Genomic DNA, 128071 nt, shown 5'->3' with positions numbered 1-128071 from the left:
CTTCACCTGTTTATGGTGCAAGCTGTGAATTATCCAGGTGATCCACACAGCCCTGGTGGCTCTGCTTTCCCAAGCTGGGGGCAGCTGGAGGAGCAGCAGGAGCGGGGCTGTGACAGCAGGGTGGGCAGGGTGGGCTGCACACCCAGCTGGGATGGAGAGGGCTGGGATGTCTCCAGGGTGTGGGGCCCTGCACAGATCATCCAGCTTGGTCCCACATCCTGAAACGACTCTGGGTGAGGCAGCAGCTCTTGGAGATTTTTGTTTTTGATGGGGTACCTAATTCTCTTTAAAAAACCCCAATCTGGCAACATTATCCTGGCTGCTTGATGCAAGTTTGGAGTTGTTTCGTGGCTTCTAGTAAATCAAACAACTCCAGTAGGTTTTCTCTCTGGCACCAGGGTGCCCCGGAGCTCAGTGCAAGTTGTGTCCCAATTCCTCCCTGCACTCTGCCTTGGTCACAGCGAGGAAATCTGCCTCTGACCTCAATCAGAACCCAGCCAGCCCCATCCCTTACAAGCTATTTCTGTGCTGTCTCCACCCATGGCAGCGTTCCCAGTGCTGATCATTTCACTTGCACAAGGTGCAGCTCAGCCCTGCTTGCTCTGGAAATCCAGCCAGGGAATGTATTCCTGAACTGTGGATGAAGGGGCCGGGAGCTGCTGGGTGCTGATTTCCAGCGAGCCATGGGTGCAGCCTCACACCAGCGCTTTCTGTTGGGGTTCTCATGGATGGAGACACCTCTGGGGGTGTTTGTCCAGCTCCAGGCACAGCAGGGCTGGAATTGCGGCTGGGAATGATGCACATCAGAGGATTAGGATAAGGACTGAGCTGAGAGCTCTGTGCACTCGAGCTGCAGCAGCCAGACCTGGAGCAAACTGGGTCACAGGAACCTTCTTAGGTCCAAAGCTCTGAGGTGCTGGTGTGACACGGCCTGAGATCTTGCAGGAGGTGGATTTTGGGGTGTGATTCCATAATCACATAGCTGATGGAAGATAAGGAATATCTGATGTCCGGATATTCTTCCTGATCAGACCCCAACACTGTTACATGTGAACAACACAATAAACAGTGTTTGCAGGAACAGATCTGATTTTTAAAGATATGCAGCATTTTTCATTAATTGCCCTTATTTCTCCAGCTCATTTTTACTGTTGGGCAGAAAACAAGGGATTGGTGTAGTGGGCACAGCCCAGGGAGTGGGAGGAGACGGAGAGATAGTGACATGCACCGTAGTGATTTAACATGAAATACTCTGACTGCAAGCAGTCTCTGGAGGTTTGTGCCTCATTGATGAATATCATGCATGAAGCGTAGCTCCTTGTGCTACCCACATTTTTCTCTTCCAGGTCTGGTGATTGGGAACCTGAGTCACAGCAAATATGCTGAGTTACAGCACATTTCCACAGAAAAAAAAATCCCTAAAAAAACCCCAGCCAAATGCCAGGCATGTTTATGAAGGCAAGTGTGTCCAATGCACGGGATGCTCAGACAATGCAGGCTCAGAGCATTAACAGCCCTTAATCCTCCCTCAGTGCAGTAATGCCCGGCAGATCAGACAGACACGGACACATCTACCAGGAGCGGTGGGTGCACTCACAAACAACCCTCCCCATCAAAGCACCCCTGAGCCGTGCGCCTTTGGGAGCAGCACGGGCAGCAACTCACCTGGAGGACCAAACGGGACCCGCCTGCTTCTTCGGCTTGGCCATCTGCTTCTGGTACTCCATCCAGCCGCTCACCAGCTCGTGCAGGATCATCACGTAGAGAAGGAAAATGAGAATCCTGGGATCCATCCGTGGCACCTCGGGGTCTGCCTCATTGGGTACGGGTGACATTTGCTCGGGGGCAGCCGGGGGGGAGCCGCTGCTGCGGGCAGGGCTCCGGGAAGCCGCAGGGATGCAAAGGTTGCTGCGGCTGGAGAGCCGGCTGGGCTCTGTGCAGAGCGAATGAGCGCTGGGGAAATGCCCCGGGGGGGATCAGAGCCCGGTGCCTACGGCGTGGAGCAGCACAAACACAGCTCCGGGCGGGCTGGGTCACATCTTCGGGGGCTCCAGCCCTGTGTCCCCCCTGTCGCTCATGGCTTTGTCTGCGTCGCTCCGCAGCCGGGAGCTGCCCACACTCGGATGCAGGAGCAGCCGCCCCTCTCGGGTGGAGGGGAGAGTTGGCTGCCGTGCCTGAGCAGCGGCACAGGCAGAGAGCACTGTCTGGCTGCGAGGAATAAATTAAACCCCCAGTCAATCACTGGGGATTCTCCGAGCTGGCTCTTCCCAGAGCCTCAGGATTTGGGGCTGCACTGAGCCCGTCCTGTTTAGGAGTGTTACTATTTTGCAGCTGAGAAATTTTTTCTCCTGCTCAGTTTTCTCTCACTCTTATTTTCTTTTCCTCGCTATTATCCCTTACCTGAATCTTCAGCTGCTGTTTCCCCAGTGTGAGGCTCTGACGGGCTCCTGATGTGCAGGAAAGCTGCAGCCACAGCATCCAGGCTTCCCAAACCACGGCTCCTCTCCCAGCCCCTCAACCTCTTTCTGCTCAGAGTGGAGGATCCTGCTCAGCTGAGATCCGGTTGTGCCCCCAGAACACAGAATCCCAGACTGGTTTGGGTTGGAAGGGACCTTAAAGCCCATCCCGTTCCACCCCTGCCATGGGCAGGGACACCTCCCACTGTCCCAGGCTGCTCCAAGCCCTGTCCAGCCTGGCCTTGGACACTTCCAGGGATCCAGGGGCAGCCACAGCTGCTCTGGACACCCTGTGCCAGTATCTGAACACCCTGAGATCCCCTCAGCCTCTCCCTCTTTTCCTCTACGGACACAGTGCAATACTTGTGCCTGGAATTTCTAGCAGGATAAAAGCATAAGCCAGTCCTGCTAAGACACCTGTATGAACTAAACAAAAAAATGCCCTCTCAAGAATTGTTTTTAAGACCACCTTCCTCAAAATTTGTGTTACTCCAATGCAATCTTTCCATAAGTGAAATAATAAGCCCTCAAGAACTAATTAGGATCATCCAGAACCAAACCTGTGCCCAACAGCAGAAAAGGGGGCCCAGAGGAGGAGCAAACCCAGGGATCCTCCATCCCACAGCTCCTACACAGACAAGGAGAGCTGGGCTTGGGGTTCCAGATGCTGGGCAGTGCAGTTCAGGTGTGGCAAACACATCACAACCCTCCCACAAGAAACTCGCCACAGGGAAGCTGCTCCTCACCTGACCCAGCTCACCTCACCCACCTGAGGTCAGAGGTTCCTCAGAAACTTTTCCCTTGGGTGTGTAAGTGCAGACAGGTGTGCAGTAGCCAGGGCTTCGATAATTTTCTATTAAGTACCAATTTAATGCACATCAGGGAATGCTAATTCCATGACAGATCTGCATGTGAAATAAACCCATCAATGCCCCACACAAACGTGCTGTGTGACTTTCTTCAGCCAACTCATGACAAGCCCAGAAGTGCTGAGTAACTCTAAATTGGGAGGAGAAGAGCTCGTGGAGGGGAGTGAGCAAGTGAATGAAAGCAGCCAGGACTGGAGGTGTTCTAGCAGCTCTGAAAATGGGAATATCTGAGGTTCTCCATGAAAGGATAGTGGAGCTGTTCCCACGGCAACGGAGAGAGTTGCCAGGCTGCGCGTGATGGGTTCTAATGTATGGTGAGAGTCAGACGTGGTGAGGGGTTGGAGACCAAGGACAACACTGATGTTTTATACAAATGCAATTTTCGATGAGTAAACCCAACGTGACTCCTTTGTTCCAGGAGGGAGCAGCTTTTCCCACAGAGAGAGGCGTTACCAGGGTAGGAGCAGCAGAATAACTCCCAACAACTCACTCAGATCTGTTAGAGATGCTCCAACATCTGAACAAAAGTAATAATTAATACGAGATAAGGTAGAAAAGCCAACAGCTCGTGAGCTGAGAGCGCGGCAGCTGACTCCCAAACTGTGACTAGTCACGAGCAGCAAGTTCTTTGACAAATGACTCAAAAATATTTAGATTTTAGAGTGATTAAAGCCCAATTTGGGAGGGCAGGGTGGGAGCTGGTGGTGCTGCTGAGGGGCCCCTGTGGTGGCCATGGAGTACAGGGGGTACAGCAGTGGGGAGCCCTGGGATGTTGGTGTTTCCCTTCTGCCCCTCAGCCTGAAGGCAGATTTAGATGAGATATTGGGCAGGAATTGTTCCCTGCGAGGGTGGGCAGGCCCTGGCACAGGGTGCCCAGAGCAGCTGGGGCTGCCCCTGGATCCCTGGCAGTGCCCAAGGCCAGGCTGGACATTGGGGCTTGGAGCAGCCTGGCACAGTGGGAGGTGTCCCTGCCCATGGCAGGGGTGGATGAGATGAGCTTTAAGGTTCCTTTTAACCCAAACCAGTCTGGGATTCTGTGATTCCACAACTTCAGCCCAAGGGCACGGCCTCGGTGCTCTCCTGGAGAAGTTTGGTGGCAGCAGAAGCACCTGGGAGGATCCTTCACGTGTCCAAACACTGTCAGTAGAGCCCAGCAGCTGTCTGCAAACTCACTGTGGATTCCTAAGAGCTGGGAGCAATTAACAGCTGGGCTCTTGCCCTGTTTGATAAGCATCAGTACCCGGGATAAGCCAATAAAATGTGTGTACAAGGTTAGTGATAACACAGATACCAAACAGAGCTCACCTGCAGGCCAGAGCCTTGATCTGCTCCTCCAGTTCTCCACTGCTCTGCAAATGGCTTTAATTGAGAGCCAGCACTCCTCAGAGACACCCTGGCCCTGCTGCTGCTGCTTTCAGACAACCCCACAGAGAAGACAAGCAGGTGGAACCTGGGTGGAGACTGTGGGAAAGGAGAAAAGCTCCCCAACCTAAAGTGAGAGGGAAGCAGGACCTGGGGTGATGTCAGAGAGCCTGGAACTCAGGCAGGCTCTGAAGAGCAGGGAATGAAAAGCAGACTTTGGGACACAAAGCAGTCTGCTCCAGTTTTGGTGGGGCACAAACCCAGGCAGAGGAGCAGCAGACACAGAAGGGACACAGCCGAGCTCCGGAGCTATGACAGCATCTCATTCCTAAGCAGCAGCAAGGGCAGGTCTGAAATTCCTTTGTAAAACCAGGGTGGACATGAGGCCACGCTCCTTTGTCCAAGGCTGAGTCCAGCTGACTGGGCTGGAATTAAAACCCAGAATAATTGAGTAGTCAGCAGCCCTTCACTCCTTGCAAGCCCGGCTGCTGCAGCATTCCCGTTGTTTGGGCTGTGTATTGTTGGAGCAGAGGCCCTGAGGAACAGGACTATGTCCCTGTGCTCCCCAGGGCCTGTTTTCCTCACTTTGGGTGTCAATCTAAGCCTCTGCACTGCTGAAGAGATTCTAATAAACAGAGGTGGGAGGTGCCAGTTAATATTTCTATTCATTGCAGCCCTGTAACACCAATGATCACCTTCCCTCAGGCTCCTGGGAAGCATCCATCATCCCATTCCTCCACTTGGAACGTGGTGTGACTGACTAACAAACGGGAAAACCCACCTTCCTAGGGCTCACCACTGACCCAGAACTCTCACAACCCCCAAGGTGCATCACAAAAAGGCAGCAATAACTGTTTTCTTACAGTAAATCAGGGTTGACCTAAACCTTGCTGCAATTTTTGGCTTTTTAGAAGGAGCTCCTGAGCTTCACTGCAAAGACAGTGATCTGCATTTCCCTTTTGGGGCCCAAAGGCTGCAGGATCCCTCCAGCTACCAGGGTAGACAAGTTCTGGAAACATCAAACCTCCCACACACGGGTCGAACTGAAAGATCAGGACAAGGCAGCTCTTGCAAGAGGCCACGAGGTCACGGCCCAAAATTCCTGAGGCACCCAGAAGGTCCAGTGACCCCCCCAGGCAGAGTCAGGCCACAAACACCTGCAAGTGCAAGTCCCTCTGCTTAGCCACAGCACTGGCCAAGGTGGATTGGAGGTCCTGGTGTCTCCAAATGCCCCAAGCAGAGCCCTGTTGGTTGCAGGGCTGTTTCCTGCATCACCACAGCCCATGAATGTTGTCCTGCTGGGTGTAGGTGAGATGGAAAACAGATTCCTTTCCTTGCCCTTTGGCTGCTCTTCAAGGAACCACCTGTAAAAATCCCCCTGCAATTATGTGATTACTCAGTAGAGATTGAGCAGAGACCACGGTGCTGGTTTGGAGAATGTGGGCTGGGAACAAACCTGGCTGTGACCCACTGGATCAGGGGTTTTGTTGTTGTTGCTGCCCAGGTTTCGTTTCACAAGTCACTGATGACACCTTGAACAATGTGGGAGCTCAGGGGAATAAACCACTGCAGCCACAGCCTCTCTTTCCTCTCTCAGCACACCAGGGCTCCCTTCCTTCACTCAGGAGTCAAACAGATCTGGAAGCAGAGAGGAGAGTGGGCATAAACTGCTGGAGCAGCTCTCAGCCTTCACAGCAGACAGGAAAGTGGAGCTTCAGAGTTAAAAAGAGCAAGGGGCATTGCAGAATCTGTCAGCTCCTTCCACAGGCTCAAACAAGTCGATAATTAACAAAAGAAAGAACAGATGCTATGAGACACATTTCTTCTGAGGATATTTACTTGCTTCTACCTACAACCGTGCCTGGAAAAGTGGTAATATGAAAGTGGTGTTCTTAATCATTGGGTTGCTTTGTATCAGATTGGTAATGATTCATCACCAGGATTTTGTGCACATTTCACCCCTTCTTTATTCTGTTAATCCTCATCAGGCAACTCAGCTTTGGCACATTTTTCCCCCTGAGGGGGAAAAAAAAAATAATATTAAAACTACAATAACAATTGTCTCCTGAGTCCTGGACTGGTTTTTTATGGCAATGGCACAAGAACCAGCACGGTTTAGTCTGGCTCAAACTGGATGTCTGGTTACAGGAATTACCACAGAAATATCTGAGGGTGGGCAGGCCCTGGCACAGGGTGCCCAGAGCAGCTGTGGCTGCCCCTGGATCCCTGGCAGTGCCCAAGGCCAGGCTGGACATTGGGGCTTGGAGCAGCCTGGGACAGTGGGAGGTGTCCCTGCCCATGGCAGAGGTGGATGGGATGAGCTTTAAGGTCCCTCCCAACCCAAACCCTGCTGATTCTTTCTCACTTCCTTGCCATAGAATGACCTTCACAGAAGCTGTCGAAGAAGGAAAGACCCCGATTCTCACTCCTGGGCCGCTGTCTCTGTCACAGGCAGATGTGAGGCTGTGGTCTCCCAGTGATTGAGGAGAAGCAGAGCACAGACTCACCCCAGGGTAGCTCTGCCAGCCCAGGTGAGGCACCTTTGCCCCTTGTGCAATTGTTTTGCAAGAAAAGGAAGCAGGTTTCACTGCCTCCAGTTAAATTGTCCTTCTCCTCAAACTCCCCTGGCAGGTCCAGCTGGCCAAAACCCACACACACAGATGGTTCAGCTGCTTTTGGGAAGTTCTCCTACCAGCTGGACTGACCTCGTTATCTTTAGTGTGGTCTCCATGTGCTGCTGGATTCTCCTCAATTTGCTGATGGTCCTTCTTGCACCACAGAGGGCAGGAACAGGGAAGGGACTTGGGAAAGAGCAGGGAATGCAGAGGATGTCCATGAACTGGAGCAACCATAGCACAGCAACCCTGTCTGAAGTGTCCTCAGCACTGAGTGACCCTGGGTGGAGCTGCCCTCAATCCATGCTTTACACCCACCTGAAGCTCTGAGAAGCTGATCTGCCCCTTGTTTTTAATGCTGAGCCTGGCTCTGGTGGAAGGGGAGTGCTGGCAAGGACACCCAGAGCACGCCTGGGGTTCAGAGCCATGAGGAAGGAGCTCAGTCCTTGTTAACAAAATGGCCTGGGGGGGAAATTAAGGTGAGAAACCCAAGTGGAGAGAGCAGGGAGGTCACAGCAGGATCTATTAGAGAAGGTTAGAAATGCTTCCTCATCCTGCAAAGCTGCTCCAGCAAGACACCTATCCACGGACACGGCTGTAGGAACAGAGACTTCTCAGTCACTGAGAGACTTCTCACTGCTGTACAAAAGGGAACATAGAGCAGCATCCATGTGTCACCCATCAAAACTGGAATAAAAGCTGGAGACTGGATGGCCCCGTGTGCTCTGTCTCTGCCTCTGGAGAGGCTCAGAGCACCCAGGCCCAGGCTGTGGCACAGCCCTACCCCACACAGCCCTGCCCCACACAGCCCTGCCCCACACAGCCCTGCTGCTGGGCACCTCCAAGCACACCTCCCGAGACAGCTGAGACAGCCCCAGCCTGAGGAGAGCTCAAAGAGCATTCAGAGCAGGCAGAAACCCCTTTACATGCACCTACAGGCAAAATCAGGATGTTCTCCACCCTCACATGGCTGAATTATGCTGAAAAAAGGAATTAAATATCTAAGAAAAAGAAATCTCTATCTCAGCTGAAACCAGGACAGGAATTAACAAGATTTTTCATGTCACTTCATTTTCTGGGCTGGATGCAACTCTTCCAAAGTTGAAGACAGACATTCATCCCAAGGAGCTGGATAAGGGGATCCTCTTTTGCAGGGAAAGTCACAAACCAAATCCCCCATCACACCCAACTCACCAGAATTAACCCAAAGGCAACTGCAAAACCTGAATCTTGCAGCAACTCAGCCAGAAAAGTCTCCTGGAGAGGGATAACTCAGTTTTCTGCTGTGCAGCATCTGCTCCAGCCTTTGTCAGACACTCCTTTCAACGTCCATCTTCCCTCCAGCCACCTGCACCACATCCCATTCATTGTTCCCATTTTCCAGTGGGTCCAGTGCCCACAGCACCAAGAGCAGGGTGTTCTGCCAAGGAGCATATGCTTTGGAGCATTCAGAAGTGTGAGGATGCCTAACAATGCCTTCAGCTGTCCAGTCCCCACCTCTTGTTACCCTGTAATCACAGCCTAACTGAGCCTGAGGAACATCCCTGGGCTCTGAGTTCCTCTGATCCCTCAGGAAAGCCCACGGATTGCTCCAGATAATTTGAACTCTTTGTAAAAGTTCTCTCCGCAGTCAGGCACAGCAGGTTTGGAGAGAACACACGGTTTGTTCGTGTCCCAGGGATCACACCCGTGTTACAAAGACAAATTGTCACCTCTAAGCGTAAGCGGGGAGCGATTCCTGCTCCCAGTCCGGGACGATCTCGGTGCACGCAGGGCTGCACCACCCTCTAGTGCACACCCACAGCAGTGCCTGTGCTCGCAGCGTCCCCGCCGGGCACTGTGCTGAAAGACGGGGGAAAAATCCCCTTACCCAGCCCGGCTGAACCTCCCCCGGGGCTGTGCCGGCACCAGCCCCGGCAACAGCAGCCGCACAAGGGAGAGAACCCCTCTGAGTGGGAACCCCAGAGCAGAACCAAGGGGTGTCCTGGCCCTGGCACAGGGAAAAGCCACGGTCCAGCACCCCAGACCCTGCACATCCAGCACCCAGCACCCCACATCCCATGATCCCTGGAATCCCAGACCCTCCACAGGCAGCACCCAGCACCCCACACCCCATGATCCCTGGAATCCCAGACCCTCCACAGGCAGCACCCAGCACCCCACACCCCTGCATCCCCAGAATCCCAGACCCTGCACATCCAGCACCCTGAACCCCACACCCCTGCATCCCTGGAATCCCAGACCCTGCACATCCAGCACCCTGCACCCACACCCCATGATCTCTGGAATCCCAGACCCTGCACATCCAGCACCCAGCACCCCACACCCCTGCATCCCCAGAATCCCAGACCCTGCACATCCAGCACCCTGAACCCCACACCCCTGCATCCCTGGAATCCCAGACCCTGCACATCCAGCACCCTGAACCCCACACCCCTGCATCCCTGGAATCCCAGACCCTGCACATCCAGCACCCTGCACCCACACCCCATGATCTCTGGAATCCCAGACCCTGCACATCCAGCACCCTACACATCCAGCACCCCTGCATCCCTGGAATCCCAGACCCTGCACAGGCAGCACCCTGCACCCCAGACCCCTGCATCCCTGGAATCCCAGACCCTGCACATCCAGCACCCTGCACCCCAGACCCCTGCATCCCTGGAATCCCAGACCCTGCACCCTGCTGCAGCCAGCTCAGCTCCTGCCATGCAGAGGGTTACATGCACAGCAGAAGTCTCTGTAATTCCTGGCACAGGAGTGAAACCTTTCGCATCTCACAACATGGAAGCAGAAGATTTTCACTACTAAAGCTGTTTTCTGGAAATTGTCTTCTCTTCTCAGAGAAGAGCAGCAGCAGCAGGCCAGGAGAGGATGGACTGGCAGCCACCCCCTCTCAGCTGCCTGGCTCTCCCCTCCTCAGCCAAACTTGCCACCAGCCTGTTCATACTCTGGGATTCAGTTTCTTCACAGATGTAAAAAACTGGGAATAATCACCACTGTGTGTGTCAGTTCTGCAGGTACAGGCTGAAACACCAGAGACCTTTCTACCAAGCAGTAAAAAAACCAAAACATCCTGGATTATAAATGCCTGCTGCAGGAGAGCACCATGACAGCCTTGGGATAAGGGGAACCTAAAGCGACCAAGAAAATCCCCAAAACAATCCTAAAATAACCTCCAAGTCTGAGCAGAGCATGGGCCTGAGCAGGTTCATTGCCAAGGTTTGGCAGCAGTGTGGGATGTTATTTTGTCTAAGTTGCCAGGATAAACAGTCTGAAACCAAAACTTTGCAAGAAAGACCCAACTGTTACACCCAGGTCCTGCTTCCAACAAATCCAGTCAGAACTGCTGAGAGGCTCCCAAAAGCAACCCTGACCCTGGGAGCTGCAGTGGAGACAAGGGGCACAAAGGAAGTGTGGGCTACAGAGCAGTGAACCTGTGTCAGACACAAACCTACCCCACCTTTCCTGCTCTCCCACAGGGTATCCCAGGAGAAATAAAGCACCAAGGCGATGAAGAGAGGGGAATCACTGCCCTCACACAGCATTTCTGAGCTCAGGAGGAAGAAAACCACACAGAGAGGGAGGGAGCAGCACTGCAGAGGGAGTTCCAACTCTACTCAACTACCATATTTGTTTGGTTTGTTTGGACACAGCTTCAGGAAACAGAAAAGTCTCCTGAGCATGACTTGACACTCCGAGTGCTCAAGTCCTAGGAAAACGAGGGCTGATGAGGGGTGAAGAAAGGGAGAAGGTTCAGGTTGGGTATCAGGACAAAGTTCTTCCCCCAGAGGGTGGTCAGGCACTGAACAGGCCCCTGCACACTCCAGCTGAGGCAGCAGCAAAAGCAGAACTGGAACAGAAACAGCGACACAAGTGAGCCATGAAGAACAGGCCTTGCAGCCTGGAGAAGCTTTGGGGAGACCCAACAGCAGCCTTCCAGTGCCTGAAGGGAACCTGCAAGGAAGATGGAGAGAGACTCTTTACAAGGGCCTGGAGTGAGAGGACACAGGGAATGGCTTCCCACTGCCAGAGGGCAGGGACAGATGGGATATTGGGATATTGCACCCCAGCACCCTGCATCCCACACCCCTGGATGCCTGGAATCCCAGACCCTGTACATCCAGCACCCTGCACAGGCTGTTCAGGCTATGTTCACTACCACACTTCCCTGGGAGGGTGGGCAGGCCCTGGCACAGGGTGCCCAGAGCAGCTGTGGCTGCCCCTGGATCCCTGGCAGTGCCCAAGGCCAGGCTGGACATTGGGGCTTGGAGCAGCCTGGGACACTGGGAGGTGTCCCTGCCCATGGCAGGGGTGGCACTGGGTGATCTTTAAGATCCCTTCCAACCCAGGTCATTTCCATGATTCTGTTTTTTCAAAAACTGTATTTCACTCCACCTACACTCAACCCCTGCTGTCACTGAGCGACATCACAGTCTTGTTCTTTGTAACCAGCTCCAGGACTCACTTCAAGCTACTCCTTTGGAGAAAAGTGGGGAGAAAAGGGGAGAGACTGGCTCAATTTCTGGCTCTCTGTGCAAGCCCATCTGAGAAGAGGCTGCTGACTGCTGCTTGGGCTGGTGGCAGCAGTGAACACCTCTGACTAGTGCAGCTCATCTTACCATGTGCCACGAGAGATGGAACCTCAAACAGGAACTGGTTTCAGTAGAGCTCATCTCCTCTGACTCTTTCCTCCTCTTGAGCATCTTCTCTAAAGACCTCAAGGGGCATACCGAGGCCAAAGAAAACCACACAGCCTCAGGAGCCCACACCACCTTCTCAACCACACCAGGGCTCCACTGAGCAGAGTTTAAAAACACAGGATGCCAAGCTTAAAAATATGCATTTTCCTTTTTTTTAAAAAAAAAATGTACAGTCCGATTTTAAGTGGATCTACAAGAAGACACTCAGCTATCTTTAAGAAAAGTAAACCTTGCAATGCACTGCACACAGTTTTCTAACCAACAAGAGCCAGTGAGTTGGGTGAACTGCAGCGTTTCCTGAAGGAGCTTCAGTGGCTTTTTGTTTCCACCACGTGAGCAGGGACACTCAGAAGGCAGCACAGGCTCAGTTCCTCTCCTCTCAGTCCTGCCCTGCAGCCACAGCTCAACGTGAGGCTGGAGTGGGCACGGTGGGCAGGGGCAGCTCCATGGAGGGAGTCTCAGTCACTTCAGCCGGGCTGGGCTTGTGGAGCTCCAGTTTCTCACTGAGTTGGTTGTAAAGCTCCTTCACAGCTTCCCCACTCTGCAGAATGAGAATCAGGGAGGGGAAACAGCAGAGTCACACTCCATTCCAGCCAGAACACCAAGTGTGCCTTCAACCCCGTGTGTTCAACACAAACCAGCACAGAAAGAGGGAGCTACCAGGGAATTAGACCACAGCTTGGTACACTTGGAAAGCAGAGCTCGTGTTCCATTAAACAACGTCTGCAAAGGCAGCTGCTTTCATTTGCAATCAGTTTTCTCTTTTTCCTGCTTCCCTTCCTACCTGCTTGGTGGGCTCCAAAGCCTTCTGGAGAGACTCTAGTTTGGTTGGGGCCACTTTGTGATGCAGATGGAGCAGCAGCCTGAGCACATGTCTGTGCACATTCTCCTTCCTGCAAGAGCCATTTGAAAGCAGAGTAACCAAGACACACAAACACCACCTTGTAACAAGGAAGCAACAGCACCAGAATAATTCACCCCACCGCAGACTCTGCTACAGATTTCCAAAACCCCTGAGAATTGTAGCTTCTGTAAGGGGCTAACTTAGTGTAAGCACTAACACTGCCTTAGACCTTCAAGGATACAAGGAATTGTTCAACAGGAGTGGATTACCTGCACAACTATGAGGAGGGAGGAGGAGATTTTAAGCACAGAGTGTGTGGAGGAAGCAGCAGCACATGCTGCTATGCCCCAGCAGCAATTTCAGCAGCTTTGGGAGAAGCTTTCTAGATGCTGGTCTGCAGGCCAGCAGCTAAACCACAGTGTCTGACCAGAGGTAACAAGAGATTTTTGTGTGCAGATGATATTGCAAAGAGTTGAAGTTAACTCTACATATCCAGAGCTACTGCAAAGCCTGAAGGATATTCTCCTTTGCAACTCCAACTTAGGGATAATGAATTACAGTTTAGATAATCATTCACAGTCAAGACATAACCATTTTGCTGATAAAAATTTCATCCCAAAACATAAACCTTTCCTTAAAGGGAAACAGCATCAGGATAATATTTCCACTGCCTGTGAAGAATTTGGTGAACTATTAAACCATTGTTCAAAGCAGTAAAACCTCTGTCAGGCATTCTGTAAACTGCCTCTCTCCCAGTGAGAAAAATCTGCTTTACCTGGAGCAGGCAGTGAGGAAGAAGCCATCAAAGAGACTGGTGCAGAACTCCTCGAGTGCAAACTCATCACTGAGCAGGGTGAGGTTACCAGTGAGCAGATGCAGGAAAATGTCACTGAAGGCCAAGTCACTGAATGTCTCAACTAGAAAACACAGAAAGGAAAAAGACAGACTGACAAGGATGTGCCAAAAGCTGTCCACACAGCTCCTGCTGAAAACCCTGCAGTGAGGTTTCATCATAGAATGGTTTGGGTTGGAAGGGACCTTAAAGCTCATCCAGTGCCACCCCTGCCATGGCAGGGACACCTCCCAGTGTCCCAGGCTGCTCCAAGCCCCAATGTCCAGCCTGGCCTTGGGCACTGCCAGGGATCCAGGGGCAGCCCCAGCTGCTCTGGGCACCCTGTGCCAGGGCCTGCCCACCCTCCCAGGGAACAATTCCTTCCCAATATCTAATCTAAGCCTACTTTCTTTCACTCATTTTTTTTCTAATTTCCTTTGAAAACAGACAGCCCAAGCAGGTGGCTTTGATCTTTTGGACATAAAAGATTAGGAGCAGATTGCTCCAGAGCTCTCCTGCAACTCATCCCAGAGGAGTCAGTGAACAAGATAATACTGGTGAAAAAATTAAGGCTGTGTTCAGTCCTATTTTGTTACCAGTTTTTTCACCACACACAGCCAAGTCCCAGCAACTTCCGGCCACCTGCAATCACCCTGGGCAGCAGCAGAATTAGGGCACCTGCTCTGTTATCTTTCACATTCATTCCAGACAGTTTTCAACTAATCTCGTTGCTAATGGAGCCCCTGATATAAGGAAGCACTGTCCCTAAATGCTCAGATCAGCAGAAAATTGCAGCCAAACCCACACACTCCTACAAGGACTCACAGCTGAGTCACCAGAAGAGCCAAAGGCAGAACATTATGTCCCTGGCTCTGATATCCCTTTCACTCCAGGTTTAGTGGCCTCCTGGGTGTCCAATACAAGGCAAAGAACAGAAGATGAGACAAAAACTCACCTAGTGCTGGCAGGAGCCTAAGGAAAGCATTCTTATTCCTCTGTTTGGTGATGTGAAGGATGTAATACAGCCCAATCTCACAGGCTATTCTGTTCTCCTGCAGGAACCTGTTAACAGCACAAGCAAAGTTTATTCACTGATAAAGCTAAAACAGATTATTTAAAATTTTAGATCTTTTATTAAAGAGATTTAAAGTAATTTTGGAATAGTTATCAAGCAGGTACAGCAGTGGCTAACCTCAAACCCACTGAAGAGCAGCTACTCAGTGAGGGAGCAGATGGATCATCCCCTCTGTGTTCACCACCACGCTCCAGAAAAATTGAACATTCAGCAAACAGCTGGATTTAACAAAGAACATTTATAATGTATTCATTATAAAAGTGCTATTCAAAATGGGCTCTAGAAGGAGCCCAAATACTCAAAAGCTATACAAGTCCAATGCTGTGTTAGTCTCCCAAAGTCATATAGCAACATTGTCATAGAGGGGAGTTCAACTACAGTATCCCAGATTCTGGCACACAGGGAAGAACTGTGCTGGAAGTTAGTGGAAGATTTGAACACAACAGAGCACACAGAGGTTCTAATTATCTTTCTGACATCCCTGGAGTGACAGGTTCTCAATAGAGAAAGAGTGGGGGTGCCAAAAAAGCCAACTTTATGATTTCAAGTAGTGCTCTTCAGCATGGGCATTCAGCATGGTCCAGTGTGCTGCACCCAAAATCACCCAAAACTCAGCATTCACTGCTTGGGAAGCTGAACAGAAACACCAAATACTCTCATACTGAATGAGAGAATGGTCATTATGGAAATATTACTTTATGTAGATGAATTCTATTTGAGGAAGCACAATGGAAAGCTGTTTTGTTAAAGGGAAAGTTCAGACTTGATGAATTAGAACTGAATCTCATCCCAGGAAGCCTTGCCTTTAGCACAGGCAGTTTTTCCCTGTCAGCTCTGGCTGGCTCCCTGCTGCTTTGGTGCCAGGTACCTACTTGGTGAAAGCCTCAGGAATGGTGCTGGGGTAGGGGATTGGTCCCTTCTCCTCCGAGGGCAGCTTCTGATCCACAGTGAAGGTGTGGTCATCCACCACAAAGGACATTAGCAGGGGCAGGAACCTGGTGATCAGCTCGGCTTCCTTGGAGGGAGGGAAGGACAGAGGGAAGAGAACAAAGCCATCATTAATCACCTCGTGCCACCTAATGGTGCTGAAGTGCTCTAACAAAAGCCAGGCAGTGTGAGGAGCCTCACCCCACACTGAGGAAAACCAGCTCACAGACATCCAGTTCCAGCCAAAATTCTTGAATAATTCACTTCCACATGTTCCATGGTAATTAGGAAAACTCTGCTTCATCTCACTACAGAAATACTCCTGCTCAAACCCCTTCTTTGGACAATTATGCAGCAATTCTTCTGAGAGGCCCTTCCCAGCACTGCTGCAGCCACGAGATGTGTTCAGGATGACATCAAACTGCTGATATCAACAATTACAGACTCCCAGCATGGCCCAGGCTTATTTGTGGTAACACAACCACAACTAAATCAGATTTTAAAGACAGATTCAGAGACTCCCTTTGGAAAGAAGCTCAGCATTTCTCCTTAGAGTTCATGAGAGAACACAAATCACAGCACTACCTTCAGAATTACTGGTCACTCTCACTGCTACAGTTCCAGTGTTAATGCACACCCTCCCCGTGGTGAATTTCAATGTGCCAGCAGCCAGGAATAGATGTATTTTGGAGACTTCAAATGTGCCCCTAGGTAAACATTTACTGCTTTATAGTTCAGAACAGAAACAGTAAATTCCTCCTGAGGAACAGCCCTGCTGTGCAACACCAGGGTTGGCCCTCATGCTCTCAGCTGAACTCCACCAGAGATTCCTGTAACACTGGGAAAGGATTTCCAAAGCATGGAAAAGATTACAGTCAAATGTGGCACTACACAAAACTGCTGTAACAGAGAGCTGGAAGGGAAAAAACATTTTTCTTGTCAATGAAAAGCTTCTAAACTGCTACCAGAGTTTTAGACCAGTCCTGGAAATCCTGCTTTCCTCATGCAAGATGTGTTCCACGAACCCACCAGTTGTGTACAAGACTCCAGGAAAAATGAGAGAGCAATGAGCAACCAGTGCAGTATTTAACAGAGGTACAGGCTGATTTTAGAACAGTAAGGACCATGGAAATAAAAAAGCAGGTAAAGGAAGCTCGCAGCATATCCACTGCTCTGTCACCACTGTTTTTTTCCCAAGAAAGCTCTGATGAGACATTTGGAGAACAAATGTTAAATCAGGAAAGCAATAAAATAATAAACAAGTCTAAATTTGATTAATTGTGTTAAAATTCTAAACATCAAAAGGGCTCACCATTTTTGGTTCCTTGAAGACTTGGCTGTCAATCATGTCCCAGGCCCCCTGTCCCAAAGACAGCATCCTAAGGAGCAGCAGCAGATCTGGGCTTTCCTCGAATTTTAAGGGGAGAAGAAAAACAGCTATTTTGATCTTCCACACGAGATATTTATTTGGAAATAGTGGTTTATATTCAAAGCTGTTCTGGATTAGCAGCTTTAACCAAGACTGCTTAAGGCATTCAGTTCTTCAAGTTAATTGCAAACTGATCCTCAAATGGGCATCAAATAACTGACACACCTGAGGGTTTGTGGGGGGGTTGTAAATTTATAATGCACCAGGAAGTTTGCAGCCATCTGAGCACATCTTTTTAAAAATGTGTCCAGCCCAATTAGTGCACTAAAATATATGGTGTGACAAACCAAGTCATCTCAGCAGAAGAAAGGAGGAGAAAGGGTGTGTAAGAATGCCAATGGGTTTTTTTGCTTGTATTGTGTCCCGAAACCCAAACGATTTTCAGTCTTAAACTGTTACAAGGAAGTTATTCCATGCAACAATAACATTTAAGGACTCAGGGATAAACCCAGCAATGGCTCCCACTGTTCAGACACCTGTCAGGGTGCCCTTCTTTAACACTTCAGCACCTCCTGCAGACTCCACTTGCAGGAACTGTGTTTTAGCTCAGCCACCAGACCAGAACAGTGCAAACAAACCCACGGCATTCACCGTGGCAGGAGAAAGGTGCTGCTGTCAGACAAACTGATGGAAGGACAAAGCAGGGAGGCACAGATTCTACACATTATTCTGTATTTGCACAGCTGCCAGGGCAGAATGAGCCATGCAAAGAATTCACAGTCAGTTTGGAGAGTTCCAAAATGCCCATGTCCAAACAGCTCCTGCAGAGCTCTGCAAATGGACAGGAATCATGTTTCCCTTATTCCAACTGATTATCTGGGAACTTAAGGAGCCTTGGACAGTCCTTCCCTGATGGCTGCCCGTCAGCCAAGACCACAGTTCAGGTTAGGCACACAAGCTGCAATGCTTACCCTGGGTAAGGTGTCCTGCCCAACGAGGTCTTGCAGGTGCCTTATGGTGCTCAGGGCTAAGGTGTTGATGGCAAAGGGATCACACAGGATCATTGACAAGTCCCTGAGAAGAAGTAAAAATCAACACTTGTCATACATAACCAACAACCCCATTGTACAGGTCCATACCCAGCTGTGTGCACACCTGATGAACCTTCTCCTGCCTTGCAAAGAAATAACATTCATGGTGGTTTTGACTTGGAAGAGCACAAAAACAATTGCTGAGAGTCTTCTGCACTGAGATCAAGCACAAGATCTCCCACAGCCAGCTGAAGCTCTGCTGGGACACAGCCCACAGGCAGTGCAGCTCTGGTGGCCCCAGCATTTTAACCTGGCAGGTTTTGACCATCTCCAGAGTGCTGAGGACAGAAAAGTCTCCGAGGCCTTGCAAAAACAACAGGTAAAAGTGATTCTCAAATAGTTTAAAATACCAATGGACAAAATCTGAAAGTACCAGCTAAATAAAATACTGTGAGGGCACCTTCCAGAAAAGTTAAGTGTGGCAGATCACAACAGGAGTGTCATTTGGAGCTAATGAAGTACTTAACTGACAAACACCACCAGCCCATTTTCTCTGGGTTTAAAGCCAGACAAGACATTCATAATAAGTTATTCTGACTCCCTAACAAAGGCTCTTGAATTTTGTTATGAGGCCACAGGGAAGACTCAAGAGTGGCAAGTGAAGCAGTGCAAGCTCTGCCACCAGGATGTGCTTGGCTGTGTCCCAGTGCACTGGGGGATGTTTGGGATGTGACTGCACAGAGGGGCTGCTGGAGGTTTGCTGGCTTTAGGGAAAAATTAACACCTTCAGCACCTGTTGGACGTTGAGAGTGCCAGGAACCCATTTTCACTTTCCCAATAAACAGCCCAAGTGCCTTACCCCAACACCTGTTCTTGTCCTTTCTTCACTCCATCCAGGAACCCTTGCAACTCCCGAGCTCTCTTGTTGTCCACGAACTTCTCCCGAATGCAGGCGTCGAGGCACCAGGTGAACTGTCACCAAATGGAGGGAGCTTTATGAACCCATTAAACCAGCAGTAAAACACATGATGGCAGAGAAAACAGGCTCAGAATGACTCCCCAATATCTGGAATTAAGATGCTTCATTAATGCACTTAGGCATGGTACCACACTGGTCACAAACACAGGGCTCAGAAATGCCAATATCCCAAAAGGAGGTCAGGAATGCCCAGGGAAGTTAACCTGGGGTCACTTTCTGCCCTCCCAGGAAAGGCATTCCCTGGGAAATAAGGAGCAGGCATTTATTCAATCCACCACTGCCTTGCACACCTGTGGATTTACACAAGTAGGAGACTGAGAAAGAAGCAGAATCACTTAGAAATACAAATTTGGTTTATTTTGGCCATTGCAATAGCACTCCCACTCTCTAAATAAGGGAGTATTGACAGTGGAGGTGCTTCTGCTTTAGAGCTGTATTAGTGAACTATTTTTTAAGCAGAATACACAAGGCTTTTTCAGAGAAAAGCCTTGCTCCAGGTCAGAGTGATGCTACCATGAACAAGGGGCCAGTGACAAGATCCTGCTGTGACATTAACACATCTGTCACTTCCCAATACTTGAATAGTTTCATGTTTCCTTATAATTCAATATCCAAAGTATTCACTGTTACACACAGTTTACTGACAGATGGTGCATATCCACAACTGAGAGGGAAGCCTGAAGTAAGAACCTGGGGCAAGCTGATGGTTTTTATTATTTCTGCAGCATCTACACAGATTAGATGTCAGATTAGACATTGCTTTTAACACTGCCAAAGTTCCCTAAATTTGAATGATTCATGGGTTACAAAATGAAAGCAAACTACTGCTTAACCAAGATGAAATTTTCACCTGAAGGTCCAAGGAATATAAGATGACATTTAGGTTCAAGGTCTGAATTCTCTTTACAGGAAGGACTCGTCTTCTCTGGGCTTTTTCCAGAAAATTCTCCATAAATACCCCCATCTGTCCCACATGATTGGTACCTTGTGACAGGGGTCAACGGTGCAGATCTCACTGATCTCCAGGTCATGCAGTGACATGAGGAGCTCTGCCCTCAGCGTGCAGTAATGGACATTCCTGGTGCGAAGGAACAACGTCCTCAGGAACTGCAGCACCATATCATAGAGCTTCACGTTCTTCCCAATCATCTGGGTCAGCTTCTGCACCACCTGAGCCCAGGGTGGAAGAGATGTGGGCTCAGCACCAAGAGATGCTCTCATTTCACACGCACACAAAATGTAAATTAATTATGTTACGTGATTTACCAAGACTGAAGCATCTGCAGGGACATGAGGTCCTGAAAAGGAACTGTTTACTCCAAGGTTTCCAGCAGCATTTGTCCAAGAGACATTTACCAAACCTTCAACAGCCATAACAGGTTTTTATCTCAACCCACAAGTTCCTGTCTTTTACCCTTCTGATTCTCCCCCCACCCCCTCAGGGGGAGTGACCCAGTGGACGTGTGAGGCTGAGTGCCCAGCTGGGGTTGGTGCACAACTCTGCAGTGCAAACCTGGAGTAAGCTGCACCAGGGCATTTACACCAAATTATTTTGAAAGCAAAACAGGCCTAAAACAACCCCTCATGTAACAGATGTGCTGCTCTCTCTTAAATTATGGCTTTACACTGCCTTATAGTTAATTTAATTCAAAGAGGAACTTTACTGGATGCCAATTAACTACAGCTTTCCATGTCCTTCTCCATTTTCACAAAAAAGAAAGGCAACTTCAGTTGAGCTATGTCCACTAAAAAAGGTCCCAAGAAAAGAAATTTAACATATTAACATATTCAAACTGATGTGATGGAGCTGAAGAGCTGAAGTGTATTAGAGCCAGACTGAACAACAGAGAAAAAAAATCTGGCCTTGCTTTTTTTTTACTTTTTAAGTGCGTAAACAGCTTAGAAAATTAATTAATTATTACATAACTACTAAAATAATTCCTGCTGCTTTCATGAAGATGTGTAGAAGAAAATGGCCTGGTGTTTCTTGCACTTGTCCAGCTGAACTTCAGCAGCAAAGGTGGGCAGGGGAAAACAGCCCCTGTTATGTGATGGTTGACTGAAAGCTGATCAATTCCCCTCACCAGCACGCTGTGAGGGTTCCCTTGTCCTTACCTCTCCTTGACGCCTCGTTTTGGGAGATGGACTGAAGAAATTTTGCAGGAAGGAAATATCATTGCTGAAGAGAATGTTCTCCTTCTCCAGGATGTATTGCTTCAGCAGGGGTGACACCTCATCCCCAAAGAGAGCCTGGTTGTCCTGCCAGATCTGTCTCTTCACCTCCACAGCACAGGCCTTGTACAGGTCCTTATCAGCCATCACCAGCTTCAGCTTCTTCTCAGGGACCTGCAATCCACACATTCAGCTGTCAGTGAACTTGACTTTTTAGGGAGCTGCATGGATTGAAGAAAATAGGGAAATAGTCTCATCCAATTATGAAAATATAAAATGCTTTTTGAATCAGTCCACTGAGTTTTTAGCAGATACAAGAATGTATGAAACCTTCAGTCAGTCCCCAACACTGAATAACAAACTTGCAGAAGGAGCAGAGCCCACCTGCCAGAGCCACACCAGAGATGCCACAGCAGTGACACACCATGTCATACCAGCACAACCAGTGCAGTGGTCCTACCTTGGGCAAGTGCTTCATGACACACATGACCACGGGCTGTATGGAGGGCATCTTGACCAGGGAAAAGCTCTTCTCTAGGAGATCTTCCAGCTTCTTGTATCTGAAAACACGGAAAAGCACCAAATTAAGTACCATGGATCAGTAAAGGAACAAAGTGGCTCACTTCAAAGCCACTGCAACTCAGTGCCTGAGGAACACAACTCTCCTTTACAGAAGTCACCCATCAGCTGTATTTTCACACAGAACTCCCAGCTTACTCTAAGGAACAAACAAGACTGCTGACAAACCTCTCCTCGACCTTCCCCTCCAAAGCGATGGCAGAGACCCTCTCCAGCAGCTTCTCCCGCAGCTCATCGAACACGGACTGGTGGAACTCGAGCCGGGGAGTGCCGTGCAGGTCCAGGAAGGGCAGGGCATACTGCAGCGAGGGCAGCAGCACCCCGTTCTCCGTCTGCAACACCAACCGCAGCGAGGACTGAGAACGGCACTCGGGATAACAAAAAAAAGCGAGGAAAAACCCCAGACGACACTGGGGACCGTCCCGTGCTCCCTGTCCCCGCACAGCCCGGCCCCACACGGCACCTCCGCGGCGCCCAACGCACCTGGAACTGCTCGATGGCCTTCAGCGGCTCCGTGCAGTTCGTGAGGGTCTCCTTGAGGTCCTCGCCATTGGCCACTCCCAGCTCCTGCAGCCCCGCGTACATCTCGGCCTGGCCGGGTCCGCGGGGCCGCTTCCTGGCTCAGCTCCCGATCCTGATCCCGATCCCGGCCCCGATCCCGCCTCAGCTCCCGCCCCGGCTCCGCGCGGTCCGCCCCAGCCCGCCCCCGCAGCCCGCGGCCCCCGCGCCGCAGCACGAAGGTTCCGCCGCACGAAGGTTCCGCGGCGGCAGCCGTGGGTGTCCCCGCGCTCCCCGCGGGCTCCGAGCGGGGCCACCGCGGCCACCGCGGCCCGGGGAGCTCGGTGCGGCTCGCTGAGCGCCGGGCAGGGCGGACAGGGCTCAAAGAGCCTTTGGACAGCGCTCTCAGCACACGGAATCACAGAATGACGGAATGGTTCGGGCTGAAAGGGACCAGAGCGGGTCATCTGGTCCCACCTTCCTTTCCAAGCACGGTCATCCCAGAGCACAGGGCACAGGATTGTCCTGGTGTTTCTGGAATATCTCCAGTGAGGGAGACTCTCTGGGCTACCTGTTTAGTGCTTGGTCACCCTCACAAGAAAGAAATTCTTCCCCATGTTCAGGTGGAGCTTCCTGGGTATCAGTTTCTGCCTCTTGTCCCACTGCTGGGCACCACTGAGCAGAGCCTGGTCCACGCTCTGACACCCACCCTTTAGACACTCATACACACTGATGAGGTCCCCTCTCGGCTGTCTCTGCTCAAGGTTGAACAGGCCCAGCTCTTTCAGCCTTTCCTTGCAAGAGAGATGTTCCAGAACCTTGACCAACTTAATAGCTCTCCACAGGACCTGCTCCAGGAGCTCCCACATGCTGGGACTGTTGGGGGGGTCCTGTGCAGGGCCTGGGATTGGACTGGATGATCCTTGTGGGTCACTTCCAACTCAGGAGATTCTGTGATTCTATGTTTCCATGCTCTAGCCAACAGCATTACTTAATTACATTAGCAGGGGGTGTCAGAGCAGCAGAAGTTGGGGTTCCTGGGGGTTTCTGAGGCTTCCCTCCTGGCTGATCACAGCCAGAGAGCAATGAAAAGAGGAAATACCACCAAAAACAGAGAAGTGGCCGTTCCCCATTCCTGGTTTGATCTTCAGATCCATGACCAGTCTGTGGACACGAGCAATCGGCCAATTGCCTCGGTGCAAGCAGTCACACAGTTTTCTTCAGAATTTCCATTTTCAGGCATGAGGCTTTGTGGCACTGTCAGGAGAAAGCAGCATGTGTTTCATAAAGTCTGAGCCTTGGTTATTTTCCACAGGGAAGCTGTCAGGAAGGGGGGTTCAGATCCCCCAGAAGGCTGACACACAGAGCAGCCCCTGCTGTCCCCTACCCACAGCAAGGGCCAAACCAGCCAGAGTCTCTGCAGGTGGAAACCCAAACATGCAGATGTTTCTGTGTCCCAGGTGCCACCTGGGAGTGGCCAAGGAGACAGGTACAGTTGGAAGAACCAGACAGGGTGTCTGTCCTCTGCCCCACCCCAATGGACCTGAGGGGAAGCACCCCAGGTCCACCCTGGAGCCCTCAGAGATAAAGTTAAATCCAGTGACAAGGAGTTTCCCCGCTTCTAATTTGGAAGCTCACACTGCCAGACGTGAAATACCAAAGGGGTGAGTTTTGCCTGCTTTCTGCTTATTGCACAGCTGAGTTAACCCCACATTTCTGTTTACCTCAACCCCGTTGCCTGGGGCGGTTTCGAGGTTGCAGCGGTGCCCTTGCAGAGCTCGCACTGGGACGGGCACGGAGCTCTGCTGTTATTTATGGACAGCAGCGATGCAAGGGAGCGCTGCCTGACGCATCGCAGCCGGGCCCACGCTCCTTGTGGTCCCGGTGGCTTGGGGCTGGGCTGAAGTCAGAGCCTGGCCCCGGCCACGCCTTTCTGCTCTTTTTAAAGGTTGTTAAAGCAGCCGGTGTCAGTTTGCTGCTCCACTGTTTCCTCTTTGGTGAAAGGAGAAAGTTCTTCATGTCTTGGCGTGAGCTGCTTCCCCCCTGGCTGGTGATCCTAGCGGGACTGACGGGCATCGTGCTGCTCTGTGTCTCCACCAAAGATGTGCCCATGGCCCCTCTCAGGACCAAGGTAAGGGCTCTCGAGGGGTGAGACAGGCAGTTAAACTGGGCTGGTTTGTTGCTTTTGACATTCATTTTATTACTGAGCTACTTACAAACCGAGGAGGGGACTGGAACAAGGCTGTCAGGACAGATTGGCATCTTTCAACATGCTGTAGCTTTTCGAGCCAGAAACAAGCTGACCCCTTTGGTTGGTCAGGGAATACAGGCTGGATATGGTCCATGGATCAATGGAGATGCAGGGCAGGCTGAGGGGAGGCAGCCCATGTCAGGAGCTGCCCCAGAGCAGCAAGGAACCAGTGGCGTCAGTGCAGGGAAAGAGCTAGGCTCCTCTCGAAAGTCAGTAGGAATGTGGCCCTGAACTGCTGCTTCTGTCTTAAAAAAAATGTCCTTCATGCCTTCTCCTCTTTGGTTCTATCTTGATTTCAATCAAGGAGCCAGCATGCTCCTCACAGCTGGGTCAGGTCTGGGGGGGTTAATGCCCGCAGGTCTGGGGGGGTTAATGCCCACCTGCTCTGTCTCTTGATGCTCCCATTGCTGAGGTGAGCTCAGTGGCACACCATGGTTTAACCCAACAGAAGTAGGTTATCCTGCGTGTCTAGAGATAGCACCCCTCCTCCACGTTCCTCTCAGACACGAAATTGGATTAAAAACCCCCTTATTGCTCCGCGTTCTGTCCTTTCCTGGTGTTGGGCACAAATGTGGTAATCCCTCCCCTTCTCCCTTGTGCTCTCAGCAGCAGCCTCTCATTTTCTGAAGGAGGAAAAAAATCCACATTTCTCTACCAATGCTATTCCTTTCTTCCTCTTCTGCGGCAGCCGACGTGTCCCTGCTAGAAATCCGAGCTGTCGCTGGTGTGGGAGGCTGCCAGCAGGCTCGGGCAGGGAGCTCCATCCTCCTTCCGCATTTCTGCTCCAGCCCAGCTCCACCAGCCCCTGGCTGGGGTGCCAGGACTGGTGCAACTGGGAGTTCCAGGAGGGCAGCAGGCAGCCTGCCTCGCTCAGAGGCTGCAGCCAGCTCTGCCTGGTGCTGAAACCCTTCTGGTGGCATTAATATCAACCTCTCAGGAGGTTTCTCCTCCCACTCAGTTACAGCTGTGTGTTGTGTGTGTGAGATACAGCTTTGACCAGGCGCTACCATGGAGCTCATGAGTTTCCTTCCTGTCTGTGTAGGAGATGTCCCAAACTGGGGTCATGTAATAGGGGGAAGAGGAGCCCTAGGCTAGCTCTGGAGCTATTTTGGATGTGGGTACATCCAGAGCTGTGCTGTAGGGTAGTCCAGTGGCCTCCACTTGCTCACCCTCATCTACTGGGAGCAGCAAGGCTCAGTCAGCAGGAAAGAGACAAACACTGGGGGCAAAGAGACAGAGAGCCCTTGGCCTGGGCAATAGCAGAGCTGTCAGGGGATGAGGGGCTGAGCTGGTCATGTTCACTGCTGCTGCTCTTCCTGCCAAGACTCTGTCTCTGAGGAGCTGCTGTGTTGTACAGTGTGAGTGCTGGTTGCTGCAGCTCTCACAGCTCTGCCCGTATCAGGGCAAACCCAGCCTGTGTCACCCTGTCACTGCAGTGGGACATCAAAGACACAGGACTCCTGGGTTTCTCGGGAGAAGCGAGCTGCAGCCCTCCAATTCCTGCACAAAAGCCTGACAAACCAATCAGCAGCAGCTTAAGTCCCAGAATCAGTGGAGAACTCGTATAGTGCCATCTCCCACTGCTTTAGGACCTGTTTTTCCTGAGCTCCAGGTGGCTCAGCTCTCAGGGGAAGCCCTCTGCCTGGTTTCAGGAGCAGCTCCAGCGCATGCCTCTGTAGGGCTGATGTATTTCTGGGCATTTCTCCACTCATGCTGTTCCTCATGTATATTCAGAAATGCAGATGGTTCCCTGCAAATCCTCTTCATCTTCTGGCTTCACTTGCTCTTTGAATGTAACAAGCAAACTCAAATACTGCAGTGCAGGCCCAGGGGTGACCCAGAATTGCTGTGTATGCTGGGTGACCCTACAGCATCAATCAGCTTGCATTCAGTGGTGGTTTTCAGTAGAATGTTCTGGGTTTTTTCCAGTATGGCATTGTTCTGGACGCTGGCCCATCCCGCACCATCCTGTTCATCTACCAGTGGACAACCACCAAGGCAAACAAGACCGGAGTGATCAGAGGATGCAGTTCCTGTCCTGTGCAAGGTAAGGTGCCCAGTTCCTACTCAGTTCTCTGTGGGACTGGCATGGGATGGATGGAAAAACAGAGACCTGTCCATGGATCAGGGCCACAAATTCCTTGGCTCCTGCACCGCCCAGCTGTGCACTGAAATAGTGAGGCACAAGGTGCTTATTTTCAGCATAGCTCTTCTCTACTGGGCAGATTTAGCCACACACAGCTGGACATCAGGCACCTAGCAGTAGCAGGATTTTGGGGCTGCTGCAGGCAGAGAAGCACACAGAGAGGATGGGGCTGGTCCTGATGTCCACATGGATCAGTGGCAGAGCCAGGGTTGCTGGAGCTTCTTACCCAGGAGAAGCCATGGAGACAAAGCTGACTGCAGGACGATTCCTGGTATCTTCTGCTTCCTCCTGACCGTGCCCTGGGCAGTAAGTGGGGTAGCTCCAGGACAACAGAGCTGCAAAGACTCCAATCCCCTATGTGGCATTTGACAGCACGAGTTCAGCTTGCCTTTAGGTATCACATTTCAGAGAATTTTAGGATTTTCATCATGAATTTGAATCAGTTTGTCCTTGCCAATACCAGCTGAGAGGGTTACATACATTAATGATGGGGTTTTCCTTCCCTATCTCCTAATCTTGCTTTGATGTTAAAGCCCGATTATAGCGGGATGCTGGGAAGGACTGAGCCCTCAGCAGCAGCATGCTGTGGGAGGGCAGCTGCACAGCAAGCAGGGAACAGGCTTTGTGCCCTTGCAGGCTGTAAACAACACAAATCACACACAGAAGATGCAAGGAGGGCTCCCTGAAACCTTGTACATGTCCCTTGTTCAGTGGCTGGGTTCAGCAGCAGCTCTGTGAGCAGCACAAGAAGCCCAGGTGTGAGCAGCCCTGTCTGCATGGCAGCACAGCCACAGCCCTGCAGGGGCTGCAGGAAAGCTGCAGCTCAGCCCTGCACAGGGCCCCAAACAGCAAAGCACGTGCTGAGGGAGTCAGGAGGATGGGGAAGGAAGGCTCTTCCTGGTTCAAAACCAACATTTAAGACTCCACTGACTTGATGGAAAAATGAGTCAAGGCTGGCACACAGCTTCCCTCTGCAGAGCACACTGGCTTCCTCTAGAGCAGGGGTGTCTTGCTTGCTGGCAGGGGCTTGGTGACTGGAGGAGAGAGGTGACACATCAGTCTCTGTGTGTCCTTTTGATTATTTTTAGAGCAACTAAACACATTTTTTCCTCTGTGGGCTGAGACAGCCTTAGCTGCTGCAGCAGTCGTGTGGCTGGGATAGATGTCTCAGCTGCAGAGCTAGGGTAGTCTTAGTGCAATTTGGGATTTCTATGCACATGTGTTATGGTCCCAGTTCCATATTTTAGCAGGATGGATACCTGGAAAAACTCCTTCATTCCATCTTTGCCAGTCTCAGCTGTGTCCTAGGATAGCAATCTCTGGGGTAACAGCTCTCACAGTTCTCCCATAACTTCCCTTAAAATTCTATTCTGTTCCGTGGTCCTCAGGTCCAGGAGTCTCCAGCTACTCAGATTCTCCTCAGAAAGCTGGGAAGAGCTTGGAGCCATGTTTGAACTGGGCCCAGAACGAGATCCCAGCAGAGCAGCACAGCCAAACCCCCCTGTACTTGGGAGCCACCGCCAGCATGAGGCAGCTGAAGTGAGTGAATGTTGCAAACCCACACCCAGAGATCAGCACACATCACGGGATCATTCTGCAGGCATCTCACCCTGTCTGCTCTGCAGTGTGAGCCATCCCTAATCTGCTAGTCAGGTAAACCTTCCTCAGGCCCTGAAGAGAGGAGCATGGCTTGGCTGTGTCTCCATCCTGTTCCTCCAGGCAGCCATGAAGATGGGAGTCTTGCAGCTGCTGCCAGGCTGGGTAGCGTCTCCTTCACAATTACAATTTCACAATTAGTGCTTGAGAAAACACCCATCAGTCTGGAAGCTCAAGTGTTTTCAGTTTGTGTGACAGCCCACATGGGCTTGAAGGGGTGTTTCTTGTCAGCAAATGGGAAATGGTGGTGGGAAGGTTCACCTTATCACACATGCTTTTGTGGACCCTGCTCTCAGTCACTGCATTATCTCCTTTTAGGCACTGGGGAAAAGTAGGGTCTGGAGGGGACCAGGCCAGTGGGATGAGGCCAGAGGATTTCCTCAGTGACAGAGGGTACTAAGGTCCCAAATTCTTAAATGGTGGCACAATTGTTCAAATCATCCCTCTGCTGTTCTTGCCTCCAGTGCCATGCGAGGGGAGAGGGAAGCAGCAGCAGGAGTGGAATTGTCACTGTGTCTCTGGGCTACTGCCCGAAGTGGGGAGCACAGCAGAAGCCCTGCAGTGTGCCCCCACTGCAGGCTGCTCCTGGCAGGGTCCTGTAACATCAAATGTGCCTTCTTTTTCTTTTGTGTTTAGCCTCACCCATCCCATCCTCTCTGACGGTCTCCTTGCAGCTCTGACTGGGACCCTGAAGTCGTCCCCCTTCAACTTTCAAGGGGCACAAATCCTGTCCAGCCCAGAGGAGGAAGCATTCAACTGGGTTGCTGTTAACTACGTCTTGGAGAACTTCTTCAAGGTAAAGGATGATTCTCCCTGGGGCACACAGAGCTGGGCTGAGCAGCTGCTGTTAACAGAGAGCCACAGAAGCACATGGAGGGATGGGTAAACCCCTGTGCTTTAAACAGTTCTTCAGCACAACTTCCACTGTCTTCCAGAGGAGGCAGCTTCGATCCAACACCAGCTGGTTGAGGTGAGGTGTTGCTGCTGTCTCTGGAGTGCTGTGGGATTGCCACTGGAGTCCAGCTGTCCCGTGGGGTATCTTGTGAACAGTAGAGAAGCAGATTCTGTTGCTGCCAAAGCAAAAGCCCATCTCATTTCCTCTCAGTCAGACACCAGGGAGGCCTGGTCTGTATTTAGAAGGCACTTGCTAAACAACAACAAAAAAGTTTTAGTTTTTTGTTTTGCCCATCACTTCTCAAGCCAAAGGGGCCTCAGAGGGCAAGAGAAAGGTGGGGTAGACTGAGTTACTCCTCATCAGGGATGTGAAAAGCAGCTCTGGTAGCCAGCAGCAAGCACACACTGGTTAGGGAATTGCCAGACCCGCTGACAGCAGTACAGCCTCCCCTGGCCAGGCACAGAGTGTTCACCCCATGTAAACTCCCCTGCCTGTGCTGCCAACTTCAGCATTGCCAAAGTCAGTTCTGCAAGACTGCAGGAGATGAGGCCACAGGGTTCTTCTGACAGAAGGATCACTTTAGCATCAAGGCAGCACTTGAAACCCTTATCTGCCCTCTTGGAAACGTCCCTGCCATTCCCCACCACCCTCCCCGCTCTCCCCTGCTCTTGCCTGCTGAGACACTGCCTGGTTCGGCCATCCAGGCTGGGGAGCCCTGTTTGCCCCCACGGATGAGGGAAGGCTCTGTGCAGGTGGCAGTGCCTGTGCAATGGCTCCTCTGTTCCCTCCAAAGCCGCTGGTTCAGCATCCTTGTGTCCTGTGGGCAAAAAAGAGTTGAGCTGTGGGGCACCATGGAGCTGCTTTCTCTCTGCACTAATGCTGGCACCTGGCTGTGACCGAGATGGAGAAGTCTCAAGGTCTGACCTCTCTTGTTCTTTTTGGGTCAGTACGACTGGCGAGGACAATTGGTCCCCTCTGGGAAGGGGATGGCAGGAGTCCTGTCCGTGGGAGGAGCCTCAGCACAGCTCACTTCTGAGCTGGAAGAAGAGAAGCAGGCCCCAAAGGAGGGAGTGAGGCTGCAGCTCTATGGGCAGACACACAGGCTGCACACCCACCAGTGCCCCTGCCACGGCACGGAGCAGCTCCGCAGCAGGCTGCTCTCCCTGCTCATCCAGGTGAGTGTCTGCCAAGGGCACCTGCAAAGCTCCTGGGCACAACATCACTAAATGACAGCTGCACAAGGTGTGATAATGGGCAAAATGTCAATCACTTTAAAGTCAATGCCCCTGTTTGCATATATTAGAAAAACCCAGAGCTTTTGTAAAATATTCTCTCTCTCCAAGCAGAAGCACAGGCACCCATTCAAGGGTTTCCTACTTACAGGTTCTATTTGACTCCTGCTTAGTACACACATGCACAAAATGGCTCTCCAGAGGTGTCAACATCACCTTCAGGGTGAGGAGAGGCAAGGCTTGCCTTGGCTCCTGGGAACTGCTCCTCCATCCTGGAATGGGAGCACCCAGGAACCAATTGGGGCCTTCCATTTGGGGTGTTTCCTTTGCTGACTTTAACCCTGGAGCATCTTTAAAAGAGCAGTATTTCATTTTGAAAACATGTGGGTGTTTTGGTTCTTCCAAACTTTATTTCACTTGGGAAATGGGAGGGAAGAAAAGAGTGGTGTAGGATGGTACTAACTCAAGAATCACCTTAGTCTTCATCAAAACTGTGTTTTTTCAGAATTAACTTCTCCTTGCCCATCCACCTTCCTCCCTGTAAAGCCCCCCTGCCCTTATTTGAGACCTGAATGTCCCACATTGGACACCAGCTTCACCACAATTATATAGGGAAATTTCTAGAGATAAGAAACACTTGTGGGGTTGAACCGTTTGGAAGGCAGATCAGAACAGCAACTAGAAAGAGTACAGGATGCATGATACTGTATTTGTGCTCTAAGGGAGCGTGGGTAGGGCTGGGACTCATCACCTCCCACAGCAGGTCCAGTCACTGCACTGGCCCCAAACTCAGCAGGAGCTGGGACCTGGCTGGGCCTCGTAGTTGACCCAATGCTGTAAGATTTGGCAAAGCTTTCCCTGCTTGATCTCAGCATTGTGGTGCTTGGGGAAAGCTGTTCCTAACCGTGTTACATTCTGTCTTCCTGTGTGAAGCCCTGGGATGCCAATGTCCTCTCTTGCTGCCTCTGTCCTTGTTTTATTCTGTCTCCAGGATCAGAGAAGTGCTAAAACAATGTCCAATCCCTGCTGGCCCCTCAGCTACTCCCGGGAAGTGCAGTGGCAATCAGTGCATGCTGGGCCTTGTGCTGCCAGTGATGACACACGGGACATCCCTGGCCCCAAGGAGGTCTTCAACATCACGGGCTCCAGCAATCCCACTGCCTGTGTGAGACTCGTGCAAAGCCTGCTCAACTCCTCCTCTTCCTGCAGCTTCTTCAAGCATTCCCTCAGCAGTGCTCTCAAGCCTCTCCAGACCAGGTTTCTGGTGAGTTCTCATTTACACTGGGGTAAGCAACTGGTATGGGGAACCCATGAACTGGGACCAGTTTGACCATTAATAAATACAGTGGGAGCAGCCAGACCATGACCCTCCTGCCCTCTCCCCCTCATTGCCACACAGCTGTTCAAACGTGGATCACTGGCTTCCCACAGTGACTGTGGTGGAGCTTTCTTCATCCATGTCTCCTCAGTGTCTGCTTCTGAGACCAGCTCTGGGGCTCTGCAGAGCCAGCAGGGATGGGACAGTCAGGACTTGTGTGCTGAGCAGGTCTTCCCACACCAAGTCTGTGGCAAAAATGGAGATCCTCTGCCCCTCCCTTAGCAAACATCTGGTCATGCTGCACCACAAGCACTCTTCTATCTGAGAACCTGGATTCAGTGTCCAAAGTCATTGGCTTGTTAAGCCAGGAGCAGCTCATGATCCTAGGGCAAGCTGAGTGCATTTCCAGGGAGGGTAGTTACGGACATTTCCCCAGCTCCCTGCTCCTGAGTCTCCCATGGACGTGGTGCCAAGGAGCATAGGGATCACCTCCCAGTCCTCAGTACTGGTGACACCACACCATGAATACTGTGCTCAGTTTTGGGCCCCACACTGCAAGGACATTGAGGGGCTGTACTGTGTCCAGGGAAGGGAACGGAGCTGGGAAAGGTCTGGAGCCCCAGGAGGGCTGAGGGAGCTGGGAAAGGGGCTCAGGCTGGAGCAAAGAAGGCTCAGGGGGGACCGTGTGGCTCTGCACAAGTCCCTGACAGGAAGGGGCAGCCGGGGGGGTCGGGCTCTGCTGCCAGGGAACAGGGACAGGAGGAGAGGGAACGGCCTCAGGCTAGACCAGGGGAGGTTTAGATTGGATCTCAGGGAAAATTCCTTCACCAAAAGGGTCGTCAAGCCCTGGCACAGCTGCCCAGGGCAGGGGTGGATTCCCCACCCCTGGAGGGGTTTAAAAGCTCTGTAGATGTGGCACCTGGGGACATTGTTTAGTGGTGGGCTGGGCAGTGCTGGCTTAATGGTTGAACTTGAATTTAGACATCTTCTGCAACCAATATAATTTTTTGATTCTATGGCCAGTCTATTGTCCAGGCAGAGCCAGGAAGGCTGCTGGATGCAGGCAGAGAACAGAGCTGTTTCCATCTCCAGACACCAACAGCTCTGCTCGTGTCCCTGGAGCCCTTCCAAGGCACTGGACCCAGCCCTGCACACCAAGGGCACCCTGGCAATGGACAGCCACTGCCCCTCACTTGCCAGGGGTAATTTCTGGTGTGCAGTGCAAGGACACAGAGCACAGTCCTACCTGATGATTATTTCTGCTGCTGTTGTAGGTGGTTTCTGAGGCCATGGACTTCATGAGAGGAGCTGTACCCTCTCCTGACTTGGGCCAGGCTGTCAGGAGGCTGTGTGGGATGTCCGTCAAAGAGGTAACTGTGGAGTACCTGGGGGTGCAGGGAGAATGGGAAGCACGGACCAGTTTGTTGTAAAAGCCCTCAGGGCTCAGACTGACAGAGCTGTAACTTACTGGCTCCCTCAAGGAAAACTTAGATTTGTCTGGATTATGTGGGGTTTGGTTTTTTGTGGGGTTTTTATTTGCTTTTTTTTTTTACTTTGAGGAAACAGGCTCCACTTATTTTCCTTCCTCTCAAACCCCAGCTGCTGCTGGTAACACCTGGACCTAATTAAATGAAAAGCCACAAATACCTTTTACTATATTTTAAGGAGTAAACAGGAAGGCTGTCTACTGCCTCCTGTACATCACCTTGGTCTTGCTGTTACTCTTCTGTCCTTCAGTGCAAGGGACACATCCACCCAGACTCCAGGGTTCCCATTTCATCTGGGCCCACAGAGCTCAAGCCAGGGGGAGTTTGTCGGTTCTTTCCTCAGTTGGTGGTTATGAGGTCACCCTCATTTGCACTTACACTGGTGGAGCATCCACAGCAACATTCAAATGGGACAATTTCTCCGGGGTTTGTTAATGAGGCAGCAAAGCCCATAAGCAGTTCCCTAAAGCATTCTCTTCGGGAAGGAGGAGAAAGATCCCAATGTTCCAGTTGGGAGAAAGGCTGCAGCATTAGCTCAACCTAATTAGAGAGCAGGGAATCAATCCTACCAAGCAATTCACCAGCAAGGCAACCTGGCTGTCAGTCCTGCTGCTCTTGGATCTGGCTTAATAAGATGGGATCAAAGGCAGTAAAAGATGACACTGATTTCCACCCCACAGCCCAGGGAGTGCAGGAAATGTGGTTTCAATCTGCACAGGACACAAACCCCTCCTCCAGTCCCACAGTCAGTCCCAGAACAGGACAGGAGAGATTATAGCAGACCTGAAATTCGGATACTGAGTATTTACTTCTTTTATTTCTCCTTCTTTTTTTTTTTTCCTTTTTTTTTCTTTTTTTTCTTTTTTGGAAATGGCACCAGCTGATCAGAGAGTCCCAAGCAAGCCTGGATACACTTGTTGATTACTGCACTGAGTCTGCCTTCATCTTCCATCTCAGTACAACAGGATACGCTCTTGACTTTGACTGGCCTGCTTGGACTGCATTCCAGAAGGTCAGTTCCCGCAGCAGTGTTCCCAGTTACCAGGGAGGGCTGGTCCCAGTACAGCCAGCCTGTTCCCACACTGACAAGCCCTAACCAGCTGGGCTTCTCCAGCAGGATGGTTTTGCAAAATGGATTCATAGTTGTGGCAAACAAGAAAACCAGTGTTAGAGAGCTAGAGATGACACTTGTCCCCACTGAAAAACAGATGGGTCAAAAAACTTACCTGGATCAACATCATCTTTAGAAATCTGGATTGACAGGGAAGGAAGAACAGCTTGATCTCCACTTAATGCTAAGGACAAGCTGCTGATAACATTTCCTGAGCCAAAAGGTGCTTCCCTACTTTTTTGCAACCACCTTTATACTCATGAGGGGTGATAAATTCCTTATAGAATCACAGAATCCTAGACTGCTTTGGATTGGAAGGAAACTTAGAATTAAATGATCTTTACCCCCTGCCATGGGCAGGGACACCTTCCACTATCCCAGGCTGGTCCAAGCCCCATCCAGCCTGACCTTGGATACTTCCAGGGATCCAGGGGCAGCCACAGCTGCTCTGGGCACCCTGTGCCAGGGCCTGCCCACCCTCACAGGGAAGGATTTCTTCCTAATATCTAACAATCTAACCTAATCTCTAATAAGGTCTGAAATTGCTCCAGGATCTGGAGGCCCTAAGGACAGGGGGATTTGATTCAAGTCGTTCCCTTCACAAAAGAAAAGAAAGCCTGTTCCCAGACCTCTTCAAAACTGGCAATCACACCATGGTCCCACTGAGCAGGGCTACATGGTGACCAGCAGAGAAAGGCAACGTAATTAGATAGGGCCTCCAGGGAGCCCTGCCTGGAAAGACAGAGACAAGCAACATAAACATAAGTCTGAGGTTCAACCAGGGCCAGAGAGACAACTACCCACAATGCAGACTTAAGATCCACTGGGAAAACCAGTCAGTAAGCAGAGAACTCCCCTACAGCACAGCTCAGGAGAGGGGGGCTGCTCAGGCCAGAGCTTAAATGCAGCTCCCCATGCCCATGGGCAGAGGTGTGCGTGGAAGTGCCATTAAGGCCTCTTGGTGTACTCAGGGCACTGAGAGAGAGAGAGAGCTCCTCATTCCAAGGCAAATCCTTGGATCAGTCTCAGATAATACATACAAAGCCCTGGGCCCATGCACAGAAAGACAGCTGGGGTCTAGGCCATCTCCTTCTCTTCTGACCTCTCCTTTTAATTTCAATAGATGGGTGACAGATCATCTGGCTGGACTCTTGGGTACCTGCTGAGTCTGACCAACACCATCCCCCAGGACAGCCCAAGCTTCCTCAAGGGGATTGAGCCAGGGGTCTGGTCCTTGCTCCTGATCCTCTTCGTTGTGCTGCTCATGGGCTCCTTCATGCGCATCTCGTACCGAGTGATGGTCAAGGAGAACAGCTCCAGTCACAGGAACAGCAGTGTTTTTGATGACTGACAGTTTTCTGCGACTCAAGACTTGTCAGAGCACAGTTAACAGGGTCCAGACAGAAATCACAGAGGTGTAAGTCACTGGAGGATGTAAGTCATTTTCCTGCAGGGCTCCCAGAGCCTCGATGCCTTATTTCAACTTGCTGGTACTTGGACTGCTGTACTTTGAGACAATGGATCCTGCTCCACAGGAAGTCTGTGATTCCTGGTGGATGGCAAGCTATTCATTCTCCAAACAAGAACAGCCTGCATGACTCTTCCTTGGGCTACAGCTGGGATTACTCATGTCAGACATGAAACAATGCCTCTGAGCACGCAGGCCCTGAGCTATTGCAATACTAATACCAAATAATCCTGTCAAATCAGGAGAGGTGGTGTCTGAAAAAAGTGCTCTGTCCTCTTCTGTGCCCACTTGAGAGATGATACCTGCAGTATTGCCATTAGTGAAGACTGGAAGAGCATTAAAATACAGTCAGAATATAACAGCCAAGTGCTTCCATGTTCTAGGGAAAATGCAGGTATTTTCTGCCCAATCTGTCTGTGCTTCCATCTCAGTGATGATGTCCATGTGTCCCTTCCAATGAATGTTCCTCCTGACCAGGAATCCTTCAAAACCAATCCTTCTTAGTCTTGGCCTCTACAAAATGTGCAGAGGATCAAAGGAGAAACAAAGGGCAAAAAAGAGGGTTTGTCTCTCAGCTGAGTCATGGCCATTCAGGGTTAAAACTGCCAACTTAAACTCTTTAGCCAGGACTCAAATAAACACATCTAATTTCACATTTGCTAAAGCTGGGCTCATGCTGGGCTGAGGTTCACCTGTTTGTTCATTTGCACTGACCTGCTTGCCTTGCTGACTCTGAAATTGTCTCAGCTGACACTGTCCTGTAGACCAGAGCAGACTCAGGAACAGAAGCTTTCCTAATTGTCACTTTCATATTAGACCATGCCCAGAGTTACTTTATGATCTAATAATCAGGATTCCCCTGGGACTTGGCAGTCATTCTGGCTCCTCTGGTCTGCTCTGCACGTCTGAAAGATGAGGTGCTGTACAAATTCTCTGTGTTACTGTGAAGAAAAGGAATCAATTCACAAACATTGTCCTTTGACTAAGGCATTTAGAGCTCACTTCTCAACTGTTTCAGAGACTTAAAACACACAGGCTGTTAAAAGCCTCAGGGATGAGTGTCTCCAAGGCTTTTCAGACCACTTTAAACAGAAATGTAAATGCTCACAGATGCAGTGATGTGCCTTGCAGGATTTTTAAAGCTACCATGGCACCTAAATCCTTTCAAATCTGATTATTTGTCCCTTGTGCTCCCAACTGATAATGTACGACACACACACACACAGACACACACACACACCATAATATTGGGGTATTCATACATTTTCAGGCCAATTATTGAAGATTTGGAACCTGTCAGTCAAGTTTTGAGGGGTGTGGAAATAGACCTAAACAAGCTTCATATTCATTTCTTTGAATTGCACGTTAGATATTTTTAATTATATCATGTCATTAAAGATGTTTTAATAGACTGTCTGTGTTATTTTTGGCAAGAGATCAAAGCAGGGGGGTTATTGTGAACACAGAGTGTTTCAGTGAGCGGGATGGGGGCTGCTGCTGCTGCCTCTACTCAAGAGCTGTTTTGCTGTATACTTTTGGGGTACACAATGAGAACCCCTGAAGGCACTTTCTTTCCAGTGAAAGAAAAAGATTTCAGATAACCTGACTGCTGGTATTTAGTTGATGAGAGACATGCCTACACCTTTTGATGTGTTCTTTGCTCAAACCATCTGAAGAAGGTAGGAGGGATCCAGGCAAGGCAGAGTAGAACAAATAAAGAGGTTATCGTGGAGTCAGCAATATCAGGGAAATTCCTGAGACTTCATTCATCCTGCACCTGGAAATGCAATCCTTTAACAGAGCTCTGGGATTCCTGGCTGAGATTTGGGACCTGCCCAGGAAGAATCCTACCACTGTCAGAAATGGAAACAAGCCAGTGGGATGCCAGGAAGCCCTGGACTCCAGGGTGCTCTGGCCTGTCAGTCATTGCCCCTTCTTGAACTGGAATAGATCACAGGGTCCAAGAGAAAAGGATGTGAGCCAGAACTTCCCCAAGCCCTTGTTTAGAAGCTTTGGGACTTCCACACAGATATAAGTGAGTAATTAGGCAATGAGCTCAGTGTGGCCTCCTGACACTTCACTTTTGCCTTGCACATGCCACTGAATTAAATCCCTGACCCTTGAGCCACCCTGACATTGAACCACTGCTCTGCCATGCAAAAACCCACAACCACTTCTTTTTCTGACAGATTTATAGATGTATTTACTAGATGATAAAATAGATTGGGATTTTAAAACTGAAGTGGTTTTTTAGCAGTAAAAAAAGTCATAAAACAACAAAATGGAGAAACTGTGAGAAGAAAGGAAACTAATAGTGGTAACATATTCCTTCCTCCCAGCTCTCTGTAGCGCAGCTCGTTCATGTCAGCCCCATATAAGTTTGCAGAATTAATCCCCACATTATCTGGACAGCAGAAATCTACTTAAAAGGAGATTCTAGATTAACTCACTCACTTTATAACAAAGATGCTTGCAGGCCTTTGGTTACAATTCAACTGTGGAAATGATAAATAATGAGGATTTTCTAACCATCCATAAATTCTTCATGTTTATTCACAGGTCCCTCGCTTCTCACTCACGCTGAACCATGGGAGAGATCTTCTAGCAGATAATAAAGTCTGCTCATGTGCAACTGCAGTTCTGCTGCTGTCAGCAAATACTAGTGAGAAGGAAATAAAAAGTATTAGATACAAAAATTGACACCAGAAAGCACTTTCTCTGTTTTAGCTCCAGACATACAATGGTGACTGACCTGCATCTGGTTGTTGGGGCCTAACTGTCATTTAGGCATCCCAAAGCACTGTGGATTCTCAACCAGTACATCCCATCTGGGTTGTCCCAACGAATTCCCATGAAAATTGAGAGAAATAACAGTTTTTTGCCTGCAGTCCCACTCTGCAGTACCCACAGGGCCTGAGTTGTTTCTTTCTTCCCATTCTGACATATCTAGGCTCCCTCTGATTGTAGGAGAGACCCAAGTTGAGGCCTTCAAATCCACAACCAGTTGGGGAGCAAATCCAGCAGAAGATGAGAGGAGTGCCTTTTTGGATGGCTGGATTTAGTATCAGTATATTTTCATGTTGTTCTTATACCCTGCCTCTGATCCTGTATCTGAGTATCTTTCCAGAGAAGTAGGCAGCCATATGATGTTTATATCCTACCTCATGGACTGCCACTCCTACTTCAAGAGCTAATTCTGAACACACTGAAGAAGAACAGGCCTGAAGGAATACTGGGATCAGAAAACCTGCAGTAATTTTTGCCACAGCTTTCTTAATATAAAAGTCCTTTCATAATGCCATCAAACCCAGGCAAGTCACAGTGTTTTGGTGTTTTCTAAGTGCAGACATCACTGTGTACTTGTACACTGAGGTGACCACGCTCCCACCATGTGAGATATTCAGAGCCCTCCTGCAGTCAGATGCTGTCAGACCCTGTTCAAGTCAGATAAACACAGAGAGGAACTGCTGCTCCCGGAGTAGTGTGCAATGCCAGGGATCAGTCACGAGAGGGAGGCTGGCAGAGCACCCCTAGGAAAGCCTTAGGAAATCTCTCCCACCACAAATGACATCAATTAGCAAGGAGGCTTCTCTGGGAACATGCCGTGGATGCAGGGGAAAGACACTGCAGTATGGAAACCCTCTCTGTGTGGGATGTGAAAGCAGCTCTAACCAAGGATTTAAGAAGCCATGACATTGGAAGAAGTCCTATACGCAGGGAGACAAGCACTAGCACGGAGTATGGATGAAGGCTCTTTTGGGAACAAGAGGGAGAAAGAATAACCCCTGCCAGGAAGAGGACGGCCCTGGAAATGAAGAGGAGGTTTAAGAGAGACAGAGGAATGATAAAATCAAGGTTTGTGTGAAGGAAAGCTTATTTTTGTTCACAGCAGGGGTGTCACCATATGTGCACCTCATGATCAAATTAGTCACCACTTCTTGGTAGAAAGTCTCAGGAGAAACAGATCCTCCAAATGGAAGAAGACAACAGCTATCAGACTTATCACTGGACAAGGAACAGCAGCGGAGCTGTGGAACCTTCATGGGAACAATGTTCAAAGTTCACAGATTTTAAACATGAAGGAGATGTAAATGGCCAATTAATGCTGAACTTTACATCAAGTAAAAGCTGGTTTAGCATTACCTTGTCTCACATTATCGCTGACAATGTTAAACACTCCTGGAGCGAAAGCTCTGAAGGGACAGACTCACAGCCTTGGGAAGGGAGTTACTCAGTGGAAAGCATCAAACCAAATGGAAGGAGCTCTTCTTCCACACAGATCATGGTCAAACCACAGGACTCATCAGGACAGGAGGTTGTTTATGCCAGAAGTTTACATAGCTGCAAAAGGTGATTAGATAAATTCAAAATAACCCATTGGGGCTATTAAACAAAAAATTACTTGCTTGTGGGTAAAGAATTGCCTGAACCACCTGCCACATCCATATCTGTTTGCCCTGTTCTTCTTTGGTAACTGCTGTGGACCATTAGAGACAAGACACTGGCCTGGGTGGACCCGTGGCTTGATCCCATTCAGCTGTTCTGATTTCCCTTAGGCAGGAATCCCACAACTGCACCTCTCACTCACTGCTCTCTGGAAGCAGCCTCTCACCTCCATAATAACTTCAATATCACAGGAGCAATAAGTTCTGGAAAACAAGATTGTTTATCCTTAGAAGTAACAATCAGAAAGATGAGAATGAGAAAACACCTGCACATACCCACATCTCACTTCAGTGTCGCCATATACCTGGCAGGACCCCAACACCAAAAGCCCTCTGGTTCTGGAGGCAGCTCCCACACACACTCGCCTTCCAGCATCCCTCCCTTAAGTCAGGGCTTCAGGTTTTTACCTAGAAGCAGAATTAATTCTGTGATTTCTGTCTGGGCTCCTGCCAGCCCCAGGTAGAGGCTCAGTTCAGACTGGATGCTGTTTCAGAGACACAGGCTGCAATCTCGCTGGTTAAGCACCAAGAGGAGAATGACAGCCGCTGTCTGCCTGCCTGCCTGCCCAGGGGAGGGATCAGCTCTGTACACACACACACAGAACACTGGTTCAGCAAAAGGGGAAGGCAATATGCAAAAGTGAAAAGCAAGTCCCTCCCCACTCTGCTTAAACCACTTGTGTTTACAGTAAAATCTGTTTCCAAGCCAAAAGCAATACAGGTAGTTACAAAATCAAAACAATTACAATAAAAAGTTAAAAAAAAACCCTAATACATAATTCAACAAAACAGCAATGTGATTTCCAACTCAATTTTAACTTCCCTGTGTCTTTCTTTGGGTTATACCCAGGGTCTTCAGCCATGTAACACTGGCCCTGATGTTTTCTAGGACCCCTATTGTAGCATTAATTTATGAGCACTTACAGATCCAATCTGTCCCTAAAAGAGGTGAAACCTCCTTGCTTGTCACTTGCAGCAGTTTGGGGAGAGCTTTCAAAGCAATCAAATACCAGCTAAGACAGAGGTGTGCAATGAAAACACGATGTGGGAGCAGCAAACATCCCACCTTAGTGCCGTTCCTTTCTCTGCCCTCCCAACTGCTTTCCAGCATTCCTTACTCTGGCGAGCTGCAGCCTCTCCACTAAACCAACGACTACTAGAAATGCACTTCAGCATTTTGCTCAGGCAGGACCATGGAATGTGCAGCTTCTTCTCCCAGAATTTTCCCCAGAATACCCCTCAGTATTCCGTACAGAGGCTTGCCTTGGGAGGAATGCTTCATGTGAGCCAGGGTTCTGGCACAGACCTGTCATGGTAGTTGCCAGCTCACCTCCTGGCACACACTAATTAACGCTAGGCTGCCACAGCAATAGAAATCACAGGGCTGACATGGTCGGCAGCTCCAGCAGCTCTCCATGGAGATTCCTGGCTGTGTTCCTCCTCAAGGAGATCTTAGCAGTACTGGCATTTTACTTCAATTTTAAAAATTGAAAAATATTTAAAATAGAATTTTAAATTTCCTGTGGATGTAGCTAAGAACAAAGTACTCACTGACTGGCCTAGAATTAGCAAAAATTAGTGTTGCACAAATAATTTGAAATGTCTCCTATCCCATAAATATTCAGGTGGCTGAATCTCCTGGGGAAGCATCTGGAAGCTCAATCAGAGAGCAAAGATTAGCTCCTCCCTAGGGTCCTACCCCTGCTCCGCTGGGAGCAACCCCACTGGTGTTCTGGAGACAGGTATGGGAGCCTTAACCGAGCAGAGCATTTCCACTCTCCCTCTGGGAATGCTGGGGGTGGCAACAATTGCTCACTCCACACATTACAGAGCAGCTTCCCAAACATGAAAGGCAGGAGTAGAGGCTGTGGGAAGCACAAAGGCTCAGGATTGCTCACACAGTGAGGAAATGGATGGCACTAACGCACAGGCCGTGGCTTTCTGGCCCTGACTGAGAAAAAGCCAAACCTGTATCTGCATTAAATCCAGCAGCACTTGTACCAGGAAACCTCCCCCAAGCCCTGCAGTGGCTCCCCCGCTCCATTTCAGGGAGGGTTTTCCAGGGTTTCCCGAGCACACGCGCCTGTGAACGCTGTGCTGAGCACACCTGATGAGAATTGATGCTGAATGTACCTTCCTGGACAGCACAACACAGGCAACACACGATACATTCCCTGGTTTTAATCAGAAAGAAGCCAGGATTCCTTTTGTACATTACTTTGAAGAGATGGCATTGCATCCTGCAGGAAAAGCTGTCTTCACTGATTAGCACAGCCTGGTGTGAAATCTTGAGCAAGCCTTATCCAGATTCATCCTGGCTGCCTTTGATACCTAAATGATGCTGCAGTTTTTCGAATTGGTCACCTCAAACACCACCACAGAGAACAGAAAGGTGTTGTCAGAGGACTGCTCAGAGCCAAGCCACCCCTTTCCACTCGTTCCAGTGCGAACACTATTCAATCAATGCCTGTAATTAGTGGGATAAATCCGGACCCCAATGCCTCTGCATTACTCAGCTACCTCAAAGGGAACTGCACAAACCTCCTGCATTCCGGTTGCGGATGGGAAGGATGAGCCGTGTGTGTCTCCCTGGACACCTCTGAGGCTGACCCAGGCCTTTCCCAGGACCTTCTCAGGTCACTCCTGATGCTCTGGGATTCCTCCCAGGCTCTCTGGGGCTGCTCCAAGTGCCCCTGGACTCCTTCCAGCACCTCTGCAGGAATATGTTGTTTATATGCCAGAAATATCAATCACCATAACCTTTACATTAAACTGACTACCAGAGGACATTCAACCTCCAGCCACAGCCTTCACCGGGCTTCTATATCCTGCCATCTCCTTACCTGACCCAGCCACAGGATTGGATTATTGTTATCCAGGCACAGATTCTGGGATGTGTACAAGCCATTTGTGTGTCACAGAGCTGGCTTGTGTCAGCAGAATTGAGGTCATGGCTGCCTTTGCCTCAGCCCACCCCACGGCAAGGCAGCAGGATGAGCCTAACTGCCCTGGGAGCTCCATTAGGAGCCTCTTTCAAGTTTTTGCTACGGTATGAAACAAGAAGAGATGCTGGGACTTGTAGACCCAGCTGGCATCACAATGAATACATACAACCATAAAAAGATTCTGCTGGAACAATAGTCAAACACGCTTAATAAAACTGTGACCAGTGGATGCACTGCCTGGGCAAGAATGTGCTCACAAAGCTGGGTGGTAGAATAAGGGACAGAGGGAAGGCAAGGGTGGTATTTATCCAGCCTGGGGTGTCTGGCTGCCTTATGACAGGGCTGCAGCACCCACACACAGCTCAGGACGGACGTGTCCATGTGGGGAAGCATTGGTAAGCATTGGTAAGCAATGTCTACCTCACACAGATCCCCTCACAGGCAGGGCCTCCTCACTGGGGCCTTCCCCTCACAGCACACAGGCCTCCATAGAGCTGCCATTGCAAGGCACAGCACCTGGAACCCCCCAAGCCTCTGCACTCCCCTCACAGCTGCCAGGCCCCCCCGCACCCCCACAGCCCTCAGACCCCCTGAGCCCTCAGAGCCCCTCAAGCCCTCACACTTTCCTCACAGCCCCTTCACAGATCCTCGAGCCCCCCCAGTCTCCTCACAGCAGGCAGACCCCCTGAGCCTTCAGGGCCCCCTGACCCCTCACAGCCCCCTCAGCCGCCCAAGCCCTCACACCGCCCGCCCCTCCCGCCCCGACAACGCCCGCGCGCGCGGCCCCGCCACCCTCAGGCGGGGCCGCGCGCCAGAAAGTGCTGGAAGGTCGCTGCAGCCCGCGCGTGCGCACGCGGGGCCCTCCCCCCACCCACCGCGGCGCTGCGGCGGCGAGCGGGACACGGGGACGGGGAGGGAAGGAGGCAGGGAGACCCGCCTGGAGGAGGGGAGGCGAGGGGCGGGCGGGGGGGGCAGCGCCGGGGACCCGCGGGGAACCCGCCCTGTCCCGCAGTGAGGAGGAGCCGCCGCCTGCGCTGCGCAAAGCGCGCACTCGGGTCCGTGAATGGGCGGCTGCGGCGGCCACCGCCCAGAGCCCGCTGCGGAGTCACTGCGACGGTTACCAGGGCGCTTGGTTCTCCGCCAATCAAACGGCGCTCGCTCATCCCCCGGGGCCGGCAGCCAATCGGCTTCGACATCAATCATTCAATTGAGCCAATCGGGGGCGCCGTGAGCGAGCTGGGGCGGGCACTCGCGGCTCCCGGCTGCCCAACTGTAAAGCCAACAGACAGGCGGGCGGGGCGAAGAGGAGCCGTCGGTTTGAGTGACAGCAGCAGAGCCAATCAGATTCTCTCATTTTTAGAGCCTCGCTATAAGCATCCAATCGTTGCTGCGGATGGCCGCCTGGGCGGGGAGAAGACGGCTGCGCGCGCATTCCGCTGCTATATAAAGGCTGGCGGTTGCCTCACGCAACCAGAGTCGGTTGGGGGAAGGTTGGGGTCCGTAGCCGTGCTTGGAGTCGCCGCCATCATGAGGGAGATCGTGCACCTGCAGGCCGGGCAGTGCGGGAACCAGATCGGAGCCAAGGTCCGGGCGGGGAAAGAGGGCACGGGGGCGGGAGGGGAGCGCGCCCGGTCCGGCGTGGCCGCTGCTGACGCGCTTCTCTTCGGCAGTTCTGGGAGGTGATCAGCGACGAGCATGGTATCGACCCCACCGGCACCTACCACGGGGACAGCGACTTGCAGCTGGAGCGCATCAATGTCTACTATAACGAGGCCACAGGTAGGGCCCGGATCCACCCCCTCAGGCTCGCCCCGGCCCCCCCGGCGCGGTAGTCACGGCTCTTCCTGTGTTGCAGGCGGCAAGTACGTGCCCCGCGCCGTGCTGGTGGACCTGGAGCCCGGCACCATGGACTCGGTGCGCTCCGGGCCCTTCGGGCAGATATTCAGGCCAGACAACTTCGTGTTCGGTGAGTGCGCGGGGGCGGGAGGAGCCGCGGGGTGGGGCGGGCAGGGCACTGCGGGGCTGCCCCGCCGCACATGCTCCGAGGGACCGGCCCGGACGGGGCTAATCCTGGCGTGGAATACCGGGATTGCGGCTGGGAGCAGCTCCGAGGTGGCACCAGAGGTCGTTGCTCTTCCGATTCTCGTTACCGCCTCCGTGCGTGCCACCGGGAGAAGTGGAGTGGCTGCTGTATCATTGATAATTAATGTTTTCTCTCTGTCTGCCGAGCCACTGCAGAGGTGCCTGTGTGAAACCACAGCCCTGTGCTCGATAAGATAAAAGCTTTCATAGAGCCTGATGCTCTTAAGCTTTGCTTGCAAGCAATAAGCAGGAAGCAGTGACCGTAATCTAATACGAAAATGGCTCTTTTCCAGGTCAAAGCGGAGCAGGAAACAACTGGGCAAAGGGCCATTATACGGAAGGTGCTGAATTAGTCGATTCTGTGTTAGATGTTGTAAGGAAGGAGGCAGAAAGCTGTGATTGTCTCCAGGGCTTTCAGCTTACTCACTCCCTGGGTGGTGGCACAGGCTCTGGCATGGGTACCCTTCTCATCAGCAAAATCCGTGAGGAGTACCCAGACCGAATTATGAATACTTTCAGTGTGGTGCCCTCCCCTAAAGTGTCAGATACTGTAGTAGAGCCCTACAACGCCACGCTGTCGGTGCACCAGCTGGTGGAGAACACGGACGAGACGTACTGTATCGATAACGAGGCGCTGTATGACATTTGCTTCAGAACGCTGAAGTTAACGACCCCCACCTACGGTGATCTGAACCACCTGGTGTCGGCCACCATGAGCGGTGTCACCACCTGCCTGCGGTTCCCGGGCCAGCTCAACGCTGACCTGCGGAAGCTGGCGGTGAACATGGTTCCCTTCCCACGTCTGCACTTTTTCATGCCTGGTTTTGCCCCGCTCACGAGCCGTGGGAGCCAGCAGTACCGGGCTCTAACGGTGCCAGAGCTCACCCAGCAGATGTTCGATGCCAAGAACATGATGGCGGCGTGTGACCCTCGTCACGGTCGCTATCTGACAGTGGCCGCCGTCTTTAGGGGCCGTATGTCCATGAAAGAGGTGGATGAGCAAATGCTAAACGTTCAGAACAAAAATAGCAGCTATTTTGTTGAATGGATCCCTAATAACGTTAAAACGGCAGTCTGTGACATTCCACCTCGCGGCCTCAAAATGTCTGCCACCTTCATTGGCAACAGCACGGCCATCCAGGAGCTGTTCAAACGCATTTCTGAGCAGTTCACTGCGATGTTCCGCAGAAAGGCTTTCCTGCACTGGTACACGGGCGAGGGCATGGATGAGATGGAGTTCACAGAGGCTGAGAGCAATATGAATGACCTGGTCTCTGAGTACCAGCAGTACCAGGATGCCACAGCCGAGGAGGAGGGGGAGTTTGAGGAGGAGGCTGAGGAGGAGGCTGAGTAAAGCTATGCAGTTGAACACCTGTAAATTTTGTTTAAAGTTGTATGAACTCTCTCATTCAAAAGTTCTGTTTGTGTTGTGTTATTATTGCTGTTTCCAAGTCACTCCCAATGCTGTACAGGCACCATTAAAGCAGTTTTCACAGTGCAAGTCCCCGTCTCCTCTGTTCACACCGGTAAGCTTCCCGCGTGCCGTCCCCGTAAGTGAGCCCGTAGATGTCCCGCAGGTCTGCAGAGAAAAACAACAGACTTGGCACGAGCACTGCCACCCTGTCCATGGCAACCCCCTTCTCTCCTGCCCTCAGCCAGCTGATGCCCGTTGTGTCACTGGCACGGTGGCAGTCCTGCTCCCGGTGCTGTGGGGATTGAAGAAATTCCCTGGTACTCCCTTAGAATCGGGCACTGCTGGAGGGGAGCACATTTAACAAGGAGGGTGGAATTAACTCCAGCCTGTATCTAAATTTAGGTACCTGCCCGTGGCCCGTTGCAGCCTGGCCTGGCAGGAGCTGAGCAGGGGGCACGGGAGGTTTGAGCTGCCTGGGCACAAAATGGTGCCATGGAGCTGCCCCCCAGCACTGGGCGTTGCTGTTCCGCTGCAGCTCCTCAGCACTGCACAGCCCGCAGGGAGCCCTGGCCTGGCCCAGGGCACAGCTGTGACAGGTGACACCAGAGCTGTCCCATGCACACAGCCCTTCTGCAGCCATTTCAAAATCCACTGTAAAGGTTTTGAAACTCAGGTGTTAGTGCAGCCTCTGCTTCTGGGCTGAGCTGAACACCTGACAAGTGTCTGACACGGGTTTGTCTCATGAAAACCCTGTATTAACTGCAGGTTTTTAGGATGGAACCAGTTCACATGCTCAGCGTCACTTCAAGTGACAAAGCTTGAAGGAGCTCCTTGACTGAGGAGCTGGACAGGAGGGATCAGGCTGCTTCCCTGCTGAAGAAATTCTGTTCAGCGTTCTAAATTACAGCTGCTTTTGTTTAAAGGTTTTCTGCCTTAATTAATTTTCTCCACCCAGAGCTGGACTGGTTGGAGCAGTTAAAACTGTGCTGACTGGTGGCTCCAGAGGCAGGGAAGTGGGAATGTCTGCAGGAACGGGGCCCAGTGTCAGACCTGCGCTCAACATTCTCCTCTCTGGTCTCCACATCAGCCACAGCCCAGCCCTGCCAGGAGAGTTGTTTTCCCACTCTTTGCTTTCAATCCTACCACATTTTACATCTTCTCCCATTTTCCCCCTCTGCACTGCAGTAAGGACAAGCAGTGAGTTCAGTTCTTCCCAGCTGAGCTCCATGACCTCCCACCCACACTGCTGAGCTGTGACCAAACACAGCAATGTTGCTGATTTGTTGAGATTTTTTTAGCCTGGTATATTCATGTTTTCAGGTGCATGGACACACCTTCCCCTTATCCACAAAATTCCTCCAGACCTCTCCTTTTAGGCAGCCCAAGACGTCACAGGGCTCAGGCAGGGACTTGTCCTGATGGCAAATACCATTTCCCCAGGCTTTTTGTGCTTTCTCAACCCCTTCCTATCATCTACCTTTTCCTTTTTATCAGACTTCAAGCTTTTTAGACCAAATCCCTTTCCTGACATGTGACAGGTGGGATGTCACTGAGCCTCCCCTGCCTCAGCAGGGGGGTGGTGGCTGGAAATGTGAAGCCTAGGAGAGGCTGGCAGTGGGAATGCTGGGCATGGCACAGTTCCAGCACCTCGGCACAGACCGGAGAAAAATCCTGCTACCTGTGTGGAACATCTCAGGAATTGTTCACTTCTGTGCCACTCCAGCCCATAACAGCACTACTTAACCCAGTAATTAGTGACTTTGGTTTTTACTCAGCTGATGAACTTACGTGGTACAAAGCCCGAGTAGAAGGGTTTGAGTCCAGCACGGGTGTAAATTTTGGTGTCTGGCCAGTGTGTCCGGGGAAATCTCATGCCCAAGGTATAAGGTGGATTTCTCTCCAAAAGCTGGAAAACAAAACAAAAAATCCCCACAACAACATGGAACAGTTTATTTTAAAACATACTATTTTTACCAAAGTCATGCGCTTTGACTCTGCATTATATAAAATATTTAAGCCAACATAAAGCAATTCTCTTTCCAGTCCTGCTTTCTTCTAATTAAGAGCTGCATCGCATCGTCCCTTTTTCCACTCCATAAATTTTTCTCCTGGCAGGTGTTGGCAGCAGTCCCTGCCACCTCCTCCTCCATGCCCACAGCATGGCCCAGGTGCTGTCCTTGGGATCCCTGCACTCCAGGCTGCAGAGATTTCTTCCCTTGGGGATCATCCCCAAGTCCCAAAGGCCTCGTGCTCCTGCTCTGCTGTCCCTGGAGCTGGGCCTGCTCCTGTGCTGTGGCTGTGTTTGGGTTTGACACCCTTTGTGTTTCCATGACTCCCACCAACAGGAATAGCCTGGAATTCCCAGGCCAGGAGGAACGGGAAGGCTTAGGGAACGTTAACTGAAGGAAGAGTGTAAATCATCTCCCAGAAGCATCCCTGCCCTCCAAGGCCAGATGCAGGCAAGGGGCTGGGCAGCAGGGTGGGTGTCACAGCTGGGTGTCACAGCTCTGCAGCCACAGAACCCCTGAAAGTGTCCCTGGAGCTGTGCCAGGGATGTGGGTCATGGAGCCCAGCACACCGCAGGGCATGGAGCCCTTTGTGAGTGGGATGTGGAGCCCTTTGTGAGTGGGATGGAGCCCAGGCTGGGGCTCCTCGAGAGGATTTTTGCTTTGCCTGCTGCAGGCAGTGAGCAGTGATCCATGGCACATCTGTAACCGAGGACAACAAAGATTTAGGGCAGGAGATTAGTGGCTTGAAGTCGGAAGCTTTCTTAGCTAGAAATGTGGCGTGATTCTCCCTTCAGCGTGGCTGCTCCTCTGGTGCTGCCGAGCCCTGCGAGCCTGGATTCCTCTGAATCCCACGGTGGACAGACACCCCCTGGCTGATTCATGGCAAGGCAGGCGTTTCTGAAGGCATGGGGGGCAGAAAGGCTTGGCAAACAGCACATTTGGGGATAAATGCCCGGGTTTTGTTCTGTTTGCTCCATTTCAATTCCTATTCACTGCAGCAGCAAAGGAGAAGGAAGCCAGAGCAGGGAAATACGTTTCATCCAAAGCACAGCATTGCCCTGCTGCTCTCCCTGCTGACTCATTTCTTTCCAGCTGATTCCTCTGAGCTGGGAATCCTCAATCTTGGACGTTTTTCCTACATCAGCCCCATACGCTCGGGGACGCAGGCACGGCAGTGGGGCCCGGGGAGCAGGAAGGGCTGAGATGCTGCAGCCTGCGTTTAATGAGCTGGTCCACTGGACCAGCAAGGCTGCTGCATCCCAGAGATCTCGCTGCATCCCGGAGATCTCGCTGCATCCAGGGATCTCACGCCATCCTGGGGACAGGGAGGGACGTGTAGCTCTGAATGCAAACTATCAGCTGCTGCGGGAGGGATCTCGTTTTCCCGTGCCGGGGGATTATGTGTCATTGTATGGGAGCTCTTACAGCAAGGGAACAACAGTTTTTCAGAAGGGATAATTCTGCATCCTTCCCAAAAGGAGGAGAAAGAAGAACGAGATCCCTTTAAGACAAATTGTGTTAGGAAGGGAAAAAGCCTTACAACCAATTAAAAGGGAGACGTATCACAGGAAGCCATCCAGCACTGCCAACCAGACAGAGGAGATGTATTCCATACGGGAAGTGCAGATAATTGCATCCTGTATTTCTGCACTCAGAGCAACATTTTTAACAGCCACTCTTGACCCAGCCCTCAGTAGATTTGCTTAATCCTTTTATGAACTCATTTATCCTCCCTTAATGTCCCAAGGAAACAAGTTACAGAATTTAATTGCTCGTGGTTTTTTTCAGCATTACCTGACAGCATTTGATTTTGCTTGTACTTGTATCCCAGTTCTAATTGTACTATTGAAAATTCGGGTTTATCAGCATCAGCATTATGCACATTGTTTTTTCAATAATCTATAATCTATAATTTATAATCTATAATCTATTGCCTACCTGGCATCGGTCAAATTCCTTCATGGCTTTCTTCACAGATAGGATGTAGTTCATGCCAATGTTGTCAGTGGCACAGGGGATGAATCCAGTGTACCCTTTGGATGGAGGCAAGAGAGAACATTTTCTGCTTGAGAACATACATTGATCATCTAAAGATCAACCACTCTGAGAGTGGAGGAGCCTGGGATGAATATAAAACCTTAAAGTATAGGAAGGAAAAATTGATCTGTTTAAAGTGTAAAATTAACTCTTGCACATGGGGTATCTTCTCTGAAAGAGGTGTTTTTTCCTTATGATTCCCAAGGAAAACACAATGGCCTGAGCTGGTTTTTGTTGGTCTCCATGTGGTATGGGAGAACCATCTCATTTTCTTAGTTTTTTTTTTTTTTTTTTTACATCCACAACTTTTCACATTCTCTCCCAACTTAATACACATTCAGGGGCTAACAACAAGCTGTCCAATCTTTTTTCCTCATCTGCTCTGCCCATCCAACAAATTCCCACAAGAGAAAATTTATAAAGTCTAAAACTACATGAAACCTAGCAAGGTAGAACTGAAAAGCAGCCCAAACTCCCTTTTTCCAAAGGAAAGCTTTGGAGAGAGGAATTCATCTTCTGCATCCTAAAGTATGGACTCTCTCTCCTTTTAACTGAAATATTGTGATCCCTGTACTCCCGTGAGCCACTGCAGAGTGAAGGGTCCCACCCTCTGGAGTCCCTTGAGGGAGGAGCTCAGCACATCCCAGTTCTCCTGCTGCACAGGAATGTTCTCCCAGAGCAGGTGGGGAGGTCACAGAACGCCCCTTGTTGGACAGGGTTTATGCCTTTGTGGTGGTGCCATACACCCCTGTGTGTGGATTTGGTCATTCAGGAAAACATCTGATTTCTAGGAGATGAATAACCACCCCAGCAGGGTGGGGCAGAGCCCAAGACCCAGCTCTCCTCACCCTCTGGAGCTTGGCCCCACAGCTGCAGGGAACCGAGGTGGTTCCTGAATCCCTCCCAGTGCCCACGGGCACAGAGTGGCATCCACAGGATGACAACATCCCAAAGAAACGCCCTTGCAGGGAGAGGAGCAGGGATATTTTCCATCCCAAACGAACTGGAGACACTGGGCAACACCTCTGAGGTTTCCCCATGGGAAAAGGGTCACAGCATTTCTTCAGAGGCAGCCTCGTGCCGCACGTGCTCTCCCTGTGTTTTACCGAAAATGGCTTTCTGTTGGATGGCATTTGGCACAGGCAGCACTGGCAAGGTGTAATCCACCGTCACCCCTCCTGGCAGAGCCACACCTCCGGTTTGTAGCTGCTTGAAACAAAAGGAGAAATAAAAGAAAACACCAGTAAAACTCGCTTCTTCCCTTGGCTGCAGAGCTTAAAGCGCTGCCAGGAGCTGGGAACTGCCATTTCCAGTTCTTCCCAGCTTTACACTGAGAGCTACCCCAACGATTTCTGGGACAGTCAAATTACGAGATGGGCAAGTAGCAGACCTTGAAGGGGTTTGCAAAATCCCCACGGAGAACAAGGGGAGCTTTGGGCACTGTGCAAATCTGTTCCTGAGGGCAAGGAGCAGGAATGCCCCTTCTTGGGATTTACATCCAAGCCAGCTTTTGACTCCATGCGTCAAACCTCTAATCTCTGCCTTCAGAGGATTTGCAGAGCCATGGCTGCAGGAACGTGACAAAGGCTGTTGCTGGCTCCAGAGGAAATAAAAGGGTTTTTAAAAAAAAAATAAATAAAATAATTAAAAAAAAAATTTTTAAAACATAAAACATGTTGGTCTGGAGTGATACTGGCTGTTCTGTGCTCAACAGCCCCCAGCTCCATGGGCAAATCCCAATACTTAAATGTTTAAATGTTAACCAGTGTTTAAATGAGGGGTAACAATGGTGGGAAATTCAGGTGGGGGAGATACAGGGTCAGAAATGTAACCAAAGGTGCTGGGAGTGCTCTCTTTTGGGGAGGAGGAGGAGGAGGAGAAGAAAAAGGCAGAGAAGGAGGAAGAAAAAGAGGAGGAAGAGGCAGCCTCAGGGCTCCAAGGACACCCCAAGGAAGCTCAAGCCTGGCTGCCCAGCACAGCCTAACACAACTTCAGCAACTGGAATTGAAGCCAAACCCATCCAAAGGAGAAGTTAAGCCTTTTTGATTGGGAAGCCTAATTAACAACTAAAACCATTTCCTGAAGATGGAGTAGATTTGCTACTCCTGGAAACATTTGTGTACCTGCTCTTTCTCTACACAACACTCCTAACTCTGTGTCCTTGCCACCCACACCCGAGTGAAATCCCCTCCTCACTCCCGCCAGCCCCCAAGCCCGCTCACCGTTTTGCTCCCTCCACAGTTACACTGGCAGGTTCCAGCTGCTTTCCCCAGACAACAGGCCAGGGGTGGCTTGGCCACCTCCCTCTGCAGCTCCTCAGCCACGGGGTGCAGGGCGAGCCCCCGGAGCGGCTCCTGGGGCAGCCAGGTCTGCTGGGCACCGGGCGCGGCCGTGTCCGGGGGGCTCCGCCAGTGCGTGGGGTCCATGTGGGTCATCGTGGGCTCCTCCGGCGCTGCTGTGACCACGGGCTGTGGCCCAAGGGGTACTTCAGGAAGGCTGTTGATGGGCTGGAAGGTGACATACCCTGAAGGACAGACACTGAGTTAGGGGATAGGAGTGGCCCGACGAGGATGAGGGATTCCCATTATCCCCTTGCGCCTCCAGGGGAAGGGGAAGGAGCCTGGAGGTCAGTGGTGTGGAATGAGAATAGCTCGAGTTGGAAGAGACCACAAGGATCCACTCCATGCACACCCCATGGCTGTGCCGTCAGCCCCATCGACAAACTGGCCTGCACAGAAAACCCTGCACCAATCCGAGCTAAATAACACTTATATATTCACCTAAACGGTAAAATATCACCAGCCAAGTCAAAAAGTAGTAAAGGGGAAAAAAATCCTCAATCCTTAACTCCACGTGGCTGTGTCTGTCCACCCCAAACAGAGCCCCCTCCAAGGAATTCTTGCTCTGGCACCGTTGCTGCTCATCGAGGAAAGGATCTGCTGTAACACTGGCTGGAAAAAATTTATCTTACATCCAGCAAATGTGAAATATCTCCACTGTGAGCCAGGGGCAGAGCCCTGTGATTTGAGACTTTGCAGGGACAGCTGAGCTTGGCAACTTTTGTCTTATTTCCCCTTAAAGATCCCCCATGCCGTGGCTCCTCGGGTGCCCAGCCCTGGTTCAGGCACTTTCTCTTCCTCTGTGCCAGCAGTGAAGCCCATTTTTCCCTCCTCTGTGGTTCCAGACGAGGATCACTCGTCTACCCCACAGCCACCTTTTCCTTATTGGAAAACTCTTACTATGTCAGCCTTGTCTTTTTAAAACAAACCAAATTCCTTCCATTTTTGTGCTCATAGGTCGTTTCTTTTCCACCCTCTGGTCATTACAGCCTTCCTCCGAGCCCCCCTTGGGAGCACATCTGCATCCCAGGGCTGAGCCTGCGGGATGAGGCACCGTCTTCCAGCAGAGGCTCCATCTGCAGACAGTCCGTTCATCTGCAGTGCTGGATTAGTGTGGGACTCGATCTCAGAAGTGTTTTCCAAGCTCAATGATTCCATGATTTCTGCAAATCTGCAGAAATCAGCAAAATCTGCCCATTTTCTGCACGAGTATAAACTTCTGGTGGGCATTTAGGCTTGCAATCTGCCCGGAATTACAGAATAATGTGTATATATTCTGTATATAACTTTGTGAAGTACATAAAATGTGCTCTATGCAACTGAATTATCCAGTGTCCAGGCTGGCAACAAAATAAAGAAAAATCCTTGATTAAAACGATTCTTCAATCCAGAGTGCAAATTTTAAAGCAGGTTTATTTTTTACTTCATTGTTAATGAGAATGTTGCATCTATGCTCTCCCACAAACCAAAGGAAAGGGAAACTTAGGTTGTTCTGTACTTGAGAAATCCCTAAGAGCTCCTTTTTATGACCCTGGGATTTGCAAACTGATCGATTCTGAAAGGCTGCTCAGTGAGGTGCAAAATGAAAAGCCAGGAGAGCACAGTGCCTTTGATTTGAGTAAATATCCCCATTTTCAGGTCAGGTTCCTGGGGAGCCCACAACCAGTTCCAGCATGAATGATGGATAATTCAGCACATCCCTGGCTGATCTCATGGAATCACAGAGTATCCTGAGCTGCAAGGGACCCACCAGGACCATTGATTCCAGCCCTGGCCCTGCACAGACCCCCCCCAACAACCCCACCCTGGGCATCCCTGGCAGCGCTGTCCAAACACTCCTGGAGCTCTGGCAGCCTCGGGGCCGTGCCCATTCCCTGGGGAGCCTGGGCAGTGCCCAGCACCCTCTGGGGGAAAAACCTTTCCCTGATATCCAACCTAAACCTCCCTGGCCCAGCTCCAGCCATTCCCTGGGTGCTGTCACTGGTCACCAGAAGGAAGAGATCCCCCAGAGCAGAGCCTGATTTCACTTCCAGCAAGAAAACAAATGGGATTGAACTGATAGAAACCAGCAAAGTACTTGGTGCCCATCAATGAGGCTTTATCAAAGCCAGACCTTGAGAAAAAGTCTTGAGACCGAGTTTGCCAAAGGCAGCCACAGGCCCGGCACTGCCATGAGCTCTTTGATCTCCATCACATAAAACACCCAGAAGGACACCAGGCAGCACCTGGGGAGGGTTTCAGGGATTGCATGGGGCCAGCTGGACAGCAGGAGCTGTTGGGGACCTTATCAGCACAGCCAGGGGGGCTCCCCATGGCCACGTTCTTCAGGACCTCAGTAACGAGCAGTGAACGTGAGCTCTGGCACTGGCAACCAGGAGAGAACCAGAATAATGAGAGAGTAACTCGGTCAACTGGTTAGTTGGGTCTGTCCAAGCTCTATTTTAGTCCAAGGAAATGCAAATTCAAATCTCCAGGAATTAAGCCTGTAAATACCACCTGTGTAGTGGAGGCCTGGATCCTGGAAAACAGGGCCAGGAGGAGCAGAGAGGCCAAAAGTTGGCAAGAAGCTGCACAGCACAAATTCCCTGTGAGAAATGAGTAAGCAACACTTTGGTGTGGCATCCCCAGGGAAATAAAGACCCAGATCCCATATGGGCACATCATCCTGGAGGAAACTCATTCCCACTGCCCAGGGCATCCATAACAGCCACGGCTCAGCCATGGGATGGGACGTGGCAAATGTCCCCAAAGGATGGCACATCCCCGAGGGGCTGGTCAGGATCACGGGGCAGCTCTGCTGTGCCTGGTCTGGGGCTGCTCAGCACGGACCAGGCACTCTGCCCAAAGGGCTGGGACTTGGTAGGAGATTCCTGCAAATTCCTAGCGCTGGGAATCCACATGAGCCTGTCTCTGATGGAGGAGATGGGGCCTGTTAGCAAAGTGGGGAAGGGAAAGAAAGGGAAAGGTGGAAAGGGGAAGCACAGGAGTCCTTCTGCTGTGCTGAGGAGGAGCAGCAAGAAGCAAAATCAATCCCAAGCTGTCAGAGCTCAGAGCTGAGCGAGCTCTGCACCAGGCAGGTGAGCCAGGAAAGGATCTGAGGCAGGAGACCAGATCTTCCCCAGAAAGATGGATTCTAGCCTGTGGAATTGTGCTGGGTTTGACAGGGATAGAGGTCATTATCTTTGCAGCAGCTAATACAGGCCATGTTTGGGATTTGTGAGCGAGCAGCTGTGTGGGGTTTAGTTGCCAGCCAGGGTTAAACCACAACAGGAATTCTGGAAGAATCGGGGAGTGAGTTCATAATATGCCACAAAATCACTTATCTTCATCTAACTGAAGATAACCTGGGAACTCAAACTCTCCTCTCCACAGCACAAGAATCCCCATCCTCACGAGCTGAGGCTGAGAGCTCCAACTCCTCACTCTGCTGCTCTCCAGGTGTCAGTGCCCCTACACCAGAGCTGTGATTGCTCCGAGGAAAATACCCCATTTCACCCAGCAGCCTACCAAGGATGGGTGGGCACAGACCCCAGTACTGGTAATTAACCCTGTGCTCATTAGGAGGGTCCATTTGCTCACCTGGATGCTCGATGTGGTAATGGAGCTCAAGGAGGTTTTCCTTGTTGTCCAGTGGTGCCAGCACAGAGCGATGGCTCTTGCTGACAGTGGGATCCATCAGCACATCGTGGGTGGTTCTGCCATAGCTCTTCCCAAACCTGAAGGTGAACTGAGGGATGTAGCCCCCATAGCTGAGGAGGAAACCGGAAAAGAGCCATCACCGAGGTGGCTCTGGTGGCTCCCACCAGTGGCAGCTGGCAACTGGTGGGATAATCATGGAATCCCAGACTGGTTTGGGTTGGAAGGGACCTTAAAGCCCATCCAGTGCCACCCCTGCCATGGGCAGGGACACCTCCCACTGTCCCAGGCTGCTCCAAGCCCCAATGTCCAGCCTGGCCTTGGGCACTGCCAGGGATCCAGGGGCAGCCACAGCTGCTCTGGGCACCCTGTGCCAGGGCCTGCCCACCCTCCCAGGGAACAATTCCTTCCCAATCTCCCATCCAGCCCTGCCCTCTGGCAGTGCACATCTGCTGCAGAGCTTTTGTACCCTGGAAAGGCCCTGTCCAGGAGCCCAGGGAAGGTGATGGATGGGATGTGCCCGTGAGCCCGGGTGGAGCCGCAGCGCGGGGGCAGAACCGAGACCACACGTGTGGTTACACAGGAGGCCAGGGGCAGTGTGTGTGTTTCACATGCATGTTCTCATCTGGCAGCATGAAAACTGGCTCAGTTCACAGGCGTGTACAGGCACAGGCCTTTGGTTCGTGGAGAAACGCGGGATGAGGTCAGGGAGCAGCACCTGTGGGTGGGAAACTCCCAGCACAGCCTGCAGTGGCTTTGGCAGCACCAACATCCACAATCCCCCAGTTAAAATATCATTTCCAGTTCAACGTGCCCCAGTTTAAACTTTGCAGTGCCTCTGCTCTGACATACGGTGAGTAGCTGAGAAAATCCCAGTATCTCTTGTGCAGTACTGAAACTCAGAAATCAGAGTAATTCCTGACTTGCACCCTCCTCTCTCTGCTCACAGCGAGGAGTGGGCCTGGGCTGGTGAGTCCACCCAGGCACTGCCTGGCACAGGGCGGGCACAGCGAACAAACTGTCAGCCCCAGGAACAAACACAGCTCTGGTTTTTTGGGATCTCTCCACTGCCCAAGCTCTGGGATGGGCACTGTGACTCATTGGTGGCCGAGGGCAGGGCAGGTGCTGCAGCTCTGGCTCTGCTCCGAGCCACCATGAGAAACTCGAGCTGCTCCAGTCTCAGATTTCCTAATGGTGATGTTATTCCAGCACTGAAGAAAGGTAGAGCTGCCAGTTGCAAGGGACAGACAGAAATATTCCATCAATGAGCGCAGCGTGGATCCGGGGATAAAGCCAGATGATGCATGAGGATCATAAGATGATGAGTAAGTACTTTCCCTTCCAAATAGTTTAAACAACAACGAGCAGAGCCGTGCATTTACTCTTGGCAGGTTTCCCCACTCTGCACGCAGGATTCCTCCCCGGCAGCTCGGTGGCTCATCCCCAGGGATTCTCAATGAGTCTTGCAACACAGGGAAGCAACACCAGGATGATAAAACTGAGCGAGGGCACAAATGACACAGCCCAAATAATTACAGGATGGCTGGAGGGATTTTGATCACGGACGAAATAATGGTTGGGCTGAGAAAGGGCTCTGTTCCCCCGCGATTAAACACGAGGTCAGCTGAGCGAGTCGGTCTGGGTGCACAGAGAGGGATCTGCCATGGAGGGAGCTACGAGCGCTGCTGGTGAAAGCCTGGGGAAGGGACCAGCCTCAGCAGGGCTGGTCGTGCCCCTGTGCTGGGGTGTTGATCCCTTTTGGGGATCCCTCTTTGGGGGTTCAGGCTGGTGAGCACCAAAAACCCGCTCGCCCGAGGCTGAGCCCGGCTCACCCTGCCCTTGCTCAGCCCTATCTCCTCCATCACCACTCCCAGGCTGCCACCCAAACCTGCTCAGCCTCCCTGGTCGCCAGCAAAGCCTTGGCCCTGGGCCCACCCTCACTTGTCTCCAAAGCCTTCCCAGCTCTGCAGAGCCAGGACAGGGCTGTGCCCGGTGCTCAGGATTCACGGACTGACCCCTTCTCTGCCCACCCAGACCTTCCCAAGGCATCCCACTCACTGGGTTTAGGTTTCCCAGTGCTCTTGAGCGCTGTGGTGGCTTTTCAAACTCCTGCTGTGACCATTGCCTGGCCTGAGTGACAACAACGTGCTTTGGTGCTCCCGTGGTGTTTGTAGGTTCAGTGGCACAGGCAGGTGCAGCACATGGGACACCTGGTGACCTCTTGGACACAAACCCTCCTCCCCTGTGTAGGGGAGTGCTGATGATGCCCTTCAGGCAGCTCCTCCTCGCCCTCAGCCACCCAAAGCAGACACAAAGCAGCCCTCAGCACCCACAGGGGCTCAGGGGGTGCCCCGAGCCTGCACAGCACCAATAAATGCAGCAGCAGAATTTGGTTCCTCCTCCAGAGGTCGAAGCAGCTCCGGAGAGGAGCAGCCTCAGCTGCTGTGTCCATACCTGGGCTTGGAGCTGCTCCTGAGGGAGCTGCAGGCAGGCAGGGGTGAGCAAGGGGAGGTGTTGAGGCTTTTGGGGCTGCAATTCCAGCCACGGCTCCCTCCTTGCTGTCCCTCGTCATTCCCAAGCTGCTGCCAGCACAGCTTTGACAGCGCACATGGAATGTCCCATCAGATGGCCACAGCAATGCAAAAAGGAGTTTAAAACCCCCAACCTCAGAGCTTTTGTAAGTGGGAAAGTACAGAGGTCAGTAATGGAAAATGCTGCCTGTCACTGTGATGGGAAGGGCTGATTCGGTCGTCACTGCAGGAGCAGCCTTGAGGAAACCTGCTCCACCCTCTCCCTGTGGCTGGGATCTGCCCCCACTGTTCCTGCCCTGCACCCACAGGACACGGCTGGCATTCCCTGTACCAGGGCTCACAGCCTGGTTCACCTCAGCCTGGGCTAACCCGAGGGATTCTGTACCCACAGCAGCTGCTTTTCCCTTGGGGACCACCCAGCCCTTCCCACCCCCTTTACACACCCAGACCAGGTCTCACCCCACACACAGCTTCTTAATTCTCAGCAATTCCCTTATTCCTCCCATTCATATCTTACCTTCTCCCCTGTAAATCATTGCCTCATATCCAGGGTTTCTTCTTTCCAAGCCTTTAGAGGAGAGCGTCACAAAAAGCTTTGGAAAGAAATCCAACTACTTGTGGAGTAAATCACTAGACTTTCCAGTCCCTGACCCAGCAGCAGGACAGGGCTCCAGCCCAGTGACCAGAGGGTGTCACATCTGTACAACCATTTACTTAAAGGAGACTTCCAAAAATCCTTGATGCAAATATTACGGCAGTTTGGAAGCCAAACCCTGCCCAGTAGCTCTGGTGGCATTTGGCAACTTAAAAGAAATGGGAAAAAAGGGGGAAAAAAGAACAATTTTGGCTTTGCTGTCCACACTCTATGGCATGGTCTGTCACTCTACCCTTCTGTAAGGTGCTGCTTCTCCTGGAGCTCTGTGTCCTTCAGAGCACTGTTACATGGAATATTGAATCGTGTCTTTAAGAAAACCCAAAACATCACGAGTCATAAATTCTCCCTGATCCCAGCCAGAGCTATTTGCATTGGAAACGGATGTTTTGCATGAACTTACCCAGGGATGTGGTAGGGGTTTTGAGGGAAGATGCTGCTTCCCTTGTAGGATGCCATGGTGATGTTACAGCTGGTGGTGGGGAAGGGGGGGGAAGGAGACGCAGCTCAATGCAGTCACCAGGGGAGCCTCTGTGATGTCAGCCCCCGCCAGGTTCCATCTGCAGCACAAAACCCCTCAGCTTCTCCTGGACACAGCTCTTTCTTTCCCCACCTGGAAGTTTTGGACAAACACAGGAATTTTACAGCTTTTGTCAGGCTGCCTGAGGGCTCCCAGCCCCGGAGACAGCAGTGCCAGATGTTCCCCGTGAGCGGCCCCAGCACAAACACGTGTCCGTGCTTCACATCCAGCACCAGCCCTCTGGAGAGCCTGGCTGTGCCTGCCTGGTCAGGCCATGTGCTCCTGCTCCCAGCAGGGAAAGCTCGAGGCACAGGCTCAGGGATTCCCTGGGCTCAGCCATCCCTCCTCTCCCCGCTCCTCGCTGCCCTCCCAGCCTGCCTGTCTGAGGGTTGGCATGATCCTTCACTGCCTGATTCCTGCAAGATAAAGCTTGCTCCCATTCCCAACACAACGTGGCCACGTTGCCTTGCAGGTGCTGGGTTTCTCCCTGCCCAGAACAGGGGCTCCTGTTTGCTGAACAGCCCAGACTGGTTTGGGTTGGAAGGGACCTGAAAAATCACCTTGTCCGACCCCCTGCCATGGGCAGGGACAGCTTCCCAGGCTGCTCCAAGCCCCATCCAGCCTGGCCTTGGACCCTGCCAGGGATCCAGGGGCAGCCCCAGCTGCTCTGGGCACCCTGTGCCAGGGCCTGCCCACCCTCCCAGGGAAGAATTCCTTCCCAATCTCCCATCCAGCCCTGCCCTCCTTCATCTTAAGGCCATTCCCCCTTGTCCTGGCACTCAATGCCCTCATGCACCTCCTGTACACTGCATTGATCAGCTCACAGCTCCTGGGGAATTAAAACATGGGATATTTTGCATGTGAGCTTAGTACTGGTCACTGCTGCAGTTTAAACTTCTTGCATATGTGATGTTTGAATTAAAAATTAAGTATTTATGAATGTGCTTGACTTTTAGACATCTCATTGAGCTGAGTGTTCTTCAGCCCTCCAAAAAGTACGTAGTAGCTTCTGAAGCTGAAAATTATTAACTTCTTTCTCCCTGAATTCCCCTCCCAGCTGACTGGAATTGCAATTGGAGCTGCAGTTGCACTGCTGCTTATAGCAGTTGTTGTGTTTGTCGTGTACAGAAGAGTGAGACAGTCTAGTAAGTACTTGATAACCATGTAAGTTTTCAAACCAGTTTTCCCATCAGTCCTGAGTCTTTTTGTAATTTTCTGTGGTAGCTGTTTGCTGTAGGGGTGTGGTTCTTGCAGGACAACAGCTTTAAAGGGTGAAGAACTTGTGTTGCTTCACTTGCCCAGGTCTGAACCCAGAGCTGTCCGTGCAGGACCTGCAGGGTTTTATTTCTTTGGTGTCTGAGCAGTATCAGCCTCAGTATCAGCTGTGAATTATGCAAATTTCAGCCTGAATTATGCAAGTTTCAGCCCTGCTGTGATTTCACCGTCACAGTAAGGAGAAAGGACTGAATGAGAGGTTTCCCTGAGGAGATTAAAACTACCCACTCCTTCTGTCTGTGTGGAGAGCCCTTTATCTCCTCCGGGGCTGAGGTAGAACCCCAAGCCAGCCCTGCCTCGGTCGGGCTTGGCCAGAGCTGGGGAATGAGGGATCCCAGGGAGGTTGAAGTTCCAAACGCTGCCCTGAGCTGTTCTGGAGGCAGCAAAGTCACCGAGCTGTGCTCAGGTGTTCTCCCCCAGCTGCTAAAGGTGGTTTCTGATGTGCTGCTTCTGTGTTCCAGAACAACTTCAGCCACACGTGCCTCAGTACAGGTTTCGCAAGAGGGACAAAGTCATGTTCTACGGGAGGAAGATCATGAGGAAGGTGAGGGCACCTGGTAAAATCCAGTTGAGGAGGTGTAAAGTTTGCAATACTTGACTTGCTGAGCCTGGCCCAGGGCCTTCAGCCTATCAAATCTCACTGGGATTTTGTGGATGTTCCTGGAATACTGACTGGATTGCTGATGGAGCAGCAGTAGCTTCTCCTTCTGGCCAAACCTTTCTTTTTTCAAGAATATCTGCAGCCAGTAAAGAAAGAAATAAATCAGTGAATATCTAACTCCTGTATGGAATTGATTAAATATCCCAGAATCCCAGACTGGTTTGGGCTGGAAGGGACCTTAAAGATCATCACCTTAAGGCCTTAATTTCCCTCAAACTTATATCTGAGAAGATAAAAATGCTGCTTTGACTCCTGTCCTCGGTGCCTAAACTAAGAGATCTGATATCCTCAGCCTTTATAAAATCTATTTGAGTTTGCCCAAATACCTAAGCTCTGAGCAGGGGCAACCCCAGGGGCTGCGAGGGGTATGATGGCTCAGCTCAGAGGGGCACAGTGAAAGACCAAGAGGGAACAGGCACAAGAGAAAGGTCCACCAGGCGTCAGGAAAAAGTTCTTCATGGGCACAGAACAGGGACAGGGTCAGGGGTGCGGGTGGCATCTCCAACCCTGGAGATTCTCAAAGCCCAGAGCACCCCAAGGGAACTTTGAAATTAGCTCAGCTTTTAGTGGACAGGTTGATAAGGGACCTAACAAAGGCTCCTCCCAGCCTAAAGCACCCGATTTTAACACCGAGATGAAAAAGTTGCTTATTGAAATGCAGCACCAACCAACAACCCCAGGCCCATCCAGGTCCCACCAGCCCAAGGGAATTTGGGCCAGCACCTTTCCAGCATTTCCAGAAACTCCCTTCAAAACTCCCTTCTCTGAATGGTCTGTGGCTGCTTCCTCCAAACCCAGGGGTCACACACTCCCCAAAGAGCTACTGAACAGCCACACCAAAATATCAATTCTCAGGGCAGACACCTGGGTAAAAAAAAAAAGGTAGAAATTCACTTTTGTCAAGGTTATCATTAGAATTTATTGGTATGAGACAAACTTTGTATGTCACCATGTCAGTGGAGGAACAGCACGTCCGGATGTCACAGAAGCACAGAGGGGACACTCCACACCCTGGGAGCTCCCAGCTCCAGAGCACAGGGGACCACACACATGGCTGGGTGATACTGGGGACATGTTCTGGGGCAGGAATGCTCCAGAAATCCCATGGCTGAGTGGTTTGCCAGACAACAGCACCCAGAAGGCTGCAGCAGGGACCTGCTGGCTCTGACTCCCACAGGGAAGGGCAGCTCACCCCAGTCACAGGGGAGAAAAAAAACCAAACCTATTTGGAGGTGAGATTCCAGGTATCCCTGCAGGGAGATGAGAGCACTTGGGCCCTCCAGCTCCTCAGCCCTAAAGGGGCTCAGCTGGGGTGGGGACACATCCCCAGCAGGACAGCCCAGGCATGGCTGGAGCCCTCCCCAAGGAGCAGACACAGCCATGCCACGCTCCATCCTGGCATCTGCCCATTCAGAAGCAGGGTGTTTCTTTTAGCACAATTATCCCTGTGTTGTAACCACTCAGGCATTCCCCTCTCAGCAGTGCCCTCTCACAGCACAGCCAGCCAGTCATCTATACTTGTGGCTAACATGAAAATTATCTTTGTAATCTTTACTGGAAATACATTTTATGCTGGATTCTACTTAAAAAAAAAAAAAAAAAGCCAAGTGCTGAGCTTTCATCTTCTCCCAGCTTATGAAATATTTGGTTTGGTCCGAAGTATCTTGCTAAATGATTAGAGAGGGAATAGCAGAGTATTCCCCAGGCACCTGGTAAATCCACAACGGATTCATTGTAGAAACACACTGAATTCTCTAACTCGCTCCAAATGGATTTCAGAGCCCTCTAAAACCCTCCAGAGAAAGAGCTGTTTGTGACAGGACACACAAAAAGCAACCCCAAGTTCAATGAGTAACGGGCCCTGCACTGAGATAAAGGACAGGCCACAGCAGGGGACGTGCCAGCCCAGCCCTGGGGCCTCCTGTGACACGGCAGTGACAGAGCCTGGGCTCAGCTGCCCCTGCCTGGCCATGGCACCAACCTGCTGCACACCTGGAGAGAAACCTCGGGCTCCAGACACACACGTGTGACCTGCGTGCTCCTCCTGTCCCTCTCGTGGCAGCTGTGACAAGTGACAAAGAGGGTTCTGCTCTCAGCCATCTGGTTCCACCAAATCTAAGTTCCCTCTCCCACGTAACAGCATTGATTTAGAGATCTCATATTGATGGGTAATTATACAGGATTAATTGCACATCAGTCCATTGTGGCTACAAGTTCATTAGGTTAATAAATCTACGTAGTGACAGTAGTACAGTATCAGCTACTTCTCAATACAAACTCCCTACCCTAACCTTAATTTGTAGGTCAGAGGAAGACCTTCTAACACAGTGACCTCCCAATGACCTTTAACATTCATTTTCAAAATCATTTTTTCTAGAAAACAACAACAAAAAAAATCCAGTGTGGGGAAAACGCACATATATAACCAAAGCAGTGCTTAACAACCACAGGAAAACAGAACATCATCTTGGACTCTTGTTTCAGCATCTTCTGTAGACCCTGGCAGTGTCACTCCCAAAGGGTTCCTAAATGCTCCGTCAGTTCCCAAGTCCATTAAACCATTTCCCAGCTCCAGATGTTTCTGGCCTCTCACCATCGTAGCAAGAGCACACAGAAACACTTGCTAATGTGCACAAGACTTCCATCTGATTTCATGGAACAGCTCTAGAAGGCTGCAGTCTTTCCTTCCAGAAACCTGCTCTCGAGTGGCAGCGCTCTCGCCGACCGGGCCTTCTCTTCCAGCCAGGAGAGAGCTCCGAGTCCCTCCAAGTTTTACTCATTCCTTTTGCCCAAAGGTGTATGGGTATCCAATAAAACCCCTCTCACAGTATTCCCAGGAAATGATTCAGAAGAGGAGATGATTTTTTCAACCAAATGAGATCCTCTGGTCCTGTGTGTCAGACCATGGCCAAGAGAACGAGCAGCTGCCATGGACATCCCAACTGAAATAGGGCCCAGACTGTGAGGGACAGGCAAAGAGACCCCAAAGTCACTCTGTTCTCGACAGTTTGCCTCTTTCCTGGAGTCAAATGTTTGATTCCATTTGTTCTAGCAGGAACTGGTGGATCATGTCAAAAGTGGGACGATCTTTGATATCCCTGCTCCAGCATTTCAGCATCAGGTCGAACACAGGGTTAGGACACAGAGGAGTCTGGGAGAGATAGATCTGAAAGGAAGAGAAGTCACGGTATTTCAGTGGGGTTTTCACAAAAGAACTGAGTTTTTACTAAAGTAACACCAAAAGACAGTTTCATTCCAGGTTTACAAGACACAGCCACCATGCAGTGTTTGGAATCCATCCAGCCCCAGTCTGGCAGCAGAGTCTGGACAGAGCCTCTCAAACAGCACCACGGACACTTTGCCAACTTGACTGATGAGCTGGTCACAAAACAGGCCTTTGTCCCCCAGAAAACATCAAGGCTTCTGAGGGATTTGTCTCCCAAGAGACAGCAAAACACAAACCAAACCCAGATTTACCACAATAAAATCCAAGTACTTTCAACTCACCGTAGACAATCCATGAGGCTTTCTAAGCATTGTGACAGCTTGTTAGCAGAGACAGAAAGAACACCTTTTAGAGCTTATCTACAGCACAGCTGGGCAGAATCATTTCATTTCTCCCTCTCATTTTTTAGGCTCACTTCTTTTAGGCTCTTGGTTAACCATTCGTGTTTGGGAGATGGTGAGTAAACCCCCCATCATTTTATTTCCCTTTATTCTCTGGTGCTAAAGGTGAATTTTGGGGAGAACTGTTCTGAACTGGCACTCCACAGCTTTGGGTACTGAGGAGATGGAGTGTCCTGTACCACTGGTATCTATTGAGGGCAGCAGCAGTGGGGACAAAATGCCACAGAAAAGTCCTTCAGCAGCTGGAGATGGCCAAAGGCTTCCTGGCATATGTGGAGATACTACAGGGAGAATCTAATCCCTGGGAACTAACAACTGCTCCTTCCCACCTCAACTCCCTCCTGCTTCCTCATCTTTCAGAGGCAATGCTGGTGGGAGAGTGCTGACAGAGGAAAGGAGCACGAGGATTGTTGTGTGGGAGAGCCTGGAAAAGCTGCAGACAGGGCAGAGTGAAGTGGTTTAGAATAGGAAAGAAGCAGGACAGGGCAAAGAGATTCTTCCAGTGGGACTCCAAGAGAGGAAAATTGGTGCAGTGAGGAAAAGGGGAGGAGAGGCAGGACACAGGTGAGAAGTTGAGTAGAAGCAGAGACTGCTGCAGAGGAGGTGAGGGCAGCGGGGAGGCTCTGGGAACACCCACCTGGATGGGAGTGGCTGAGGGAAGGAGGAGCCTGCTGCATTCCTTACCTGCCTGCCCTGGCTCCGGAAGAACTCCCCCGTGTTCTCGATGACCTGCTCGTCCGTGAGGAGGCTGTAGGGCTGCTCCTTGCACAGCACAAACATCTCCCACAGGGTGACCCCGAACGCCCACACGTCGCTGGCTGTGGTGAACTTGCCCTGTGGGCAGAGAGGATCTGCTCAGCCCAGGTTTGCTTTCAGCAAAGCCCTTTCAGTCTGCACCCTCTGCAGCTCAACACGAGGATGCACCAGGGGAAATGCTCCAAAAAGAGCCAGCACAGCAGGTGAGCTGCTCCCAGCTACACAGACAAGGATGACAGGGCTGTTTGTGGGGCAGGAGTAGCAAGGGGGGGTCCCACAAGCCCTGAGGAGGTGCAGTTTTCACAGGGGCAAAGCTTTGTAACAGGGAGCAGGTCCCAGAGAAGGCCAGAAACTTCTGTCCCTCCAAGAAATTCTGTTTGCAGCAGAATTAAAAATGAACTGGGGGGGTGGACAGCTACTGCCTACCTCCACCCAAAACAGCAGAGCTCACAGAAAAGCCTTTGAAAGGGAAGCAAAGCCCTCAGGGTGAAAGCAGAGCCAGAGCAGACTCCAGACTCTTAGAGAAAGGCCCAAGACAATTTTGATTTTTGCACATGTAAGAAGCCAGTGACAATCTTCTTGCAGTCCCTGTTTTCTGTCTTCAAAAAAATGTGCCCAAACTGGCTGTGTTTGGAACAATGTGTTTCTGGAGAAGTAAAAAGAAGATTGCTCAGAAAATAACACAAAACACTTGAGGGGCTGGAGGGCCTGTTTGGGCAGAAAACATCCAAGCCCCACTTCACCCAGGCTTATCTGGCAACCCTTGCTGTCTGTCAAGGTTTGGAAGATGTTCACACAGGGAAGATGGGAGTGATTTATGGTTTAGATGCAGCTGTAACCAGGAAAAGAGGGTGGTTTTTAGGAAAGCTTGGGCCTGGCAGCCTTTATAGCAGAGGTAACTGAGATTTTCCTGGGTGCTTGGAGAGTATATTGCAAGAAAGTAACTCACCAACTACTATGAGAAAGAAATACTTGGCTAAACATCCTCCAGACTGGAGGTGTTGGGCTGTGGAACAATCTGAGGGGGAAAAGCAGGACCCTTAAACATGAAAGAACCCCACAACCTCAAACCAGACCTGGCATTTGAAAAACTCATGAAGTTTTGTCCCTGCCCCTCTCAGCTTCCTAACTGGGGAAATAAGCACAGAGAGGCAACCTCCTTACAATTCCAGCAGGAATTGTCAGGCACAGAACAGAAACCAGGCCCCAGAGCAGCTGTGGCTGCCTCTGGATCCCTGGGCAGTGTCCAAGGCCAGGCTGGATGGGGCTTGGAGCAGCCTGGGACAGTGGGAGGTGTCCTTGCCTGTGGCAAGGGGTGGCACTGGCTGGGCTTTAAGGTCCCTTCCAACCCAAACCATTCCATGACGTGCTGTATTTCCAAGGATATGAGTGATGTCCAACACAACCCCGTGGATTTCTCACCCAGGGCCAGGTGCAGCACAAATATTGGTGGTGCAAGGGCTGGCACACAGATGTGTCACTGCTTCAGGGGCACAGTGAGAATCAGAGGCAGGAAGGAAGAGAGGCTTTGTGCAGTGCCTACCAGGAGGATGCTTTCCCAGGCCATCCAACGAATGGGCAGCACAGCTCTCCCCTGGATCCTGTAGTAATCCCCACTGTAAAGGTTCCTGCTCATGCCAAAGTCTGCAATCTTGATGGTGTAGTTGTTCCCCACCAGGCAGTTGCGAGTTGCCAGATCCCTGTGCACAAAGTTCAGAGATGCCAAGTACTTCATGCCCGAGGCGATCTGGGTGGCCATGTACAGCAGGTTGGAGTGGCTGCAGTAAAGGAAAAGAAAACAAAGAAAAATCAGTGGAGTTCCCCCACACTCAGGACTTTACTGTATGTGATGGGTTAGTGACCTGTTGTTTTATTTCCTGCCATAACAGTGGGACTAAACTGTCTCATTCCAGGGCATGAACAGCCAAGCTCCCAAGCTGAGTAAGCAGGAACAGACAGGCTGTCCCTGAAATTCAGGCCTTTACAATCTGACATCCTTTAGATTTATTTTTTTTTTTCAATATCAAACATTAATCTCGAGATTTTCAAAGAGTTCATGCATCAAAGCACCAACTTTTTTTGCAGAGAGACATGAGAAATGAAGCTCAGAATCTCATATCTTAAAAGCCACTTAGCCTGGTATTTCAAACAACACCACTATTGAATGCTTATATTAACATAAGTGTGTCACTTCACATGAAAGAGAGTTTACTTGGTTTTAAATATGCTAAACATTACTGAAAATAGAAACAGATGCATTTCCCATCTAATTTAATTTTAATTCCTCCATTAGCAAAATGAAGATGGGATTAATAAAGCTGCAGGATACACAGACAGGGTTTGGACCATCGGACTCTCAGCATTCTTCCCACACTTTTGCTCTGTGCTGCTCAGCCTGTTTCCCACTGCTGCTGCTCAAATGCTTCACACGACCAAGTGCTCATCAGGACACATCTGACAAACTGCTCCCAGTTTGTATTTCTCTAGTAAAGGTCAAAAAAAAAGGTCATTGTCACCAGAACACGAAGAAAAGAGGACTAATCACAGAATCATGGAATGGTTTGAGTTGGAAGGGACTTTAAAGATCATTTCATTCCACCCCTGCCATGGGCAGGGACACCTTCCAGTATCCCAGGTTAACACTCCTGACAGGACCACTGACAGGTCCTGGCAGCAAGGCTGGTGCTGTCTGGCCATGGTAAGAGCCAGACACCTCCTGTCCAGCACACCAGAGCTGCCTCTGCCTGCCTTGTGCCTGAACCACAAATCTGTGCAACCCTTTGGGGACGAACACGCCAAAGGCTCAGCAGTGCTGCAGCTTCTGGACAGTGCAGGGCTCTTTATCAAGCAGAATGTATTAGTCCTACACCACTCTCCTCTGAGGACAGCATTTCTGCAATAGCAGAGATGCTTTTATGTCAGATTTAATCCTCCCGTTGAGGAGGGAGAGGAGTGCCACTGCTGACAAAAAGTGGTTTTCTTTGCCAAATATTCTCCTTCTGTTGGCTGATGAAATCTTCTCCTTACTGAAGCTTCACACTCAGCTCCTCTCATGCAATATTTTTTGGACACCAGGGAACATATGAACCTACTTAAAAGCCTAAGAGACATTATTGATTTTCATCCCAAAATTCTTGCTATAATGCAACTACTTTTCGTATTAATGAAATATTTGATGCAAGCCCACTAACATAAACAGATGGTCACCTCAATAAATACATCTAGGATGGTCTCTGTGACCAGAACAGCTCTGTCAGGGACACTTCAGGGGAACACAGAGGCCTCAGGAACAACCCCACAGCAAGCAGGACTGGTGTCCATGTGCCACGGCAGTGGCCAGGCTGCAGGAAGGTCCCTGCTGGGAAGGCCCAGCAGATAAAACTGATTTATCCCAAAAAGACAGGCAGCTTCTCTTACGTGACACAGGGGATATTGTTTGAAATGGCAAATTTGCTGTAGATCTCCCTCTGGGACAGGAACTGGTTGAGGTCTCCGTTCTCCATGTACTCTGTTATCATGCACAGGGGGTCGTCCCGCACACACACGCCCAGCAGCCGGATGATGTTCGGGTTCTTCAGCCGGGACATGATCTTGATCTCCTTCAGGAAATCGTTCCTTGTAAAACAGAAAACACCTTTGAATCCTAAACCATTCCTGAGGACAGCACAAGGGGTGTGTTCTCAGCTCAGAGCAATTCACACTTTGCACACACAAGTGTGAAACTGGTTCTGAGCTCGTGTTCAACGCTGACCTTTCCCAGCAAACAGGATTAATGCAGCATTCCAGTCTGACATTCCAGCTTCCCCTACCCCCACTCCCTGCTGGGTCCTGCTCCTTCCATGAACACATGGAACATCCACCACAGACACACGACACTCCCACAGCAGTCCCCAGGGTTAACCTGTGCTTGGGGAGCATTTGTTTTCCTCCCCAGCTGGTTGGCATTGCAGGTGCACTTACCTGGCTGTTTTGTTGACATCTGATCTCAGCATTTTCACTGCCACAAGAACTGGCTGGTGAGTGAATTCTGAGGATGAGACTCCCAGGAATTCCAGCAGGCCATCGGCTTCACAGAGGTGCACCTGCAGGGCAGAAGGCAGAGGCAGCTGTAAGAGCACACACGGGCAGAAAACCAGAGGAAAACAACATCCCAGCCAGGTCACTGCTCTGTCAGTGCTGGCAGAATGAACAAGTGAATGATCAGTGAAGGTGACACAGCTGTGATCAGAAATGACCCAAGGGCTGGCCCTAGATCCTGGTAAAATGTGTCCAGGATGTAGCCCGTGACACAGGAGCACAGGGATCAAAGCCAGATGTGCCCCCAACACTAAAGCACCTCACATAAGTCCAGAACCATCAAACCATGGCCTGGCTTGAGGCATTGCTCAGACTTCACTGAGGAGCATCCAGGAACTACAGCCAGTTATCCAAAATCCTCTAATTCCAGAGGAAAAAAGAGGATAAAAGCATGTGCATGTGTGTCCCTGATATGAACACCTCACCTGTGCATATACCCAGAGATAGATAGATAAATACTCTAATGACTACACACAATTCCAAATTTCTTCCAATTAATTAATGATTAAAGATATAAAATTGCTGCCAGGGTTGTACAAGAAGGGGTGACTAGATACTTGCTTAAGAAGTTACCAGAATGTGCATCCAAATGGAGAACAGGGTGGGGAAAGCAGACAGACCTGAGGGTGTGGATGGGAGAAAGGACTGGAAAAGGGGAGCAGACTGGATGTGTCAGTGAAAGACTTGAAGCAGTGAGGGGAGTGTAATGGGAGCACAATGAATTTTGTATGAAGGGAGCAGCAAGAGCTTTTGTCACAAGCATGGTGAGGAGAAAAATGAGAGAGCAGAGAAAAATGGGACAAAGCTGCAGAACAGGAACGAAGGTACAAAGATGCTGCTGCAGTTCCACAGAGAATGAAGCTGCTGTGGGGAAAGTGCAGCCATGAGACCTGAGACAGGGAAGAGCCACAGGACAGAGCACAGGTAATTCCGAGGTGATGTGTCACCAGGGAGGGGTGGCTGGGAGAAAGGAGGAAAAAAGACTGAAAGGAAGAGTGGAGAGCTGAAAGAAGCAATGAGCCCTGTTTCTAGGAGCACACAGAGCCAGAGCAGTGGAGCAGAGCACGTGATGGCCAGTTTGGTAAGGACTGAGGAGGTGAGAAGGAGAGACAGGAAAATGTGGTGCAACATATTTGCCAAAAGAGTTTGTGATGCATGGAAAGGAACAGGCTCTGAATCCATCCTCAAGGAAAATGAGGATGGGAGAGCAAATCTCCCATCAACACAAAGGTAGAGTTATTACAGTTACTAGAAGGACAGGCATGAGAGGAAAGGAGAAACCAGAAGCAAAACAATGAGAAAATAACTCTCTCTGTGTCACTTTTGGAGCACAGAGCAGGATCCAGGCAACAGCAGAAAGGGCTGCACTGACAGCCAGGTGAGGAGGCTGAGGATGTCAGCACCTTCCCAGCACACAGAGTGAGCCAGGAAGAGGTGAGGGGACAGGGAAGGGGCTGAGGTGTCAGAATGGAGGAACAACAAAGATGAGCACATCACAGAGCAGGAAGCAGCCAGTAAAGGGCTGTGCTTGCCAAAATGTAATAGAGAGACAGAATTTAAGGCTGTGAGTGAACAAAAGCTGGGAAGAAAAAAGACAGTGGAAAAGTGAGAGCAGGAGAGGGAAAGACCTGCTCAGGATGGAGCTACAGATGGTATGAAAATGAAGCAGGGAGAGAAGAAAAGGCGAGGTGAAAACACTGACAGCTTGAAAGGAGCTCAAGGAGCAAAGGGAAAGCTTGGCAGATGACAGATGTGTGCATCATTCTGCCTGAGGCTGCTGACAAACTGGGGCTTGAGCAAGCAGCAATGCCAGAAAATGAGGGTGCCACAGTGCCTGGGAAATGTCTTTGTTTGGGTCAGTGCGCAGAGCACCCCCAGAAGCTCCATCTTTTACAGCAAGGATTGGTGTTAGCTGGACTGTGGAGAGTTTTCAAACCCACATGCCTAAAGGTGGGTGACAGCCATCACATTTGAGATGTCCATGGAAGACATGAAAGCCTGGATTCCCACTCCTAGGTGGGAATTAACAGAGATACAGATAGCAAACAGAAAAAGTTTGCCAAGTTCATCTATTGATAAAGACTCCTGTGGTACCGAGCAGACCCTCAGAGCTGCACAGGGGCTCAGTGGCTTAGCCTGAGGGCCATCAGCTTTCCCCAAGAGCAAACACACATTTTAACTAAAACACTGGAATGCAGACCCCTCAGTCCCACTGCGCAGCAGCTCAGGAGATTAATCTCTGCCAGGCACCTCCTTTCTGCTGGAGGAAAAGCAGCAGAGAATGGCTGTACCTCTCCAAATTGTCCTTCCCCCAGCTTCTCCTTGAGCCTCAGCTGCTGCCGGGGGAATTCCCCCACAGAGATGTCCTTCTTGGTGAGGGAGTCCACGGTGAGGGCCGGCACTGCGTACATGTTGTTGCCGGTCACCCCCTGCAGGTGCACGATGTCCGTCTCGGCATAGTGAGGGACGTTGTTCTGGAAGCCTTGGTGAGGGGTGGACTTGGTCAGGTCAGGCTCAGCATAGTCCCCACTGCACACTAAGGGGAGCCAAAGACAGGTGAGTCACACGCTCATCCCTCAGAACCAGTGCGTCCCAGTTTCCACTCCTCCCAGTCCCACGGCTCTGGGAATTCGGCCGCCTGCTACCTCCTACCGAGGGACACCCACACAGGAGACACTGCTCTGTTTTAACCAGGGCTTCAACCAGAACAAGCCACGGAATACCTGTGAGCTGCTAGCAAATCCCTGCTCAACACAGCCTGTTCTAGCCAGTCATGAGAGCTACAGTTCTTGTCCAGACAGGGAGGCGAGTCTGAAGTGATTTTCTGTTTCTGATTCATCCTAAGTACAATCAGTTCCCATTACCTGATGCAGGGATGTTTTTTACAATGTCAAACTTGCCCTGGATTCCCTCCTGCTACAAGAACTGATCGAGGCCTCTATTCCCCATGTCCTCCAGTAGCAAACTCCTCTCCCTCTTACAGTTATTCACATAAATATGGGATAATACTTTAGAATTAACTCCCTGTATGGTGGGTACTACACAGAACATTTGTTCTGCTTCAAATTCACGCCCTGGCTCAATCCAGTCAGTCTCCCTGTGCAGAATAATGCTGGATCTTAGCAACTTGTCAGCGTGAGGAATGCAGCACTGCCCTTCCATTCACTGATCAGCACTGCCCTCACCGAGTACAAAACACTGTTGGAAACATTCCCTTCTGTGTGGGTCCAAAAGCTCCCCAGGGGCTGGAAGCCAGGACACCACGGACAATTCCCTGCTCTATTTCCTTCTGGTTTTTCTACAGGAATTTCAAAGACCCCTGGGTGCAGAAAAAGGTGCTAGAGGTCTTTTCCCAAGAGTGCTGCAGGCAGCAGCTCCACAAACGATGTGTGATTGCTTTGACTGCCCAAACCAGCTGCTAAAAAATGACCTGGGTAATACATAAACAGTCTTCAAACAAAAAAATAAAAGGCCACCACCCTCTAGTGGGGCTGCTGCTCCAGCTGTCACAGTTCCATGCCGAAGAGTGTCAGAGCTCCACAATACTGCCTGAGGTCCCTGGGTTATTGCATTGCACAGGAGTCAAAGGTGGCAACTTAAACAAGTGGCACATGTTACAATCTGACAGAAATAACAAAAGAAGAAACATGCAGTTCTGGAGACTGATGATGTTACCTGAATCCTCTGCACTTTGGGAGAGCTCTGGAAGCTTTTGGAGCAGTGTAGCTGGCTGGTGATATTCCAAATCCAGTGGGAAAGCACGTTCATAGGTGGGATTTGACTGGTGGATCTGGGTCTGGTTGTTGGCAATGGTGTAGCTGTAGAAGGAGAGGCGAACGGTGGCATCCTCCTCCAGGATTCGGCGTGGGGCCTGCAGAGAGAGGGGAAAAAAAAACCAAAACACTGAGGCAACACTCAGTTGTTAAGTAATGCCTTGGCTGCAACCACAGCAACTTCCAGTAACGTCTTGGACAGGGCTGGCATCCTCCCCTGCTGTGAGAGCAGCTTTAGCTACTCCATGGAGCTGGGGAAACCCTGTGCTTTTCACACAGTTCTGAGCTCATTAGGGTTAATGATTAGTTCTGAATTTGTGTCTGCAAAATAGCCCCATTGTATTACCTTTTCCAACCTTTTCTGAACATATTGCTTCCAAAGAATGATGATTATAATCATCAGGAGCAGCAGAATAATAGCCACAAGGCAGCCCACGAGGATGGAGGTGTTGGAGTCATCTGCTTTCTCCCCTATCCAGGTGCTGGTTACAGAAGATGTGGTTCCTGCAATCACAGAGAAGGAGAATCTGGGGTTAAAGCACCAGAAGTTTTCTGTGCTGGCCAACTTCCTACAGTCTAGTGCAGAAAACATCTTGGGCAGCTCCCCGAGCATTAACATCAGCTGTGTTCACATTTTGCTCTTAGCAGAAATTCTCATTTTGGAGGCTCAAAGAGCTAAGAACTGTGCAGAGAACTTCTGCAACCAAACATGGCTCTGAGCAGAACAGATTCCTGCAGTGGATCCATCCTAGAGCAGACAGTGCTCAGAGTTTCACTGGTTCCATCTAAGCCTCATGTTCAGAGGCAGCTCTGGCCAGCTGAGGGCAGAAGGACCAACTGAGGCTCAGGGGACTGTCAGATGCTGCCCTGTGCATAAGGCACCACCCAAACCATCCCCAGATCTCCAGAAATGGAGGGAAAGACCATGTTAACTGGGATGTTCCTGTGAAACTCCCCAACACTTGAGCCCTTGGCATGGCCAAGGGGCAGAAGCCCTTACCCCAGGTGCCTTCAGTAACGTTGTACTCCATTTCCAGGAGACCCATGGTGCTTGTGGCTGCCGTAACAAAATTGGGATTCACACTCTCCATGTCTGGGAAAGGAAAGGGAATGTGTCAGCCCACCAAAACCTTCCTGCTCCTGCCAGCAGTCCCTGCAATCCCAACCCCAGCAGGAGGGTGCTGGGGTCCAGGCAGCAGATCAGGAACCCAGCAGAGGGGCTGCTGTCTCCAAGGTAAGCAACAAGCAGCACTGAGGGCATTCCTCCCTCAGGAATGTCCTCTCACTGCAGCTGATTAGAGACCTTGGAGCCAGATCTTTTCCTGCCAGTCCTTGGTTTTCTCCAAGACGTTTCCTTTCAGAGCCTTTTAAAGCACCTCATGGCATTGACTTCTACATCATAGTTAAGACTTGAGGTAAAAAAAAAAAAAAGACAGCCTCTATTTTTTAATAATCTGCTAAACTTGATCTCCTCATCTCTAGATACACTTGAATTATTCATAACAAAATATTTGGTAAAGAGAAGCAAAAATCAACCTCATAGCCAGCAGGCAGCTGGGGAAGTAGAGGCAGATACTGATATCTTCAATCTGGTGACCAGTGACAGCACCCAGGAACAGCTGGAGCTGGGCCAGGGGAGATTTAGGTTGGAGATCAGGAAAGGTTCTTCCCCCAGAGGGTGCTGGGCACTGCCCAGGCTCCCCAGGGAATGGGCACGGCCCCGAGGCTGCCAGAGCTCCAGGAGCGTTTGGACAGCGCTGCCAGGGATGCCCAGGGTGGGGCTGTTGGGGGGTCTGTGCAGGGCCAGGGGTTGGACTGGATGATCCTGGTGGGTCCCTCCAGCTCAGGATATTCTGTGATTCTGTGATCTATTTCAAAAAGAACAACTGCTCTGCAGCCCAATTTTTGGTTGCCCAGGTCGTGCTTCTGCACACGTGCATCAGTGTCAGCCTGGAAAGCATCCACCAGACCCAGCCCTGGCATCGCCCTTCCAGTGCCTGTACAACCTCCTCCTTCCCATTGTGCAGCCCAGTGCTACACACTCTTGTGAACCCCACATCTCCTGCACTCCCCACGCCAGCTCTTCTGCTCCCTGTGCTTCTCCAGGCCTGCCTGACTGCAGGAGCACTCACCTGACTGGAAGGAGATCTCGCTCATCATCATCCAGGTGTCGGCGAAGTAGAAGCGGCACAGGATGGCCTTGCCCACGCGCTGCTGCAGGGGCACGGTCACAAACCTGGCACTGGGGTTTTTGTCATCCAAAACTGTCACCACCCCCACAGGCTCAGGCTCCCAGTCTGCGATCAGGCGGGGTTTGAACAGACACTCCACCCTCTGGAAAATCTTCACCCCCTTGGAAAACATGTTGTTACAGTGCACCTGGGAAGAGGACAACGGACTAAAATCAAGCCCCAAGGATGTTCCGTTCATGAAAATTTTCCATGCCCAGTATCTCCCTGTAAGAATGCAGAATGAGTGACTTGTTCCAGCATGCAATGGGAACACCTGTGCAAAAAGCTGTTCTGGAACAGCTCTGAACTTTACCTGCAAGAGCTACATTCATGGTCAAACTCTGGCAGGCTCTTCAAAATGCCCATATAAAAATCAATCAAGCAAACCCTGTACTAATCTAAAGCCTTGCAGACCAATTCTCTTTGAACATTTAACCTAAGAAGGGAAAGAAAAACCACATCTAAACTCTTAGTGTTAAAAATTTGATATTATTTGAACTACTTGACATGAATAGCTGGATTGTTAGGCCACAAGTTGAACTTAATCTGAACTACATGGTTCTGTTCTGCAAGTCAAAGATGGATTAGAGTAAACCCTGGAGCTAATAATCTGATCATTAATAATAGGAAATATGGATTGTAGTGAAACTTGTAGCTAACAATCTGATCATTAATAATAATTAGAATAAACAAAGCTGCAGCTTAAATATTACTTAAAGATCAATAACTGGAGTGGACCGCCCACAGATTGTGGTCTGTGAGCTGTAACAACCATGTTAAAAAAATGAACCACTGAACCCACCAAAACCCCCACAGAAACCCATCTCAGAGGCCAGAGTGGAAACAGTGACACAGCAGCCCCTTGGTAATGAAACGGTGAAGCAATGAAGAGCAAGGAGAATCCCGACCCTAATACTGCTCTTGGATTCTTCTTCTGACCCTTGTGGCATGAGAGATCCCAGGGATTTCTTCGTGGTCCCTCTTCTGAGGTACCAGCTCGAGCTGTGAGATGTCACAATTGATCTCTGCCATTAGATGAGGTTTGTCTTCTAAATTTCTTTAGCATTTAGAAACTTTTGGCACCTGCAGTCTAAGCTAATGGCTTCCAAAAACCACAAACCAGTACAAACTCAAAAAGACACTCCCCTGTGACACACACCCTGCTGTGGCTGCACCTTGAATACAATCAAGGATCTGAGTTTTATATGAAGTTTTTTTATGAGTTCTCTGAGGGGAAAACCCTCACAATAAGCCTGCATCCATCAGCCTCTCCTGGTGGCTCAGCATCAGGTTGTCTCTGCTGCAATTGCAGCCCTGGTTTAGCTGGAGACACTGGAGTTTAACTGCAATCACTGTGCTGGCACAACAGCACCTCACTGCACCAGAGACACCCTCTCATCTCCCCAGTGCAGCTCCACAATCCGTGCTCACACTGAGCAGTTCACAAGCACCTCCCAGGCTGACTCCACACCTCCCTAGCTGGGGTGTGTTTTACCTTCCAAGAGCTGGGAGCAACTTTCTCTCTCCTTGCTCCTGGGCTGCAGCATCAAAGTGACATCTCCATCACCACCAAGCACCTGGCACTCCCCCAGGCCTTCAGGAAGCAGGCTTTGGGAAAAGGGATAAGCCTTGGAAGTTTCCTTTATGCTGTTCCACTGTCAGTCATCAATGCAAACCTCACCCAGCTCCTTTTCAACACCCACCACTGAGTTTTGCCACGCAGACCTGAAGCTCAGGACCACAAAATCTCAGCACTGTGGCCACTGATCTGAACCAGAAGAAATAAGGTGACTCAAAGTCTTCAGTATCCCTCAGGCTGCTCCATTCTCACAGCCACAGTGGTCCAACCCTCCCCAGCAACTCCAGGAATCATTTCCTAATGGCTGTGGAGGATTTGCCATGGTGACAACAACAGTTTCCAAACCACCTACAGCCTTGAACCCTATTAATTGCTTGGCCTCTGCAAGGTCCTGCAGTGAAAAGCAGTGAAGCAGTAATGAGGACAACAGGCCTGATGAGCAGCAAAAAGACAAAAGGAGGGTATTTGCATATAATTAGGACCAGATGAAGCATAGAAAACATTATTCAATAAGGAGAAACAGTCATTCATAAGCAGGCAGGAAAGCCTGACGCCTGGAATATACAATTTGTGCCATATTTGGACAGGAGTTGGATGTGTTTCCATCCTGGACTGATACAGAGACATTTTCTATTGCAAACATCTCCTATTAAAGTCCAACTTTACAGCATGCAAGCCTATGCAATGCAGTTGTGATGTTACTAACATTTATTTTTAATACTTCCTCGGATACTGGGGAAGCCCAGAGGACTGGGATAAAGCTAACAGGTAAGAGGATGCAAAAATTATCCACAGACCACCTGGCCTGCACAAAAGAAATGCAAAGCTGAAAGAGGCAACATTCAATAAATAAGGAAGATTGATTTATGCTAATCAGAACAGCTTTTTAATTAAATGCTGGATGAAGTAGCTGTTTTTATGATCTGATGTGTTTGGTTTATCAGGATGCTTGTGTTTACAAGACAGATTTTTGGAAGGCATCTGTCCCCAGTGTCCCAGTGTGGGCTCGTGTATTATATTAATTTGATTAAACATTGTCAACTAGTAAATGCTACAAATTTTAAGGCACAAATTCTTCTCTGATTTTCTGACAGGAATGGATTCCTAAATCAAAATTTTTTGCTACTCTTTTTCAATGACCTCAGGGAGACAGAAGAATCAACAGCAATAAAATAAACTAAATGGGAGGGAGAGAATTTCCTAAAATAATCTCAAGGACTGACTCATGTCAGGGTAGTGAACTCAGGGACAAAATATAAGTGATGCTTTCCACACTGGACTTTTATCCTGGACACTAATAACTTGGAACTGGCTTTTAGCATGATCCCAAAGCCTTAATGACCACTGGCTCCCTCTCTCTTGGCTTGGAGGATTAATATCATCACAAGATTCACAAACAAAGAGGAATCATCCAAAAGCAGGAAATTGGTACCATTCTTTTGTGCAATTTGATAGAAAGCCTGCATCCAGGTCCAGATTCTGTACCTCCAAAAGAGTAATCAGCAAAGAAAGAAAGGACTGGGTGACAGCTCCAAAAATGACCCTTGGTCTCACCAGGAAGGCATTGAGAAGTCCTGCCAACTTAGTTTACTGAAGCAAAGATTAAGAGAGTGGTTTAATCAAGGTTGAGAAGCAGAAGATTTCTGAGAAGGCAGGACTCTTATTTTTGCCAGCAAAAGCAGGCAAAGAGCCAACAGTTGCAAGTTAAAAATAGACAAAATAAAACCAGAGTAAGTAACCACCAAAACAATTTACTTAAGGATGTGGTGGGTTCTCCTTCATTTGAAATCTCTACAAGAAAAGCCACCAATCCTTTTTAAAAGATCCTGCTGTTTACTACAGATCCAAAGTTCAGCTCTTGTTTTTCCTGTGTGTTTAAACAATTTCCCACAGCACAAGCACAGGCTGAGGCATCCAGAGAAATCAAAATGGAAGCGCAGCCACATTCCTTTACCTCCAGGGTCAGTAAATCCTACATCCTAAATCCATCTCAGCTGCCTAAACACTGCTTCAGGTGTCTGCTTTTTATTCCTTCAAGCCAAATACTGGAAGGAGAGTCTGAGCTCTAAAGAAGCAAGTGCTCACCTGCTTCACCTTTCTACACTGGAAAACTTGGGATATCTCCTGCTCAAATTCTGCTGTCAGGCACCTCCTGTATCCTCATGCTTTTGGAAGAGGATTCAAGGCCAGGTTGGACGGGGCTTGGAGCAACCTGGTCTAGTGGAAGGTGTCCCTGCCTGTGGAAGAGGGTGGAACGAGATGAGCTTTAAGGTCCCTTCCAAGCCATTCAATGACCCAAAGGGGCAACCTGGAAGCCCCTAGACCCAAGGCTTGTCCCCCTGGAGAGGGTCCAGGCTGAGTTACCTTCATGGAGGTGAAGTTCCGTGGGCGGTCGAACTGGAACTCCATTTCCACAGCGCCTTTGCTGAAGCTCTCGTTCTTCCAGCCAACGTAGTCATAGCCCGGCCACACGCGGTACTGGTGGCTCTGGGTGAAGTCATCCAGCCCCAGCACTCCATCTGTGAGCTGGCCCAGCCCTCCATACAGGTGCCTGGCCAGGGAGAACCAACAGTCAGCCAGAGCTCCAGTGGGAAACCACATGGGTCTTCCAACTGGTACCAGGAAAACATCAGTTTTCCCACTCTTAACCCATCCTGGGCAAGAACTCGCTCCCTGTTCTTATACAGCACCACCTTGATGCTGTTTGGGCTGGGATTTTAACATGGTTCCCAGCTTGGGAAAAGACAGAAGTTTTTGCACTGTTGTCAAGGGCTAAGAGCAAAGCTGAGCTAGAGCCAGAGCCTCTGGAGAACAAAAACAGACTCTATGGAAAATGAGTCTGTGTGTTCTCCCAACAGAGCTGGAAGTGCAGCATCCCACCATGCAGCTGCATGGGAGGAGCTCTGCTCATCCTGTGCTGGGGGAAGCAGTGGGAAAGTCCTGCAGGCTTCCCAGCAGGGAAGGGGGGAGTGAGACCACAGCCAGCTCTAACCAGGATCATTTCTGGCACTGCTCCTTGTGCAAGAGGAGAGCGTTATTGGCTCTTTCCCAGGCTGATTGGACTCTTTGCCAGGACTCTGCCTCGTTCCACTCCTATCTGAGGGTGCAGAGACCATTATGCAGTTTTCCAGCACTGTTCCAGAGGAGAAGATGCCAACGTGGCACAATCCTGACCCCCTCTGCAAGTCCTTGGCTCTGCAAGTCCATCCCAGGTGAGCCCTCCTGTCACTGCAGCACAGGAACAGGTGCCTTTGAACTCCAAACCAGGATTAACAGCTGGAAGAGGCAGATTCCTACTTCCAAGCCAATCGGGCATGTAAACTAGAGGTTAAGTAGTTCCAAAGAGTCCTGGCTTAGCAGTTTGGGTTTTGCACCTACATCTGCAGCTCCCTGACACTCTCCAGCAGGTTCCTAAGTTAATGCTGGACAGCTACATGCAACACATACTCATTTCTCTACATAAAAACCCTTTTTTTTTTTTTTTTTTTAAATATCCAGGCTCGACTGTATCAGCCCCGTGTGAAAACATCAGATAATATATAAATACATTGCTACCCAGCATCTTGCAGCATCCTACAAGCACGAGGAAATGTTTGGGATACAAGGTACCAGTGACAGGGTGAGTAGGAAAGAAGAGAATTTGCACAGTGACAGAGAGAGAACAGGACAACTTCTCCCACCTGCGTTCCTGGTAGCCATCGTAGGTCGAGTCATTCAGATAAACAATGGGGAAGCCAGGAGCTGCTATTGTCCCTCCTTCAGGGATGCTGTAGGATGCCAAACCATCTAAAAAACAAGGCCATACACCTCAGAAACAGAGCAGCAGCAGCCTCTCACCACCCCTGTCCGTACGGCACTTTAATTTATGACGCGGACCAACAGCAGCAGTTCCACGGGCTGGGGATTCCCTCTGCACACGTGGGGGTGCAGGGGAGCCCCAGGCAGCGCAGTGCCAGGCGTGGGAACGGGCACTCACCGTGCCAGACGCAGCCATAGAGCTCCACCCTCATGCACACGGTCATGGGCGCCTTGGTGACGGGGATGAGGCGCACGAAGCGCGCGATGATGGGAGGCCGCAGGTCCTTCAACACCACGTCGTACGTGTCGGTGTTGCCATCGATCACCTGGAGGAGAGAGAGCCTTAGCAGCAGCTCCTTCCTGTTGTGCTGTTGGGCTGCACTGTGGTGCTCCTGTACCCCCTTTGTTTGAAACCTGGGAGCTTCCCCGTGTGGAATCTGCAGGGAAGGAGCTGCTGCAGCTCCCCTGCTCCTTCTGTGGCTGGTAGGGTGTGAGGGGTGCTGCCATTTCACCTCCTGCCTGCTGCAGGCCCCCCCAGGCAGCACTGAGGGAGAGGAGAGAGGCAGGTGGGAGTGAAGGTGTGAGTGGATGTTGCAGGGAGCTCCAGTGACTGGATGCAACCCCCTTCCTTCAAGTGATCCACGTGCATTCCAGCAACAGGTAACAGAGCTTGCCCTCATCACCAGTTACCAGGCAGAGGGTCCTGATGCCCTACCTCTACAAGCCAACACAATTCCAGAGGAGGTATCTTGGACTGAGGTGTTCAGCATCACCACAGCCACCCCATCCTGCTACAGTGCAGTGATAGGGCAGGGACCTTCACTCTCCCCTTCCCCTCAGTGCCACTGTTGTCCTGGGAACACTCCGTTGTTTATTTTGACTTCCTCTCCCATCCCACAAACACAGCTTTTGTAGCACACACCAAAACGTGTGCCACCAAAAAAAGAAAATGGTAGTGGCCAAACAGCTGATCAAAGGTCTGAGGGAGCAAATAATTCATTAACAAGCTAAGAGCTGTTACCAAATACCGCACTGCAGACCCTGCCGGGACTTCAAAGCACCCCCAGCACAAGAAAACATCACCACACCCAGTACCTCCCAAGTCTGACTCAGGTCTTCAGACTCCACAAGCCAGTCTGAGGCAGGGTGACCAGGCCAGATGAGCTGCAGGTGAGATTTCCAGGGGATTCATTCCCAGGGGAAGTTTCACAAAGGCTTATGAACATGACCAGAGCTCTGTGCTCAGGTCTGGAGACAGCATGAGACAACTGTGGTGAGGGGGGAAGCCTCTGAGTGTGGGGGCTCAGCACATTTCCTACTCTGTAAACTCCTTCCTCCTCAACATCCATACACCAAACACTGCTATCAGACACCCAGAAACTCCTTAGCTCCCTGCCACCCCCTCCTATTTTAAATCAGCAGGCATCTGTTTGGCAGCTTCTAAGCTTGTTTAGAAACAGGTGTCTAAGAGAGGGACGCCCATGTGGTGTTTGGGACATGCACAGACAGGTAGTGAAGAGCCACAGTTTTCCTGATTCGGGGGATCAGGTCAGGGGACATGGGCAAAGGAAGAAAGTTTCAGGCATCCCCTCAGAAAAAAACCACCTTTGCAGCAGCTCCAAGTGGAAGAGCTGGGAATCCTTCCCATCTGCTGAGAGAAGCAATGAGACGATGCACCTTGTGTGGCATCTCCACACCATGAGGTTGCTGCTCCTGAGCACGTGGGGCCCAGAAAACCCAAATCAATTGTGTGTGAGACAAACTCAGCAGCAGTTTCCAGTCCTGGCCACTGCTGATCCCAGTGCTCCCCTCATCAGGAATGACACAGCGCCGCTGGATGATGCACAGCAAGCACAGAACTGAGGCAGAACACGCTGCTCCAGCAGAGCCGGGATGAAGTACAGTGCATTAAGCAGGATGGGGAGGGTGTGCCTTGCACAGTGCAGCTTTCCAAGCAGGCTCAGCTCCCCCCACACTCACCTTCCTGCCCTGGCGGTCCCTCCAGGAGATCCAGCGCTCCCCATTCCGGCTGTAGTCGATGCGGTAGGCGCGGGCAAACTCCTTGCCCGTGGCGCGGGCGTGCCGGCCCTGGGTGCCCACCAGGGTGATGAAGAACAGCTTGTGCAGGTCGATCTGCAGGAACTGCACATCTTCAGGCTCCAGCAAACCAGCTGGGCACCAGGCTCCATCCCCCTCTTCCCTCTGTAACCTGAGGGGAAAACCACAGGCATTAAAAAGAATCCGATTTCCAATGATTAATTGAGGAAACACCTGGAACTTCGAGGATTGGGAGGAAGCAACCAAATCAGCAATGGCTACCAAATACCTCTGCCCTTTGGGATCATGGTCAGCTGAGACTCAAGTCCTACAGGCACTTTTGCCATATACAGAACAGCTCCTCAGTTCCAGATCTCTTTCATTAACTAATCCAAGTAATTTTTTTTCCTGGACATGAACTTCCACCTTGATCAGAAACAATCCTGCTGCTCAGTAGGGAACTGCTTGTTGCTCTGTAGCACCTTGCTACTAAAGTGCATCCTCACTGCTCCTGAACCCCACTTGGTAAGGCCTGAACTTCTGCTTGAGCACCTCCTGCAAGCTCTACAAAGCTCAAAAATGAGCAACCTTAAAAATAAATTTTAGCAAGAAAAGCTCTGCCACAAAATTATTGTGGGTCATTTCAACACATATTTCACATTTCCTGCAGTCATCAGAGCTGCTGGTGCAGGACACTGCCAGGAGAGTGGTGGGAAGTGTCTGCTCCTAAGCTGAATACTGTGAGAGCTGTATTTGTAAAAATTTTATCTGGACACCAGAAAAATGTGTGGGTTTTTTAGCAACAGGGATCTCTTAGCCAACAGCAAGCCCTTGAAGTGCCCTTGGTTTTCAGACAGCTAACCCCACCTCCAGCTGATGGGATCAGTGAGTGCACCAGGGAAGGTGGTACCTGGGAGGAGACACGGAAGGTCAAGGCTCAGCCCAGAGGAGATTTTAATCTCTGGCTGGGCAGCTGTTTGTGCAAGACTTTCTAACACTAGAATAGCAAGTAAAAGAAGCTCTAAAAAAGGCAGGAAGGGTGACTGAAGTGACAGGGACAGACATCTGCATGGGACAACTCTGACCAAACAAGGTCAGCTTCATGCCTTCACCCTGTGGACATCCAGCTGCCCCAGCAAAGAGAGGATGGTAACAGATGGTAAGTGATGCCCAGAGTGTTTGCAGCACTGGACATAAGCCATGCTCAGAGGACAAATCTCCCAGCATTCAGACCCACAGGCCTGTTCAAACACTATTAAAACACAGCACACTGAGCATCATCGCTCTACCACGTATTAAGAAAAAATAATAATTGAGTACTAGGAGAATTTTATGATTTTGGACTGCCTGAATTCATCATAAAAATATCAGTAGCATTGTTAACCTGAAATTCTTACCTGACTTTCACCAAAGCTGTAGGAATGTTTGATATCACCACTACAAACAATTCTAAGGAAATTCACATTTGCAACTCTTGTGAATCATCAGTTAGTAGCTTTGAGAGAAATAAAATGAGAAAAAAAAAAAAAAAAAAGCAAAGCTTATGATAAGGACTGTAGGCCTCCTTGACAGTGAAGAAAATAATTTAGCTGCTTGCTTAACAATTCCTTAACTCTGCCTTTCCAAGGTTTTTGAGTCAGAGTGAGCACAGCCCATTTCCTCAATAGGATGCTGTTGAAATGTTCATACTTGCAAAGGATTTCCTATGACTTAGTTTAAAGCACTCCACAAGAATCCCAGGGGCACTGTCCCTGGGTGACCTGTAAGTCACAAATCCTTTGGAGATTTATTCACAGAGTGACTGAAAGATGGAAGTCAGAGGCAACCTCAGAGTCTCCAGTCCAATCCCCCACTCACAGCAGGGCCAGCTCCAAGGCCACCCTGTGTTGCTCAAGGCCTGGTACAGCCAGGTCCCCAAACACTGAGACACCACCACCTCTCTGGATCCCTGTCCCACCACTTCATTGTCATAGAGAAGGATTTTTTTTCCTTAATATTTAAGCAGAATTTCCTGTATCACAGCTGTGACCATTGCCATTGCCTCCTGGCCTCTCACTGTGCTCTAACCAGATTGAATACGGAAGCAGCGAATGAGGTTTTTAAGGGTGGGAGATCTTCCTCAACCACACATTGGGTATCTAGAGGGGAAAAGGACTAAATCTGTTGTCAGAGGTGAACCCACCGTGCATACTGGGGCCCTGTGGAGTCGTACCACTGGCTGGAAGCAGTGATGTCCTCATCCCGGATGGTTCCCTCATGCATCCCCAGGGGGTAACGACAGATTGCTGCAAATGGGAACACAAAGCAAAGATCAGCACTCATTTCTTTTAAAATCACCAGGCAAGTTTCATGAAAAGCCTGTCATGCCCGTGTGGTCACTCTCACCTGTCCCACCACAGAGCAGTACAACTCTTGCTGAACTGTGGGTAAACACATGCAGATTTTCCAAAAGGGTGGGGTCACCATTTGAAAGCAGAAAGTGCTTTTTGTGCTCCTGCAGCAGGAATCCTGTCTGGTCACACCTTATTTAAAGGTCAGACACACACTGTCCAGCAATGCCAGATAGAGAGCTGGCTGGGAAGGACTCTGGGGGACTGAGTCTTCCTGCAATCCTGAACAAAACCCATTTGTTCACAACCCCAGGGCTGGCAGCAGAACCCAGAGCGTCCTTGGCACTGAAGGATGCACTCTGTGGGTGGGCACAGCTCTCACCAAAACAAGCAGCATGAGGCTCTCACCAAATGCACATATCTTGAGCAAAACCATCATTGGGTTCTGTTTAGGTGCCACCAGGACTCACTGTGCACTCAGGAGACACTGGGGCTCAGAGAGGTGGCCCAGCCCATCTGTCAGTGAGGTCAAACAACTGCTGCAAGACAAGAGGACTCACCAGGACCCTGCTATACAGGTCTGAAATCACCCACACAGCAGCCCCTGTGGTTTATAAGGACATGCAGGATATACTTCAGGCTGCTCCTGGAGTAGATCTGGAGGTCAGGATAACCCATGGAGCCTGTGGCATCACAGCCAAGGAGCACCAGCTGGGCCATGGTGCTGGAATCTGTCTGGGAAGAGCAGGGCACAGCTCCAGGCAGAGGCATCAGAGCAGCTGGGGCAGCTGGGGAAGCAGAGCTGCCTGAGGATGTCACAGGCAGAGCTGAGATGTGTGAGTGGTTATTTCTTGGTGGAAGAGATTCCTGCAGGAGGGTGGGACCACAGACCTGTGCTCAGAGCCCACCCACCTCCCTGGAGCTGGCATGGAAGAGGTATTCCTGCACCTCTGGGTACACTGACTCCTGTACCAATCAGCATCAGAAGGAATCTGTGTGGGACTGACCCTCCAGCTGCCATCACCCTTTCTCCATGAGGTTTAACCACCAGAACCAGATGGCAGCCCCAGTTCCACACTGGGTGTGTGGTGGGGTGCACAGTGCAGGGAATGCTGTGTAACAGGGAGCCCAGGAATGCTGCTGAGCTCCCCCCCACAGCCCTCATTGCACTTCTGGCTGGTTGCAGCACAACCTCAAACCTCTTCAAATATCCACAGGCCAGAGCAGGGTCAGAGCCAGCCACAAAGGGCTCCAAACAAACAGAGCCAGCCCCAGCAGAGCCAGCACAAGCCCTCAGGGCAGCACTGCTGCCTCACCACACCTTCAGCCAAGCTGGAAAAGGATTAAACTTATTTATTTCACAGACTGTCTCCAGCTCAAAACACCTCATTAGAGGAATTTTTGCAACACATCGCAGACCATTATCTTATCCATCATCATCATGACTGTATCTTGCCAAATGCTGTAGCATAAGAGGTCCTGCCCCCCACAGGGACTCAGGCTCATATCCCTATCTCCACCCTAGCTCTGTGCAAGGTAAGGTTTTCTATCTTTCCTTCCACAGTTCTCTCTCCAGAATGCCCCTTGCTGGCTGGAGAGCTGTGGCTGATGCTTTGCTAACTGGTAATTTGTTTTCCACAGCGAGCATGGAACCTCTGAGCCAGTCTGGAGCCAGGTTTGTTCTGCAGGCCACACAGTCAGAGCAATGCAGGGATATTCAGAGCTCAAGACAGGCCTGAGTGGGCAGAGAATGGAGGATATCCATGTGCCTGGGGCTTCCTTGGACTGCCAGGAGAGTGTCCCAATCCAGCACAACTGTCTGGGAACATCTCAGTCCAGAGGACATTGGGGAACTACGTTAGTGATTATCTCCACATGCAGCCTTTACACTCAGTCCCTGTGAGAAGCAAAGACAGGCTGAGAAGGAGCACACAAAAGGTGGGAGATGAGTCCTCTCCCAGCCTGGCAGCTCCCTACCAGGGTTGACTTCGGTGCCAGAGGGCTCGGGCAGGGAGGCCAGCAGCAACATGCAGAAGATCATGGTAGCAACCGGAGGTGCTGCGCAGGGTCAGACGGGTGCGAGTCCTTCAAAGGCAGCAGCTGCCATCTACATCTCTGAAAGACAAAGCAGAGAGAGAGGATGAGTCCTCCAGAGAGAGGACTTCTCTGGGCTGTAGGGTTGCTGTGTGTCATTGCCTCGTGACAGGCTGGGCAATCTTCCCTGCCTTCAAGAGTGTCTTTGACCTCAGCCCTGCTCTGCTCATCACCAGATCAGAAATTTAGTGAAGAACCAATGATCACTTGACTGTTTACATCAGCCCTAAAGCTACCAATGCAACCCATCTCCCAGGCCCTCAGCTGCCATGGCTCCTGGGTGGATGGATGTACCCTCTTAACTGCTCTTAAACAAGTCCAGTGCAACGTAATCTCCCTCAAAGTAGTCTCTCCCTCATCAATTCTTCACTTTCCTTCTTAAATTAACAAGTAGTGAAACTGCAGCTACAAATGAACCTGGCTCCCCAAGCAGGCTTTATCCACCTCTACCTTGGCACCAAGTAGCCAAGCAGGCAGCTTGGAAGTTGCCACACAACCTTAAGGTCCAAAACAGGGTGAAAATAACCTCTCCCTGCACATCCCCACTGCTGCCAAAAGTGCATGTGCACTCACACGGGCGAGCACACTTCATTTCCTGTTTGGAAACCGGGAAAATAGCAAAGGGCTTAAACAATGGCAATTTCATTGGAAAGCCATGATAACACCTAAAGGAACAGGAGGTCAGATCAGCAGCTATGTGAATTCTTTGTGTTCACATTCACTACAGAGAGCCTCGGGAGGCTCCCATCCTGGAGGATAACTTTGCAGAAGGCAGGTTAGGGGCTCTGTCTCATAATGGAATGCCAGGAGAAAAGAAAACAGAACAAATCAATAAATGTAAAGTTGCCAGGACCAGAGGGTGTTTGCTCAAGAATCCTCGGAGTGGTAGTAAAAAGGCAACGCTGACTGTTGGGATTTGTTAGCAAAGGAGGAGAGGCTATAAAAAGGCCCATCACTGTGCCAGTGCAGGCATGCATGCAGGAGCATCAGATGCCATTAGCTCAGAGATTGGTAACAAAAGGCTCTCTTTTCCCACCCAACATAATTAAACTGTACAACAGCCCTGAGTTGCCGTGGATACCCAAGGAACTGGATACATTCACAACAGACAGATACACCACAGCTTCTTAAATCCAAAGGTAAAACCTTTGGCTCGGGAAATCCCCCAGCCGCAGATTGCTGGACGCCCAGAAGCTAAATTGGGGTTAGAATCACTGGAGCTTGCCCTGTTTTTATTCTCTTTCCTAAGGATATGCTACTGGCCATTGTCCCTGCTGGATTCCATCAGAAAAGATGGCTGTGAGCCTGAAAAACAACTAAGGGCCTTCTTGGGAAGGAAGCCAAACATGCAGGCAGGAGGGGGAGCTAATAATGGCTGTGGCTGTGCCGTGCTGTACCCAGCCAGGCACCCAAAGAACGCCTTAAAATCACCAGGTCCCTCCTGCTTCAGCCACCTCCTGATTCCCACATGAGCACCCTGGCCAGAGCTGGGAAGGAGCTGCGATCCCGTGGCATCCCCTGTGGTGAGCCTTCAAAAGCAAAGCACAAGCCCAGGTCTCAGCAGGAGGGTCTGGCGACCACAGAAGAGGTTTTGACCAAGCTGTTTGTGCATCCAAGGTCATCCTCTCCCCCTGGAATGGAAGGAGGTGATCGCTGATGAAAACACAGCGATTCCCACCATCCCAGGGCAGGCTGCAACTCCCACAGAGGAGACACATCGTGTACTCAAGTGGAGGCAGACTTTGTAAAGAGTTTTGGGGCAGAGTTTGAAGACAGACTTGGTGGGTGCTCATTTATGCAGGTGATTTGCCAAGGTGTCCTGGGAGCTCCCAGAGCCAGACCTGCAAAGGGAACTGCAGAGAGTTCAGCACTAGGGGAGACAGTCCTGCCACAGGACCTGAGAAAGGGACCTGTCATCAACATCAAGGCTTTAACTTCAAATTTGGCCTTTGCCTAAACAGTATCCAAGACAAGCAGGATGAATCCTCTCTGGATGTGTTTCTGCTGTTGACAGAGGAAAAGGCTGGTCTGGACTAGTCCTGTCACTCCCAGTTTGGTAACGTGAATTCTCACCTTTCTAGGTGGCAGCGGTGAACTGTTCCCAGCAGTTCAGCCCTGCACAGGGACTTCAGCAGCTGGTTCAGGTTCTGCTGGGTTTGTTTTTCCCATCACATTTGGTTCCCAGTCCTGGACCACCACAAAGTGCCTGTCAGTGAGTCCTGGGAGAGGTGATGCACAGAGGGAGCAAACAAGGCCATTTCTCATCTTTTAGTGCTCCACAGCAGCTGCTGTTCTAAGCACGGTCACCAAGAGTGGTTTTCACCCCTTTGGAGGGTGAAACATTTTGAAGGAGGTTCAGCCCCACTCAGGAGCTCCAACTGCAGAAATCACTGCTCGAAGAACTACTGGTGTTGATTGGTGCTGAGTCTTAATCTCAGCCAGGAGTAGACTAGACTCCCAAACTGCACACTTCCCAAAGCTAGGGCACACTGGAATTACTCCTAAATACAACCCTTTGTACAAACTGCTTGGAAATCATTCTACTAAAGACTTTTGCTGTGTAAATGGCTCAATACTTTTCTTTCAGCTGCATTAGAGTCCTTTGCTCTACTCACGCCTATCTTCCCACCCTGCCCACACATACACACCAAGTGCCAAAACTACAGCACAAGCCTGAAACCAGCAAAAACAGGATTAGCAACATCCTCTGAGAGGCAAGAAAGTGTTAAACTCTGTTCCCAAGCCCGACTGGATCAAGTTGCTAATTGCTAACAGCTGGCTGCAGGAGAATAAAATCCTGTTACAATCATTGGGAGAGTGGAAAAAAAAAATCTACTTGTTGAAAAACTCACCAAGAAATGCAAAAGAGGGCACTTTTCCCCAATAAACCCGCAGATACCGTGCCTGAAAAGCCAGTCCGTGCCTCCACAGAGAAGCAGCTGGCTGTGACCCAGCGCTGTCCCCGGCACAGAAAGGCTCAGCGAGCACAGGAGGGAGCTATTCTTTAGTGATGTGCATGAAGAAGGTGGGACTTGGAGCTCCTCCAGGTACTGTTCTCCCTCCAGAGATCCATTACGGAGGTCTGGCATGTTTGCAAGCCTCTCTGGATCCCAACTGAAACAGGCATTTGTTTTAACTGGTTCCTTTGCAGATCGTTACCCCGGAGTGGGACCGGAGGGTTTGCTGCAGGAATCCCATTCCAGATGCCCAGAGCCGCGCCAAGAAACTCCACGGTCGTGGGCAAGACACAGAGTGTATCACACACAGAGCCCTGTGCAGGACAGGAGGATCTATCCTAGATCAAGCCATCCCCAGAAGAGGTCCAGGAACAATCAGGACTGGATGGCATCTCCTAGCATTCCTAAAGGAATTCAAGGAGGAAGCAGCAAAGCTAATAACTGCGGCAATATCTGATGTCTGAAGAAACAAGAGGCTGGGAAGTGTGATTCCCATTTTTCTGGCTCCAAAACAATGGTAGAGCATTTCTCTTTGCCTCAGAGTTAATCTGAGAGACCCCAGCCTCAGCAGTCCTCCCCTGAAGCCCACGCAGCTCCAGCTTGGACCAAACAGAATTTGGTGATGAAAACACTTAACAGAAAGAATTCTGATCACTTTTTAAAATGTTCTGCTCAGTTTGCAATTCAAATACTGGCACAAGACTGAAAAAACATGGCCACCCACTCCAGCAGAGCTGCTGGAGGGTGAAGGATGGACCAAGCCACGCCGCTTGAGCAGGAGCCCTGTGTGAAAAGAAGGCAACAAATTGCCCCTCAAGTGAACTCAGAGTGTGGTTTCTCTCTCCCTGGATTCAATCTACCAGGCAGAAATGGAGAGGTCTCTACACGACACGTAGGTGGCACCTGGACAAACTAAGTGCCAACAGTGACATCAAAAATCATAGTGCCAGAGTAACAGGGCAGCAAGATCCTGGCATGAAGTGCAAGGCTACAGCAGGAGATTTTGGATTTAGGCACCAACAGAGATGGTCAGAAAGAGGAAAAACCCATTGTAATGTTAGGAACATGGTGGGGGACACTGGGCAGAAATAGTGACACCACAGAGTGATGTCCAGAGCAGCAACAAGGCTGGACAGATAAAAGCAAACAGATTTTAGGTGAAAAGGTTGGGTTAATCAAGATACGTGTGAGAAGTAAATTGCAGGAACAGGGAAATTGAGACAGGAATAGGCTCCAGTATAATCTTTGAGTTGGCATTAGGAGACCTGTTGGAAGAGACACGAATGTGGCACTAAAAGGACAATATTCAGGAGTGGCACCTGGGGTGGTGACAGGGACATCACACTGGGTCTGAGGCAGTGGCAGAGGAAAGAATCGAGGTCTGGGTGTACTTTGTGGTCACCCTCTTAAGAGGTGGGGGATAGTCCTGCCCTGAGGCTGAGGAGGGTTTGAGCCTCGTTTTCCATGTTGTAACCAAACATCCTAATGGGGTTATGAAGAAAGTGACAGCTCACTCCTGCTAGATTTTAGGAGAAAAACAGCACTCTGGTCACCCACGCCACAGCATTTAACACTTGGAGGAGCTTCAGCCCGTGGACTCAAACATGAGGCAGTGCCTCAGCTACAGCCCAGAGAGGTGCCGGTGTTTCTGCACAAGACCAATAAATCCTCCAGCTTTTTCCCACTGCCTGTCAGCCAGTCCTGCAGGAGTGGGGTGTCCTCAGTCTGTAAAACTGCCCAGAGCACTTCTGTCACAAAACCAGACTTGGAGATAATTGAACATGCATTAAATGTAATTTAATCCATCCAAGTAACAAAGCCAAGATTAGAAACCATTAGAAAGACAAAGCCAAAGATAAGGAAATGCAAATCCACTGCACCACAATGGTGGGGTTTAGCTCAGCTAAACCAAAACCAAAGCTTCCCCACCAACCCAGGGCATGGGAACTCTGCTCATCTCAACTGAGGAACCTGGAAGCACTTCCCATGACCCAAGGCAGACCTGCCAGACCCCCTGCTCAGGACATGGACACTCCCCAGGAACCCCCCACCCAGAGCAGGGGCAGGGGAGCCTCCAGCACACCCTCCAAAATACACATCCCCTCAGCTGCAGAGGCTCTAGTTCCCAGTTCCCAACTCCAGGCTCCAGTGCTGCTGTTTCTGTAGGACAGAAGTGGCAGGGAAACAAGACCGTGCACAAACCAGCAGTTCCAAGTACCTCCCTTCTCCCTGCCCAAGCAGCAGTGTCCCTTACTGGCCCTTTCCAGAGCTTCCTTCCCACCCTGACAGGCCCAAAGAGCACCCAGCACAGTGACAATTTCACTGCTTCTTAACACTGGCATCTCTCCCCAGCTTTTTGCCTTTTTCTTTTTTTTAATAATCCTTAAAATATATCAGCTACAAGTCAGCAATTCCTCTCAAGACCTACAATCTTCCACTGCAGAGTCTCACATAGCAACCATCCCCACGACACGTTAACCACAGAGATGACAGATGGGGTATTAAGAGCACTCAATCAAAACCACCTTCCTCCCTCCCCATTCTCAGGGGGCTCCACCATAACCTTTTACTTAACCATGCTCAAACTTGCACTCAGAAGGAGATCAGGTTCCCGAGTCGCAGAATTATTTGGGCTGGAGGAGATCCCCAGGAGAGCATCTAATCCCACCTCCTGCTCCAAGCAGGGTTAGCACCAATGTCAGAGCAGCCTGTGCAGGGCTTTGCCTAGCTGTGTCTTAAAAGCTCCCAAGGATGGAGGCTCCCCCACCCCTCTGGACAATATCTCCCACTGCTCAACCGTCTGCAGAGAGAAAACTTTATTCTTCTTTATGCCAAGGCAGAACCTCCTGTTATTTCAGCTGACAATTGCTGTCAATCCTTCTGCTATGCACCTCCTTGATAATCTGCTCTTGGGTATCCCAGAGTTTCCTCTTGTCCCAACTAAACCACCCTGGCTCCTTCAGGCTGCTCAGGGAAGCCAAGTTTCAGTACTAATTTACTTAATATTTTCTCCCAAGTTTCTCTCTGGTGGGACAGAGGCTCCCTCCAGGCAGTAGGACAGCTCTAGTCAGATTTTGCCGTGACTTCCACTGGCTTGTTCACAGGGAAACTTGGGAATAACTGAGTTTGTCCCCTACTGGAGTCAGAGCGTGGCAGGAGCACGACTCCACAGCCCTCTGCTTACAGAGTGCAGGGATCACATTCCCACTGGTAACTATTTTTGAGGGGTATCAGGTGGCACTTTCTAAATCAGCTTGTTCAACACAGTGCTGACGAGCGACAGGGAGACAGACTCTGCCACCCTGGCACAGGGGACAAGGATCAGAGCCCACCAAAACTGCTCAGGTGGGTGTTTCTCAGCTCAGAGTCCACCAGCCATGCTGAGGCATCCAGGAAAGCATGAAGGATATGCCAGGGATCAGTCCCTGCCCAGGGGATCCAACACACTCCTGCTCTCAAAGCAAAGTCTCTTCTGCCTCCTGGGAGCAGCAGCCTTTGGTCAACAGCAGGGTTGGATCCCTCAGGATCCAGGTATAGGATGTCAATGCAGCTACTTTTGGCAACCAGTGCAGGAATCTCAATAAAGCTTTCCATCAGAGCACAGGGATCGCTGAGCAAACTCCTCCTTTAATGTGACAGAGGTTGGTCCCCACTGCCTGCTGGTCACCTGCTCCCTTCTGTATTTTAAAACACTGCTACAACATTTATGTTTTCCCAAACTTCTGGAACTCCTTTGGTCTTCCCAGATTTATTACAAATTGGCAGCCAGGATTCAGAAAGCTGATTTGCCAATTAGTTTTAAACAAACAAGTCCCAATGTTGCTCAAGTTTCAAAAGACTTTGAAATGTTATCTTGGGTTTAACACCCTCCCTGGTTACCAGTGCAACAGAAGATATTCTGAGAGAACATCATCCAGCTTCTCCACAAAAATGGGAAAGAAATGTTTTACTTCTCTGCATTGTTATCAGCAATCGGGTTTAACCTTTCCCAGCAATATAATCACTGCTGATTAAATTTATTTTGTTATACAGATATTAAAATACTTCTCACTGCCCCATGATATATTTGCTGTGCTGTTTCAGTTATCTTTAGCTTTCCTTATCAACTCCCTACCTTCAAAAATACTGACTTTACAGTAACTGGTCCTTATCTACAACCTCTGTTTTGCTAATTGCTCATAGCTGAACCTATTTAAAAGCTAAAACGTGATTACTGGGGCAAACTCTTTGCAAAAGCAGAAGAGAAGAAAACAGTTGCATAGAGCTGCAGTAGTATCTGAGAACTGCTGATTTTTACAAGGGTGGAAGCCAAACTCTAAGAGAGTTCAGTGAAAATCAGACCAGAAACAGGATTTTGGAACATCTGCTAATTGAGCTGCCCATCCAGTCTCCATCAAACCACCACAGAAATGATGATATTCTCAAAAGCTGTGTTTTATGAGTTTTGCAATTGCTCTTCATATCTGTAAAAATAAAACTCAGAGCACCTGTAGCTGGCACAGAGCCCCTTTGCTGGAGGAGCACTATGGGCTCTGCTCCAGCGTCACCAAAAAATGTTAATAAAAGTGAAGAGCCATGCCCTACAGCCACAGGAAGATACTGACTTGAAAAAGCTTTTCCAATATCAGAAAGAAGAATAACTTATCATCCCTCACTGCATTCCACAGATTGCAATAACTCCAAATACCAAAATGCAGCGAGGGGGAAGTGCTCCAGCCCTCCCAGAGCACCCCAGGAGCCAGAGGGGACAATACAGGCTGTGACCTCAGTGGGTACCATTTCTCCAGAGGCTGAGCACAACCTCCAGCCAAGGCAGCCAAGTCTGGGTACACACAGCTGTTGCATTTGGCTTGAGCAAACTTTGTTTACGACCCAAAGTGGTTTTAAAGTTTAATTTATGAAGTGCCTGGCAGAGATGGGAGCAGTGAGTGGCAACACTCACACATCACCTGAAACCACAGCACCGAGCCCGGAGACTCCAGTGAGGATTTCCACGCAGGTCCAACCATGTTCCACTGGGTTTACTATCTACTAGTACAGCTCTGCAAGATAAAATTTAACTCCCCATGTACAAAGTTGCCATTAATTAAACATTCCAGCAAAGTACCTACCATGACTAGAGACAGAGAAGATATTTGCTTACCACAATGTATTTCAAGCAATCAAACCAAATGTTCTGCTTATAAACAAAGGAGAAGCCAAGAACACAGAAAAAGCTCAAGCAGCATTTCACAGCTTGGGCAAGGCAGAATGACCAATTCTGATTAAATTTTCTCAAGACAGAACAAAAAACAGAAGCCCACAGAGATGTAATAAGATTTAGCAATTACACATAGGGCAGGTAGCAGTAGGAAAATCCTGGTATTGAGGCAAAGGCAAGAGAAACAGGAGAGATGAGAGGGGAAAAAAGAAACATGTAAAACAATGATGCCTAAACCAAAAAAAAAAAAAAAAAGAGGACCCCATTTACCTCTTTTCCATATTGAAAGTGAACTGAAATTAAAAAACAACAAATTAAAACTGAGGAAATGAAATTCCACAGCATACCATGTTGCATTGAGCCTCTGGGACATATTGCCACAGAGCAATGTGGGAGTAATTCAATAAAACATTGGAAGTAGATCTCCATAATAAGAACATCTGCAATTCCATTAACAGAGTGAAAGCGAGCACACTGGAGATAAATTTTCCTCTAGCCAGCCATAAGCAAACCAGTAATTAATGTGGCCAGAAAGTTATCTCCTACACGGGCAGGTTATTCCACAGCTGGCTGCACTCAGGCTCTGGGGCTTTCCTGTGCCTGTGATAAGATGGGTGCCTGAGTAGGTGGGCTGTGATCCCAGCCAGTTTGGCAAGCTCTGCCTCTGTGGATAGAGATCACATTTCAGTTTTCAGCAGCTTATTGTGCAGCTTCTCAAAAAGAAAAACAACACTACCCACCTTTTTCTTTTTCTTTTTTTTTTTTTAAGAGATTATCCACTGTGACACAAAAAAAGCAGATGAAATTTCAGCCAAACCTATTAAAGAAATACCTGTGGAGCAGTGAGCAACCCCAGAACACTCTTGGTGGAAACACAGCTATTTTGGAAAGTTCTCAGCACCTGAAAAAATGGGTTTACTGAGGAAATAAATCAGATTTCATCTGGAGGGGCTGCATATTCATACTCCCATGTTTCAGGGTAAATGGGAGCCTGAAAATTTTGACGGTGGCCAAAATTGCAGTAGGTGCTTCAGGAGGGGACAGGGTCTGCCTCTCCTCCAGAGAAGAGGTGAGTGAACACAGGCAATGCACACGCACAGAACTCATGCAGGGCAGGAGCTGCTGGGGCTCAGGGGACAGGAGAACATTCCCCCACCCTCCCACTGCCCACAAGGCACTTGCTGCCAGCTCCAGTTCCTGCACATCTGTCCCAGCCTCAGCCCTGGCACATCTCAGCAGCACCTCAGAGCTCAAACACTGCACGCGCTCCCCAAGAGCCCCAGAAACCACTTCTGCCCAGAACCCCCCAGCCAGCATCACATTTGTGCCCACAAAACACCCTGCATGTCCCAGAGGTGCCCAGGCACACATCCCTGAGGGAATACCCACGATTTGTGAACCCTCTCAGAGCTGCAGGAGGGAAAACAGGGTGGGAAGAGCCACCCTCTCCCTACCAGCCAAGGGAGCAAAGCCTTCGCCTCCCAGCATCACCACCTCCACAAACCCCTCCACCACTCCCAGAAAGTCTCCAAAGGCTTTATCCAAGGAAAGAAACACGAGGGGAGAGAAGGGAGAGAGCTGATCCCAAGCTGAGAGCCAGGTTAAGCTGGAAGGACCCTACCTGCCTCTGCCAGGGCCTCCTGAGCAGAGGGAACAACTGCCATGTCTCTTTGGAACTCCACAGGTTGAGCCAGGCTGTAGTTTCAACATTCCTTGCAACTTTCCACCAGCACACACATGATATGTTCAAACTTGAGTAACTCCTCCCTCCTTCCGTACACACAGACAGGCCCAGGAGATGGCCCTGCCTCTATCATCCCAGTTCCTATAGCAACTCCTGACCCAGCAGATGGAAACAGAGCTGTTTTCTAGGCAAATCTGCCTTCTTGGATTCCTCTGCTCTTCCCTGCTGTTGGCCCCTCCTTGCTCCAGTGCTCTCCCTGGGGGCTGCTCCGCTGGCACCTGGCCCAGACTTTGCCTGGAGGAAGGCCAAGCTTTGAATTCATTTAGTAAAACCACAACATAAAGCAGCTCTCCTGCTCAGGAAGCAAGGCCCGTGTAGTCCCAGGGGCAGGCCAGGCACCGCAGAGCCAGCCTGCACCTCCTGGTGTAACGCAGCTGCCTGCGCTCGCCGGGAGAATCCCGGCAGGAACATCACCTCTCCTCACCTTCATCTTCTCCAGCCTGTGCCATCCATGGGGAAAGGTAAAAAGCAGAGACAGAACTAGTCATTTATTAGCAAGCCCAGCCAACATAATTATTATAACCCCGAGCACTTCTCAGACATTTGGACTTGTGCTTCCAAAGTCTTTCCTGGAAGAGGGAGAGCCCAGCTGTGACACCAGGGCTCTCTGCATGCTCATCACAACAGCTCACCCCATTGCTTTCCTCAGCTCAGGGCCCCACAGGAGTGGAGGTCACCAATGCAGCTGTCTGAGAACAGCACATCACACTCAGTACCTTTCCTCTAAAAATACAGAAATTGAGGGGAAATGCAGAACTCAAACCAGGCTGTGGCACTTCAGGGGAGATAACTACCAAGGGTGACAGTGGGAACATCCTGGGCAGGTGGCTCCATGACTGGACAAGCAGGGCTGCAGCAAGACACACTGAGCTGGGCACAGGGCCAGCAGGTTGTGACACTCTGTGAGACCACCCAAACCCACCACAGGAGCTACGAAACCGCTCTTGGGCTGCACAGCCCTGCAAAGCCCTTCCACCCCCAGCACCCGCTGCCATCCCTGCCCACGTGGGCTCTGCTGCCCCGGCCACTGGAGAGCCCTGGAGGGCACAGCAGGATGGGGCCACGCTCACCTGGGTGACAAGGGCACTGGGGTTTGAGAGGAACATCTGAGAGCTGGGATTCAACCCCAGCACGAACCACAGCAGCACAGGGAGAGAGCAGAAGGAATGTGCTGACCCTGCCTGCTGGGAAATGCAGGTGCCAGCCTGCCTCCTGCAAGGGAGCTGCTCAGCAAGGGAAGGGCTGCAATGTCTCACTCACACACCTGGCAGGGCTAAGACTCGTCCCAAGGCCAGCAGTGCAGGGCTGGGACAGCAGAGCCAGGGTGGGAAGTGGAGCCAGCATTGTACAGGACTCAGGGGACCCCACAGCAGAAGGCTGAAGAGAGGGGGCAGCAGCCATTCAGCCCGTCCTGCAGAATCCCACAAGCTACAGCAGCTTCCAGCAGGAATCACAGCAAAGCCTCAAGAGAAGCAGCAGGTGTTTTGGGTATCCCATAGGAAAAAGGGAAGCAGACATGAAGCACACTGTGCCCACATTAAGTCCCAGCTGAAAAATACAGCTGTGAGCTGCAAGATGTGGTCAGACACGCACTCTGATGACACCTTGCTTCCATTCTGCTCCCTGCCTCCCTACCCCATCCCAGCCACACAATCCACCTCTGTTCTGAGAACAGAAAACTGTTTTCTTTTTTGCCCCCGTGGTAATTTTTCCATGCATCAGTGAGTTAATCAGCACAGAGGGATGGGACAGTCCCTGAGGCTCGTAAATGGTTTGGGACACAACCAGCAGTAGGGTGGATGTGGGAAGACAGCAGATCCCTTTCTGCCTGATCCAAAAGGGTGTTGCTCATTCTGATAATGCCCTCCCAAAACAAGGATGCCTGCCCTGAGAACATAATGGAACATGGGAACCAAGCTGGATACAGGCCCCTGGGGTAAAAAACTGGGACCAAAACAATTCCCTTTGCAAGACACAGAGCAGTTTGTGGCAGCAGGAAACACTGGACATCCAGGAACAGGGAGTCCAGGAGTGGCATCAATAAAAGCATCAAAGCAGATGCATATCACAGAAACAACATCAAGGGTCTAGAAAACACTCCTGATTTCCCTGTGGTGTTGGGAAGAGCAATGGCTCAACTCACAAACAGATCTGAGGAGCTCCTTTCCCTGGGGAAGGACATTGCTGTGGAGGCACAAAACACTGCTGGAAAACTGCTGACCTTGCAGTCAGACTCCCTTGAGCAGTTCAGCACAGAAAAAGGCTCTCTGCTGGATGCCCTCTGAGATGTAACTTGATCCCACAGTACACATCCACTAATCAATCGAGGGATAAAGCAAAGCAGAAAACAGTCTTTTTTTTTTTCTTTTACTGGAATGAGCCCAAATATGCACAATAACAGATCCCACTCAGAGCTATTGCAAACTCAAGTTCTTTGGAGAGTTTTGCATCTCACATCGCAGAGCAAGCATACTTCTGCAATAGCATCACTGCTTCTCAAATTGGGTATTTGAGAGACTTCCTAATGACCTCATAGCAGCACATGTGACCACTAAGTCATCTTCTCAAAGGACCAGGAATAACATCAACAGACCCTGTTTTGGTTGTGCACAGGACAGCTTTGCACAGCACAGGCAGGTTCCTAAAAGGCGAGGGAGCAGAAAGGAGCAGGACCCAGCTCAGGCCAGAGCTGGCATCATGAGAGTTTCTCCAACAGATTCTGTTTGGCCTTGGAAAAGATCCATCCAATTAACAGATGAACACCCATTAGCACATACTAAATTCCACATACAAATTTAGGCACAAAAGCTTGTTTATCCCAATGCAAACCAAATTCGTTGGGTTTAAGGCATCTATATAATGTGAATCCCAGAAGTATTCCAAATGCACTCCAAGAGATAAGAGGTGAACTCACAAAGCACAGAGTAATGACTTGAAAGGGTTTCCAATTTTTTTTTTCTCCCAGTGCTTAAAAAGAACCCATTATGCTGAGGAGGAAGGCAGGAATTAGGAATTTATGGGTGATGAACTGGTGAGCTGATCACATTGGGATCGGGAAGTTGTCATTTGCTGACCCCAAGCCACCCACAGTCAGGTGGCACTGGGAGAAACAAATGAGTGAACACCTGTGATTGTGTTGACACTGATGTGAAGGCAACTACACAAACAGCTTGAGACAGTCTGACGGCCTTGAACACCTGAGGGGGTCCCTCCTCTGTACCCAGCACAAGGCTCCTGCAGAGGGAAAGGGACAAAATCCCACTGTGGAAGTGTCAAGGGACCTGCACCAGACCTGTGACCAGAGAACTGCCCCAGTTACCAACAGTGAGACGGGAACACACATCCAAGTAATAAGGAACATCATGAAACAGCACCCAAGAGCTCCTTCTGGCTGGTGTCTCCTGCAGCAGCAGCACAACAGGTCCACAAACCCTCCTGTCCCTCCCCAGGGGCTCTGCTCCATGGGCCTTACACTCCTTGCCTCCTATGCTATGGCAGAACCTCCACCTGCCTTTTCCCAGGAAGGCTCCAGCAGGAGCTGGTGATCCTGTGGGCACCAACATCTCATGTCACACAGGACCAGCACATCCCTGAGTGGCCTTGGGCTAAACACAGACACAGTTGAGGAACACAGGACAGCCCCACTAAGGAGGCTGGACCTGCACAATGTTAAAGCTTTTTATTCTTTCCATGAGAGGTGGTGAAAGCCAGCTCCTGCCTTTACCTTTCCAGGAACTTTTGATGGAACACAGAAGGCTGCTGTAAAAGTGCTCTGTTTACACCCTGCAGCCCTGTCCTGTCTTTACCCAGTGTGAGCATGTTCACTCCCACTACCCCATGAAACATCTGCTCAGCCCAGCTCTGCTGGAATCACTGCAAAGAAATCCACTTCCAGCCATAGACCTGGGAAAAGAGGGAAGTGGGGCAGAGCTCGGCATGATGAGGAGGGCAAGTTTGAGATGTGACATCTTCCAAGAAATACTGACAAGCCATCTCCACGTACCAGGAGCTGACTAGAGCTGTTCTGCAGGGCAATAGAAGGCTCAGAGATTACAAGACGGTGCACGTGGTGACATTACAGACACCTGATGTGGGACACACCCTTCCCAAGAGGTGTAAAACAAGGGGAGCACTTACCTTCCACCACACTCCCCCCACTCAAGTGCCAAGGAAGCTTTTCCTGCTCTGAAGGGAAGTGATCAGAGTCCTCAAGAGGGCAAGTATCAGAGCAGAACTTCTCCTTTGCCTCTCAGTCACTTCCCAAATCACCAGCACAGCCTGTGGTCAGCCATGGGACAGATACATCCTCATGTCCCCAGCTGATACAATTCTGCAGCTGCACCAAGCTCCTTGTTTCTGGGCACGCAAGCAGCTGCTCAGCAAAGCCCTGTCCTGCTGGGACATGGGAGCAGAGTCCTCAGCACCCCTGTGCCACCACAGCTCCCCCTCCCAGGAATCAGAACGGCTGGGGAGGTGGAAATGGAAGAACAATGACTCTTCCCCAGCTCCAGAAATCCCTCTCAGAGCTTTAACGTTACCAGGAAAGATCCAAACAGGAGCAGCCTCCCATTTGCCCTGTGTTTAAGCAGCAGGGTCCCCATCATGGGCTGCCTCAAAAGTGGTGATGAGGGTGAAGAGCTGTAACCCCAGGTCAGACCCAGGGCAGTGAGCTCAGCTCAGCTTTTGTTGCTGCAACGACAAAGGCCCAGAGAACACGTCATCCACGAGGACTGAGCTGCTGGCACAGAGCAGTGCTCAGCAAGGACACACTTGTAAACACTCTCCCTGGCCATCTTTGCTGATGTAACAGCGAGGAAGGGGCAGAGAAAACCATTATCTGCAAACAGACTTCCCTCCCTGTCCCTGGACACCAGGACCAGCCCAAGCAGACATCTCCAGCCTTTCTCTCGTCTGCATGTTGAGCCAAGCATCCTCTGGTGCCCTGCTGCAGAGGAGGATCACTGCCACGTCAAGGAAGGGCTCAGCTCCCACAAACCAGAAAACCTCTGCTCTGGGGTTTTGACCCCTAATCCCTGGAAGCAGATGGTACATTCAGCATGTACAAGGCCTCTTTCAAAGCCAGCCTTTCTTCTTGAAGCACTAGGCAGCATCTAGCATTCTCCTTCACGTGTTCCTCCCCCACCACGGCAGCAGGCAGCTCCTTCTGCCCATCAGCCCTGTCAGGAGTTTGGAGCAAGGAGATGTTGTAAGGAGTTCTGACAAGCAGAGCTACTCGGGTCCTGGGGCTGCTGGGGACAAGTCCTGCTGTCCCTCCCACAGTGATACCTCCCTATATCTGTTCCTCTCTCCCAGACGTTTCCCAGATAAATCTATGTTGGCATATCACATCTACAAACTGTAAGGATCTGAGGAGACCAATATCTGAGTAGTGATTCAACATCCAGCTCAGAGAAAAGCTAATCAGCATCCTTCACCAGAGATTTTATTGCAGACACATGGAAAACAACAGCAGAAAACCAAAGCAAACCATAAGCAGTGGCTATAACCTTCATCAAGGAGGAAGAGCATGAGGGAAAAGGGATTCAGCACCAGCCATGTGATTTTTCCCAGCAAGGGACACCAGCCCAACTGAACCATGGAATGGCAGAGCTCAGCTTGTGGCAGCAACGCCACTGCAGCTCCTCCCCCTGCAGCACACAAAGACAGACCTCTGCAAAAGTAAGCGGTGCATGGAAAAACTGGTGGTAACAAAAGAGCTGTCAGCCAATGTCAGCCTGCAGCTGACACCCCTGAAGCCCTTTACAGCTGCTGCTCCAGGACCCTCTGGCCATACAACCCCAAACCTGACCTCTGCACTTTGGACCAGAGCGAGCACGTGGAGACCAGCTGACAACACTGATCCCCACATTTCTGTGATTCCTCAGCAAGGACCCTCCATCTTCAAATAACCAGAGCACGCAGAAGCCCATGCTCCCATCCCTTTTGGCTGCCCTTTCTGGCATGGAAACAAAAGGCAGGAGCAGTTCAGATATGCAGGATGCAGAATTTGTAATCCACCCAAGGACACAGCATCAGATTCATTCTACACATGGACTGGTTTGCACTCTAACAGGAACACAACATGAATCTCCAGAGCAGATGGCAGTGCCAAGATCAGGACCGGACCACAGGAGCTCTCCTTTTCAGTGTCCGTGAAGCATTCACATAATTCCTGAATCTCCCTGTTGCACTAGGGGATGCACAGTCCAGGGATCCAGAGTCGAGTCTAGCAAAGAGGCCTTGGCTAGGGAAGCTTCCACCTCAGCAGCTCTTTCCATCTCAGCCATTTCCCTTCCAAGCAAGGCTTCCTGGCTGGAGCAAGCATGAGGGTGTTGCAATCCACAGTTCTGTCTGAAGAAATCCAGCCCAGACACAGCAGCAGGCCTCTGGTCTGGCCTGACTACGTGCCATCCCTGGACACCCACTGTGTCCAGAAGCTCGTGGCATGTCAGAAGGCAAGTTTACTCCTCAGATGTAGAGAGCTGTTCTGCTCCCTTCAACACGCAGGACCGTGATGGGCAACTCAGATTTGCACACACTCATCTCATGGCCTGGGAGTTCTTCTGAAATACACGCAGCAGTCTCTGGGGAAAACCCATGGTGAGGGGCTGAGGAGGATGGATAAAAGGCAACTGTGTGCCTTGTGCATGTGTGGCCTCAGTCTGGGCAGCATCAGTCCCACACTCAACCTTGGGGCAAAGGATGCTCAGGGGTGCTCATCCTGTGCCTCCTGACAAACACCACGGCTAACCCCCATGGGTAAACCCCCATGAGCTCATTGCAGCAACAGGACATGTCCTACAGGCACTGTTTCACCTGCAATTCCCCATGCAAACACGAAAAAACCACCTAACAGGATCCCTGCCTTTTCCTGCAGAAACAGCACGAGGGTCTGCTCATGTTTCCCGTGTTAGCACGGAAAAGACAGAAGGATTTGGATCCATTACACATTATATTAACCCTACTGGGACATTTCCCAACAGCTCACTCAAATGTTTTCAAACCTGCAGGATGAGGTCATTCCAACCTAAATGCATAACCCACTCTCCAAGGTGGTTCACTAGGTATAACTCCCAAGCAAAAGCAAACAAAAGCTGATCTGGTGTGAGACCCTGCTCCATCCCTGGTGTGTTCAAGACTTGGCCAGACAAAGCCATGGCTGAAGTGATCACTCACATGCTGGAGACAGTCCCACTTCAAGCAGGAGGTCAGGCCAGAGACCTCCAGATATCCTTTCAACCAGTGCTTCCATGATTCTGTGGCAGCAAACGAGAAGAGGCAGAGTAATTACTGCCAACAAGGAAGACTTGCATCAGGTTTCTCTGGAGAGAGCCTCCTAGATAATATTAAAAGCTTGGTTAGCAGAGATGTCAGCACTGACACAATGAGGGCTAATTCTGTACTGGCAGGAGTACTGGAGTGCCAGGATCTGAGCCTTGATGCATTGCACGGGTCTCAATCAGGGTCAGCACACTGCGTCACACTGTCCTTGCACAAATTAACACCCACCAGAAGAGATTGCTTTTTGGCAATTTAATTTCAGCTATGCATTCAAATACAATAGCCTGCAATAATCCAAGAACACAGGTTAAAAACCAGACAGGCAATAGCTCTCAAGACATTAGAAGGAACTAGAAAATTCATTTCCCATTATAAGTCTTTACTCTAGGGAGGTCTCAGCACTACTGCTGCTATTTGGTGTCCTTCCAGTGCTGGGAGAAGGCCAAAAAATGCTGTAGCAGAGACTGAACCACACTAACCACTGGTGGGTTCAGCCCTTGGGAAGAAGGCAGAGAGGCTACATGAGGTGCTGTCTGGAGGGTGATGGGGAAGCAGCTGCTGGCACCGAGATGAAAGGGAGTTGTTGGTCACCAGAGAAACTGCCATTGCTGCTGTTCCCTCCAGATGTCCACCCATGGTGTTGCCAGGACTGACCCATGGTATCCACTGATGACACTGGCCAGCAAACCTCATTTTATGAGTAAACCCTGACCAGGTTGCCCCAAAACATAAAAGAAAATATAAGATTGGTGCTAGCCAAGTATGCAGGCAGAGGGCATCAAACTGATGGAAAGAGGAAGGACACTTCGGGAAGTTATTAGGATAATATCCATCACAACCCAGAGAAACACAAAACACGTGCACTTAAAAAGCAAAAGTCCACAGGATGAATTCACAGCGTTGGGACCCTCATCCAGAGAAAAGTGAGGGAGCTCTGCATGGCAGCTCTGCTGGTCTGGTTCGTTCCCTTCAGCAGCACAAGGGCAGCGCGTCATCCCAAACAACAACAGGGCACTGGAGGCACATTCCCAGCACCCCCAGCTCAGCTCCACCTCAAATGCAGAAATGAAAGATAAACATTCCTGGAAGATCACATTACCCAGCATGAAGATATGACAGCTTGTCAGGAGCAGCAGAAACAGGCTGAGCTCTGTGAAAAGCACTCACTATAGGCTGACATCTTCCTATTGGAGATTACTGATACTCCAGCTATTTCTGCTATTGTATTTAACTTTTTTTTCTTTTTTTACCTTTTGACAGGCAGAAACAAACAAGCACAAGTGAAATAACATAACAGTAATCGAGATGGACAACAAAACCTGACACTTGGCTAGTTTAGCTCTCCATGAGAGGGCAACAAAAAATGACTGACACCACAACCAAATGATAAACGCAACGAAAACATGCCCAGACTCATTCTTCAAGGAAAAAGAAGAGCTGCAAAGGCAGAGTGCTCTGCAGGCTCCATCTCTGTATTTGCTTGTTCTTGAGCAGCTCTTCCTTATTGATGGGTGGGACGTTTTAACACCTTAAATGCTATTCCCAGAGAAACTGAACTAACGCCTCATTTTCACAGCACAAATTTGTCTGGTTGGAAGAAAATACCCCGCCCTACTCCTCTGGCCTCCAAACTGCAGCTGGCAGCCTCAGGACACAGGACAGTCCTGGGGAAGAAACACAACTGTTTAGGCTGTTTGTCTGTCCCTCCTCCCTCCCCCAGGGCACACAGGAGCTGATCATCTCCGTGCCATCCTCTGACAGGAGCTGACTTGTTTCACGTTTTTACGCACCGGAGTTCTGCACTGCAGAGCTCTGCAGACAGATTTGGGCACAGCACCCAAGCATCAAGAAAGAAAAGTCAGATCAGGTCAAGAGACCATCATCCATGCTGGGAGCACTTCCAAGCAAACACCCAAAGCTGCTGCATTAGGAGCAGACAGGCCCCAAATCCAAATTTTGGAATGACTCCACCCAGTTTAATTCCTTGGTCATGCATTCTGCAAGCATTAGCTCTGAGTGGGCTGGGGTTCTGACAGCTCCACACTTAAAGCTTCATGGACAAAACAAGGTTTAGGCAGAGTACAGACCATCATCTCCCACGTGTACCCTGCCAGGTCTGGGCTGACCATCAGCCAGGCTCCAGGTGGGCAGACCCAGCAGGATCCCATCCAGGAGCAGAGTGAAGAGTGAAATGGCTGAGCTGCTACAAAACATACACAACCTCACTGCCATCCATCAGAGCAACAAGTGTTCTACCAGTCCTTTCCATCAGAAGAAGGGATTATGAGCCAGTAAGGGCATGGAACCAAAGCAACTTGTGTTCACACTTATTTTATGTAACATAACAATATAAATAATATTATACGTATCTAAATAATATTATATGTATCTAAATAATATTTATATCCAATAATACGACATAAAAAGCAGGTATTTCACGTATGTAGTACTTCCATTAGTACACACTCTCAAGGAAGCCAAATGAAGTTTGATAACCTGCATACAGGAGTTTTCCACTTTCACATGCTTACCTTTCCACCTGCGTAAAATACCTGTGTCATACATGAAATCCCTATTTGTGCTTGGTCTTTGCATATTAAGTGCTTTAATTAATTTGAGCTTAATATTTTTAAATTGAATGTTAAAGCAATCCATCAGTCCAGGTACACTAATCAAGTTTTTATGATCTTCCTGTGTTTACTGTATACCTTTACAAGTGTTTTAAGATGTGTTGGATGTATTTTTATGTTTTACTTGTATCTTGGTTTCAAGGCAGATTTTAAAAAACCCCAGTTGCAACAAACAGCCCAGCCCCCCATAAGCACATGACCCTTATCTCAACTAATATCACCCCTCTGACCAGGAGGAGCCATTGGTGGACAGAGGTGGTCTGTCAAGGGGAAAACACCAACCGCCTTGAACCAGGGGGGTGGACTGTGGGTGGGCTGTGGGCGGACTGTGGGCGGAGCAAAAGCTATAACAGGGAGAAAAAGAAAGACACGTGGTCTCATTTTCCCTTCCTCTCCAGCTTGCTAAGGCAGTGCTGGAGAAGCCTACCCCTTTCTAGGGGCTTTTTAGAAATAGATTTCTTTTTGACCAGCCTAAACTGCAAGTTTATTTTTTTTCTCTACCTGAGGTTCAGAGCTGTCTTAAGCCTAAAGTTCCTGAATCCCTGCGCTCCTGGGGCATATCTCTCGAGCCATCTGGATCCCAAATTTTTATATTTTGTTAGGTTTTTTTTTGCAATTTTTCAATTTTTTTCTGTTTTAATAAATTGTTTTAATTTCTACAAAGAGTTGTCTCATTCCTCACACCTGTGTGAAATTAAACGTTGGAAGAAGTTTCTGATAATCTCCCACGGAACAAACATGCTTAGGTGACAGGAAAAAAAGCCTGTGCTGATCTGTAAATTTTACTTTCAATTATTTGTTTCAAAAAGACAGCTCACAGGAGTGACCCAGAGAAGGAGACTACAGGCACAACATGGCTGTGGAGTAGTAGGAGGTTTTAACACATCTTGCCTTATGCATTCCTGTCTTCAAGTTGCATAAAACGTTGATAGATTTAAAGTTTGGGATTTGAAACTTTCCCCTCCCAGTCTGACTCCATTGTTAATTTTTTTTAAAGAGAGATTGGGATCAACTGGCTCTTTGGCTCCTATTTCCACAGCCAATAAAAACTCCACCCACCCCCAATGCATGTTTGCATAATTAATGCCTTCTTGATTGGCAAGAAGAGATTTTAGGCACAAAGAGGCTCTGGCACCAGAAAGGTGCCTTCCTACCTTGCCTGTGAGAACAGGTTGTACTTTAAAGCTACGGGCAACAAAAGTTCCCTGTGCTGGGAGCACCACCCAACATCACCTCAGGACAGCTTTGCTTAATTTTCAACACTCTCAAACAATGGCTGTGATTATTTTGGAAGAGTAACCCAGCTGCCATCAAGAGAAATGGAAACCAGCATCCCTTTTGAGAGCGAGACCAGAGTTTGCTGGGATCCTGTGCAGCAGAACATTACCATCAAGCCTTCCCTGTTCAGAATGTTCTCATGCATTAACAGAAAAAAACACCATCAATTCTACATAAATTCCTTTGCTGAAGCCAGCAGAAAAACGTCTGCGGAATTAAGGCAGATGAGAGCCTTCCCTTGCTTGGGCTTATCCCAACCCCACACACACTAAAGAGAGAAACAGAGCTCAGGAAAGATGAAATACTTCCTTGCCATCGTCTCCCGTTGCTGTCCAAGCAACAGGACCCAGCACTTGAGAGCATCCCTGGCTATTCTGTGTGCTCAGAAAGCTCCTGTTGGAGCACAAAGCCACCCTGAGCTCGGCCTTGTCGCAGCCTTTGGGGTTTTGTGTGTGCCATGAGGACACCGGGCATGTGACTTGCGTGTTAAAACTTTCTGGCTCACCAGTCGAAGTTCAGATTCTTTCCCTGCAAAACACACTGCATGATCTCATCTGCAAGCAATCAGCCTGAGAAATCAGCTTGTTAAAGGAAGCTTCTAGGAAAGGAGAGATGTCTCTGGAGGATTTGGGGGCCTATATAATTTTAACCACTTTGTTAAACCCCAGCTGCTCTTCTCCCCATTGGGGTCACACAACCAAGAAACCATTTCTCCTCCCACACAACTCCAGACAGGACACTTTGCCAACACCTAACTGCAGCATCCTATTTGCATTCTCCACAGCCTGAGAACACTCACATTTTCAAGCAAAATTCATCTCAAGCAGGCACTGAAAGAGTGCAAGGACAAACTCAGAGCTGCAAGCTGAGCAGCATCCAGAAAAGCAATTCTTTAAGCATGCAACAGTGATCATCTCAATGTGTAAAACAGAATATTCTCTTAATTTCTGGATGTGCATTTCAGCATTTCCTCACAATTCTCACATGGACCCCAGACATGCACCAGAAGACAGGAATAACCAGTACAGTAGGAACTTTGAGGAGGAGTAAGGGAACAAGCAAATAAACTCCCTGGAGTGCCAGTTGTCCTGAGATTGCTCAAAGTGACCTAACAGAATTTTACCTGAGCTTCTGGTGATGCTGCAGGAGCATCCAGGAGCCCTACGCTCCTCCCTGTGCTACAGCATCCCCTGAAGGCAACACCTTTTAGTCCCCAGTGAAAGCCCTGTGGGGTTTCCCACAGTGGGGAAGCAGCACTGCAGAGCGCAGAACGAAGGGCAGCATTTGATTCCCAGGTTGCACTCCCAGTTCGGCTGCCCAAGGCTCTGTGGTGAGCAAAAGGAGCAGTGTTGAGTCCTGTGCTCACACACTCGGTCACATTTGCATCCCCTGAGCTCCCAGAAGCAGGACCACCACTCTTGCACTCAGCAGGGAGGGAGGGAAGATCAGAGCAGCATCCTGCCTCCTTCACTTCCTCCCATGCTGTCACACCCTGCCTCAGCTGCTCCCAGCAGCATCTCCCAGGCAACCCTTTCCCAGCTGCCCCTCGTTGGTCATTCAAGTGCTTTGAAAGACTTTCCTTAAAATTCTTGCATAGAAATCACTGTTTAATGTTCAGCACAGAACACAGGAGGGAGGGGGGGGGAAAAAAGCCAGCCTGTCTCTAACAAAGGAGATCTGGAGGACTGAGCCCTTGGCTCTTCCCCGCTGTGGATTATTCCCAGTGAAGTGATTATTCACCACTTCCAGCACCTATTTTCAGTTCAACTTGCAGAAGTAACTGTTCTGAAACGAACAGAAGGCAGCAAAGATCAGGCGACACACATTTATTATCCTGAGAGCAGAGGCAGAAAGAAGTTAATCACACCGGGCTCTCCCTTACAAAAGCTACTTTATATAAGTAATTTTTTTACAAAAGTTACTTTATTTAAGGACTACGAACTCTTCAGACCGTAGCTGTTGAAGCCAAGGTGCAAATCAGGGTGAGGGACTTTGCCCTGGACAATGCAGGATCACAGTCATATTGCAACTTTTTTGGTCAGTGGTGGCACCTTCTAGCTCCAGATAACATTGGTTGAAATAACTGCCTTAAAAAAGCTTTATGCTTTCTGTGTCTTTAAGAAACACATAGCTCTGACTGCAAACATTCAGGCTAAACAAAATGTTATGAGGGGAAAAAAAAAGTCTCCTTCGAGCTTTTTACTCCCCAGCCAAATTCTTAATTTTACCAGATTGAGAGCAGACACCCCCCCCCTCACCCCACCCCCAAACTGATGTCCACTGCTAAAATCAAGGTACAGGACAACTGCCCCCAAATTCCTGGAAAACCACAGCTCAGAAAATTCAAATTATAAAGGGAGGGGGGCAGTATTGAAGGGCTCAGCTGCTGGCTCCTCTGATGCAGCTTCTCAACCAAATCATGAAAGAAGAAGAAAAAGGAGACTTTCCAGCTCAAGTTCCAAGTCCTTTTTAAAAATCAGTTTATAACCACTAAAATAAACACAGTAAGAACAACTGTGCAGTAACTGGGAACCTGCAAAAACAGCTGCAGTTTAAGAGCAGTTTAGGCAATGTCTGGCAAACACCAGCAGATACAACAGCCCAGGAGGATGGCAGCGCATCAGGGAATGAAACAGTGAATTTTGCCCACCAGCTCATCGAGAAACTGCCTGAAGTTCACCCACACTGGGCAGAAGCAGCTACTCTGTGCTGTTTAGTGCTGCAGTGAGTGTTTGCTTCCTGTTAGCACTGCCTCTCTCCCAAATTCCAATCTCCTCCTGAACGCCCAGGCTTCTTCCATGCCCCCACCTGTCCCATGTTGCCTCAGCCCAGCCAAGAGTTTCCCAAAGCACCTAGAGCCTGGGTGGGCACACTGATTTCCTCTTGGACTTGCCACCCAAAAACCTTCTGCTGGTCCCTCCAGGGCACAGACCTCCAGTGCACCCAAAACCCCCCAGGGAACAGCCACCTTGAAGGGAAGGGCAAGAAACCTGGAACAAGCAGACTACTCCAAAACACCGTGACTGGGATATTTCAGCTGCTCTAAGTCACTTTAGGACATCTCCAGAACGACAGCAGCCACAGCAGATGGTGCAGAACGACAGCACCAAGCAGCACCTCTGAAGGAAAGCCATGCATGGCCCTACTGCCGTCTCACCTTCGTGCTCTAGCCAACAGAACTCCCCAGGATTTGGACATCCTGACTTTCTTTAGAACTGAAGATCCAATTCTCCACTCAGCGTTATCCGAGGAGCTACCCCAAGCCACATGCTTTGAACATCCTCCTTTGCTGCAAAGCTGACAGTTTTCAATTACAGCCAGTTGGAGTTGTTCTTGGCTCTCCATCCCTCACCACAGACCTGTGCTCTCCATGGCCGGGCTGCTCAATGTGCACATAAAGCAAATTCAGAAAAGATGCGACAAATAAAAGCCTTCCTAGACACTGACTGGAGTTGGAAAGACAAAAACTCCTAGGAAAGACAAGGAGACAGCTCAGGGGGAGGAGGAGCTGATCTGGGCCATTTCCAGCGAAGGAAAAGGACAGGGAGCCTCAGGGTCTCGCTCTTGGAAGTTTTAAAGTTTTTAGGTTAAGTGGGACAAGGGGCAAAGCTTCTAAACTGAAAGAGGGGAGATGTAGATTAGATATGAGCAAGCAGGGGGGTTTTTTAAATGAGGGTGGGGAGGCCCTGGCACAGGGTGCCCAGAGAAGCTGTGGCTGCTCCACCCCTGGAACTGTCCAAGGCCAGGGTGGATGGGGCTTGGAGCAACCTGGGATAGTTGAAGATATCCCCACTCACTGTGGGAGGGTTGGACTAGAAGAGCTTTAAGGATCCTTTCCAACTCAAACTATTCAGTGGTTCTAAGATGCTGCAAATGTCAGACTGCAGCCTGTGAGCATCAGAAGGATGGAGATCATTTGCTCACGGCAAAAGAAAGCTCACACCACCTGACACCTGCCCAGGGGACAAGCACACACCTGGATAATAGATTTAAGGGTTCTTAAAATACAATTACTTTCCTAATTATACACCAGAGGCCAGAACCCACAGGCTGAGCAAGCCACGAGCAGCACAGCAGCTAATTCACAGAGAGCTCCTCTTGATTTCCACAGCCCACATTACCCAGACATCAGACTGAATGGACATCGGAGCCTTTCTAATTTTATAGTCCACAGAGACAAGGCAGGAACGGCTGATGGAAGAGCAGCAAGGCCTCTCTGCCCACACACACCACCGCTGCTGGCTCCACAACTGCAGAACTGCTCTTCTACATTTTTTTAAAAGATTTTTTTTTTTTTAATGGAGTCAGCTGAAGAGAAAATGAAGAGCTCGGCATTTCAAACCAAAGCATTTCAAAATGCTCGTTTATCTTTCAGCCTCAAAAGAAGAGAAGTGAAACAAAATCTCATTCGTTCCCTCATAAGTTTTTCCTCTCTGCCTCCAACAAAGCAAAGTGCCCTGAGCTCCACTTGATCACTTTTTCTTTTCTTTCCCCTTTGGCTTACAACATTTCAATTAAAGAAACTGACACAAAACAGACCCAGATTCTCATATTTTATCTATTCCCAATCCCACCGCTCCATTAAAGAGCATTTAGAAGGCAGAGCAGCCAAAGGAACAGTGCATCCAACACAAAAAAGGATGGGGAAACACACCAACGAACAAGCAATGGCATAAACCAAAAAAAATCTACAATAAAAAGCTTAAAAGCAAAGTTTTCCCACAAAGGTCAGCTTAAGGAAAAAAAGAAATCGAAAGCTTTTTTCTTCACAAGGGGAAGAAAACCCCTGGCAAATGAGCCATGGGGCAGCACGAGTACCCTACTATCAAACTTGCGAGGAAGAACCAGATCCCGGGACCTGAGCGGACCAAACTCGGCCGCTCCGCACCGGCGCTTCTCTCCCACCTCGCACAGCCCCAGCAGCCGCTGGTGGGGCAGCGGGACCGGCCCGGGAGCGGGTCCGGCTGCGGGAACCAAAAACCCCGGCGGGAAGGGCCGGAGCGGGGCACGGGGACCCGCGGGGCCGGGGGACACGAACCCCGGCGGGAACCCCCGGGCGGGCGCGGGGCCGCTCCCGGCGGGGCGGAGAGGCCGAACAAAGCCCCGGCGCTCGCTCTGCGGGGCTCCCGGGCGCGTCCCTGCCCCGAGCACCGCGCGGTCCCGGGCAGCGCTCCCACAGCTTCGGGGGCTCCGCGGGGACCGAGCCCGGCACGGCCGGGCACAGCCCAGGGCGCCCCGAGGACCCCGGCCCGGCCCCTCCCCGGCCCAGCGGGGACACGGCCCCGGCACCCACCGAGCCTCGGGTGCGGGTCCGCGATACCCTCGGGACACCGGGAGCCCCGGAGGGGGGGGGGGGGTCAGCAAGCGGCGCCCCGGGGGCGGCCCTGCGCTCCACCCGCGGCGGGACCGCGGCGGTCGCGCCACCCCCGTCCCGTCCCGTCCCGGCGGGCCCGCGGGGAGCCGGGCGGGGAGCCGGGCGGGCGGGGCAGCCCCGGCGCTTACCTGAGGCAGGCCGGGCGCGGCGGCGGCGCGGGCTCGCGGCCCCTTCCGGCGGGCGGGCGGGCGGGGGCGGCCGCGGGCGCCGCGCTCTTAAAGCGGCCGCGCCGGGCCGGGGCCGCCGGGAGGCGTCGCTACGGCAACGGGACAGCGGGGCGGGAGCGCGGCGGGGCCGGGCCGGGCCCCCGTGTGCGCCCTGAGCGCCGGGGCTGTGCACCCGTCTGCCCTGCGCATCGGAGGCCCTTCGTGTCCCTGAGCTCCAGGGCTGTGCACCCGTGCGTGTCCCTGGTGCGTCAGAGTCCTTTAATGTCCCCCGGGCGCCGGGGCTGTGTGTCCATGTCCCTTGAGCATCCGAGTCCCGCCACATCTCCCGCGCGTCAGGGCTGTGCACTCATGCCCTTGCGCACCTTGTGGGACGGCTGTGTTCCCCCGTGCCTCCCAGCTCTTCCCTGTCCCCCTGTGTGCCCCCATGCCCTCCCGTGCCTCTCTTCCCTGTCCCCCTGTGTCCCTCCATGTCCTCCCGTGCCTCCCAGCCCTTCCCTGTCCCCCTGTGTGCCTCCATGTCCCCCCGTGCCTCTCTTCCCTGTCCCCCTGTGTCCCTCCATGCCCCCCTGTGCCTCCCAGCTCTTCCCTGTCCCCCTGTGTCCCTCCATGTCCCCCTGTGCCTCCCAGCTCTTCCCTGTCCCCCTGTGCCTCGCAGTCACTCTGCATCCCCTGTGCCTCGGGGCTGAACCGTGTTCCCCCGTGCCTCACGGTCCCTCCATGTGAGCCGGGTGATGCGCTTTAGTGGTTATGGGGTTATGGTGGTAGTGCTGGCTGGGCATTTGGATGGGATGAGCTTGAAGGTCTTTTCCAACTCTGATGATTCCATCTCCCCATGTGCCTCAGGGATGCTTGAGGAGCTGTGCCTCCATATGCCTTGGAGCTGAAACATGTCCCTGTGCTCCCATGTACCTCACATCCCTCTGTGTCCCCATGTGCCTCGTGGTCTCTCTGTGTCCCGTGTTTCTGAGGACCCTGCTGTGTCCCAGGTGTCTCTGGGCTGAGCCATGCCCCCCATACACCTCACTTTTTGAAGGTACAGTTTAAGAGCAGATAACGCTGAAGGACATTGCTTTGCTCCAGAAAGCAGAAATACCGGGTGTTTAGGTAATCCTGTGGTCGTAACAACCAAACTTTCTGTCTCTCACAAAGAATTTTAACTCCTTTTTTGCTATTTAAGTGTACACAAACCAGTTTTCAGTATCACGGCTTTTAGCTCTGCTAAGTGGCTCTCTGTTGCTACGAGGCGAAGAGAGGTACAGACCCTGCAATGTCTTCACTAGATTGCTCATTGATTTGTTGCATTCTTAGCATTTCCCCTGGCTTTTGTCTCCTTTCTAAGTCTTATTTACAGCAGCATTTTCAGCCTCCCCTTTCTCAGACAGCCAGTTGTGCAATGGAGTAGAGCAGCACACAATATTTAGGTGAGGCAAGGCAATGAAAAAGCACTTCAATATGTTCCCCATTACGCTCCTGAGACATCATCAGTCCAACGGAGAGGGAGCCAGGGGGTGAATAACATGCCTGAAGAAAGCAGCTGTGTTTATAATTCCCATGGCACGCCTCTGCAGGGTGCAGCTCTGGTGCCCTTGTGTTGCAGGAAGGGAAGCGGGGCCGGCTCCTACATTTGGTGGAGAGTCAAAAAGCTGCCACAGAGCTCTCTCTGCTAGTGAGGGTGTGAAAAATCTTCTTACATCTCCCTGGGAAAAAGTACTGAGCAGCTGCAGGTCCAGTCTGGACGGGCATGGAGGCAGTCAAGTGTTCATGTTGTAGGATTAGGGAAATATGGAGCAAGGTACCCCTTTAGGAGCATCTTTGGAGTGCTGCATAGAATCATACAATCATTAAGGGTGGAAAAGCCCTCCAAGATCAACCATTAACCCAGCATCACTGTGTTCACCACTAAACTATGTCCCCAAGTGCCACACCTACACGTTTTTATAACCGTTCCAGGGATGGTGACATCACCGTTTCTCTGGGCAGCCTGTTCAAATCCCTGATCATCCTTTCAGAGAAGAAGAAATTTTTCCTGGAATCCAGTCTAAGTAGATATTAGGATCTCCCAGTATGCCTGGTCCTATAGGACACACTAGGACACACCTTTAGTACCAAATTAAACCACTCCTGGGGACGCTGCTGGCTCAGAAATGTGATCACGAGTAACGACAATCTGCCAGAACAGCCCCTGCCTTTACCTCAGCTCGCCATCTCATGTTGTAGGAACAATAAACCCTCCCACTTACAGGACTCAGGTATGGGGGATGTTCTGTTTAAGGCATCTGTGTCTGTTCTGCTGGGTTATGCCCCAGCACGCTCGTTTATTTTGACAGATTCTGGTTTCCTACTGGCAGCATCCTCAGCAATGCCCTGTACCTGCGCCATGGCGATTTCAGACTCGGTGTCTGGAGCACTGCAGGCCACTGCTTGTGTGTCCTGCTCAGCTCCTGTCTCTGCTGCCCTCTCGTGATGCCTCTGGATGTGCTGGGCTTGGGGGAAGACCTTGCTTCCCCCATCGACTCTGAGAGATGTCAACACCAACACCGTTGTTAAAAGTTCTTTCTATTTCCAACAGAATTTATAATTCCTGAATTTTACAAAACTTCACGATCAGTTGTTCCTTGTGTTTGTGTGTCCTCCCCTACTTACCCCTCTGAAGGGCTCATCCTGGATCTTCACTCACAGAAGTTGTGTCCAAGCTGCTCCTTAATCCAGACAGTTCCTTGGCTGTACATGGGTTGTTATTTTTTTTTTCCAGTAGAAATCAAGCAGCTAAAATCCCGTAGAGGTTCAGTTTCATCTCCTTTTTTCTTGAGGCAAACAGGTCTCTGTGTTCACCATGGGCTGCAGCAACTCCCTGTTCCCCTCTGCCCTGGCCTGCAGTGCTGCACTTGGCTTTTCCACCCCTCCTCTGCAGTCACCACATGTGTCACCCAGCTTCCTCCCATCCCTGGGTCACACCTGGCTGCTGTGGGTCATTACAAAACAGCTGAGTTCTGGTTTTATCCAGACCTGAGGAAATAGCTGCTGTTCCCAAGAAAACACCTGCTTTCTGGGACACTCTGCCCAGCGAACTGCTGTGTGAGGCTCACCAGCTCTGTCATCATGTGGCACAGAATTAATTGGAATTAAGCCCCAGGCAAGTGTAAGAGATTGGCCAAGGAGACGGTGAAGTCTCCACACTTGGAGATTTTAAAGTTGGGCTGGACACAGCTCTGAGCAACCTGGCAGAAGTTTGAAGTTGTTCTGCAGAGTGGATGGTTGGACTGGAGACCTGGAGGGCAAAGCTTGGGCTGCACAGACATAACATGGTATTTTAGGGATGAACTTCATGGGGAAAGCCCTGATGTGTGAGAGACGTGAGTCTGGAGCGTTGGCATGGCTTGGAGAAGGGGTTTCAGGTGCCTTTTCCCAGGCAGCCTCTTCCCAGGAGACTGGGCTGGGAAAATCCCAGGAAGACTTACTCAGACTTTCCTCAGGATGCCTAAATTAGGGCAGCTGAATCCCAGCCTCAGGGGCTGTCTGATAAAACAGCCCAGGGAACTCAGTAAGATAAAATACCATCCGCTGGAAATCCTGCAGTCTGCATTTCCTGCAAGGAGCCCTGAGTGGCTCTTTACAGTAAGCCCTGAGGAGCAGAAGCAGCTCCTGAGCCAGATTTCCTCACTCCTGGCTCCCACAGCCTGCTCGTGTCCGGAGGGAGCTGCCCCACCCCGAGCTGCCCCTTGCTGTGCAGCCCCCACACATCATCGCTCTCACCAAAAACCCGACACCTGCACTGCTCTGCAGCTGGGGAAACCTCGTGTTTCATGCACAGAACCACCCAGTAACCCCCTGGCCAACACAGAAATGGTGGAACTGTGTGAGAAAGGACCACTGGTGGTTTCTAGTTCAACCACCCCTTGATCAACCCTTTTTCCCAACGTGTCCCATAGTTTTAGGGACCTCCCAACATTCTCCCAGAAGTTATCCCAGTGCTGGGTTCATCTGGTGCCCCATCTCCCCAGCTAGAGCCGTGGCATCTGCCCCAGGTTGATGGACCTCTCCCAGTGCTCACCACCAGCATGTCAATGCCCGGGTCATGCCTGGCTCCCACCCCACTATCCTTCCTCCCTGGACGGTTTCATTTCCCCAGGATGGCCAGCAAATCTTCGTTTTAAAATCTAAATTGCAAAACACGCTGTGGAAGTCGGGTCTCAGCAGTTTATTCTTACAGTGTTACCGAGGGGAGCTTTGCCCTCTTGTTACTGTGAGAGCTGAGCTACTTTGGTTTAACTTCAGAGAACTGACACGACACGCGAATACAGGCGCTGAAACAAGTCATGCAACAGTGACAAGCAGGTCAGCACAGCACAAACCCGGCCCAGGAGGGCGATTCTAATTCCTGCAAGCCTTTTGTTACAGCTCGTGGAAACCACAGCCTCTCATCACAGTCACGAACAAATCAGCAGGAAAAACTGCCCAGCTCTTGCTGCTGGGCTTTCATCAACGCTTCTTCTGGCCACTGCTGGCCCCGTGTCACCATCCAGAGTCCCGGTGTCCCCTTGGAGGGGTGCAGGAGTCCCCAGGCCACCCCTGCAGCCGCTGGTGCTCCGGCAGCCGATGCGCAGGGGCAGGGGCAGGAGCAGGGCAGCTCCTCAGAGCCAGCTCCGTGCTCGGCACGGGAGGAGCCGGCCCGGCAGCGCCTGCAGAAGGCGTGGGGATGGCTCTGGGCTTGCTGCGGCACATCAGCCGTGCTGTGCCCCAGAGCCCGGTGCCCCGCAGCTGCGGAGGAAATGATTGCTGCGTGTTCTCTGGAGCGGTTCCGTGCGAGCCCGGCAGCTCCGGGGGATGCTGCCGCACAGAGCAGCTTCTCACGGGGCTCTGCCCCCCAGCCAGGCTCTCCTGCTCAGGAGCCTCAATTAACACCTGGATGAGGATGATGCCAGCACAGAAGAGCAGCCACCGCTTGACTGGGTCTTTCTCTTGACGTGGCAAATATTTTCTCACGTGGGCTGGGTACAGCACCTTCCTGGCTTTCCTGCTTCGCTTTGTTGAGAGGCCTGAAGGTCTCCTGAGAGCCTGGGCAGCAAACATCGGCCTGGACAGATTTTCTGAATCGTTTTTCAGCAGATCTGTGCTGGAGAAAATGTTTTCTCTGGTGTAAGACAGCATGTCCTTAGCAGTCTGCAGGCGTAGCTCTGAAAGCTGGGAGAACTCTATGGAAATACCTCAAAGATGATTTTAGTTCAAAAAGCAGACCGCTGAAATAATATTAAGAAATATTAGTAATAACACCAGAGTTTTTATTCACTCTCATTAAAGCAAAAAATGCAGAGCCCCAGAGCTGAACTCTTGGAGTGATTTATGCGTCTTTCTGGGAAGCTCCTCTTTGATTTCTCCCCCTGCTCCTACCTGTGCTATAAATACTTACTTTGATGAGTGAAGTGATGATGGGAGGAGCTCATCCACCTCAGAAATCACTCTGGAATGTCCCTACCCCAGCACCCCATATCTGCCCAGTATCTGCCCACGGGCACTCGCTGCTAACAGCACGCTCCAAGTTTTCTCCTCCCCGGTTCTGTTCTCCTTTATTACCACTGTCTACCACAAGGCTTTGCCTCGAGACATTTCAGTGCTTTTGAGAGTGTATCCTTCATTGAAATTCACATATTTGCTATAAAGAACAGAATTTGAGGATGGCCGTGCTGTCCCCTGCCTTCCCATCCCATCCACCAGCGACTCTGGCCCTGAGCTGGAGGGATGGAGATGGGAGATCACAGTCTCTGTTATGATCCTGCGCAACCTCAGCACTCTGCCCCAGAAAAATGAGCAACCTCAGCACTTGCTCTGGCAAGCTCCATCTCAGATATGCCCAGAAAAGGAAAAAACCAGCATCATGTTCGAATTCTTTGTGCCTTATAATGACTAAACAGAGCCTGGAAGGGCTCAGTGCCCACAAACCTGCTGGAAAGGGCTCCAGCTCTCTCAGGTCTTTGTCATGAATTTTGAAGATTTAGCTGCAAACTTCACGTGTCTTGGTCATTGTGGGCCACCTCATGCCCTGAGCAGGTGGGAGTGAAAGATGGATCTCTGTAAAAGACCTTGGGCAGTCATCTCTGCACAGCTAATGTAAAAATCAAACAATAGAATCATAATGTTCTAGAATGCTTTGGCTTGGAAGGGACCTTAAAGTTCATCTGGTTTCAACCCTGCTGCCATGGGCAGGGACACTTTCCACCAGATCAGATAAATAGAACTTGATCACTCCTAAGTGTTTTTAGGCAGCCTTTAGCCACCACAAAGCAGCATAGGGCAAAAATTAAAAATTTAAAACTATCTTTTGACAATTTAAAAACTACTCTTTGACATCTCCTCTTGCCCTTTGGGCTCCCTAACCTTTCTTGCTTTCTGCTTCTTGGAAGACCAAAATGATGTTGGCTTCGAGCCACAAGGCATCAAACCCCTGTGCTCCCAGCACTGTAAATCACCACAGTGTCACCTGCTGTCACAACGGGAGAACTCTCACTCTTCAGGCTTATTCCTCTGCAAACTCAGGCAAAAATAAAATAACACGGTGACTGCAGTGCGTGGGTCCCCCTTGCAGGACTGTGCCAGCCAGCACATCCACGGTGATGGGGCAGTCATTCCACGTGGCAACGCTGCCATAGCTTGTGCAATCACCCCCAACCCCCAATCAAACCTGGGGCTGGAGCCCCTCACTCCCCTCAAGGCACTTCCTGCTGAAAAACCCTTCCTCAGGGCTCTCCCTCGTACTGCCCAGGTGAGTCCTTAAACAGCACCAGGGCTTAAAGACAGCACTTCAGTGGTCTTTGGTAATTTCCCACCCCCCTCCCCCGCAAGGCAAAGTCCAGAGGGCTGGGAGACAAACTGCTGCTTCCAAAATCCCCCCCTCCGTGGCAAAGCAGCTCCTAAGATGTACAGAATTGGCTCAAGCAGCCTCGTGGGTCACCATCTCTCAGGGAAGCTGGCTGGAGTGGGGTGGAATGGCTCATCCCTTAATTCTGATGGCGAACACTCAGTGACCACGGCCCAGTCACTGCCCACCACTGTCTGGACTGGTGAAATGCTGTCAGGCAACACCCAAGGCACATTAGTGGTTTAAAAGAAGCACACAATTAAGAAAGAACTCGTGTGGATTGCTGCTGCTTTGCCCTGCGGTGTCTGGGCCCTCAGAACCACCCTGGTCCCAACACCTGAGTGAGTCAGGCTGGGGATTGGTAACACCCTCCCAGACCATGGGGTTTCAGGCCAGGAGAGTGCCACAGACACTGACACAAATGGGCACCTGGGTGCTGGGTGGATGTTAAAGACAAAACCCAAAGATTTGGTGTTACATTCAACTGTCGCCTTTATTTCAATCAGGATCCTATCCACGGAGAGCAACAGATCAAATCAGCTTTTTCCAGCTGTCCCATCACTTGAGCTGTGTCACCCTGGTGCAGTTAACAGGCAGCTTCTGAAGCACAGGCACCCAGGGGTTGACTCCAGCTCTGGCACCAGAGGCATCACCTGCTGTTCATCACGTAGAGGTTTTCAGTGAAGTTCCACATCTCACCCCCCTAACCCCTCTCCCCAGCATTGCCCAACTCCCAGCTGGAGGGGGCAAGTGCAAACCCAGCCCCCGAAGGAGCCCCAGGAAGAGGAGGGGACCTGTAGGGACAAATCCAGTTCCTATTTCCAATCCCTGTTACCCATCATTGTCATGCCAGTGTAACACAGAGATGCATTTGTAACTCCCAGGTGAGCTTGTCCAAGCAGGTCACTGGATCCTCCTCAGGTGAGGAGATGAATCAGCACTGCAAGCAGCAGATCTTCTGCCCACCAGGTGCAAGGAGAAATAAAAATAGCTGTTGAGCTGGATCCAAAGAATTGAATTTCATCCACCCTTTCTAAGCCAGAGACTTCGGTTCACTTCCCTGACCACCAAAGGCAAAACCTGAGCCATGGATGCAGCAGGAGCAGCACTCAGAGCTGGAAGTGCCGGATGTTTGGCAGAAGGAAGCACCAAGGAGTGGCTTTTGCAGCTGGAGGTGACGGAGGCCACAGCACAGATGGAGCTGAGGACACCAGGTCACGTCAGGCTGAAGAGTTCTGCAACACTCAGCATTGTGTTGTGACCTCGAGCCACCCAGGAATCCAGGCCTGTTTGTGCTGCAGGGATCTGCAGGGAGGGGCAGAAATCCTCATTCCATCACCCGGAATGGCTGGAGCAAACCCAAGGCACACGAGCCCTGCTTCACTCGGAGACAGAAGCAACAACCTTGAAGCCAAGGACCAGCTTATCCTCGAAGGAAAAGCTCAGACCTGACTTTCCAAGGCCCCCACGGCACCCAGGGAGATGCAGGACCTCAGTGAAGGCAAAGCAAGCCCGTGACTCAGGGACCTTGATCCCACAGCAGGGTGTATGAAGTCATCTCAGGAAGAACTGGGCAGTTTGCTTGATATGTCAGGAAAAGCACAGGATTGCTTTCAGGTTGTGCCAGCTGAGAGGGCACACACTCCTTCAGTCACAGCTTTTCCAGGGCAACCTGGAAGCTGGGGATGGCTGGGTGGGAATGCAACACAAGATTCCCTGATTTCAGACAGTCACACCTGCAACTACTGCTGCATACAAATTGTGTTGGGTGGCTCAGAGAGTTTGAAAGGAAACCATTAATCCTGGGAATGTCTTTTTGCAGGATTTTGAAATTTTTTTAACTTCTTTTTTTTCTCAGGAGGACAGGCAAGATACCACATGGGTCTGGTTTGAGTGAGAGCATTTGGACAGTGAGGTACATTTGGGTAGGAGCAGGAGGGGGACAAAGGTACAGGTGATAAACAGAGGGTTTGGCTGCAATTAATGCTTCACATTCTTTCACATCTCACTTGCTGGCCACAAAAATGTCCACTCACCTCAGGGAAGGTTCTCCAGGTGGTCTTTTCCCAGGCCTGGGTTCCCAGACAGGCTTTTTTCAGGAGGCAGGGATGGGGAAATCCCAGCCAGACTTACTCAGGCTTCCTCAAGTTACCAAAATTAGGGCAGCTGAATCCCAGCCTGAGGGATCAACTGATAAGACATCACAGGAAGCACAAAACTCAGCATCCACGGCAGATCCTGGACTGTTTGTATCCTGCGTGGAGCTGTGAGTGGCTCTGTCCTGTGACCTCCACAGCTGGAGGAGGAGCAGGAGCTGATGTCACATCCCAAACTGCCCAGGAGACAGGGAGAGACCACCAGCTCCACATCTGTAACTGGACAATACCAGCCGTGCTGGGGAGGGCTGCTCCTTCTGCAGGCACTTCCTGGGGGATGGCTACAGGTCCCCTGAGGCAGCTCGAGATATAGACCCTAAAATAATACCTAATACATATCGATAAACTGAATTGATGAGGGGAAAGTGTCAAGGGAGGCTAAAGGCGTTTCCAGATTAGTTTGTTACATCATTAACTCTTCTGCACGTTCCAGTTTCAGTGCTGGCTGCTTCCCACATTCCTCTAACCCATCCCACCTGGAATTCAATCCATCTGGGCAGTGACTCGCTGATCTCATCACACTGCCCCAGGCCGGCAGTTTTCAGATGCAGCTGCCTGAAACTTTGCACCTAAATCCAAGTGGACTTTAGGAACTGAGGCAAATCCTTTACAGAGGAATGATGTTGAATTGGTGCAATCTCTGGCGGCTGAGCACTGCCAAGGAGAGCAGCTCTGTGCTGGGCAGGGGGAAGTTCCAGCCGGACCCTTGACAGGCACGAGGGGTGGCAGAGAACAGGCAAAACGGGACCTGCTGAGCCCCCTGAGCAGAGTCCTGTGTCTCTGCCTAAACCACAACTCTGCAGCCTCTCTGCTCAATCCACTTTGGTGCTGCACCGCCACAGCTCCAGCAATTTTCCCAAAGTTTTACATCAACCTCACCCTCCGGAGCCAACTCCACACCCTGCCCGAGGAAGGCTGGGAGAACCAAGCACCGCTGTCTCCCTTCTGCCCGTGTTTTGCATATTTGAAACCTCTTATCACGCTTCACCTGAAACTTCTCCCCGGGCTCCATCGCTCCCGTCCTGCGCTCCCCGTTCCCGGCAGGATGCTGGGGAGGCAAAGCACTGAGGTCTCCCTCCCTTCCTCCTTCCCCGAGAGGTGCCCAAATATGGCCACACTGCTCCAGCAGTGGCCCTGCATTACTTCATGCCTTGCATATGCAACACACCTACTCACACATTTCAGCGGGATGTCTGCCATTCTCGAGCCCCGGGCTGCTCTCCCTCCCGTGGAGTGTCAGTGCTGCGCTGCCCCCAGGCTTGTTTTCCTTTCAGCCCTTCACCCTCCCCATCCTGGAACGTGCATTTGCTCACTCCCACCCTCCTCTGCAGCACCTTCTTTCAGACCTTTCCTCCAATTTATGTTTCCCATCCCAGGCCTGTCTCCTGCAGTGCTTGGGTGCCTCTCAGCTCCCCTTCCCCTCCAAATTCCATGGGCAGACAAACTGTGTCTGTCTCTGTCTGACTCTGTTCTCCCACCATTTATGGAATATTTCATTTCCCCAGCTCTTTCCAGTTCATCCCAGTAACTACTGACAGCTATACTCTGAATATCCTGTAAGAGGAAGAAATTAGATACTATGGTCACAACTTCTTTTGAAAAATGTTGGATGTCATTTCTCCCAGCTCTTCAGGATGCTCACAGGTAATGCATTCACTCCTGTATTTGCCTGTCCCTCCTCCTCCTCCTTCACAAGGACAGGGGGTGCTCATTCTCCCTCCACCTTTCCAAGGCTCACCCATCACTGCATGGTCTCAAAAGCCATTGCAGACATTCCCTCTGCACCCTCGGAGGAATTGCAGCCCTAATATACCTGGGCTGTCCTTGCTCTTTTCTCCTCTGCTGCAGCCCTGATCCTCCCCTGCCATCACTGGGGTCAAAATCTGCTTTCCTGGTGGCACCTCACCCGTTTAGTGATGGCCACAGGAGTTGGGAAGAAAGCAACAAATCCCTTGTAGCGATTGGCAGCAGCTTTTCCTTGCCCTGAGCACAAGGACAGGTCACTGGGGTACGTGGAGATGGGATCCCCCTGCACCCCCTGCAAGCAGCACCTTCATTTGCCTCTCTCTGCAAACACTGTTCAGGTGCCCTGGGCCAACAGCACAGATCCTCTGTGAGCTTTGGGACAGCCAGAGGCACCAGGAGAGAGGACAGGGTCCTGCTGGGTGGGCACAGAGCAGTGGCAGCAGCCCCAGCAGCACTCAAGGAGCTCAGGGACCGGGCAAGCTGAGCGTGGCTGGGCTGATGCTGTGCTGTGTGACAGAGAGCTCTGCTCCAGTGTCATCACACCTTCCCATGGTGCAGGGAAGTCCATGGAGGACTCAGCCTGGCAGCCAGGCTGGCCCCACCAGCCAGCACCCACCTCTGGAGGCAGCTTCAGACAGACTGCTTCGATTAAGAGAGGCAGCTGGGATCAGGTCCTTTTTAGGAATATTTAAATCCAAAGCTCTTCTCCCTGAGGCAGCTGAAGTTATCCAGAGCTCCTGCAGAACGTGTAGGTGCAGCCTCCTGCCCCTGGCTGGAGCTGGGCCATGTCCATGGAGAAACACAGGGCACATCCCAGTCGTGCTCCCACAGCCCTGGTGCAGGAGTGCCCTGGGAGCCCCGGCCACAGCGCTCCTGCCCGGAGCTCTCCAAGCCCACAGGAGGTCACAAGCACTGTAAAACAAAACAAACCCCTCCCAACTCACACACAGGAGCAATCTGAGCTCCTGCCCGCGGGACCTGCTGTCCTGAACCCGGCCCTGGGAACGCTGCAGCACAGACTGGCCTGCGGGGTCACAGTCGGTGCTCTCAAGACATGAACTATTCCATATTCCCTTTTACCCTCCTCGTTCACTGCCCTGCTCTCGTGGGCAGTAACAGCACCCTCGCTGCAGAGCTGCCTGGAACCACCCTGCACTTTCCCCAGCGCAAATGCAAAAAGGGAATTCGGTCCAAACCCCGCTCTGGCTTTGGGATGCAGTTGCAGGGTGCAGAGTACCTGCAGGTGTCCCCACCAGCAGTGACAGGGAACAGCCGTCCCAGTGCTGCTGGAGCTGCTGAACCAGCGGGGTCAGTGCGTGCAGCAGGGTGGGAGCAGCCTGCCACAAATCACTGCTCCAAGCACAACAGGGAGGCGTCCCTGACTCAGGAAGAGCTTTTGCCAACTGAGGAAGCCTTTGGGGACAACCTGAAGAGCCATTTGAGCCGGGATTTGAGTCCTGCATCCTATCTTCTGGCAGGAAAAATCCTTTCCATAACCTGGAGGTTCCTGAGCTGTCTGACGAGGGCCTCCAGAGGCTGAGGGATGAGGTGGTCTTCACGCAGCAGGAAGCTGAGCCCCACTTCTGAGCGCTGAGAGGAGCTTGGTGGGAGGCAAAGACCTTGGCAGGCCTTCAAGGTGTGACCCTGCTTTAGGGCAGGTGAGTCTTAGAGGGGTGGAAACAAACTCTGCAGATGCTCAGCTGCACTCGAAGTCACCCTCCCGTTTTGCACAGGGTGATGGTTGGTGTGGGGGCACCCAGGGACCTCTGGCACAACCAAACACCCTGTGGGTGGGTGTTTATAAACAAAAGATCTTGTTAAAACAATCAGAACTAACATCTGCCCCTCTCCCAGCTGAAAGAGGAGGGGAATGCTGGTTCCTGAGCTGTTTCCTACCCAGGATAAAATCATCTCAACTGTCTTAGCAGTGAAGTGTCTCTAAGCTGTGGAAACCAGCTCACA

General features: G+C 50.7%; 5 protein-coding genes across 7 annotated transcripts; 2 read left to right on the top strand and 3 right to left on the bottom strand.

The window, feature by feature from the left end:
- Nucleotides 1–12134: 12134 nt before the first annotated feature.
- On the bottom strand, nt 12135–22468 carry NELFB (negative elongation factor complex member B). Its single transcript, XM_069031869.1, has 13 exons — nt 22297–22468; nt 21982–22145; nt 21695–21794; nt 21178–21408; nt 20047–20232; nt 18943–19055; nt 18024–18126; nt 16996–17091; nt 15629–15771; nt 14637–14743; nt 13625–13766; nt 12790–12898; nt 12135–12546 (listed from the first exon to the last, which is right to left on the bottom strand). The coding sequence occupies exons 1-13, from the start codon at nt 22396–22398 to the stop codon at nt 12409–12411; spliced, it is 1734 nt and encodes a 577-aa protein (XP_068887970.1). The 5' UTR covers nt 22399–22468; the 3' UTR covers nt 12135–12408.
- A 1785-nt stretch (nt 22469–24253) lies between these two features.
- On the top strand, nt 24254–37409 carry LOC138119733 (ectonucleoside triphosphate diphosphohydrolase 2-like). Its single transcript, XM_069031870.1, has 9 exons — nt 24254–24442; nt 26492–26609; nt 28097–28247; nt 29001–29160; nt 30207–30434; nt 31483–31755; nt 33084–33179; nt 34177–34308; nt 35531–37409. The coding sequence occupies exons 1-9, from the start codon at nt 24329–24331 to the stop codon at nt 35756–35758; spliced, it is 1500 nt and encodes a 499-aa protein (XP_068887971.1). The 5' UTR covers nt 24254–24328; the 3' UTR covers nt 35759–37409.
- A 7317-nt stretch (nt 37410–44726) lies between these two features.
- Nucleotides 44727–46848, top strand: TUBB4B (tubulin beta 4B class IVb). The gene is made up of 4 exons (XM_069031822.1): nt 44727–44849; nt 44936–45044; nt 45121–45231; nt 45641–46848. Exons 1-4 carry the CDS (start codon nt 44793–44795, stop codon nt 46699–46701), a joined length of 1338 nt encoding a protein of 445 aa, XP_068887923.1. The 5' UTR covers nt 44727–44792; the 3' UTR covers nt 46702–46848.
- Nucleotides 46838–60424, bottom strand: CIMIP2A (ciliary microtubule inner protein 2A). The gene is made up of 7 exons (XM_069031823.1): nt 60369–60424; nt 56726–56895; nt 53030–53331; nt 51914–52016; nt 50709–50803; nt 48550–48667; nt 46838–46926 (listed from the first exon to the last, which is right to left on the bottom strand). Exons 1-7 carry the CDS (start codon nt 60422–60424, stop codon nt 46838–46840), a joined length of 933 nt encoding a protein of 310 aa, XP_068887924.1.
- Nucleotides 60425–63315: 2891 nt separating this feature from the next.
- On the bottom strand, nt 63316–115366 carry LOC138119578 (discoidin domain-containing receptor 2-like). 3 transcript variants are annotated; one of them, XM_069031604.1, is made up of 17 exons: nt 115316–115366; nt 88607–88744; nt 86482–86584; nt 84243–84471; nt 82441–82588; nt 82145–82250; nt 80829–81015; nt 76787–77033; nt 75655–75747; nt 75001–75158; nt 74557–74752; nt 73173–73417; nt 70765–70886; nt 70222–70419; nt 68348–68582; nt 66733–66882; nt 63316–65587 (listed from the first exon to the last, which is right to left on the bottom strand). In XM_069031604.1, the coding sequence occupies exons 2-17, from the start codon at nt 88668–88670 to the stop codon at nt 65447–65449; spliced, it is 2622 nt and encodes an 873-aa protein (XP_068887705.1). In that variant the 5' UTR covers nt 88671–88744; nt 115316–115366; the 3' UTR covers nt 63316–65446. The 3 variants fall into 3 exon arrangements, with proteins under 3 accessions (XP_068887705.1, XP_068887704.1, XP_068887706.1); XM_069031603.1 differs by lacking the exon at nt 115316–115366 and adding an exon at nt 98502–98668; XM_069031605.1 differs by lacking the exon at nt 115316–115366 and adding an exon at nt 87190–87364 and having other exon boundaries at nt 88607–88672.
- Nucleotides 115367–128071: the final 12705 nt, after the last annotated feature.

This window comes from Aphelocoma coerulescens, chromosome 17 (assembly GCF_041296385.1).
Source record: "Aphelocoma coerulescens isolate FSJ_1873_10779 chromosome 17, UR_Acoe_1.0, whole genome shotgun sequence".
Taxonomy (NCBI): domain Eukaryota; kingdom Metazoa; phylum Chordata; class Aves; order Passeriformes; family Corvidae; genus Aphelocoma; species Aphelocoma coerulescens.
The sequence above is the reverse complement of the archived record's forward strand: the minus strand, read 5'-3'. Positions and strand labels throughout refer to the sequence as shown.

Excerpts from the sequence above, each read along its gene's own strand:
- NELFB (XM_069031869.1), bottom strand. The coding sequence starts at position 22,398 with ATGTACGCGGGGCTGCAGGAGCTGGGAGTGGCCAATGGCGAGGACCTC. Across the intron at positions 20,233-21,177 it reads AAACGAGGCGTCAAGGAGAG|GTGGTGCAGAAGCTGACCCA; the intron begins GTAAGGACAAGG and ends CCCTGGGCTCAG. Across the intron at positions 12,547-12,789 it reads CTTTGGAGCCCACCAAGCAG|AGTGGGGAAGCTGTGAAGGA; the intron begins GTAGGAAGGGAA and ends CTCATTCTGCAG.
- LOC138119733 (XM_069031870.1), top strand. The coding sequence starts at position 24,329 with ATGTCTTGGCGTGAGCTGCTTCCCCCCTGGCTGGTGATCCTAGCGGGA. Across the intron at positions 24,443-26,491 it reads TGGCCCCTCTCAGGACCAAG|TATGGCATTGTTCTGGACGC; the intron begins GTAAGGGCTCTC and ends GGTTTTTTCCAG. Across the intron at positions 29,161-30,206 it reads TCTTGGAGAACTTCTTCAAG|TACGACTGGCGAGGACAATT; the intron begins GTAAAGGATGAT and ends TTTTTGGGTCAG.
- TUBB4B (XM_069031822.1), top strand. The coding sequence starts at position 44,793 with ATGAGGGAGATCGTGCACCTGCAGGCCGGGCAGTGCGGGAACCAGATC. Across the intron at positions 44,850-44,935 it reads GGAACCAGATCGGAGCCAAG|TTCTGGGAGGTGATCAGCGA; the intron begins GTCCGGGCGGGG and ends TCTCTTCGGCAG. Across the intron at positions 45,045-45,120 it reads CTACTATAACGAGGCCACAG|GCGGCAAGTACGTGCCCCGC; the intron begins GTAGGGCCCGGA and ends CCTGTGTTGCAG.
- CIMIP2A (XM_069031823.1), bottom strand. The coding sequence starts at position 60,424 with ATGGCATCCTACAAGGGAAGCAGCATCTTCCCTCAAAACCCCTACCAC. Across the intron at positions 53,332-56,725 it reads TTACCACATCGAGCATCCAG|GGTATGTCACCTTCCAGCCC; the intron begins GTGAGCAAATGG and ends TCTGTCCTTCAG. Across the intron at positions 50,804-51,913 it reads CCAACAGAAAGCCATTTTCG|GGTACACTGGATTCATCCCC; the intron begins GTAAAACACAGG and ends CTCCATCCAAAG.
- LOC138119578 (XM_069031604.1), bottom strand. The coding sequence starts at position 88,670 with ATGATCTTCTGCATGTTGCTGCTGGCCTCCCTGCCCGAGCCCTCTGGC. Across the intron at positions 77,034-80,828 it reads GGAACTTCACCTCCATGAAG|GTGCACTGTAACAACATGTT; the intron begins GTAACTCAGCCT and ends TCCTCTTCCCAG. Across the intron at positions 68,583-70,221 it reads AACAATATCCCCTGTGTCAC|CCACTCCAACCTGCTGTACA; the intron begins GTAAGAGAAGCT and ends CCTTTACTGCAG.